The sequence below is a fragment of the Haemaphysalis longicornis genome, unplaced genomic scaffold, assembly GCF_048455015.1.
Source record: "Haemaphysalis longicornis isolate Haplotype H1 unplaced genomic scaffold, Haemaphysalis longicornis Haplotype H1 scaffold_7, whole genome shotgun sequence".
Lineage (NCBI taxonomy): Eukaryota > Metazoa > Arthropoda > Arachnida > Ixodida > Ixodidae > Haemaphysalis > Haemaphysalis longicornis.
In genome coordinates this window covers 192,196,525-192,340,703 of record NW_027526422.1, presented here as the reverse complement: position 1 = coordinate 192,340,703, position 144,179 = coordinate 192,196,525, and the positions used below count along the sequence as shown (strand labels likewise).

The window sequence follows — 144,179 nt, the reverse complement described above, 5'->3', positions numbered from 1 at the left end:
ATTTTTTCGAACGATATGTTGAGGTAAAATGCTCACAAAACAATTAAAAACAAATCTATTGGGCGCTTTTTTGAGGCCTCGAAAGGTTTCGACGGAATTTGTTCAACCGCTGCAGTCCTATCTCGCGGGCTACACGCCCGCCACATACCTGGCAACGGTCACCTTCGTTAAGATTGAAATGGGAAAGGCTTTCTTTGTTTCTGCGGAAACCAAGAACCTCGCTTCAGAAACAAAGAACCTCGGTTTGTACAAATGCCTGGAGCATTATAAGGAGCCCCACGTCGTCCTAATTATAGCTCCTGACTACAGCGTGACAGAATGCTGGCATGCCATGCTGCCTCGGTGTATAGACCCCAAATGGGAAGTTGTGATAGAGAAAACACGCTTTTTGCTAATCTTCGATAGAGTGATTGGGCTCTCAGTCGCAAAAAACTTGACCACGCGTGTTAGATAGTTATCCCTGTAAAGGAAAACAGTGATATAAAATTATCGAAGCCATAGCTCATAAAGTAGATTTTGATAATTCGAAATTGCCGAAAAGCAAGTTCTGCCATAGTTTCGTGTATGACTCTACCCCGGAAGATAATCGTGCTTCCTTTACTAGCCTGGGAACATTAACTAAACAAGAAAAACGGGGTCAAGGGTGAGAATGCCGTATACCTCGTGAATCCTAACTAATGGGATGATTAGAAAAACCAATATTCGTAAGTTCAGTAATCACATTATTAAGGCCAGAGAAACCGAAATTACCCGTGTTTTATTAAGACAGATTTTTTATCCTGGCCGTAGGCTCGGGTAGGAAATTGCGTAAAGACACCTTAAAATACTGACGTAAGTTCCATGGTTATTATAACCCCAACCGCACTGGAATACCTGCTTCAGATACCTACCCGATTACTGGACCATGCTCCGCTGGACGTTGAAAGACGCCGTATGCGGAAATGTTCTGACCGAGCGGGTGCGGGAATGCGTGGGCTTATATAGGACGCTGAATTGCGCAGGAAGCGATCGCTGAAACACAACGGAGGCCACATAGTCTCCGATGCATGGCGTGACCAAAAGAAGAGGTAGGGTCTGTTCTTTGCTAACGAAAGTTATAAGCATGCAACGAAGTAAGCAGAAACCCCATCGCTTTCTCGAGAAGTAAGTGGAACTGCAAAATGGGTCTATAATATATTTAAGAGTGCTCGTCTGATTTTCGACGGTTGTCAGCGTGTTTTTAGTCACCGCACCCCGCACTTACATCCAATCACCTATTGAAAGCGAAGTGCTTTCGGAAAAAAAATTAAATCCGCTCCACTACCTGAAGAAAAACACGCGTTGTGAAGCGGAAGGTTTCGTAGTGGGACTGATCGTTCCCCGTCGAAAAACTAATGCACTTCCCCATAAACCGGTCTGTAGAACGAAAAGCCCTGATAAGATCTCTGCAAACACGGCGCGTGCGTGAAACCATGCATTCATTGGGTGAAAACTCTTACCTGAAAATCGGTAAAAAAGAAGGGTTCTAGAGAAGACAATACACGCGTCGAGCGTGGCGGGGGGAGTACAATAGTGTACCTGTATCTCAAGCCACGTTTCGGTATGCATTTAAATTTTTCCTAGATGCGTTCAATTAGTGCGCGAAAATTCGTCGAATAGTTGTTCTTCGTTCACGGATTGATTGATTGTAGGGTTCAACGCGCCGACGCAACGGAGGCGATGAGGCGCGCCGTAGTGGATGGCTTCGGATTAATTTTCATCACCTGGCGATCTGTAAGGTGCGCCGAAATCTTGTGCACACGGGTGTTTTTGCTTTTTTTGCCTCCATCAGGAAAGCGGACACCGTAGCCCGGATTCCAACCCGGCTCCTCGTGCTCAGCAGTACAACGCCTTAGCCACTGAGCCACCACGGCGGGTGGTTCTTCGTTCGCGATTTGGGTCTTCGAGCGTTTTACGATCGATTGGACGGACTTTTTTGGATTGGACGAGGCATTTGTGCTTCCCTGAACTTTCCTTGGTAAGCGACGGTAATGTTTTGCTGCAATTTGCGATTCCACATATTTCCTAGACAATTGCCGGGGTAAAACTTGGAAGAACCCAAATATTAATGTAGTGGAAAAAAAGTAAGACCCTCCGTTTCCTTCCCGCGTCTTAGGCATCTTATATTCTGTTTAGCACACCAACCTGAACCGCTCGACTACGGAGGATAGCAGATAGGACGCATCGGGCAGTCAGACGCCCACGTTTAAATCTCCCGCCAGCGCGACAATCCTGTTTTCGTTGTTGCTGTTGTTAATTGACTCAAAGGAAATGTGAAGGGGGGATGTACCGAGCCACAACGTAAATTTGCATGTTGAATGAAACCAGCGAAGACCGACTCGCCCAACTTGCAACAATTCTGCAATACATTTGCATACAATGCATTGTGGTGGAGTATAAGGTAGGAAGGAGAGAATAGATGAGGCAGAAAACGCGTAGGAGCGCCGTAGAGGGAGCGATCACTTCCAGGTTAAGAGTAAAGCTCACACGGCGATGCACGTCTCTCCCCCCTACCCCGTGGAGGCATAAATGGGAACCGGTGATATGCGCGGCTTACATTGAAACGCACGGTCACAATTTCGGTCCGGAATCTCGTCAAGCTGGAACGGGAAAACCCCCGCCAAAACTACGTAGAAGGAGCCGTTCAAGAAGAAAACACGAGATACTATCTCTTGGGGTACTTATTCTAATAATATGTGTACATATCAGCCTACATACTGGTAACATCGACGTACAAATTTTTTCTAGAAACGACCGACGGACAGCTTATTTTTAAAAAAAAAGTGTTGAAGGGCTCATAATAAACTTAGAACATTCAGTTCGTTGTTTGTCTAACTTTTTTTAAACAAATGTACAAAATAGTGACTGATTATCGGTCATTTAGAAAGCAATGGGGGAAAATCAAAATGATAAACGATTTTACAGAAAGATTGTTATCAGCTGGATTTTTCCCTGTTGGGAACGACCGTAATAAAAGGCACCCTTTGGAAGAAAACGGCAGGTTTCGATGCAAGGAAAATGCAGCACAGCGCAAACTTTTTCAGGGACGCATTTTCACAACACCGATATAACACAATATTCTAATGTCATCTTTAGGGAGAGACGAACGGCAATTATTCTAAAGCACCTAAAGCATCAAATTTCGCTGTCGCTGGTGTCAACCCGTGGTAGCTTGTGAAATTTGGGTCACTATTCTTGACACTGCACGCATTCCCCAACTTCTCATGCTGCTGGTGGTGGTTTATGCTAAATCGTTTTGCGGAACTCCGCTAAAGAAAAATCTCATGTACACAAATTTATGGAGTGAACGAATTACTGCCAGAGCAGAATTACTGTTCTAAATGACGCTTAAACTCGCCTGTTAGTGATCTAAGTTGTGCTTAGGCGTACGTTTGATATTGCAGTGAGCTATATCGCCACAGAATGGGGAAAACTCGCAAAGTTGTTTCCACTACAAAGGAGTAATTTGGTCATCATTAGGGAAACGGGAAAATTAGATGGCCAGCAATTTCTCGCCGGTTTCCAAACTCCCAGCGAAACTAGGCGTGATTGGATTCGAGAAAGGTATGTCATTTGGGCAAGGGCCACATTTATTTTATATTAATCTCACTGTCTCTTCTAATGTGGTTTTTTTATTTGCTCTGTTTTATCTCTGTTGGTCACCTGTTTCAGGGAACGATCGCGATCGTCCTGCCACCGTCGCAATAATGACCGCACAGGTGGCGGCCCCGCAGACGCAGGTAGTAGTTGCACCACTCTCCGCCACGTAATCACTCCCCGTGGGGCGGACCACTGGATTCACCGGCGCATACTTTACTGCCCCCGTAAATGCGCGCGCAGGTGCGCACCCAACTGGCGCATCCCACCCTATCACAAAAACGTTTTTGCACCATCTGCAACGCCGCGTTGCTACGGCTGCGAACACGAGAGCCCCCAGTGTGTATTGAGCGAACGCTCTCTAAGGCACTTTTATCACTCCCGGCATCCGCTTGCAATGATAGTGAAATGCGATAGGCGACAACATTTGGCGCACCACTTGCCGAAAGGAATCGCCAATTAGTGGGCCAGGCGCATATGTGTTGAAACGGACAGGTCATATGCTCGGGTCTCAAAGTGTGACAATTCCAAGTATAGCCAAATATTTTCGTAGTGCGTGTTACGTTTAATTTTGTTATATGGCATCTCCTTATAAGGCAAATGTGTGACACACGCGGCATTACACACGGCCTGTGCGTAGACAGGGCCACGAAGACAAAGTACAACTTTGTTCTAAATGAAAGAACTAACCTTTGATAGGCTAGTTCTTATACTCGGGAGAACTCAGGTTTACTCCAGCCCCGAAAGGTGTATTGTAACAAAAAAAGCGGAAAATATATTTATAAAATGGCCTAGTTTGCACAAGTCTGGCAAGTGTGCGGAAACAGCAAATAGGGGGGTCGATCTAGCTTCTCCATACACTGAGAGCGGATCTCAGGAGAGGGGAAGCAGGAACAGCAAGACTGTGCAGTTTCCTCGTACCTCGAGCGGACACCCAAGACTGTGACCCTTGGTAGTAACAGCAGCCAAGACGTCGCCGCCGCTGGTCGAGTCAAGTCCGCATACGTCACCTCCCTCTGACTCAAGTAGGGCTTCCCAATATCAGCGACTCCGCCCCGTAATTGTCAAGCTCAAGAGACCAAAAACGTCACGTGAGCAACAAAACTGACTCCGGCTCTACGGGGGCGAGCCCTGCAGCGATCAGCACGCCACGGGTCCGCTGCGCAGGATACGGCGAGAACGTGCCCTTAGGTTGTCCAACGCAAACAGAAAACCGGCACTTGAAAAGGAAGAAACGCGTCCCTTGAAAAAAATCAAGCCTGTATCTCTCGCGTTCTGAAACCGGCGTCTGTCCGATTGAGTTATCATTGTATTCTGGGCGCAAAGCAGTATTTCGTTTGGGTTATTTGTAGCGTTGAATCAGGACTTGTCCGCGGTTTCTAGCGCGTGCTAACGCCGTCCACATCTGGAGAGGTGTGAAAGCTGACGGTCAAAACGACCCGGAACTGCCACTCATAGAGAACTTTCAGAGACAAGCTCGGAAATCTATGTGAGGTGCAAGAGCAGTGCCTCGGGTGAAGGAAGACCCGCCGCGAGCTCTGCTGTTTCTCCAGGCGTGCACCTTTAGCGCAAGCTGCACCAATTTTTTTTATTTCTAACATCGAGCGTTCCGCATATATACCCTAAATTGGCGATCAGACTTTTGTCTTCGCGTTGTCGAAACGGCGTTAGCATAGGGTTAATTTTAAATCTCCCACCTCTTACCATGCGCAGAAAATATTTCCGCTTATCTTTCTTCCACAAATTATATCACAGTGATTCGCCGTTCCGCCGTGCGTTCATTCACCCTGCTTTGTACATTTCCGCACGCGTTGACCATGATCATAAAATAGAACCTATATTTTCTCGCACAAAAAAACACCAATACTCACCCCTTGTATTATCGATAACCGAGTGGAATGCTCTGCCTGCCAGCATTGTAACGCACGCACAGCAATCATCTTTCCAGTCTGCATTATTTACGTTTCTTGAATGTGATCCACAATCTTAGCCATTGCCACTTTTTTGCTGCTGTATAACGTTGTCGTGCAGCTTTTTCAATGTGCTCGCCGTAAAAACGTTGCTGTGTTCTTTTTTTGCGTATTTTGGTTGACCGAATGTGTATCCTGCGCATGTTTTCTTGTATTCTTCTTTTCTTGCTAAAAATTACTGTTGTCACTGATTACTGTATAAACCCCCTTATGTAATGCCCTAGAGGCCCTTAAGGTATATAAATAAATAAATAAATAAATAAATAAATAAATAAATAAATAAATAAATAAATAAATAAATAAATAAATAAATAAATAAATAGGGTACTTTTTCCCCCATCGAATCTCTGAGCACTTCCGCATGCTCCCTTCCAACGCCACAACCTGTTAAGCGCCAAGGTATTGGTCAGTTACCGCGGTGCTGCCTAGCTGCTGCACTCTAGTACTCAAGGGACTGTTCAGAAGGGTCTTCAAGCGTTATTCACCAGGGGCCGCCATTTCCCAGGCTCTTCCTCACATTTTAGAGGCACTGACAGCGCTTTCGAGCCCTCGCGGGTCAACTTGACTGCTGGGTTACGTAACGTTTTTGCATTTAGAGAAGCAGCTCAAGCACACCTTATTAGACCTACGTTTTAATAAAAAAAACCGACAAGCGTTTGTCAGGCAACTGGAGTGAAAGCGGCTACTATTTTGACTTGCTATAATATTATCCTTCGAGAATTTCACTGACGCGCTTTAAACTAAACGTTTTTTTTTAGCAGCATGCCTAGCGATTTGTTTTCAGCTGCTATATGCTAAGGGGCTAAATTTTACAGTTCCTTAAACATTTATATATGTCAAATAGCACGTTTTGTCGGTGTTTTTTACGTCTCACCTAATCTAAAGATCTTGGTGTTGGAACAGCTCTTCAAAGTAATTGTGGTACATTATGAAAAATGACTCCGTGTTGATGACAGAGAAGCATCATTTTTAGCGATGGGGAATACAATGCTTCCTAACATATTTTGCTAGCTGATAGCCTCCTTACCTTGGGACTATACTTTTAAACACTATAAATATACGTTGAAAGAACGCTTTAAAAGTTCTCGCGAATTAGGCTACACTAGAGTAAATCAGAAAAATGTCGACAAGAGAACATCACATTTGATATACAAGAATGTTTATACAGAATGATATGCAGCCTGCACTGTGAAAAAAAAAGGTTCTGCATTTCCTAACAAAACACTAACCAGTTACTTATCCCAGCATCCACTAGGTACCTAGAGCTTTCACTAACTGGCTATGCATAACCTAGTAAAAAGCTACACGTGACGATGTGAATCGGTTGAGAGCGCAGCACGGTATAGACACGTTCAACACACATATCACACTCAGGCAACAAATAAATTGAGCACAAAAAACCAACGGGATGCACAGGGAGAGCGAGTATAACTCAGTTACTTTAGAAATACATCTGTTCTTCTTGCTTTTACGCCCAGCAGCGGGGAGTCCTCTGATAGAGTCGGTGGTCTCGCCGCGCAAATGGAATATTTTATCAAAACTTTTAGCGTTATGCCTTTTCATATGAGCACATACAAATCATCACGTGGATTTGCACAAACTCCTTAACCATTAGGTGGAGTGTGAACATTGCTGTAGTTACAATGTCAAATAACTAATATAATTTTGGTACCGCGAATGAATGAGCTTATCAAACAAACAGCAGTTACTAAGTGCACGCTCCAGACTAGTAACGATAGCATTTAGGATACATACTTAGGGCAAGACCTACGTACCGTTCTGCGGGCCAGTAAAGTTCGTCAAAAGGTAGTAAGCACAACCAGTTAAAACCTTTTTAATGGCATTCATGTTAACGGTGTGAAAATAAATGCAGTGGTCGGACCCAAGACAAACAGCAATTCGAATCAAATGAACTAAAGTTTATTTGACATCAAACATGGTAGGTGGTAAGATGGCAGTAAAAGAGCTTTTCGCAGGGAGCTTCACCAGCCCGCAGCACCTGATTATTTTGTTCAGCGTAGCAGCATAGTTAAGAACACATATCAAAGTTTGCCATCTTGTAATCGCTATACGCGTCAAATGTGTTATGCAGAGCCTCAGCTTAAAATCAGCGGTCGTTATAAAAGAATCTTTAGAAGCTCCGAACTTAGGTCTTAAAAGTAATGAAAAATGTCGCGAAACAAAAGAACCGACACCTATGCAGTTCCAGTACGAGGAAATTGACTTCTGCAAGAATTTTCAATTAATTGTAGGGGCACTGAATAGACTACGAGATTATCTTCCGAATAAAATTAAACGTCGGATTTTTTATGCACTTGTTCATTCTCGAATAAGTTACCGTAGCCTTGTGTGGCCCACTACAACACAGACAAACTTAAACTACCTTTTTTCGTTACAAAAACGGGCGGTGTGGGCTACAGATAACATATTGCCCCCGGAGAGTTGTATGCCCTACTTTGAGGTAAATGGGATACTAAATATCAGGAAACTATATAGGTATCGGCTTGCCTTAAAAATATTACGTAAGCACCGATGTGACAAACATAAATTTAACGCTGAGTTTCATAAAACGCAAAGCCCGTATGAATTAAGTACAAACTTATTTGCGAAACCTTATTCAAGGACAGGTTATGGGGAGCAGTGATTGGTTTCTCCAATACCCGGGTTACTGAATCAGTACCGTGTGATCTTAGGTGTCTTAGATAGCTATGTTTCCAAACATAGTTTTAAAGAAACTATAAAATCTCTCTTCCTTGTGGAAAAGTGATTTAGTACCGCACAGTTTTGTCTGGTTTATATCGAATGAAAACCTCTTGTGTGGTCACCTTATGGTCTTTTGTGATTTGTGTACTATTTGTGTATTTATTTTTTGATTTGTTGGCGTATACTACATTGCTTTTGCGCTTAAAAAATCACTATTATGTTATATTATCTCCATTGTCCGAAAAATGAACTCTTTATTGCATGTATGTATTCAAAAGGGATTTCTCGGTGTGTTACTGTTGTAGTGCATCGGCATGTTTTGTGCGTAGTTGAGCGATTTGCTTTCGTTCGTCAACAGTTTTTATGCTCACATTGTTCAGTGCATAATGGGCTGTCTCCATTTGTTGAATGGGTGTCGTGGCCCCGTCAGGCGTTGATTCTGCCTATAGCCCCGGTACCCAAGAAAAACTTGTAATGAGGATTGTCTTGCATAAATTGAAATTGAATTGAAATTGAAAAATAAAAAATAAATAAATGCGGACTCTACAAGAAGTATGAAACCCTATTTTGCTCAAAATGGGTAAAATCAAATATGTGCGGACATCCGGGAGTTTAGAATATCGAAGCGAATAACACGATATTAGATCCGACTTCGAACTGAACAGCAGAATGTGGAAGGTAGTCATATTTTATCCAAGTGCATTGAAATTGGAGGACCGAAACAGACAGTTGTTCCAACGAACTCCAGAGAAAAATGATGCGTTGCACAGAGCAAGAAATGCACGCTAACAACACACCCAACACTTACCGACTAAGATTGAGCAGAGGAAGTGTCGCACTTAGCGCGCTTGCGACGGATAGCCGCAACCATGCGCCTCCTTCCTGTGCTAGCGGCAACCACAACCGGATTCACCAGGCGCGACGGGATACGTGACGAGCGCAATGCACCGGCGAGGTGCGGCTCTATTGGGCAGGAGGAAAACACCTGCTTGAGGCGCTCCTGTCATTTCCTGGGAACTAGGCCAAGTCCACAGCCGTCCTTCTGCTTCTTGCTTTCTGATAACGCGGGCAATCCGGCCGGGCCAAAACACCCTCTACGTATGAAAGCCCAACTGCGGAGTGACGCAGGCGCCGGTTTTCCGGTATGTTTTTAGAGCCTGCCTTATTTTTTTATATTTGAGTGTAAGGTGTAAGTAAAAACATGTCTTATCCCATTACTTCTAGGCACTGGATCGAAGCCTTTTTGACAAGAGAAGGGTTTCACCCACTGAACTGGGGAAGATACATTTTGCCACCCCTGCGCTTTTACAGCGACGAGCTCAGGCCAGTTTTGGATGGGTCTCCCTTTTTATATACTGTTCAGTTCTGCGGTTACGTTTTCGTAATACACCATTAGGTAAACGAACATTTTGGACCCTTCTGAGTGGGGTAATGTTCGCTGTGCAAGCATTAGTTAAAATATGAAATGCATGCCTCTTTATTCTAGGGAAAGGAAACCACAAGCAGAGAACTGCGAAACGCCAATAATATCACCCGGCGTTGACGGCTTGCTTGCGAGGGTCGATAAATAAGGCGAGCCTTTCATGCCTTGCGTTGCTCAACACACTGATTTGCCTTCGTAGAACTGACATTAACGTGGAAAATTGGCCGCGTATATGCTAACTTGGCTGCAAATATCGAATGACGACAGTTGACAGCGGCCCCTGCCACGTGAATGCCTCCCTTTTCTTTCACTTCCATCTCTCACACACTTTCTCTCCCTTTCTCTCCTCCAAGAATAAACTCGGAGGGAGTGTGCTGAAGAAATGCAGTCTACACGCGTTCCACTGCTTCTGCAATCTTCTGGAACTTTTGTTTCTGGTGAGCTTCTTTGGATATCGCCACAAGGGATAGTGTCTCACGCGAGCGCTTTTGGTATTTTTTGGGTCGGAACATCAATTTCAAACTGCAGTTTTTATTTGCTTTGACCAAGCGCAAAAATCCATGCATTTCGATTTCAAAGAACACTGCGGATATCACCTATAATTGACGTTTTACGCAAATATGATTATGTATTTTTACCTAACTATCTTGACAAGAACACATGAGAATTGCCTCCAGTTTTTGTTGTTTGTAAATGTTTTGCCTTTAACTTTGTTTACCGTTAACTTTGTTTACCGTTTAACTTTGTTGACACATGAGAATTGCCTCCAGTTTTTTTTTGTTTGTAAATGTTTTGCCTTTAACTTTGTTTAACTTTGTTTACCGTTTGGCCTGGCGACTGAATCGAAAGACAGAGAGAAAGAATTAAAGTCCAAAATTTTGGCGTTCAAGTAGCCGAAGAAAGAGAATCGCATTTAAGAGAATTGTATATATTGCAGCTTGTAGGAATACATATTCCCTCATTACTCAAATACAGTGAAAGATCAGTAATTCGAAATTCAATACTTCGAATTTAGAGAAACCTCGAACTGTACGACTTAGCCAAGTCGGGATCCAACAAAAGTGATGTAAAGCCCGTTAATTCGAAGACGACTAGTGTCTACTATGGATAATTTAAACTACGGGCCACCACAAACGTAGCTTGGGGCCGGGGCCACGGATATCGAAATTCACCCGGTGCCAACACACTATGCTGTTTCTCCTCCGGAAAAGAGACAACATTGAAGAGAAGTTACATCAGGTAAAAGAGATTTCAAGCACCAATGGCGGCACTTTTGGGAATAGGGTTTTTTATGGACTACGTCGATGTGGACAAGAGTTCAGGGAGTGAGGCACGTTGACATGCGGCATCATTTCGGAGGTTAGGCACGCAAAAGCTGTTCCTGTCAGTGACGATGAAGAAGTGGCCGACGAAGAACCGGTGCGGTCATGGCTCGCAAGTAATGACCGTATGAAAAGCCACGTGCCTGTCTCTTCTTCAGTTTTGGAGTATACGTGTAAGCGAGGCTTTCCGCTACATTCGCATTTAGAGAAAAAAGTTCGGCTTCGAATTCCAGGATAAAAGGCAATCTGCACTGGCGGACTTTCTCAAGCAATTAATTGCTGAAATGCACTAATGCTGCCCAGTCGCACCGTATGGCTTTAGTTTTTCACTTTCGTTAGATGGAACTTTCAATATTTCGAACTGAGGTGGCGTCCTTTTGAAGTTGAAACGAACGAGCTTTTAAAGTACGAAACAATATCTGTTTGAAGTCACCACAAAAGATGAAAGTGTACTTCGTATAAAGTACATGATGGTCAAAAGAGTAAATGTAGCATGGTAGCTTCTGTATTATAAAACGTTTCGACACTGAAAAGGATTTTTAAGCACTAATATATAGCATTTACTCATATAGAGGGAGGTTTCCCACGCATGCATAAAAAAAAGACCCACGAAAAGGCAAACATTGAGAAAACTGATTTTTTAGTGCCGAACCGCCCACATAAAGAGGTTCAAGCGCGTAAACCATGAGGACACCAAGATAGGATGCCAAAAAAAGATAAGCGCTTGGTTGATTGGCAGGGTTGTGTAATGTGCAAAATGTTTCCGCCACGTGTCCCCGCGTAAATCAGAAAAAAAATAGCAAACGATAAAAGAAAAAAAAATTACGCCCATCTTCCCGCGAGGGAACCCTGATGTGATGGGATGCATCGGGTGGGTTCTATTGGTGTTTCCATTGGGTTGACTCTCTAAATCGCGTGAAACGTGTTGTGAACGCGTATGATGCATTTCCATCACATGCAAGTCAAGCACGGAGGTATCGTCAAGCAAAGTCAAGTCAAGGGCGAGAGCGAGCGATTGACTGATCCGGCGCCGTGCGCTCTCCCGCTTATAATCCCGATTTTGAAAGGAGAGGAGCCGGGGGGAGAGTCGCGCGCACGTGCAAGCTTGCACGCCGGAGCAGACGCGAACGTAGGCGAAGCGCGCGCACACCAGCTGTTCTTATGATAATGAGACGGGGCGAGAGCGCTGCGCACAGCTGTCAGAGAGAAGAACGGAGGAGAGTTGCACATGTGCAGTGAGCACGCAGACAACGCCGTGACAACGATGCTGGGGGGACATACCCGCGAGCAAGAGATGCGTCGCATCTAAAAACAGTGCGAGAAACATGAACGCAGCAGACAGACGACGACAAGTGATGGCGCAGCTAATGATTGACAGACCGCTCCAGTAGGCGTGTACCGTCAACAAATGCACTTCCATTGCACTTGCGCTGGTACCAACTCGGCCAGCCAGTGAAAAACTTGCCAATATATATCACACTTTGAGGCCAGCACCATTATAACACTTTACAAGAACGCAGCGAAATTTCATTGACGAGAAATTTTTGAATCATACGTGATCCCAGAGAAAGGCGATGCGTGCGTCAGCTCTACCTCTGTTCCCGCAGAGTGCCGAAATCACATTTCGTGTCGACAATCTTCGATGTGATTTTAAGGTTCTGTTACTGCGGTTGGTTTTGTTTTCTCGTTAAGATTGCACATGCTTAGTATTGAAATGCCTTGTTTACAGTACCGCCTTCCGTGTAGTCTTCCTTTCTGTCCCTCGGCCGTATGATGTGATATGCAACTTTTCACTTCATACGCGGATTTGGACATTCATTAAATGACAATAAAACGCATTTATTAGCCTATACAATATCTTTGTGACTTCTTCTGGCGTCCAAGTTTATCTCTCCGTTTTGATCATTGTAACATAGCTATAGTCTGTTCTTCTCAACTTCTATAAAATGACAACCACAAAGATGCGGCAATGCATTTCTCTTATGTGAAGATTGCACTGTCACAAAATGAAACTCGGAGGGTAGAATGTACAGTACATGTTATAAGAAACAACGCCACATATAGTGAACTCCTGAAATGGCTTGCCATAGTGGGCTGTTCATCATTTCATAGTTTTTCAGCAGCGTTGTGTTACATTAGACAAAATTAGAATACTGGGGCGTCCTGGGTAAATAGTTCCTTAGGGTTACAAAGCAATAGGTTCCCGAGAAAACTGAAAAAAAAGCGATGTCGGAGCGTAGGGTACATAGAAGCTGAAGTCTGCGTCCACGCGAACCGCTTAATATATAGCGTGAACTGTCCGGTAATTTAACGGAGTCACAAAAGGCATAGAATTCTCCTCCTAAAACTATATTAAGAAAACGACGTGAGCGGTAGAAGGAGTGAACTTTTTTGGACCCGACAATACTGGCATATTTTCTTGTTCCATTGCCCAGGACTGTGGGAGGGCTCTTTGGTTTACAGTTCCTGGGCTGTAGCGGCTAGGCGGGCGTGATTGACCAGGTGAAGCTGGTTATTAGGGGCCGATCTGGCCAACATGCCTATCTCCTCCTCGAAGGCATGGGAAGGATAGTAAAAAGATAGCAAAATTTGGGTGCATTCCGAGACCACGGGTGAAGGTGCATTTGAATGGCCTCTATTTGCATCACACAAAAACAGCGCTCAAGACGGGACAGAGGTCAGCAGACTCACTCATGAGTCCACTCACTCGGACTCACTTGGACTCAAACTCACGCGTGAGTTTGAGTTTGAGTGAGCGCGAGGCTAGTGTGGCACGGTGAGTTTGAGCTTGAGTGAGTTTGAGCCCGACTGACCTTGAGTACGCCTGAGACAGAATGAGTTCTGAGTACATTTTGAGTTTGAGTACATTTTGAGTTCTGTGTACATTTTGAGTTTTCAGTGAATTTTGAGTTCTGAGTGCTTTTTGAGTTCTGAGTACGTTTTGAGTTTGAGTAAATTTTGAGTTTGAGTACATTTGGAGTTCTGTGTAAATTTTGAGTTCTGATTGCATTTTGAGTTCTTAGTGCATTTTTAGTTCTGCGTACATTTTGAGCTTTAGTGCATTTTGAGTTTTGAGTCCGAGTGATTTTTGAGTTTTGCCCTCACTGTGAGTTTGAGTTTGAGTGCTGATGTGCTGCACAGCAATGAGTCTGAGTTTGAGTCAGTGGTGATTCGAAAATAAATTTGTGAGTGAGTTTGAGTGAGCTGCGCTAACCGAGGTATGAGACGGGACACAAAAAAAAGAGGCTACACATGCTCAGGGCTGTGTGTGTGTTGCCTCTTTCTTTGTGTCTCGTCTTGAGCGCTGTTCTTGTATCAAGTATTAACCAACGAGCCGAAACACTTCCCCAATGCCTCAATATTTGCAGGTGAAGAAGCACCAAGAAGTCAAGATAGCGTGGATGAGATATGCACTGGGGAAAGTATTACTTTGAAGGCGTTTACAACCCATAGTCTTGTTTTGAAAGTCGGTGCTTAGGTGGTGGGAGTCCACGGCAAGATAGGCGACCGAGGGCGAGCATGGCACGGCAGGTGCGTGGAACAGCGCAGTTGTCTTCTTCAGGCGCCGGTGCGGTGCGGGGGGGAGGGGAGAATGGGGTGGAACATTTCGGTAGATATGCGCGGGCTGCGGCATATGCCCCCTCATTCCGCTCAAGGGACGAACGTCACGGGATCCAGATGAGGTAAAATTCGGGAGAAGCGGGAGCAGTCACGCGAATGCGAAGGCCAGGTTGAGCGAAAGGGTCAGCACAGAAATCACGACACGCCTAGTGAGAGTTGGTCGCAATGGTAAAGGGTCAGTTGTAGTGGTTGCGGTGAAGGCGATAATGGTTTCTTTTGCGATTGCGAGCCTTGTTGTGGCAATGTTGGCGGATGTGATCTCGTTTATGCGATTGGCGGTCATCGGGACGGCGCTGGCTGGATTGTTAACATGGCGAGCCATATCCACATAACGGACGTTTTCTTTGTTTATGATTGAGCCCTTACAATCAGCACGAACGCGAGCCTGTCAATGACCTGGGTGTAGGTGGGGTGCATGGTCTTGGGAAGAAGGACAATAGAAGGACCTGTGCTGAGGGGAATAGAAATGTGTCTTTGAGAGTTTCAGGCGTCTGTGAATTCATAACCGAAGCTTTTTAAAAGGTTGCAGCTGGTGCTGTGAGTTTGTCTTTCAATTTGGTTTATAAGTTCGTACCATGTGTGGTGTATCCTTATCTGCAGGAATTTGGTGATGTAAATTGTTGGGGGAGCCCTGACGCAGTGTTTTGCCGACGCGAAAGCAATTCTTGTTTGCTGTCCACTCAAGTGCACCGACACAAACCAGCCTTCGTCTGCAGAGTGAAACTTTCAACGACACTTTTCCAAATCAGCCTTGTCCGTTTAATTGTACTTTTGCTGAGGTTCTGTTTTAAAAACGTTTTTTGCAGCTATACGTTAAGGCGGGTTCACAGTTTTTCTCGCCGAATAAGTGACTTCTGCTGCCGTATACGTTGCCGAGTTGTGGATACGATGCTCCTCAAAGGCGCCAAATTACGTAGTAGGTAGTAAATCCAGCATTACCACCGGTACCACAAAAGGTTTTGCAGGTTTAGTGAGTAAAACGTACAAACTGGCTAATGAAGGCCCTGCTGTAAATAGGTGCACAAAGAGTTATGTATCAGCGGGTACTCAAAGGTTGGCCTTTCTTCAAATTTTCTATTACTACCATCACCGCTGCAACGATACGATTATCATCATCGGTGGCCATCATCACATCAGCAGCTCTGGCTCCAGCTGCTTCATCCTTTTCGCATTGCCGCATGTAAATAGAACAACTTCTGAATCTCCAGTAAGCGTATTTCCAAACGCTTCGTTTTACAGCGCACCCCGTGACCTGTGCCTTTGCGCGATGCCGAACCTTAATTAAACGTAGTCATAGGTTCTATTCATAAAAAACATGATAAAAAGGAATAGATTTCCACCACAATAAAAACAAAAATGGAGGTAAAAATTATTTTTGCATAAAAATACAGTATTCCGTTGAAGCTTGAACCATGCAAGTACCCAGAACTCTACCTCGAGGCCGAAGAGTCCGAACGGGGGGATCATTTCAGCAGCAGCTGAACAGACTTCATGCGCAGTGACATCACTCATGTGACGTGGGGCGCTGTACAGCGAAACGTTTTTAAACACGCCACAGGGACTTCCAGGACCTTGGTATCTCGTCTAATTTTATTTTGCACCCTCTTCCGCACACATTGGTATAGGTGTATTTATTCACACACCTTCCCATTTATCGAGAAGTATGCGTACTTGTATTTTGTGGAGTTTTGAGCAGAGATCATGCGCAGAAAATTAGTTGTAGAATAATTGAGGTAAGGAACACTTTCTCCCTTTACATGCACCTCGTAACGAGAGGAGTAGCTCAAAAAGCGAGGTTATAGTGTCACTTCTCGTAAAAGAAAGTGATATCTTATGTGCCTCGGGAATGTGCTCAAAAGCCGAATGTTGATAAGGATTACCAGCTCGTCATGCCTGGTCAAAGATGCATTGATTTCCGGAGGAAGTCAGGCATATTCGCGAGTAAAAGTATCTAAGCAACTTTTCTGTTGGATGGAAGCATTATATTCAGGGACGCTAGTGTATTGTAACGCAGCATATTCGTATCACCCTTAAGCAACTAACGAATCTTTCTTCGTGTTAACAGGTCGTGATTTAGAATGGGGATGCAGTTACTCAGCGTAGCGACCGGCCGTTATTGTACAGCCACATCCATCGATCCATCGAGAAAACATTTGGCTGGCACATAGAGCGCATTGTTGACTGCACGTCTGACATTATTCAAATCATATACTTTGATGGGAATTTTTCGTATCCGTGTAGTTTTAGGTTACGGCGTTGTCTTGGTGCCATGACCCGCAGGTAATACCCCCCGCATGTTACCTCAACCGCTTTTGTCCATGCACCTGCGGGAGCTGACAACTGAGTCGAAGTGCCAGTTCGGGTATGCCAGTTTGCGTTTCTTTAAAGGGACACTGAAGTGAATTTTTCAAGCTCCAGGTTTTGCTTGCACTGCGTAGACTGGCTTAAATTACCACACATTTCATCGTTTATCCAGTTGATCAGTCGGTGAATATTTTATAAAGCGGAAAAGAAGAAAAACTACCATGCGCGGTCTGTGGCGGCCGCACAAACTAAAGGCTGTGACGACAGGAGGAGATGCACCTTGATTGGACGATGTCCAAGGTTAGCATTCAAACAAGTTTTGGTTTCGGGTCTGTAAAACAACATGCTTCGCATCCGACGGCATCGTTGGATGTCCATTCTCGATACCTCAGTAATCGTGGTACCGCGCTTCTGCCATGTTGTCGGCTGTAAAATGCCTAAGCCTCCCAGGACGGCTTGGAACCGCAGCAATCACTAGCCGAGGCCTACGCAGTGAATGAACGCCCTCCGCGTCATCGCAGACGCTCAAATGCCATGCGCTTTTCCGGCATATTCGAAGCTTGCCTTACTCATGCCTGTATCCTAAAAAGCGTGTTCGCACCAGGCCAAGGGTCTGCTGATTCTGGCCTGTACCCCCTGCCCGCAAGTATTCGGTGCTTGTTGCAACAGCACGCCAACTAGAACACGCTAGCGCGTCAGTGTCAGTCTGCGCGCGTGCTGCGAACTCGTTGGTGGAGAAGTGAACGTTACCGCTAAAAACGGTGAACTCAGTATAACGTCAGCCGAACACGAAAAAGTCAACTTGCAAAAAAAAAGAATGTACCCTCAGAAATTCGAACTCGTGACTTGCAAAACAGTAATCCTAGCGCGTCAGATCACTCGGCCACGAGACAGCTTTTTTTTTTCTTTATTGCATGGGAAACTAGCCCGAATAGCTTAAAGTCCCACCCTAACTATAATGGTACATTCATTAATACATTTTAAAACTCAGGCAGGCACACGCACGCTTCAAGAAGATGCAACCAGTCCGGCGGCTGCGATTACGCCGCATTGACACTGTACACAAGCGCACATTGTTCGCGAAAAATTGACTTATTTCCACGAGGTTCCTCGTCATGGCGGTCAATCGTGCGACACTTCCATAGGCGAAACAATCCTATCAGCACGAAATGGTCATATGGCACGGAACAGTTCTTCCTCATTGGCAGGAATCGTATACTGCAAGGGCTGATGTCTATGTCCTTTTTAAGAGCCCGCTGCAGAACATCCCAAAAAAACACAGCATCCGAGCAAGAGCGCAGGTGCCCGCGACCTCGCCCGAACGATCAACAGCTACAACGGGGACGGTGACAAGCTTGTCCGACAACTCACGCAGAAGTACCTCAAAACGGAAAAGAGCGGCAAACCGTCCCTCGAGTACGACGGGCCGAGCAACGAAGACATGGACGCGGCCTTCACCGAACTGGAGTTGATCGCGGCCATAGACGAGAGCAACCAAGCCAGTGCACCGGGCATCGTCGCCATTACCTACAAGGTTCTAAAGAACATGACCGACAAGAGTCGGACGGAGCTCGTGGACCTCGCAAACGCTGTGTGGGAGGAGGGCTCGTTACCGAAAGAATGGAAGGAAGCGGAGGTGCGCTTCATTCCCAAGCCGGGGAAGCCACCTCACGTCGACAACCTGCGACCCATCTCTCTCACATCGTGCGTGGGGAAGGTGGTCGAACGCATGGTATTTAAGAGACTGCAGAAGCACCTAGACACCACTCACCAGATGCCACCAACCATGTACGGTTTCCGACGGCACCTTAGCACGCAAGACGTCCTCGTGCAGCTACACGAACTGGTGATCAAAAAAGCCAAGAACCACACCCCGAGTGTGATCCTGGCGCTCGACCTCAAGGGAGCTTTTGACCACGTAACCCACGACAGCATACTCCGTAACCTGCTAGACACAGGGTGCGGAGAGCGAACGTTCAAGTACGTCCGGGACTTTCTCAGTAATAGAACGGCCAAGATTAAGATTGGGGACGAGACGTCGGGCCCGATAGCGCTGGAAGACAGGAGCACCCCGCAAGGGTCGGTCCTATTGCCCCTGCTCTTGAACCTGGCGCTACTCCCGCTCCCAGCCCTGCTCCAAGACATAGAGGGCATTGACCACGCTCTCTACGCGGACGACATCACCGTGTGGACGTCTAGAGCGGGGTCGGAGAGTTGGGTGGAAGAGGCCCTTCAAAGAGCGGCCGACACCGTACACGACTATGCAAAGACATGCGGCCTCGACTGCTCGGCACAAATATCAGAGTTCCGAATCATAAAGCCCCGAAGAAAGAAACAAGAACAAGAAAAGGTGCGTATTACCATAGACGGGACGAACATAACGCCGACCACGCAAGCCCGAATCTTGGGAGTGATCTTCCAGAACAACCGCAAGGCGGCAGCGGCGCTAAGCAAGGTAAAGACCACCATGGAACAGGTCACGAACATGATACGAAGGGTCACAAACAGGCGAAGAGGACTGAAGGAAGACGACGCGCTCACGCTGGTCCAGGCCTTTGTGACGTAGCGCATCGTACACGTGGTGCCGTACCTACAGCTGCTCAAGAAAGACAAAGATCAACTGAACGCGATCCTCCGCAAAGCAACAAAGGTGGCGCTAGGTATCCCGCGCCACTCGTCCACCGAGAAGGTGTTAGGCATGGCCAAACAACACGGTGGAAGAGTTGGTAGAAGCTCATCTGTCTACCCAGAGAGTGCGGCTCAGCCAAACCTCGGCGGGCCGAATGGTACTGGCCAAGCTGGGATGACAAGAGGCCGACCACAAGAAAATGGGACCTTTACCCAAACTTTGGTCTCAGGAAATCGAGAGCAAACCCCTGCCCAAAAACACGAGACCGGGTCGCAACGACGGGCGCAGAAAGGCCAGGGTCAAGGCCCTCGTCGAAAAGCTGAGACAAGCAGAATAACAAGAAGGTGGAACAGGGATCACCCTCTACACGGACGCCTCTCTACCCAAGTTTTCGACACGAGCCGTGATATCGGTCACGACGAAAGACGCGCTGGTGACGTGGCCATCTGTCAAAACGGCGTTCCCGGAAGAAGCGGACGAGGCGGCAATAGCCTTGGCGCTCACGTTGCCTAACGCGAGCAAAATAATCACGGACTCGCAAAAAGCGTATGCCAGCTATAAAAAAGGGCAGGTGTCTCTGACGGCACTCAGAATACTAGAGGGAGGAATATGCCGCATACCCGAGCAGAAAGTCGAACTTATATGGACACCGGCTCACTCAGGGCTGGAGGGCAACGAACTCGCCCACCAGCTTGCCCGAGCACTTGAACACCGGACAGTCGAGCACGAGCCGCAGCCCATAACGAGTTACAAGGACATCACCAGCCACTACAAGGAAGGCAGACGGCGGTACCCTGACCCGCACAAGTCGCTCAGCAGAGCACAGCAAACGATCTATCGCCAAATAAAAGCAGGATCCTTACCGCACCCCTATCTCCAAAGCAGAATGTACCCCGAGATATACGAGAAAGAGTAGATTCTGCGGGCAATTGGGCACGCTCCGGCACGTCATCGGAGAGTGCGATTTCACCGAGGCAATCCCCCCACCCCTTACCCAACCCTCCATCACCCTTCTCACACCCCTTAACGAGCGATGGAAGACCTTGCTAACCAGCACCGCTTTGGAAGACCAGCTCGTCCTGATCTCCAGGGGCCAGGCAGCCGCGGAAGCATATGGGTCCCGTGAAGAGGGAACCACTCTATCCGGCACGTAGTCGCGGCAATTTTGTGTGGCTAAATAAAGTTGTTCTCTCTCTCTCTCCGACATAAAACAAAGCAGTGATCAATTGCCTCCTGCTGGTTACACAAGCGACAGTTAAGAGGCCAAGGCACATATACACCTTTAATATTGAGCCATGTTTTAACAGGCAACGTTGATGTGTGCAACTTAAAAAGGACAGTTTTTGCAGCGGCTTGGATTCACATTTTCTTGACGCGCTTCAACACACTGTCATCTAGAAACATCAGATAAGGTTGACGGTAAATGGGCGCTGGAAAAAAACTTTCAATTAAAAAGCCCGTCAATTCTTTCCTGGGGAGACCGTACAAATACTCAATAGAAAAACGCACAATAAGAAACTTGAAAGTGTCAGCAACCTCTTTCAGAAAGCCCCAAAGCGGCCTAGGATTCGCGGGGTGAGTTGGAGAAAATAAGAAAGGCAAATGAGCACTCAATTTATGCTGAATAAAAAACTTTAAAAACGGATGATCAGCTGTTTTGATAAAAAAATTCCCTGCATTTCCCCGAGGGGAAGAATGTGAAAGTGCGAATGCACGAGTTGAATTTGCGTGGTTCGGTAATGTTCGCGAAAGAGAGATCACACACACACACACACACAACTACAAAGAAAGAAAGATGCATTTATTCACAGACACCTATTTGTGTTGTCGTTGTACTTGATTGCTAGAGCGGATCTCAGCTTTGAAATTTCGTGTCAGTACTCCTTTAAGCAGGTGCATTAGCCCTTCTCACGCCCGATTCTTGGCCAATCCCCCATGTGGGTATGTGCCGTGTCAGCGGCCAGGCAGCGCGCGCCCATCTCCCCCCGTTGCCAAGGAAGACGAGGAGATTCCTGGCCAATCCCCCACGGGGGTATGTGCTATGTCAGCGGCCAGGCTGCGCGCGCCCATCTCCACGTGCGCGGACATCGCCGGTGGACGCAGGTTCAGGGTCGCTTAAGAAGTGCATTGCACTTAAAAAGAACCGCGAAACGAGCTGGTGTACAAACAAATGCACCAATCCAACACCACCCGACTTTAACGGGAGGACGAGGTTATCGCGGCGCATGGGCTCCCACTTTAATCGCGATACGAAGGTAGCCACCACTCTGTGAAATGCTTGAACGTTTTTTCGTGCGCAACTAAGGACCTGCAGAACATAAACAAGTTTGGAACCAAGAAATACATTACACAGTTCTTCACGCGCAAATATATACAGCTCCCGCCCCATCCATGCCTGCGTTTTACGCTTCCCTACAGTAAGTGCAGAAGACCAATGAGGTCCACTGTTCCGAATCTGATGTAGAGGAACCCCAAGGTACTGTATTGTTTCACAGTCCCGTTTTATGCCTCCATATTGACGTGGCTGCGTACCCCACCAGCCCTTCCAAAAACCTCTTGATTTTTCAAGGTTCACCTTAGCACCACTTACATCGGAAAACCGCTGTGTCAGCATCATTACCTCCAATACACTTTTCTTGCCCGTGCAAAAAAAGGCTAGGTCATCTGCATAGGCTAAAACTTTGACTTCATAGTTTTCCTGTGAGAAACCATGAATGACACTGCTTTGGAGAATACTAATGCACAGGGGCTCAAGGTACAAACCGAGTAAAAGGGGTGACATTGGGCAACCTTGCCGTACGGAAGATCTAATGGGAATAGGTCTAGAGAGTTCGCGATTTATAATCAACCAGGTCATACAGCTTTTATAACAGAGAGATATGCCTTTATACAATGCTTGCCCAAGCCCAGCTGACTCCAGAACAGCAAAAAGGAAAGGATGGCGAACCCTGTCAAATGCTTTGCCAAAATCAATTTGAAGGAGCGAAACCTGCTCCAGCACCATCGGATACGCACTCCAGTACTGAACGAGCAATATGGATGTTGATGTGAATGCTCCACCCCTGAAAACCTTACGTCGGGTGCGAACCTATCAGACTTGTGATTACAATCTGTAACCTGCGTGCCAGCACCTTCGCGAATATCTTGTAATCCACGTTACACAGAGATATCGGCCTGTAGCCATCCACGCTTTTCAACTTTTCTGCGTTGTCACTTTTAGGGGTTAGTACAGTATAACCTTGGTAAAATGTAGGAGGCAGGACATCGAGTTCATAGGCCTTTGTAAATACCTCAGGTAAGGCAGGTGCCAGAATACTCGAGAATTTTTGGTAAAACTCCGAAGTGAGGCCATCAGGTCCAGGTGACTTATAGGTTTGCAGGTTTGAAATGGAAATTTCCACTTCTGAAGCGTAATTGGTCCTTCTACAAGAGCCCGCTCATTGTCACATAGCTTGGGAAAAGGCTGGAGGAATGCATTACAATCAGGCGTACAGGTACCCGTGTTGCCATTAAACAGTGTTTCATAAGGAGCACAAAATGCTCCAAGTATACTGCGGCTATCAGAGTAGCTTTGGCCCTCATACTCAATTTCGACTATAACTTTTTCTAGTGCTGTCTGCTTTTCATCTCCAAATGCGCGTCGTGTTGGCGGCTCCTGCAAAAACCTACGCGTTCTCGATCAAACAAGGGCTCCCCGATATTTTTCAGTCATATGCTGCTGCATTTGAGCTTTAACATTGCATATTTATTCAAAAAATGTCCCGGCCTCAGCTCTTTCAGCCTCATTTAATTGCATCAATGAACTGCGGAGTTCACGCATGTGAAGTCGCTTCAAAAGGGATGACCGAGCCGACGCCTCCATAGCTACGTTTTTGATTTCTTGTTTAAAAAGGAACCATTTTTGGAAAATACCAAGGCCAGAAAGTTCGAATGTATCGTTCAAGCAAGCTGCTACTGTGTGTTGAAAAAGTCCGTCCAGAGTACACTATTGTTGAGTTTCCGCAGTTCCCAAGGGATGGCAGGAGCGCGCCAGCCCTGTGGACCGATCCGTGCAGAGACCATGCAATGATCAGTAAAAAATATTGGCCTAACAACATAATCACGCACAATGAAGCACTTTCCCGAAACATAAATTCGGTCCAGACGGGCACTAGAAAGACCATGAAAATGCGTACAGTGACAGTGCTCCCTATAACGCTTGCTATGTCAACTAGGCCGTATTCAGTAATCAGGTCACTGAGAACCGCGGCACTGGAATCATAGCGCCAGTTACCTGCCAAACAATCCTCCTGAGTACACACACAATTAAAATCCCCTAGCAGTAGCACACTTCTCTGGGTGCAAAAAATTGAGCCAAGGATAGGAAGAAACTCCTCCTCTCAGTCAATTTGTTGGGGGCATACAAACAAATAATGCGACATTCAGTTCCCGATATGTCAACATCGCAGCAGACAAACCGCCCCACATCATCCACTTTGCCAGCAAGGACAGTCGCATCAAGGTTTTTACTAACCAATGGCATACACCCCCCTGATAGTCCAACCAAGTGGCTAACGCAAACACTGTATTCAGATAAAAAGGGCTGGAGAGCTGCCTGCGCGTCCTCATCTGTACTTAGCTTGGTCTCCTGAATGGCCGCAATAGTAATAGAATTTCTCTGAAAAGCTGCAGAAACTGATACTGTCTGCGTCTCTGTCTTAATCCCCTTACATTAAGTGAAGAGACGTGTACTGCTGCTAAGTTGGCCATAGGAATCAGCTATTCGCTCCCCTCACCGAAAGAAGTAGTCACCCTAGTTTTTGACGACCGCTGAGACTGCCTCTGTGGGGTGGGCCGTACATTTGACCTGCTAGCTCCCGGATGTCCCCCTGCAACTGCTGCAATGTCAGGCGCCTGCCTCTTCTCTGCACCAGAACCGGTTTCCTCTGAATAAAAAGAGGCCAGCCGCTTTAAGGGCCCTGAAGCAGCGTCCATCATCTCTTCAGAAAAAGGGGATGCATCAGCCCACGATGCCGATGGGGAACCATTACGCTCTGAAGAACCATCCTCAGCCTTGGTGAAGCTTTCGGAAGTAGCGCTGTCTTCCCTAGCCACTCCGCTGCAGGGAAGCGATACGCTGTCACAGGAGCTCTCAAGCAGTTCGGCCTTTTTTGACGGGCCCACATCATCAAAGTCTCTGGAATCTTCAGCTCAAGGCAAGACAGGCTCCACTGGCCCGCACTTCCTGGAATCTTCTCAAAACCCACCATCGGGTGGTTTTGGTTTCCGGAGTGCAGGGTCATGCTGTGGGGTCTCCAAATTGGCAGATGGATACTGCTGGGAAACGGTGGCCAGGCCTGGGGCGACGCTGACTTCTCCTGAAGCATCCGTCACTTCAGATGCATCCATAAGTTGTTCGGAAGTTTCATCCTCTGTAGTCTTCGCCTGGCCCTGACGCAGTTTGTCAGCATACGTCATTACACAGTTTTCCACCGCATGTCCATAGCGCCGGCATTGGTAGCACCGGGGTGTACGGCACTGCAGTCGCACGTGCCCAGTCCTGCTACAACGAAGGCATAGCGGTGGTCTTCCCGGAATGAGTACCAAGCTCTGGATCCCATAGACATCTAGCATGTGCGGGATACTGCTCACAGAGACACCTTCTTTCAACTCTAGGCAGACATCCCGGTTAGAAGTTTCCATGTGTTCCATTCCAGGGCAACGCCAAATCTCTCGGTTTACAGATTGGACAGCGCCGTACGGTTCCAGCGCTTCCACGATTCGTCGGCTCTCCATGTGGCGGGGTAACCAAACTAGCTTTACTTTTACCTCCCGCGAATCCGGGTCAAACACCATACACTTTAAGGACTTCACAGGGAAACTTCCCAGGTCTACAAACTTCTGCGTCGCAAGAGCACTGACGCATGTTACCATCCATACGTGACTCATCTGGTATTGACCAATGCTAATAACGTCTTTGAGATTCATTACTCGAACAAGAGCATCCCTGAAGTCAGGAGCGCGGTGCGGGCGGCCTTTGAGATCAGCATGCAGAAAAACGGTGTTCAGGCCAACGGTACCAGTCGGTAGACGGGGAAGGACGATCTTGTAAGTATTTTCTTTGTGTCCAGACGATGAAGTACCTCGGCGAAAGGCCGATGTGCAGTTTCCAGCTTGCATCATTGGAAAAACACAGCCGCTCCGAACGGCTTCGCTGCTGAGGTTGTAGATATATGTGGTATACAATGTATAACCAGTTTACAATTTTATTTATTTTTATCATTTCAAGTACCTTAGGTGACTATTTGTTGTATAGCGCCCGTGCAGTACGGGTCTCCCAAACGTCCACAATATCTCACGTCTAGCAATCGCATTTCTTAGACGGAAGAGCGTTCGCAGATGTGTGGTCGTGCTGCTGGCAGCTGTGCTTGTTAACCCACCGCGAAAAGGTGCTTTGTAAAGTGATTTGTAAACCGCAATGTTTACAAATCACTTCAATGTTCTTTTAAGCCCCCATTTGATGGATGGTGGAAGATGATTATTATTAGGTTTAACGCGCCGACGCAACGCAGGTGATGACGTGTAGCATACTGCAGGGCTCCAGAATAATTTTGACCACCTCGGGAGCTTTAAGGTGTGAAGAAATTTCTTACACACGGTGGTTCGTGCTTTACGCATCCATTAGAAAAGCGGCCGCAGCGGCCGCTGTGGCCGAGAATCGAACGCGTGTCCTTGAGCATATGGAGGAAGTACCAAGCGGGGCTTGAGCTACGGTATTGGCACACCGTCGCAATGTGTGTGTACTACCATTATGGGGGCAATTTTGTTTCAGTTGTGGCAAGCAGGACTAGGTTTAAATCGCCAGCCTCACCTGGAGCTCTTTCTTGGTGTCACCCTCCTGTGTGACGACATGAACCGAAAAAAAAAACTGGAAAAATAATGCATACATGAAAGAGTAGGATCATTGTTGCACATTTTAAAATGCTAACACAAACAGCGAAAAAAAACACCGCGCGCTTAATCTCTACAATTTATATTTGATCACCAGCCCGTTCTTCACCTGATTCTGCAACATCAATGCCTAATCTTTGAGCATGAAGCGAGGTTACTAATCCTAAACGGATTGCATTGAAAGTTACGGAGATACCAGAAAGGAAGAAGTATTTATGAGCTGTATCCCGAAGGTGACAGAACCAAGAGGCACACGGGCTCTGAGATTCCAACTAGGAACGACTGAAAACAATTACTTCCGACACTTCGTGCCAGGTGACGCCACTATCACGTTTCATACGACAGTAGAACGTTCCATACGACAGTATAATGGAAATCACTGCTAGGAGGTTTTATCGAGACTGCACCAATTAAACCTAATGTTGATGCATAGCGGGTGTCATCATCAATGTAAAATGCTATGACCGGACTGAACACATGCACACGGCTGCTACAGGGCCTTTACAGCACCATTGCGGAAACCAATAATGCCACTCGATCGGCATAAAAACCATGTTTGGGAAAAACAATAACAGGTAGGGCCATACTATGGGCAGTACGCAAAAAATATGCACCCCATGGTACAGAGCGGACGAGGGAAAGGAAGGGTCACTTTTTTATGGCTAACTTTTGAGAACCATTAAAACACAGTGCACTTCGGTAGTCAGCCGAAACGCACAAAGCCGCCTTCGTAGTAACAGGCAAGGAAGGCAGATTATGCAATGCATCAGGCAGGGAAAATACCATGATAAAGCACAATAAGATCGAATCTGTACCACCCTCCATCCGGATCAGAGAGGAACAACACAAAAACTCGAGCATTATAACTGGCTCACTCAAGGAAGTACAACTCATCACAGTCGTGCAAATTCCAGAAACATTTCGATCAATACTTCTCGGAAAACATAGAAGACCAGCAGCACCACTTGAACCCCGTGTCATGAAGGTCCACAAGGGAACAAAACAGTGAATTGGACATTGAATTGGACCAGAAAACCGACGAAGGTCCGCTGAGCTCTTTCACATCAACGTGTACAGAAGCACTACTCGTATACCGACAGTCAAGCGCTTTCCACCCATTTTCACGCAAAAAAACTCACGACAACGAAGACAAAACTCCTGCAAATGTGCTCACGATTCATCATCAACATCATCAGCATATCTACGCCCACTGCAGGGCAAAGGCCTGTCCCATTATACTCCAATTACCTCGGTCCTGTGCCAACTGTGACCAAGTTATCCCCGCAAACTTCTTGATCTCATCTGCCCATCTAACTTTCTGCCGCACCCTGCAACGCTTGCCTTCTCTAGGGATCTACTCTGTTACTCTTAATGGCCAGCGGTTATCTTGCCTTCCCATTACATGCCCTGCGCACGTCCATTTCTTTTTCTTAATCTCTACTAATATGTCCTTAACACATAGTTGTTTCCTGACCCACTTGCTCTCTTCTTGTCCCTTAATGTTACACTTATCAGTTTCCGCTCCCTTGCATGCTGAGTCGTTCTCATTTTAAGTTGAACCCTCTTAGTGAGCCTCCAGGTTTCTGCCCCGTAGGTGAGTACCGGTAAGATGCAGCTGTCATACACTTTCTTCTTCAGCGACAATGGTAGGCTGCTATTCATTATCTGAGAATGTCTGCCATATGCACCCCACCCCATTCTTATCCTTCTAATTATCTCTGCCTCATGATTGGGATCTGGGGTCACAACTTGGCCTAAGTAGATCTATTCGCTTACCACTTCCACTGCCTCGCCACCTATCTCGAACCGCTGTGCTGTGCCGAGGCTATTGATCACTACTTTAGTTTTCTGCATAATAATTTTCAGGCCCATGGTTCTAGTCTGTTCGTCCAGTGCAGAAAGAATGCTTTGCAATTCATCCCCCGAGTTACTTAGCAAGGCAACGTCATCAGCAAATCTGAGGTTACTGAGGTATTCTCCATTATTCCTTACTCCCACCTGTTCCCAATCCAACGTTCTGAATACTTCAAGTAAAAATGCTGTGAATAACATTGGAGAGGTTGCGTCTCCTTGTCTGACACCCTTCCTTATAGGTATTTTACTGCTCTCCTTATGGAGGATGATGGTAGCTGTGGACCCATTGTAGATATCCTCTAGTATTCTTACATAATGCTCATCTGCTCCCTGGTTTCGTAATGCCTGAATCACTGCAAGGGTTTCGACCGAGTCAAATGCTTTCTCATAATCTATGAAGGCTATATGTAGGGGTTCAGTATATTCAGCGCACTTCTCTATCACCTGATTGATCGTGTGAATATGGTCCATTGTTGAATAACCTTTACGGAACCCTGCTTGTTCTTTAGGTTTACTAAAAGTTAATGTTGCAGAAATTCTGTTAGCGATTACCTTGGTAAGTACCTTGTAGACGACTGACAGTAAGTTGATCGGCCTGTAATTTTTCAAGTGCTTCATGTCGCCTTTCTTATGGATTAGGATGATGTTCGCGTTCTTCCAAGATTCCGGTACACTTGCGGTCATTAGGCATTGCGTATACGGGTTTGCCAGTTTTTCATGTACGATTTCTCCGCCATCTTTCAAGAGGTCTGCTGTTATCTGATCCTCACCAGGTGCTTTGCCCCCTTTCATTTCTTTCAAAGCCTTCCTTACATCTTCGGTGGTTACTGGTGGGATGTCCATCTCCTCTGAACTACTGTCCTGTTCGGCCTTATCCTGGATGTCCCGGCTACTGTACAGGTCTCTTTAGAACTCCTCGGCCACTGTGACTATTTTATCCCTATTTGTGGTGACATTTCCTTGCTTATCTTTAAGTGCATACATTTGAGTTTTCCCCGCGCCAAGACGCCTCTTCACTGCTTTCAGGCTACCTTCATTCTTTACAGCTTATTCGATCATCTCCATATTATACTTCCGCATGTCAGCTGTCTTACGCTTATTGATTAACTTCGAAAGCTCCGCTGGTTCTTTTCTGTCAGCTTGGGTAGAGATTGTCATGGTTTGCCGTTTCCTAATAAGATCTTTCGTCTCCTGTGAAAGTTTACCAGTATCCTGTCTAGCCATAGTGCCCCCGACTTCTACTGCACACTTCGTGATAATGAGTGTAAGGTTGTCGCTGGCTTCCTGTGTCGTAAGCTCGGCTTCATCGTTAAGAGCTGAATATCGGTTCTGCAGCACGATCCTGAGATCTTCTGCTTTACGTCTTACTGTTAGCTCATTTATCGGCTTCTTTCGTACTAGCTTGTTGCGGTTCCTTCTCAAATCTAGCCTAATTCGAGATCTTACCATAGGGTGGTCACTACACTTTACCCTTCCGAGCACTTCCACATCCAGCACGACGCCAGGCCAGGGTTATCGCATATTATGAGGTCTATTTCATTTTTATGCTCCCCATTCGGGCTCCTCCAGGTCCACTTCCGACTCTCTCGTTTAGAGAAGAAAGTATTCATTATGCGTAGGTTATTCCGTTCTGCAAACTCAACTAGTAGGTCCTCCCTGCTGTTTCTACAGCCCAGACCATAGTTCCCAACTGCCTTTTCTCCAGCCTGATTCTTGCATACTTTAGCATTGAATTCCCCCATAACTACGGTGTACTGTGTTTTTACTTTAGCCATTGCCGATTCCACATCTTCATAGAATCGTTCCACTACTTGCTCGTCGTGGCTCGATGTGGGCGCGTAGCCCTGCACCTCCTTGAGCTTGTACCTCTTATTGTGCCTAATTACAAGACTTGCTGCCCTTTCGTTAATGCTATAGTGTTCTTCTATGTTGCCAGCTATGCTTTTATTGACTAGAAATCCCACTCCCAGTTCTCTTCTGTCCTCTAGACCCCGGTAACATAGGACGTGTCCATTTTTCAGCACCGTAAATGCTTCGCCTGCCCTCCTAGCCTCGCTAAGCCCTATTACATCCCATTTAATGCCCTCTAATTCCTCGAACAACAGCTCTAGACTCGTTTCGATAGATAAGGTTCGCTCGTTAAACGTTGCCAGGTTCAGATTCCATTGGCGGCCTGTACGGCCCCAGCACCCTCTGCTGCGTCACAGGTCTGACCGCCGCCGTGGTCAATTGCTTCACAGCCGCTGGGGGCTGAGGGCCGAGGGTTAATTGGCGTATTCAAAGGAGGTTGTGGCCGTTACTATACCAGGGTGGCCAATCCTGCTCTGGTGAGGGACTGCATTACCGGCAATGGTCGCCGGGGTCAGGCCGCACCCCAAGCCCCTTTGTGCAAATCCATCAATACGCGGATTTTTCTTTAAATCAGGTGGGAATTGTCCGGCACCGGGATTCGAACCACGGTCCTTCTACACGCGAGGCGAATGCTCTACCTCCACGCCATCGGTGCATCCTCTAGGCCATCGTCTACGCCATCCTCTACGCCATTGTCAGCTGCATCCTCTGGATGCAGCTGATGATTACATTCTTGCAAAATCATCGAAATTTGTCTGCCTCAACCCCCATTCGAGTTAAGTTTTTTTAATAATGTTTGATTCCTGCATTCATTTTGAGGATCGTTTTATTCGCAGAAATCTGGCTATATACGAAGGAAATCGCACACTGAGTACACAATGACACGTTTTATATGAAGCTTATTTGCGTACCGTTTACCTTTTATATACGAGAAGAAGGAAATCTTGGGGCTCAAGGGGATTGCTGAATGTACGTCTCAGTAGCAAGAATGTTCATGCAATTTTGGCAGCACACGCTTAGCATTGTGCGGAGAGGGCGGTAGTGAGAATTGCTCCCATATTTCAACGGGTACATTTCGTTTCGTTTATCCGACTGCACTCTAATCGTCCTTTTATTGATCTGAAAAGAGTCAAAGCTGCTCATTTGAATTTTGGAGCGGCGAAATAGTCCTAATGTTTTCTTGTTAGCGGACAATAAATGATGATGAACGCTACAGTATGTATTCACCCTTCGTCACGAGAGCTGCTTCTATGTGCCACCGGTTTAATAAGCGAACGCGCTGGTTTTGATAGCTGTCTTTCCTGTGCGCACTCTCCGCACCATCACCAGCACGAACAGTGCTCACGAACCGCAGTTCGTGTATCATGTTGCTGATGTGTCAACAGCAGTTCATTTGTCAGCAGCTGTGGGTGCCTTTGTCATCTGTAATAGGGTTGCCATTTTTCCACATACTATGTAAAATAATGAGCAAAGATGCTGTGTTTGCTTCAAAAGATGTACATTGATGACCGTGTTCTCTGCCTGTGCAGTGCGGAATAGTACGTTCCAGTATAATCCACACCCAGGCTTCAGTACGTGTGAATGTGTTGGCCAAAACTCCACAATGGACCCCGCCTTCACCTAAACGGATTATTCATTTTAGTTTGATTTATTTAGACAAACGTACAGCGACTTAGACGCATACACAATTTCAGCATTCTCTGCTGCTTCTTTTTGTTCGAAATTCGTAAAGTTGCTGGAGATAAAACTTTTGAAAAGCTTCAGATATGTTTCGACAAGAAAAAAATACGTGGAAGGTTACTTGTTCAAGCGCTACGCGTAGGAAAAGGAAGCTCTCGGTAAGTGCCTTAGCACATGATTACCGTTCACACCAAGTGGTTAAACACGCGATTTGGACCTGAAGCGCAAACGTCCCATCAATTGAAATACCTTGAAAACTAAGCCTGCGTCAACTGTGTTCAAAATAAAAAGGATTAATATTTTACACCTTAAATGGGGCTTACCCTCGCCGCTACAGATGTGTAAACTGATTTCGCTTCATCCTTGTAGCCGTTGTGTGGAGGACTACGGCTGATGATAGAACTGCTATCTTGAAAACAGGGAACACGCACTTGAACATGAGGTCGCATTTACCGGCCGAAACATTGTAACACCGTCGTCGGAACAGCAGACATACACGCTACCACCAACTACGAAAATACGAAACTCCATGCACAAATAAAATGCAGCCGCTGCAGGCTTCTCCCTAATATAAATTTAGTAGCTATGACATTCTGTCCCCACCATTTACCCTTCGGACATGAAGACGTCAAGATAAACGAACAGCAGGGCACGAGAGGAAAAACAACGTTGTTTGTTACACGCCACAGAGGGTGCCGCTGGTTCCAACCGCTTTTGAGCGGCGGACGACAGTGGGTTAATTTATATTTGAAAGTTGAACAGCGCATTCCCATCCTGGATCATAGGGCCAGATCCAGGATGGGAATGGCTCTCAATGTATACTTACACAGTCATGCAGTCGGTTCATTCCAAAGGACTGACAATGAGACAAACTTCGTAAATTGCAAATTCATGTTCTGCAAATTTTAGTTTCAGCAGAAGGTACTGCTTACACGAGCATTTTACTGGTTGAAAAATTGAGAACCCCATTGATTGCTCAGGAATCATCAAGGTTCACTGACACTTAATTCGCAGTCATCCCGGTCATCACGCCTTAATTTCACGATTTACGTAAATTGATTAATTCAAATATTCTATAAACTTGTTTACTAATTACAATTGACTGGTGTGCGCCGACTGCTCTGGCTTTATTAAAATATGGTTGTGCTGCTAGGGATCGGCACACCAAAGTGCTCATAAGCAATATCTATTCAATCTAAATCTGCGCTGCGCAATTTGTCCCTGATGGGTTTGGCAACAATACTAGTATTACAAAGGCACAGCAATTGGATTGTCTTCATACCCGACGCACAGTATTCTGCATTATATTGTTTATATTGTTAAAACAAATTACTATAAAACACTGGTATTAACGACGCCTTTATCAGAACCACCTGTCTGTCGATCAAAAAGATCGGACAATAGCAAAAAGATATGATAAATTTATAGCCGCACCTCCCTCTTCACATCGCCGTTTTTACCAGGACCAATTGGGGATTGAAACGGGCTGCCAGACGACGCACCTGATGCAGCTGCTTTCCAATTTGACAACCCTTTAAAGCGTAATCTGCTTGGTCACTCTGGGGACACTGAACGCTGTGTTAGTTGAGTTGTCATGAACTTGTTCCTGTTTTAGTTCACATCTTCCAGTTATGCTGCTCGCAGCTGCTCCGTGCGATATTTCGGACTCCTGTCGCTTACTTGATAGGATGATCCCTTTTTTGTCCTTTTTTATTATTTTCTTCTCTCAAGTTTTTGCTGTTTTCTGCCCGTTTTGATACAATGCTCCTGGTGGCAGTTTTTTATGATTTCAGAGTTTTTTATATACGACATAGGCGATTGTTTACCTGATACAGAAGGTTGGCGTTGTTTTGGTCGTTTTACTTTATGGGTTTTTTTATCGTCATTTCGAGATTGAGGCTTGTGTTTTTAGTTGAATACAATACTCGATGTAACTTGTACAACAATGCCCTCTGTGGCAATGAGCAACCTGAACACATAGGTATTAAATGCGGCGTCAGATCTTTTTGCCCAAAGCTGTTAGCATGCAGAACCAAAAGACGCAAAGAGTAGTAGAGAGTTCTGCTTGAACAAGCGTTTGCCACAGGCGTAGACTTCACTGCACTAGCTTACGGCGGCGTTTTATCCGTATGTTTCTCCGCGTCGGACCGGACGCTCTTGCCGATGCAGTTCCTTCGACGCTGATTCTCTGACGCAGATACTGGCATCATCAGTAGACAGTTTTTGACGAAGATCTTGTGACTCGAGCCCTTCTCGCCTACATCAGTGTACGCCTTTCTTGCCGAAAGCAAAACATTCCGCAGAAATGCAAAATCTGCCACTGCGGATTTTTGGCCCATCTCGCACCCACACACACAGGTGCACACTGAATCGTTATGATTAAACACTTTCCTGAAGCGGAAACACGCGGCACCTCGCTTATAGCATATTGTCATTAAACTCCAGCCAGTGAGTCGAAGCAACATATAGATTGCGGTTGACCCTTTCCACAAGGATGGATATATTCCTCAACTTCTTTCTATGGGGCTCTGAGTTCTTGTACTTTATCTGCAATTACAGTACCTTCGTAGAACGCAAAGTTACGTCCTCTGTCTGCACGGGGATAGTGCTGTAGTCGCTCATTGTGCCAATTCCGTGGTGATATCTGTCAGTTTTCACTCGGCTTACATATTTGCAGTTGCAACTACAGCAATTCTAATTGACATTAGCCGTCGTACATGAAGATTTATATTTTGTTTATTTCTACGTGTGTTGCACTTTTAACTCTTTTCTTGTAGCTGTGTCGCACAGTTCGGTACGCCTGCCCCCTTAAACTGTGCCGGGGCCCATTTAAGCAGAAAATAAACGAAATAAAACTGTCGCCTTTAAAGTACTCCAGAAGCCATTTATGTTCTTGTTGCTAGGCAATGTTGCGATTGGAGGAAGTTTTTGTGTAGCCTTCATTGTCTCATAAGCATCGAGTGTGTGTCTCTTTTCAAGCACGTGACCACATTTCCTAGCATGTACAACACATTCCCCCTATAGTTACACAAAAAACAAAAACAAACGCTTCGTGATAGCTCAGACAACAAGAATAAAAACTACTACACAGCAGAGGCGGAAGTGGAAACCTGCCAAACGACATCGGCGCAAATAGGGTATGTCATCCTATTGCATAGAATGATATAGCTGTACCAGCCATGCGAATCTGGAACGCGACGGTCGCTAACATAAGAGGCACTGGGCCCACTCACATTTCTTTATTTTCTTTGCACTAGAAAAACATCGCTGCAACAGAGTGCCACCCTTGTGTAGCAGTTACTGCTAGGCTTTTGTTTAACAGAATTACTGAAAACAATAACCGCAAGTAAACATATACTTATCACATATTGACCTCTTCGCCATTCTTAACAATTAAACAACTGTACGCACGAAGAACAAACTCAGAGAAAGAAATTCACCATAGTAAGCAGGATGTCGTGCTTGTTGAATATTGGTCCTTCCGCGTGAAATTAACGGCAGTTCCGCACAAGAACTACTTTCATACATGGCTATTGTGCGTTTGCAACAGACGGGCATTCTATCTTTCAGCGCACACAGCGGCTGAGGGTAGGGAGGGAGCACAAAAATGAATGAGCCTTTCCGCAATGTGTTCTTTATTCATTTCCTTCATTGAAATATCTCACTTCCTAGAGCCTCTCATTCGCAGTTCTGATTTTCTGATTGCATACGAAGACCTCGGCTGCGACAGTCTTCGCAATAGCAATATAAGCAACTAGATAGTTGCTTAGATGTGCGCCCGCTAGTTGAGTACTCCCAAAATGTCGTAGATGGTCCAGGTTCGGAAGACACAAAGTGTGCAGATATCTGTACAAAAATTGTCTACTAAGCCATCGTTATTAAACTGCTGCAAATATTACGGTAACAAGGGCCAGACTTTGCTAAGAGCACCGAGATGCGTTGTTTGTTTTTGTTCCTATAAAGGTTTTCTTGATGTTAGCAAATTGCCTTTATTCACTTTATGATAGCGAATAACTGCCTTAATTTTCAATTATGTATTTTCCTGCAGTCTCAAGGCATAGGCGCGGTAAATGTGCTTTCATAAGTTTTATTCGGGTTTGGCGGTAAGTTCTTCGAGTCTCTTTTATTTTTTCTTCCCTTTTCAGGGGCACCGTATTAGAAGAATATGTCGAAATGTGTAGGTAAATATTGTACGTTTTTCATTGTTATTTTTATTCCTTCGTTTTTAAAAATTTCCTCGAGACAGAATATTTCCTTTTACGCTACTTTAACGAATAAATGTGTTAAATCCACCAATTATGCCATTTTGGCAAATGTATGTCATGCGGTTGGTGCCGTTTGGCCATTTGTTATCCATGTTTCTGTCCCGCCCTTTCTCGGGCTTTTTATTAGTGCCTTCATTTTTAGGGGGCTGCTGATAAGATGGACAGTTTTAATTACGTTATTTCATCAGTGTAATGTAAATTTTGATCATCTCTTATTTGTTTAGTGTGTCATCATTGCGATTTTAATGGCCCTATTTCGCTAAGAGTAGCCAGATAGATAAGGTGTTTATTGTTTTATATCCTGCCTTTGTTTGTGTTTACAAACGGTCTACAGTTGCTCTATTATACAGAATAATTGCCTTAACCTTTTCATTTATGTATTTTTGTACCTGATGAGGGAGTGCTGCTTGTGTCCCAAAGGATCTGGCCACCCTGGTGTAGTAGATGGCCGCCACCTCCCATGACAGACCAACCCAACTCTCTGCCCCCAGTCTCCAGCAGCTGTAGAGCACAAGGCTTGTTGCTTTCCATTCCTTTTACATGCCTCAATACACTTCTGTCCACGGCGGCGGTCAGAACGGCGATACAGCAAAGTATGCTAAGAGTCTCTAAGTCCGGGCAGGCCGCCATTTCAATTTGACCCAGGCAGCGTTCGAAGCACGCATTCTCTCTAGCGAAGGAAGCTTAGCTGTATTAATGGGAGGGCTCCCGGACATTAAGTGAGATATTATAGGGTTAAGCGAATTTAGGACAGGAGAATTCTTCATGGAGCTCAATAGCGGGCATATTCTGTGCTACAGTAAGCCCCAAGAGACGAAAGAACAAGGAGTCTGATTTTTAATCCATAGAGAACTAGCAGGGAACACGGAGGAGTTTTTCAGCATTAACGAAAAAGTCGCAGCTGTTGTGATTATCCAAACAAGCGACGCAGGTTAAAAAATTACTACAGGCCTATGCGCTAATGATCATCTATAATGATGAAGCAACCGCCAGCTTTCACAAAAATGTCAATCAGGAATGAAGAAGGCAACTACACAGTTCACGATTTTGATAGGAGAATTTAACGCAAAGATCTATCGGTAAGAATCAAGTGGGAAGAAGGTCAGGGGGAAACCTTGGAACAGACAATCGCAACAGTCGAGGAGATACACTGGGGGGATTCGCAGAGAGAAATACCCTAGCGTGAATTAACACACTCTTTTGCAAACGAATACATAGGAATTGGACATTGAAAAGTCCGGATGGTGCAACAAAAAAACAAAAACGACATCATTTTAAGTGACAACAATGGTATTGTGCAAGACTTAGAGGTGCTAACTAACATTCGGAGCAGTGATCATAGGATGGTTAGATGCAAATTAAGTCTGAATCTCAAAAAAGAAAGGTGGAATCTCGCGAAAACTAGAAAGCCACGTATGGAATCCGTCACAGCCAGATAGCAGCAGTTTGAAATAACTCTGTAAAATATATTCGCGCTTCTGTACGAGCATAACGAGGTCAGTGCAGATAGGCTAAAGGGCAACCTAACATCGGCAATCGGTGAATCAGCAGCAGCTGTGGGAGAAGCAACGTGTAGGGAACGAACCGAAAAACTAAGAACGAATGAACTAATTGTGAAACGTGAGAGCATGATAGTTTCAAGTACGGAGGATCAAATTAAACTAGGCGAGCCTTCCAAACTGATTAGCAGAAGTAAAACTAACCATATTATTTCATTTAAAATGGCAGTGATCGAGGAAACGCTGGAAATAAGGGCAAGCTTGAAAGTAACTAAAAGAAAGCTAGCAATCGGCAAAAACAGGATGTACGCACTCAGAGGCGAGCAGGGTAACAGCGCACAACTTGGGCGCGATAATGAAGGTGCCAGAACGATTCCACAGCATGGTGTATGCGAGCGACGTTAGAACAGGGGAAACTAATGATACTACGAGATCAACTTTCGATGTCCTACTAGCAACCAAAGAGGAGGTAGGCATTAGAAAGAGGAAAAGCTTCAGGTGACGACGGCATAACCGCGCATCTTTTGTAGGAGGATGTAAATATTGTTCTGGAAGAGCTTGCTGTACTATTTTTGAAGTGCTTGAAGACTCAAAACGTGCCAATATACTGAGAAAACGCCAAAATTATTCTGATTCATACGAAGGGATAACTCAAGGACCTCAAGAATTACAGACCCATCGGCCTACTCTCGGCTGTTTAAAAGCTTTTTACCAAAGTTGTAGTTAGCCACACAGGCTAGCCGCATAGTTATCTGCATAGTTAACCGCCTAGATTTCCAACAGCTCCAACAGGAGGATCAGTTTTGCGAAGGGTTCACATCCATGTTGTCAATTAGGTGATAGCGAAATCCGCAGAATAGACTAAACCCCTTTACATGACATTTAGAGACTATGAGAACGCCTTTGATTTCGTATTCATCGTAGCCGTGCTAGAAGGTCTAAAAGACCAGGGAATAGAGGGGACCTACATAAGACATCAAGAAGCCATATATATAGGATGCACGGAGAGGATGACCCTCCACCAGCAAACCGATAAACTCTCGATCCGAAAGGGAGTAAGGCAGGGAGATACCATCTTGCCAAAGCTATTCAAAGCATGTCTTGAAGGGTGTTTAGAAATATTCACTGGGAAAACAGGATTGAGTATTAACGGAGAATACTTGAGTCAGTGGAGGTTTGCGGACGGCATAGTATGAGTATGCCAGAGTGAGACTGCAGAACACATGAAAACGATGTTTGACGAACAACATTCGTAAAGCACGGGCATGTGGCTAAAAATAAATACGACTAAAACTAAAGTGATAAAGAATATTCACGAGAGAAACGTCCTCCTCAGCTTAGGATCGAAGCGATAGAAGAAATAAAAGAATACAACTACTTCGGACAGATGGGTAATGCTGACCCCTACCATGAAAGAGAAATACGGCGCAGAATAGGTATGGCTTAAAGAGCACTCGCCAACCACTCTCAAAAAATAAAAAAAGTAAGCCACCTCTGTCACTCGAAAGAAAACTCTGCAACCAGTACATACTGTCGATTATAACTTATGGGTCTGAATCTTGGCGCCTTGCTCAACAACTAGCAGGCAAACTGACGTTGGCTCAACAGGGCATGGAACGAATAATGTTAGGAGTAACACTCAGGGGCCGGAAACGAGCTACAGGGATCAGATAACAAACTAGAGTAGAAGATATAGTTCAAATGAAGAAAGCAATCTGGACTTGGGCTGGCCATGGAGTTAGATGAACCGACAACCGGCGGACAATTGCGATAGCAGAGTGGATACCAAGAGATGGGCCTGGAAGAATGGGATGGCCGTTCCTCCGACGGAGGGATGAAATAAAATCTGAGGGTAAATTGGACTCGATCAGCGCAGTATAGGAGCGGTTGGATGTCAGACTGCTTCGTCCTCCAGTGAACCTGAGTAGGCCGATGATGATGATGATGATAGTTTTTGTGCAGTCGCACGGCATAGCACGTGGGTAGTCTGTTCCACAATAGTTTATCCTTATTTATGGAAGTTTTTTACAGGCAACTAAAGCCTCATTCCGTTTTTACGGAGGGGGCGTGTTGCGTGAATGTCTATTCTGGTACAGTATGTTTGTGTTTTTAACGTTTTCCGTTAAGTATTTCTTGGTTTTTGCATTGTGCTGTGGCGATTGTCTCCATTTTCGGAACAATAAAGATTGGCTGTGTCAGCTCCATTAGTTATGCATTTTTGCACAAATGAGGGTTCAGTGGTGTTGGTCTGTTTCGCAATTTTGCAAGCTTGTTTTTGTCGTTGTTTTTCAGGCCGCTTTATTTTTGTCTTTGTGTTCGGGCGCTGCGTACAAGATGCCTATTTGTGATTTTGTTATTTCACCTTTATATATATATTTCTGTGCATAATTTTGGCTTGTAAAAATTCCGTTTTACCAATTGTCTTCGTTATTCCAAATATGTTCTTTTGTGTAGATGCAGAAAAATAACAGTTGGTCCATTTTGACGAGCTCTTTATTAGGGCCTCTGCCGTGCTTTTCGAGCCGTTTTTAGATGCGACGCATCTCTTGTTCTGAGGCATGTCCCTCCCGCGTCGTCGTCGCGCCGTCCGTCCGCATCCCTCTTCCGTTCTTCTCTCCCACAGCTGTGTGCAACACTCTCACTCCGGCTCATTAGCATACCACAGCTGGCGCGCTTGTTTGGGTGCGCTTCGCTGCGTAACGCTGCATTAACAACTGCTCCGGTGTGCGCAAGTGCGCGCATGCGCGACTCTCCTTTATTGTCTCGTCTCCTTCAAGCGCTGTGAATATAAAGCGGGTATCGCGCTGCGGCGGTTCAGTCAAGCGCTCGCTCTCGCACTTGACATGACCTTGCTTGACTACTTCGTGCTTGACTTGATTCTTCTGATGAAGACGTGATGGAAGCGGCGGTCCCTTCAGTGAGTTGTGTGACACAGCAATTACGCCCATCGTCCCGCGTATAGGAACACCCGCATGTGATGGAAATACATCATACGTGTTCACAACACGTTTCACGCGATTTAGAGAATCAACCCAACGGAAACACCAATTTAACCCCCCGATGCGTCGCATCACACCGGGGTTCCCTCGCGGGAAGATGGGCGTAATTTTACTCTTGAGTTGATGTTTTGGAGACGGGTTTTGAGATGCACATTCTTTTCGTTCAATTGCTTTCGGCTAAATGGAAATTTTCGTGCAAGTGCCAAGCATTATACAGTAAGTACGTTTCCGCGATATTTTTTACTGTTTCAGCCGTCGTAGTCCGCCTTTCTTATTGTTACCCTTGTTGCTTGGGTGGGTTGAATATTTTGGGTTCTGGTGAGGTAAAAAAATGTAAATATTTACTATTTACATTTGTTTTTTTTTGTATTCCTGGTATTTGTTAATTCCCCAAAGTTGCGCTCCCGCCTACGGTTTCCAATCTAGGTATCTCGTCGTGTTTTCCTACACTGATGTCCGACAGATTACGTTGTACTTGCAGGAGTAAATGTTGAAACATTGAACCTTTGTACCATGACTACTAATTGTCACCATTTGCGTGATTAGAAGTATAAATGTGTTACTTCCGTCAATTATGCATTTTTGTAAGTGTTAATGGCTTACATGTTGGAGTGTTTTCGCAATTTTATACGTGTGTCGGTCGTTCTTTTTTGTCCTTCTCTCTTTCGGGTGTTGCATAGGCGACAAATGTTTTATTTCGTTAGTTCAATTTTGCCCTTTTTATTGCTTTAAATTTGGTATATTCTTATTTAAAAGAATTGTTTGAGCCATTATTTTCTTAACGCATTTACAACCACTAAATGGTGTTACTTCCTTGTGAAACCACCGTATATTGTCAGGGCTAATTATTGTTATTATTTATTATACCTTAAAGTACCCTCCCTATTCAGGGGTTTTACATTAGGGGTACTCGTAAAATTATCGCATTAGTGCGCGCGAGGCGCGGGCGCGTTGTTGTCGAGGGAGTTGCTCTCGCTGTGAGGTCATTCGAAGGGTCAACAGGGTGGCAGGGTCACCAGGTCACCGGGAATTGTTCGGGATTGTAGGTTTGGAACCCTCAAAGAAAAGCGCAAGGTTGTTGTCGCCAGCGGTTAATCCCATAATACCAAGGTGTAAGCTATCATGGATCCCAGGCAATTCTATGCGATACAATGCGACCAACGACATAAAGACAGAGCTGGCTGCGGTAACCGAGCCATCCTGCGCAGATTTCGCCACCTCGTCCGCGCCCGAGGATTTCTTTTTCTTCGGGCAGCAAACCCTTCCACCCGAAGCACAGGATGATCTGTCGCGGTACCTGCTGGTACCCGCTGTCACAGATAAAGAACTTCGAGGGACTGAACCAACTTTTCTTCAAGTAGAACACGTCAGTGCTCCCAAGCGCTTCCGTGAAACGGCTCTTGAACAATGCCAACGAAGTGTTGACGAAAACGCGGGTTCGTCTGTGTGACTCCAACATCGAGATGCAACTCTTGCCGAGTTCAAACAAGGGTTCTACTTAGTTGCGACAATGCATTCAGGCATTCTCCCCCACTAATTGGTTTTACAATGTTTCATTCATTCTACATTTTTTCTCTTCTACCACATCCTATAACTTTGTTATGTACTTAACGTTTTCTGCTTGAACCGCCAAAGAACCTGTCGTTTCTGTGCCGCGGTACGCGTTTTTTTTCCTCAATACTCTTTATTTATTTATTAATTCTTTTCCTTTATAGTGTCGCGCTTTGTGTCCGACCATATTTTTATAGTGCGAATGTTTTTTTTTACGTAGGTGATTAGGCTTCGCGTTATTTCCTGCGCTTTTCCCTTATGCGTCTTTCTAACCACCGCAACTGATTTGTGCGTCGCGGCCACGCACTTGGCTATCTTTGGTTGTTTCCTTTATCTATTACCCTAATTGTGTTCGGTATTATTTGTAATGCTTGTTCCTAGATTTCGTGTGTGACTACGCTGTTGGCTTTTATTTTTTTCTTGTTATCATTTTCCGACCTAAACTTGGATTTCGAACCTCGTAGTCATTAATTGTTCTGCTTTGTTTTGTTACTCGCCAATTTGTGCTGTATGCTTCGCAAAGCTTCACTTTTGTAACCCCCTTACTAAATTTTCTGCAAGGAGGCCTGTAGGCCTTTTAAATAAACTGTAATATTAAACCAGCATTCAATAAAGACATTTGTATTGTTCTTTTAAACGCGGTTTGTTATCCAAGACAGTTAATTACGTTCCTGCGTGTGAGTGACTTTTTATTTGCATATGTGAAGCGCAGTAGCGTTAGTGCGCGTTTGTAAGATTGAAGTGGGAAGTGTCACATGTGTTGCAACTGTAATAGACGAGCACCAAAATCGCAGTTAGACTTGCGGGAGTTTGTCCGGTGCTCTCTGAAAAAAATCGTCTAGTAGTGTTTCTACCGATTCTTTTTATCTCAAGATAAAGGGCTGCCCGTGGTGCTCATATTCCTATAATATACGTAGTTCCATGGGAGTTTTAAATTTCTCACTTAATTTTGCCTCAGCAATGCGACACGATATTTAAAATTAGAAAGGAAATGTAACGTTAATGTAACAGCTCGCTACAATGTTCGAAGTGTAATTGGAACGTGTTCCTTTCGCAATAAAAGAACTTGTAACGGGAACTCGTTTCCAAATTGGGAAGGAACGAGGAACGAGCTTTCGTTCCTGTTTTAGAGGAACGTGTAGAACACGGCTTCTACGTACTGTGAGATACGAGGAAAACAACATCGCAAATGTCCTTATACAGTTTTCTGCTTGTCACAGTGGACAGGCACCCGACAGAAAAACCTGCGAATAGAGCACGGGCCGTCGCAACTATTTCCTTCAAATACCTACACACGCCACCTGGCATGCACCATGTCGATACTACATATTCCGGCATAGCACGCGCCAGCCGTACTTGCATGAAACTCAGCAAGAACAGGTCGCGAACATCTAGCCAAAACAAAAACCGGTTTACCAGATGTCGCACATAAAGGTGTGCCAACCCCAAGCCACCATCTCGGACTCTCCAAAACAGGTTTGTTCTGCTGCACCTCTCCCATGTTGAGTCCCAAACGAACACCGCAAATACCCGGTGAACCCTTTGGACGTTGATTCGCGAACAATGCAGTACCTGCATGATATACCAAATATTTGTTACGAAGAATAAGTTGCATGCCGTGGCCCTTGCAAAAACTGACAACCTTGCCCATTTCCATTTCTCGGCCTTCTCCCTCAACGCCTGCGTCTGGCTACGCCAGTATGGTTCGTTATTCTTGTAATATTCCAGTTCAACGCCAAAGTACTTCACTGGGGTGGTGACCCAACTAACATTAGCGAAGGTTGGCGGTGTCGATGACCACTCCCCTTGCCAAAATCCTAGACACTTTGTCCAGTTCACAAAAGTACCCGTCGCCCTACCAAACATTTTGACCATGTCAAGTACCAACTGAACACTTTCTTCGTTCATACTAAAAACAGCCACGTCGTCTGCGTAAGCCAAAAGTTTGAATTGCGCTTCATGCAGTCGAAAAACTTCGATGGCACTATTTCTGATTATACTCATACACAGGGCTTCGATGTATATGCGAAACAATATGAGGGCTGAGGGGGCAGCCCTGGGGCACCGAATGATGGACTTCAATTGAGGCTCCCAACTTTTTGCCGGCCAAAATGAAACATTGTCTGGGCAATAGTCTTAAATACTCACAGCCGAAACTAAACGTCTAATTCCAGTGTTAATTTTCATACTTGTCAACGTTGTTGAACAAGAACAAGACATTACGAAAATATAAGGCAGAAAATCAATACATGACTGATATTCGCAGTGTTCCTTTATTAAAAAAATTACCGATGCTTGCTTTTTTATTAGCACATAAAATACTACATCAACTGCAGAAACGGCCGTCTGGTGTTGCCCACGCTACCTGGTGGAATCCTAAAAAATCAAATGGCAGCAGCAACGAAAGGTTCCACTAGATAGGTTCCGCGTTCCTCTTGGAACACTCGTGGAGTGGGGCACTACGGTTCTAAAAACACTGTAGTCCGGTGGCTCGATTCAGCGCATCTCCGCGGTACGGCAGCGCTGCCATCGAGGAACCCGACTGGGAGCAGTGGAACGCGGTAAATTTAAATTGACATAAGAAACCTCTAGCGTATAATCTTTGAGAGAACGAGACGGGAAAGGAACAGCATAAGTGGTGAGCGGGAAAGAGTAGAGATGCATTTACTTGCCAGGGGCGCCAGTCGACTGTCGTCTTGCGTCGACACCTGCATGGAAAGGAGCAGGTACGCGGCCAATTTTTTCTCTCTCTCCCGGTACTGATCGCCCTGTACTCGTACTTGAAGTGAATAGTGTCTCGTACCTACCACGAATGTATGCGTCTAATTTACTCGGAATCTTTCACGACTGTTCAGAAGAAAATCTTCGTAAGTATTTTAACTTTCAAAAATGTCTTCCCTGTAAAAGTGAATTTACAAGTCGTAACATAATTTACCCTGCAATTTATTCAACAACTAAGAAAACGCCCAGAGTCTGCCGGCCACGCAGAATAAGGAAATAAAGGTTTGTATAATAAATTCAGGCAAATGGAGAGGCGAGCTTCTTGGGGAACATTTATGAGTGACAATTAAGCGCAAACTGACATAGTGACTACAAAGGGAAACGAGACCAGCGCTTACTGTCAACTTAAAGTTTTATTCAAATCGAAACAACATATACACCCAGCTGAGACCAAACAATCACGGACGAGTGTCCGTCGCACAAGCGTGCGGCCGTACATGAGAACAAATCACCCCCCCCCCTTTTCCTTCCCCCTCTTTTTCTTTTTCTGTAACCCCTCTCCTTAGGAAGTGACACTTCTTTATCTAAAATGATCAGTGATGTGGGACCTATGCAATCCGAACCTTTAATCCGGATATAGAATGCATCGGCAAGCTCCCTAGTAGCACGGTCTCTGTGTTTAAAAAGCACGTGTGTGTCTTTGAATCACACACAAGTGCTTTTTAAACACAGACACAGATGTGGTTTACAGCCGCATTCTACACAGTGAAGAGCCATGTGCATGTATGTCATTCCTTTCAAGGAGGAATGATGCTGCCTTAAGCGTACATTAGAAAGGGGCCGGTCTGACCAACGTACATCCGCCCACAGGACATCGAAATGCAACACACAACGTTCGCCCTACACTGAAAAATCTGGAGTCTGTGTTTAATCAAACAAAGACGTAAAGAAACACTGTCTCTGCAATCAAGCCTGCTGCTCACCATAATACATATTCTAGCTAGCTTATTCGTGGTAGAGAAAAACACCTTAACCCCGAATCTATCAGCCCTTTTAGGCGATGCGACAGCGCATGAAGATACGGTATGACCTCCACTTTGTTAATCTGGTCGGCGTCTTGTATCCGATGAGTGAACCCTTTCAATTGTTTTACAAGACGCTGACAGATTGCCTGGAGCCCGGTGAGAGGAAAGCCAGCGTTCTTCGGCCGAAGTATTTGCGCATTAGAGCTTTGTTGTGCCAAATGATAAGAAGACTTGTTGACAGCAGATCTGAGGCACCTGTGCGCTATCCCATTCTAATCTAGCTTCGAATGAAAAGACGTCAAGTTTAAGAGTGGCTTTCTGGAACGAGGCGCGTACTTCCAGCATGCATGATGCTTCAAAAACCGGGGCTCAAGGTCAAGAAATTCGAAAGTACCGTCAACGGGAATCTCGCCAGTGAACTTCAAACCTTTGCTTTTAACCTTAAAGGCATCAAGAACAGCAAATTTGAAGGACTGAATTTTTACGCTGCACCCCATGGTCAAAAAAGTGTCGACACAATGAAAAATATATGTGGCAATGCCCCGTAAACCGACCTTCAATTTACACTCAACCTCGTCCAGAAAAATATTGCTCAGCACTGGGGCAACCTTCGATCCAACGCACACTCCCGGTTTCTGTACGTAGACCTATCTTGAAATGCCACAACAGTATTCTGAAAGTAGAAGCTTCGGAGCTCCACAAATGCAGCCACGGTGTTTACACAACAATTTACAAAGGCCAAAACATCATTGTCGTTTATAATGGAATGTCTAGTACGGCGCACCAGCACATCATGATGAAGGATGTAAAAAAAATTTCGCCCACCTCTCCGCGAGGGAAACCCTGTGTAGATGCGACGCATCGTGGGGTCCACTTGGTGTTTCCGTTGGATTGATTCTGAAATCGTGTGAAACATGTCGGGAACGCGTAGGGTTTTTATGTTTTATTATTATTGTGTTTTATGGGCCAATCTTGGTCAATCTCTTCAAGTGGTATGCTCGGGGGTTCGCTGTCGCAACGACCTTTACTCCATCATTGTTGCCCTAAGTGGGAGCTTCTTTTCTTTTATTGCAAGTGTTAATCATTGCCCCATCATGCGTTGTATCAGTAGCATCTTGACGTAGTTTGAATGAGTCAAGGATATCAGGCGCGTTCGTAGCATTTGATTCTGTCCCGGTTTTGTGGCGCAGTGGGAAGAGCACCATGTACCTTGCGCTCCGCCCACAGGGTCGTGGGATCGAAACCGGGCGCCGCTAACTATTATTTTTTTTATAGTGTAGGGGGAGGGGTGTGGACGGACAACGCCGTGTGGAGGGACAACGCGAGTGAATGAGATGCAGTCGCATCTAATAAGCCGTCAACGTTCAGGGTTATTCCCGAGACGTCCAAGCAATCAGTTGAGGACAGACACCCTACCACCACCTCAGGATTCGCCCAGAAAACAGATCAATGATGGCGAAAAATTGCAAATGCTTTTGTACAAAACCAACAACAGTCACCTGCCACGACCCTCGCTCTGAAACGATAGAACGAAAGAAAGGGTACCCCTGGCTTATGGGTTTTTGCTGAAAAAAGCAGCTTCGACATGTGTTGGCTCTGCTTCTTATTAGCCATGGCTAGGCTACCCAGATTTGACAATTTGCACATGTCCAGGGCACGCTCCTTGGTCGTTATCACACTGGCACGTACCACTTTGAAAGTCTTATGTACTTCTGCCAGCGCCCTTTCCGCGAACACAGACTGTTCGAGGACAACAAAATCGCCTTCCTTATCGAACTCGAGTAGACGGGCTCCTTTAGCCAGCCAACGACTACTCATTTGGTCCCTAAAGGCACCCGTCTTTAGCTAATAGGCAGAATCGTAGATTAATATAGCAATCTGCTTCAAACGGAACTACCGCAAAGCCAATTGGTCAATGGCGCATGCATTTGTGGAGGTTTTTTTAGGCAGCCATAGAGAGAGAGAAAGAAAAAGCAACGGAAAGGCAGGAATGTTAACCAGGCTACGGCCTAGTATGCTATCCTGCACGGGGGAAAGGGGAACAATGAGGAAAAAGAGGAAAAAAGAAAAAGAAGGGGAAAGGTATGGACAGAGCGTGGAGTGGTGTGCCCAGTGGTAGGACACTATAGACAAAAAAGGTCAGACAGTTCGTAGAGAATAGTCGTGCGCTACAGTCTTTTGTGCAATTCAGTCGTTTTGAGGAAACAAAGGAGCGCTTTTGTCGCCTTGTCCGCAGACGACGAAGAAGGCCAGTGGCCCAGGACTGTCTCCTCAGAGAACGGACGCGGGTAGTCTAACTTTCGTAGAGTCGCAGAGAGCTGGCTGCGTTCAGATAAAAACCGTGGACAATCGCAGAGGACATGTCGTATGGTCTCTGGTGTTTCACAGACTTCGCACGCCTCACTGGCTGCCATTCAAATCAAATAGGAGTGGAATGGCGGCCAGTGAGGCGTCTATGGTGGGAAAGTCTGGCCGCGGAGGGCTTGGACAGGCGTGGATTGACCAAAATTTCCGGTCAGAGCTATTTCAAAGAGGCATCCATTTCTTTCATATCGACGTCTACTCATTGTGATGAGAGTGAAAGCCAGGAAACAGCCACTAAAAAGATGGTGACAAGAAAGTAAAACTTTAGGTACGGCCCTGGAGTGCTATGGGCACTTTGTGAGCCACTCATTGACCCTTCAAAAAATTGAAAGCAAAGCGAGAGACCACTAACAGGTATAGATTATTAATTAACTCCTCCGCGAACAAACCCTTTTCCACTTTCAGAGTAAGTCTGAGAAGTGAACGGTTAGGTTATCCTCTTGCTTTGCTTTTTCGCCTTACTGGTGAGTAGCAGTTGGCTCCTGCCAATGCGTCGCTCCTTCTTCTCTCATGACATTTCTTCTCATTTCTTCTCTCATGACGTCGCTCCTGCGACGTCATGAGAGAAGAAATGTGTGGTCTCCTCTCCGATATACAGCCTATTTACACGAGGTCCTATAACACATTATACACCTGTTTAACACAAAAACACTATTTGCATTCGTACCAGGAAACCGCAATTTCCAGTTGAATGTCCGATCGCTTGTAGATTAAAATTTCTCCCCCGGTCCATTTTAGCCAATCGCCCGCTTCACAACCGCCTCTCTCACGTCGATCATTCGTCGCCTGCACTCCATGCCCCGCTACTCAAGGACCTAAGCTCGCAAGTTGACGTTCGGACTAGTCATTGGAATGCGGGCAGGAGTCCGTGACTAAAGCACTCAACCAAGAAGTCATCAATGACAATGTCCTGTCAATCATCGCCGTCGCTATCATTAGTTTCAATAATCCGAAGCATTAACGCAGGTGTTTATTATTCCTGTGCCACATTTACGCATCGCTAGGCTCCTACAAAGTGCAGTCTTTGGCATTTGTCCACCCGTTTATGTGCGTCTTGTTTACGCAACGTGAGGTTCCTCAACGCAGGTGCAGCACCTTAATGGGTTTTTTGTACATCGGTGGAATATTTCCAAAGCCGCCGTACATGGTTGTTCACGCTACCGGCCGATAAGTCAAGCTTTCCGGCACCTTGTCGCCCCTCAAAAGTCTGTCTCTAGGCCGTGTACATGGACTCGACGGAGGCGGGTTGAGCTGGGAGACGCGTTCACTTTACTTCCACCCGTCCGTGTTTATATAAACTACTACAGACGAGTTGAGGTAAGCAGTGATCGGAGCCCCGCTTTGTGTCAAGGCATGTCGCGAGTGCGTTTTGCGGTACCTGTTTTCGCGCATACAGGCTTGTGCATCTACGACGCCGCCCCTGCAGCTGTTTAGGCGGTTGTCGCTGGAATCTCATTTTTTCCACTTGCTGGACCGGGGAACGCCAGAAAAAGCGGTCCTCTCGTATATGTTCTTTAACCTCACCCTTACCCCAGTTGCGAGTACTCTCCTCACAATCCCCAGACTACACAGCATACTGTACGCAGACGACAAAGCCCGCTGGGTCCACTCTGGCTCCGACCAACACACTGAAACAACACTCGAACACGGCCTCAACTAAGTCCTACATCACATCGAACCTTTGGGGCTCCAGTGCTCTCCCCAAAAGTCCGCTCTCCTCACCTTTACGCTCCCTCGTAAACATCATCATCATCAACACCATACCACCATCATCATCATCATCATCAGCCCATCTACGCCCACTGCAGAGCAAGGCCTCTCCCATTAATCTCCAATTACCCCGGTCCTGTGCTAACAGCGACCACTTTATCCCCGCAAACTTCTTGATGTCATCTGCCCATCTAACTTTCTGCCGCCCCCTGCCACGCTTGCCTTCTCTAGGGATCCACTCTGTTCCCCTGAATGATCAACGGTTATCTTGCCTTCGCCTTACATGCCCTGCCCACGTCCATTTCTTCCTAGTTTCTACTACTATGTCCTCAACGCGCGTTTGTTCCCTGACCCACTCCGCTCTCTTCTTTTCCCTTAATGTTATATCTATCATTTGTTCGTCCATGGCGTGGTGAGTCATCCTAAATTTAAGTTGAACCCTCTTAGTTAGCCTCCAAGTTTCTGCCCCGTGGGTGAGTACCGGTAAGATGCAGCTGTCATACACTTTCTTCTTCAGGGATAATGGTAGGCTGCCATTCATTATATGAGAATGCCTGCCGAGTGCACTCCACCCATTCTTATCCTTCGAATTATCTCTGCTTCGTGGTTGGGATCGGGGGTCACAAATTGGCCTAAGTAGATATATTCGCTTACCACTTCCACGGCCTCGCCACCTATCTCAAGTTTTCTGCATATTAATTTTCAGGCTCACGGTTCTACCCTGTTTGTCCAGTGTGGTAAGCATGCTTTGCAATTCCTCCCAGGAGTTACTTAACAAGGCAACCTCATCAGCCAATCTGAAGTTACATGAGCCCTTACTCCCACCAGTTCCCGATCCAATGTTCCCAACCAAACCCTCGCAACCAACCCTATCCAAACACTCCCCTCCCCCCATCCAGCTTTTATACACTCTAACCGAATACCCCACCACACCTCAACTTACACTCTTGGGCCTCACCCTCACGCTATAGAAATCACCCGCACCCTCCCTCCTGCACGTAAGGAAATGCGGCACCCAAACCACGTACGTCGGACAAATCGCCACCAAACAACACGGCATGACGGAACAGGTCCCCTCCATCTGGTACACATCGCTCTACTAAACCGTATCTTGTACCACCTACTCTACCTTAACCTTACATCCACAGAATTCGACTCCTTTCATGCCCTCCTCCGGAAGACATAAAGGCATGCACTCCTGCGGCCACCATACGCCCCAAAGCACCGCTTACTCTGCCTCGGCATACGTAACACCATACGCGAACGCCTTGACACCCACCACATCTCCGAACTCAAGCGCCTCGGGTACTCCCCTACACGGCACCATATTCTTAACTCTATAAAAATATTACCACCCACCATTCCAAACCCCCTTCCATATTCAATTTCACATCCCTAACATATGCTCAAGACGAGACTCCCCTAGCAAACCCATTTTTGACGTTCTTCAAGTTTTGAGATTTGATCAGTTACGTCTGAAAAATACAGCTGAATTGGTACACACTATATTAAATTATAGTCATCCTTTAAACAGCTCGATATTTTAGTCTTCATTGCGCCAAACAAGAAGTTCGGCTGTAGGCAACCTTAACCTGGCACCTGTTAGTAATGTGTACGGGCAGCGACTGCTACAATTCATTGAGGCCAAAATATAGAACGATATACCCCAAGAAATAAAAGAATAAAAAAGGTTTAGTTACAGCATGAAAATAAACTTGCATAAAGAAACCTAGCAAAAATGAGTTATAACACGAGTGTGGAGCCTTTGCTACTCAACTGCCCATTCCGTCTTATTCCCACACACTATGTATTAAATACAAGCCTCCTTAACCCACATTCATTTTATTTTGAAGCCCGTGCGAGGTTTCAGTTGGCTGTAAATATAGTGCGACTGTAATTTGTATTTGTAATAACATCTTTTGTTTTCTATATGTACAATATATATTCTTTAATAGCTCATGTTCTTCTTGTATAGTCGGTGTATAAGCCTTCCTCGCCTATATATATATGTGTGCGTTATTATTTATGTTTGCGTATACGTATGTATCTATATGTATATATATGCACATATTTATATATACTTGATGTTTGTTGAACACTTTAATTAGGAAGCTACGATTTGATGCGACCGAAGTGCCATTGTATTTTGTTTGTGGACCTAAAACTAGCCTCTGGCTATTGGGTCCAACACTGTTCTTGCGTATGTTGTTCTGTAAAAAAAATAAAGCTTCAATCAATCAATCAATCAATCCGCCCCCTTCATCGCCACATGCACCCAACTTTCCATGCAGCCTGGCGAAAAGCACCAGCCAACACCTACGCCAAACTATGCCCACCATCACCATGCACACCATACACTATACACTGATACTATCCACTGATGCCACCTCCTACGCTCACAAGCCTGCAAACTGTGTGGCTGTTGTTGGCCAACACACACCACCAAATGTCACGGCGGCTACTACCCTTACAACCAACACAACCACGGTGGGCGAGGCAGCAGTTGCCTTCGCGCTCACCCAACGCCCTACCCCCAATTCGTCCTATCTGAATCTCCAAAGGCCATCCGCCATTTTTTCACAGTAACATCTCTCACATGGCCTTGCGAAATCTCTCCAAAAATCCTCCATCCAACATCGCACCCTGTTGTGGAGACCAGTCCACACAAGAGTAGGCGCTAATGAAGTGGTGTAGTTGCGTGCTCGTGAAAGTTTTCACCGAGGCGCCATTTTCCACACCCGTACACGCGGTGCCCTGGCAGGTAAGCCAGCCTCCCTCTTGCAATACACAGATATCGCCTTGGACAGCCGTCTCCTCCGCCGCGGAAACACATCTGCACACAAACACTTCTCCCCGTACGCAGGCCACATGCTCTACATTTTACGCACTTTTCCACACAGAACACGTTAATACACACTCATCCACACCTCTTCACTGCCCCAACCCATGCAGCCTACGTGGCACTCGACTATCACTACCACTCGCGCTGCAGATGCCCCGCGGACCCATTCCCCCTCCTTCCTTCCCCTCGCCTCTGGGAGCAGAGGTTGAGTGACCCGGGGGAGTCACAACAACTCCTGACCACCTCCTTGGCACTGGCAGTCGCGGCGTTCCACTGGGCCCCCTCCACCCCCAGTACCTGATCGCGAAGGACAAAATGACGCCTGCCTTTCTTCTTCCTTCGGCCACCTGGACGGCTAGCTGCCCCCTTGATATTTTAAAGCGAAGCTTCAGAGTTCGAACTGATGGCGTCGGCAACGGGAAAACGCCCTGCAGGAAAGCCAGCTTTCTCTCGAAATGATGAATGATTGTGGGTGAATTTTATTGATTGATTGTAGTATTTAACGCGCCGAGGCAACGCAGGCGATGAGGCGCGCCGTAGTGGAGGTCTCCGGATTAATTTTGACCACCTGGGATATTTAACGTGCGCCAAAATCTTGTACACACGGGCGTTTTCGCTTTTCGCCTCCATCAGAAAAGCGGCCGCCACGGCCGGGAATCGAACCCGCGACCTCGTCCTCAGCAGCGCAACGCCTTAGCCACTGAGCCACCGCGGCGGGTGATTGTGGGTGAAGTGAAGTGAAAGAAATACACGCTTCCCGCGACCCGAACTCAGCCTGGGCCCGTTTGCCCGTACGCACAAGTTCTCGATTAAGTTCCCGCTTACGAATAAGACACCAACAAGTTGAAGTCGGCCACGGCAAATAAGCCGGTTGCCAAAAAACCCGACCGAAACGCTACCTTTACCGAACATTTGTATTAGTTTCGGGCGAACGACTTATTATCTAGACATCGTTCAAGTCGTAGTTGAGAACTTATTCCCGGACTTATCGCGTTCGGGCAAACGGGCCTGGTTTCCTCGCGTTTTAAAGTTGGCGTCTACCCGATTGCTCCATTTAAACATGGACGAGGCGGTTTGGAAAACTCACCCGACAACCAGAGAATCCGTCACAAGAAAGCTTCCTGTTCACATACCGTCTCTCGTTAGCGGGAGGTGTCAATGGTTTTTTCTTCAGTTCGTTCTATATTTTCCCCCCACCTACCACCAACAATCCAAACTATTCAGCCGCATTGTAAGCGAAAAAGTTGTAACAGCTGCAAAAATGGGTAAATATGGCATCAGCATGCCTCATTGCTTCCCCTAAACCATATCTTGAGACACATTTGCGGCTCTGAATGCGTTTTGGCAAGACAACGCTGTTCTTCGCTTACTAACTGGATTTTTACCCCCCTCCCTATAGATGTATTAGCCCTTATTGGCCCCAAATAAGTAAGGGAGCTGGAGGATGATCTGCGTACGCCTTCAAGTGATCATTCTGTGTAGAAATAGTGTAGTGAAGCGATCACCCCTCATTTTTTACAGTGATTTGGAGATGGTCGAGCGCAATATCTAGAATGTTTGGGCGTGAACGACCCACATCTTCCCTAAAACCGGAACACTGAACAAAAAAAGGACCGTAAAAGAAAGTTCAAAATACCTATGAAAGGTAGCGAAACTAACCCTAGACTAGGCCTTTCATCTTCACAAATTACATAATTGGTCCAAGTAAAGCCACCCAATTGCTATAATGGTTTAGATTTACACCATTGGCGGAAAGAACCAGAAGAAAACTTCAAAACAAAAAATAAACCAACGTTCACTACTCATACTAAAATCGGTCTCTAAGGACCTCACAATGTACCAATACAAGCGGCGTTAGAATGCTACGTATTAGTAGACATGTAATTTTCTGAAGTTCTGCAGGCTTCTTAAAACGGCGAGGTGACCAGAATGTCTTTGGCAGCGTTTGTGTACAATGTTTGCAATTTCTGGCGGGCAAGCATGATTTCTGCTCTGCGCCGAGCAAACCATAGCCGGCCATGAAACCCATCAAATTTAAGTATGGCACCCGTCAAGATCTCTCACGACGTGCAAAGCAACAATTCCAACACCTTCTGATTTGCAGCCCTGTCCACTTCAGACCTAGTTTTTCCACGGATAACCTGGACCCACGAATGAATTTTTATTTTTCTGCTGTCAAGCAAATTGCCCGTTTTTTGGTTGATTAAAGCTAGCAATCTAAGGGTTTTTTCATCTGTCCACAGTGTACGTGAAGCGCCCGTCAATGTGATCTTTACTAGCGCGAGTACCCTCCGGCACAGAGACGTCGGCGAGATGAGGACAGCGACAGGCGGGAGTGGTCACATGCCAGAATGCCCGTCAACTCGGCCCGACAGCTTAAATATGCCGTTCCTGAGCTGGGCGAGGTGAGTCAACCTACCCCCTGCATCCGGGTCGACTGGACTCGCCATGGGGGCTCTCCGACGCAGGTCGCCCTCATATAGATGGGGTGGGGTGGTTAAGTCGAAAAACCTGTTCACTTCGACTCAACTCACCCTCGTTGGGTCTGTACTTCTGTAATGAGTAACATCGACATTCGCCGATGTCTCCGTTCTAATTGCAGTGGGAGCCGATAAATCGTGGTTCACATACTTCTCTTAAAAACGTTGTGTGCGAGAGTTCACAGATTTTGCTACCGTGTCTTGGTAGTTATATTTCTACCCATGTTGGCTATCAGCTTGCGATTTTCGTCAGCATAAACTCTGAGAATTTTTCATCGTTTTCTGTTGTGACATACAGCCGGTTTTATGGACACAAGTGCATGATCCTCGGAATATGAGGAAGATCATAATTGGGAAGAATTTCAACATGGCACTCTTGGTTTGTTTTCCTCATATGGCTTCAACGGATTAGCCGGTTAAACAAGTAATCGCGACTAAAGAATAAGTCGATTGATGGGGGGTTAATCAATCAGTCGCCCACCCCTAGTTTTTAAGTTTTGATTATTTTCGCCAATTGTGTAAATCTATACCACTATATCAATAAATGCCATTCGTTTGGCCAATTATATAATTTTGCAAGAGGCAAAGCGTAGTCTAGGGTTGGCCTCGCTATCTGGTATAGGTATTTCGAACGTTTTGTTGCGGGTATTTTTTGTTCAGTGCTCGGGTTTTGAAGGAGATGCGCGTCATTCCACGCCAAACATCCTAGACAGTGTACGCAATCACCTCCGATTACCTTACAAAGTTATGGGCGATCACTTCACTACACTATTCCTGCAGAGGATGATCACTTCCAGAGCAATGCAAATCACCCCCCCTCGCTTGCCCATTTGCGGCCAGTAAACCTTTCTGCTACTATACGGGGAGCGGTAACAAAGTCCAGTTGGTGCGAAAAGAACCACCTTTCCTTACGAAAACGCATTCAGAGCTGCTAGTGTGTCTCAAGATATGCTTTAGAGAAAAGCAATGTGGCACTGTCGGGCCATATTAAGACGCCTCATACAGCTCTTACAACTGTTTCATAGGCAATGCAGCTGCGTGGTCTGTTTATGTTGTTGACGGTACGTGCGGGAAATAAATATATGGAAAAAATGGCTGCGGCTTAGCTCAGATTACCTTGGATACGCAAAGCAAAAGCTTGGCTTAGTCTGGTTATTTCTTGGTTTCGCTATCTAACCTTTGATTTACCTGTATTGCCGACCATGTGCCAAAGCAGTTCCGGTCCGTGCAACGCTCACAGAAGGAGGCCGGGCGAACGGGGGAACACGGCCTTCATTCACAGCAAACGCACCGTTCCTCTTCGCCGGGCGCGAGACGCGTCACGTTGCAGAAGACAACACACCGCAGCATGCACTGGAGGCTGCGGGTTTGGTCGGCCGTGGCTCTGCTGAATGCCCGCTCCCGTCGCGGCCGCCGCAGAACGACTTAAAACGGAGAATTCTGCGCAGCGCCGGTAGCGGGCTTGGCGAATCACGTGATGCGCTTCGAGGGGTGTGTCGCCGGTGTTGTGCCTCCGGTCAAAACGTCACCTTAAGCATCCGCCGCGAAATTGCTTTACGAAAGTGGTAAAGCTTGGCTTTAAAACTTGGAAAAAATTCAGGACGGGAGCTGACATAGCCACCACGGTGGCCGAGGGACAACGGCGTAAACAACCGCTGCCGCCATGGGGCAGGCTCGGAGGCTAGGAAGCAGTTACCGTAAGACGCGCTAGCTACTCGCCTAGGCACAAAGCGGCGCTGCGATCACCGTTCACCTCAACTCGCCCCTAGGACTTCATATTGCCGCGAACCATACATTGGGTTTGTTTATTTGTGTTTTGCTTTTACCGCCCGGCTGCGCCGGTCTGTGTTATCTCTGCGCCAAGGGAAGCGCGTGTTCCATTCTTTCTTTCTGTGCCGCATGTGTTATCTGTTGTGATAGGGAGAGCATTCCGATCTAACGTGAACAGCCCAGAATAATCTTCTTGGATCTATTATGTTCTCGATGCGAATCGACGTTTCGAGAACCACGCGCGCCAGAAGATAAAAAGCCTGCAGTGCGGACGCCGGGGCATTCGATTCGACGACACTCGCCTGTGCAAGTCACTTTGTTGACCGCTGCTTCGCCGCCTCTGTATTCTTTTGAGTTGTTAGGGGAGCACAAGTTCGCTCCAATAAACGTGTTTCTCATTCAACACAACTGCATCGTCCTTGTCTTCGTGACAATATAAACGCGGAAGGGTGTAGGCAAGCTAAATACTTCTCTCAACTCAACCCTCCCCCGTCGAGTCCATGTACGTGGGCTGTAGCTGGTAAAACTGTATTTTAACCTTCATAGTTCCTTTAGACGAGGTGTGAAAAGGAGCTTAGTAAAGAAGCTTGGCTTCACTGGATAACTGCGCGGCCTTAATGCAACACGGGTCATAAAATATACAACTTTTTATGGCTGGGGGTGTTTGTGCCGCCGTTATGGGCTGCACAAATGACACGAAAGTAAAAAGACATTGCTTAATTTTAATGGTGTTTTATTTTCAGTTAGCCAGTCACATTCGCTTTGCGGATGAGTGAGCACAACCTCAAACGACACTCAATTTGCTGTACGCACAAAAGCCGGCACAGCCGCTCATAAGCAATCTTGATTCCCTATTCTCCGCGTCAGCTGGCACTTCGAATTTTCATTTTTAATTTTATTTTTCGTGATTATCTAAGCATGTTACTAAATAAGTATACCCCTGCCTCATTCCTTTTCTGGAGACCTTTCACATACAGTTTGTTTGCAGTGCGCACGTTATTTTATCCTGTGTAAGTAATTCAGAATTAAGAGAAAAGATTCAGGCGCGGATTCACTGCCTCTACCAGCCTGTCAGGGTAGCTCTATCTCTGCACATTACGTGACATGAATCTTGCTGATGCTCTGACGAGGACTTTTTACAATAGCCCGCGTCATGTGGTGCTACGGCCCGCTTTTGTATCATTTGACTGTATGAATAGTATATCTCATTTGAAAATTAGTTTTGCAAGTTAATTACGTTTTATGTTGATTGGCTGGGAACAAGTGCAGCTTCATGAATTACAGCGCAACAGTTAGTGTCATGTCAAACCATTGGCAAATGCTTCGTTCGGCATTAACGATTTACAGTACTCGTAGAGAGTTAGAAAAAAAGCGTAAACAGTATTGCAGGCACAATTTAGGCATCAAACTATCGAAGTTCGTATGCATTTTCTTCGCTTCACCATTAGTGTCCCAAAGCTGCCGTTCCCTTTGGGAAGGTCGAAAGCAAGAGCGTAATTCTTCGACACTACATCGCTTCGCCACCAAAGTCCTACACTAGGATGACGGTAATAGTCTCCATGGTCTGCAGCCGAGGCTTATTGTACCGGCCAATGTCTTGGCATTATTAAGGGATGCACTGATCAAATATCGCATAACTTCGCGCTACTTAAGCCGGACTATTTGCGAACGCAGGAGTGGGGCTCACAGGACGTTGTTCTCATTTATGATGAATATTAGGGGAAGTGAAAAACCACAGCATGGGGCAATGCATGTGGGGCATTCATTTGGGACACAGCACATTCAACTCCTTTTGAGGCGGTGCGGTAATGTTGGGTTCGTCGTTGACAATACTGAAACAAGCGGAAATGTGCCAGCTCTTTTTTGAAACCCTGTGTGTTCATGACACAAACGTTTCCAGTGAGGCGATGCCTTCGTATTCACTAAGTCGACAGCTACAAACTCGCAAGGGCCATGCTCCGGAACATCATGTAGCAACGCCCATAGGAGTTTGATACGAGTGAACCTATGAGGAACCTGCAACGAGTATTTGAAGGCAAACGAGCAGGATGCATTGTTGAAGAGAACAAAATGATCCTTGCCTTTAACGCAGTGGATTAGAGGAGGAGCGCTCCTGGATAATGGACCTAACGCTGGGTGGGCTTACGGAGCGCGAGATCAAAAGCGGTCCGGCTGGCGCCACGGCATTCTGGGAACAAATTATCTGAACCAGCTGTTGCCCACAGCAGACGTGAATCTGTAGTGTGCTCTGCTGACACAACCTGCGCTCGTGTTTCTGCGTGTTGCACTCAGACGCAATTTGCAGCCTGGGGGTTGATCCGGGCGATCTTCTACAAGATCAGTCTGGTATCAACTGTGCTTAAATCGCGGCATAGAAGGCGCGACCACCACTGCCTATCTGCGCATCGAAACACGTTTTGTTTTCACATCCCTTTACAACGTACTACGACTCCGATGCCACATGAAGAATACTTGGGTTCGAACGTAATTACTAACTTTTACAACCAATGTGTTTAATTTTTATCTGCTTTGGTCGTAACACAGTCTTATGAATGCCAGCGTAAAAAAATGGATTTTATTTTGGTATAATTCTTTAGTTCAATGACATACCCCCCCCCTCGTACTGTTAACGGCCAACTGGCTTAACCCAGTCACCAGTGACAGCATAAAACGGACATGCATTGAAAATTTGGGCACCCCAAGCATAATAAGAACGCTTCTATATTGAAAGACAACAAAGGTGTTGCGGTTCCAAGATGACCGTAGATTAGTTTGGTGCTGGAGAGCGTCTGGGTTTACATATATGTACTCACAAGCGACGTTTGAGGGTTCTCCTCGAGATGGCAATCTGCTGATTACAAGCCTAGTCAAGCAGATCCAGAGACTACCCGAATGCGATTAGATGTACAGTATAGGAACGTGCAAATTGGGCTTAGGCTGGCAGAGGCAGGGGAACACCGAGACACTGGGATCGCTACTGGTGTCATGGGATGTGCTTAAGGCACCGTTATCTCTGTGGATCCCCATAACATCATCTGGACGTTTATCGAAGCACAAGAGTATTTCTTATTGTGGGGTGTAACGCGCCGAACCTTCACCAGATGATAAGGCATGCCGTAGTGGACGACTCCGGCATAACTTAAACAATTTGGGAATCTTTATGTGCGCGGAAACTTATACACACAGGCATTTCCGCTTTTCGCCTCAAGTATAAAAGCAGCCATCGTGGCCTAGGTCTTTGGGCTTAGGCAGCCCAACACCTTAGTCCCTGCATGAGCCACTGCTGTGGGTACAAGACGACTTTGATTCTCACTTGAAGTCTTCGGAACGAGCGGATATTATAAAGAGTTGGCACGTAGAAAAATAGGCCAGAACCCTTCAATTCTGACTTTCTAGACAAGCCATGAAGGTTTTCCAACAATTCCCTTCAGGTGGCTAAGTCGGCTACAGTAAGACACAACTTGCAATGCTCCAACGTTTTCGCTTCATATAAAATGGGTTCTGGCGAAAGGATAATAGGAATAAAGCAAGATGTCATTGAATGACACAGAAATTTGTTACAAGAGGGGAAAGTTTGATGGCTACAAAAAATGGGTGCAACAACTGAATAGTTCGAGGGACCTCTAGATTTCTTAGTCCCCGAACAACTTTTGACTTATCCCAAAGCCCGTAATAATCTTTCATTTTAAAAGAAAATGGGCGATACTTAAGTAACAGGTGCAGCATGTCACCTTGCTCAGATTCAGCGTTAACCCAATTTGGTGCTGTTCAAGTAAAAGTGGCGTGCTTCGTCGGCGAATGAAACATGACGGAATAGCCTAGACACCTGAGTACTTTGTCAACCGTGTGGTAATAAGGGAATAATTTCATTCGAGCCAAGCGCAATCGTTTGTCATTAAGGTGGCCACATTAAAAAGTTTTTTTGCAGGGATGGAACACCGATGGTACGACGCCTTGCTGCCTTTAATCCTCAGAATGCAAGTGCATGCTGTTAAAAATATGGTGGGCAGACTTTGTTACGATGGGCCGTCATTTGGAGGTGTGAGAAAACAAAACAAAACCGGTACGGTACAATACCATTCGCACACACCATATAGGCCCTGTTACTGGAAGGGTGACTATACAAATTGGTTCAGAGACATAGCACATGGGGAATATGGTTATGCAGGTGGTTCATCGTAAAATGTATTCTAAGGCCATGGCCTCTACAGTGAAAAACAGTTGTGGGTGTATTTTTACCATATTTACCAGGAATAGTGATCGCAGAACTTTTAAATGTTCCCCCATACTTCGGGTGCATGCGCCGCGTCATACCCCACTCAGTTATGTCCCGATGATGGTGACCGATTTGAGCAAGCAGAAAGAAGGCAAGATTTCGCTACTCGAGGAATTGTAGGATGCGCTGGGACATGTACCCTTGGACTTGAACGCATTAAAAAAATTTCACAGGAGCTTCGCACGCAGCAAGAAAAACCCAACTCCACGAAAATCTAGAAAGATGTAGGAGAAATCTCGGCCAGCGAAAAATGCGTACACGATAACGTGTTCCCAGATTGTAACCCATAAGATGTTTCACTAGCAATCACTGAGCTTGTCGCGCCAAGGTACGAATGCGGACATTTTGTGGACATAAAAAAGACCAGTTGTTAAGGGATAGCAGGATTTATTTGTCGGGAACCTAAAATTAGGGGCATAGCTCCGTGTTGCCATGAGACGTTTGCTTGAAAACATTTCCTAAGGCAACAAAATTCAAAAACTGCATAAACGAATGCCGTCGACTAATACACTGTTCCAGGGAGTAGCCGTTGACACAATTTTTAGTTGTCGCCAAAGTTGTCGAAGGCCACGAAAAATATTCCAGTGGAAGGTTCAGAGAATATAAATGCAGACAATATGTGGCGTTTCTCTTTTGCAACGGCCTTACTAATTTGAGTGCGTAGTAGCGTAACGCTGTTCACCTGTTCTGTCTTTGTCCATTTCTACTTAGTGTAACGTTTTAAACTGCACATGGTGTACTGCACTGTTTCCATCTCGTGTTTCTCACTACACCCATAAACGTTGAGTGCGGTTTGCGCAGGTGATTTTTGCGGTGCTTTAAAGCACGTGATGTTGTTTTCCACATCTGTTGGTGCTATCAATCATATCCACTACATAAGAGCAAAAGGACTGTGTGTGGGAAACACATCTGAAGCAATGTCTAGTTTTGAAGTCCTCTTCGACGATTATGAAGCCACCGGACATGCTCCACCTGATTTTACGAGACACCGGATACGCCAACGCGGCAATCAGCATATGTGAGACGAGAATTTGTTTCGGATTGTCGGAAATAGCAAAATGGCATTCGCACAGGCGAGGGCAATGGGAACATAGTAAGGTTAGGTGGAGTTTTGCAAGCTCCATTGTATCTGACTACTTGGCGAAGATTGGAAGGTTAAGAGCTAGAATGCATGCCTGAAGAGAGCGGATTTGTCGCAGCTGTGGCCAGAGTGGAATCGAGGAGCATCGCGTCCGCGTGACAGGCCTGAAGCTTATCAGGCTCTCGAGTCCCAAGATCTGGAGAGGTCTTACTGGCATCTTGTGGGCAAAATCTGTTCGAAGCAGCCTCAGCCATGGCAGTGTGAGTCTCCAAATTTCCCTCATCACGGACAATATGCCGCGCTCTGCCTGTCGCGGGCACACTGGTATCCAATCGTTACCAGGGATAAAAGTAAACCATCCTGTACTAGGGAGCGTGACCTCCGCTTTGCTGAGAACCGGGCATGGAGACACTTCGAGCAGTGCATCGGTTCCCCTTGCCCCACTTTTTCACGGGCTACTTCAACGGTGCATGGGGTGAACTTTCGTTGTAAAGTTTTCTTTGGAATTACGTTATTGTACTAGTATCTCATTTTATTGCACATGGTTACTAGCTTTCGGTTGTCAGGTGAATCTGTTAAAAATGTTCTGATAGTCCCTTTTCCTAGGGCTCTGCACATGCTAATATATGTCCGCCGGGTAAAATGCTGGCTCCAGGCCCCTTTCTAGTGTTGTAGTATACCCGAGTCGCGAACGCCCACTTGAAACAGATGTGGTTTGACGCAACAAAATCTCTTGTAAACCGTACTCTAAACAAACCCACTGGTAGAAAGCGTTATTGTTCCGTGAGTGAAAAATATGGTGACTGTGGCTTACTGACAGTACACGAAATCACTGATGGCTGAAGGCAAGAAAACCGGGGTAATTGGCTGAAGAAGAAAACGTATACTTGGGCGTGGTTGGTGTGCTATCCGGGGCATTCGAGATTCCAGACGAGCACGTTATCCTAACAACTCCACAGCTTTCTAACTTTCAGTTTAGGTCTGTTTTATTTTCGAAAAATCGCCTGGAAGGGAATATTTTATGAGGAGGGGTTCAAAGTCAATACGCATCAGATGGAGAATAAGATAGCAGTAAGAATGTAGTTGTTAGGTTGTTGCTAAATATTTTGCCCAAGCTACGTATATTGCATTTTGGCGGACGGCGAATCACCTTACGAGGTGGTTGAGAAAAAACGAAAAGGGAAAAGTAGTAATATAAACATAGGGGGAATGACCATTAAAAGTTATAGGTGATATATGTGCGTGCGGAAGTAATAGTGTCAGCGGTAGTCCGATGTAAACATGACAAAAGTTACGTAAGGGTCGGATACTAGCAATGGGGCGACGCAGAGGTACAGCAAGATATTTCGCGTCTAATAACAAGCTATAACGCGAGTACGAAGAACGAACGTAACTTGCTGCTCGACAACGAGCAGTCCCTAACCAGACGGTAAGATATAGCAGGTGTGGGTGGACATATGAGAGGCGTATTGTATTGTGAAATCACCAAGCGATTCATAGCCAATTAGCCCATTATGCTCGGCACCATTTCGAAGGCGACGTCTAGGAAACCCACAGCTATATTGGAACATGGTACGGTATTAGGGGTAAGAAGTTTTTAGAGTTTATTGCTTTACAATGTGACACGACCTTTTAGAACGTGTGCAAGTGCTCAACTGTGACGTTAAAAAGGCGTAGCAGAAACTACAAACAAGATGTCGGTTAAAAGGATGTAGTATTTGTATAGATTAGGGTAGATTGGGGTGAGGCATCGTTCGACAGAAATCTCAGCTTTCCTGCAACCAGAACAAGATATTTCTTAAAAGTCCTCTGGTTATGCTGGTTATTATCTGAACAGTACAAAACACAATCGGCAGGAAAAATGTGGCGATCTGCCCACATGGCGTATCCAGCCTTTACCTAGGGGTTAAGTTTAGTTGTAGGAAACACGAGTCATAATTGTTAAAGGGACACTGAAGTGATTTGTAAACATTGCGGGATTACTAGCGCAAATTGTAGTCCGGAGTCCATAGGCCATGTTTCCACCACTCTGAGCGCGTTTACGAGAATTTATTTACTAGAAAAATCAATTCGAAAATGCTGTCCTCCTCTCTGTACCCTCGCACATTTTCTGTGGTGTTTTCGTGTGGCGTCAGGAGGAGATGAGCTGGCAATTGGCTGCGCTACTGCACGGCTCGCCGTCCTTCCGACAGAGTCAGTCGGCCCAGCGTTTAGTCCGCCGGCCGCCGACGGGTCGTCGCAATTCGCTCGCTCAGGTAAAACTAAGCCACAGCACGTTGGTGAATGGAAGAATGTGCCTTTCTTTACTTTACTATATAGTTTGTACACTGTATCAAGCTCCGAGTCCGGGTCACTACACACAAGCGCTGCACAAGTGCACAAGTGACGCTTCGCTGACCTGTACGCTAGTAGGAAAATCTGAGGCCACTTGAAGGCGGCAGAAGAGTCAGCGAAGTCAATATAGGTACAAAAGAAATAAAATCAACTGCAACTTTTACTGTACAGCGCAAAACTAGGGAGCAGGAAGCACTTCTTTGCGCTGGTTGAACAAGCACAGCGGTCAGCAGCACGACCGCACATCTGCGAACGCTTTTCCGTCCAAGAAATACGATTGCTAGACCTGAGATATTGTGGAAGTTTGGGAGACGCTTACTGCACGGGCGCTATATGACAAATAGTCACCTAAAGTACTTCAAATGATAAAGCTAAATAAAAGTGTAAAGTGGTTGCACATTTTATACCCTATATATCCAACTGCGGCCACGCTGGCTCGTGGCGGAGTGGTCTGAAGCGCTAGGATTGTTTTGCAAGTCGCAAATTCGAATCCCCGAGGGTACATGCTTTTTTTTTGTAAGCTGATTTTTTTGTTTGCGGCCGATGTTTTCTAAACTGAGTTCACCATTTTTGTGCCGTAACGTTCACTACTCCACGAGCGATTACGCAGAACGCGCGCAGACCTACACCGACGCACTAGCAGTTCTTGTTGGCGTGCTGTTGCCAGAAGCACCGACTGCTTGCGGGTAGTGGGCACAGGCCAGAATCAGCAGACCCTTGGCCTGGTGCGAACGCGATTTTTACTATACAGGCATGAGTGAGGCAAGCTCCGAATATGCGGGAAAAGGGCATGGTATATGAGCGTCTGCGGTGACGCGGAGGGCGTTCGTCCACTTCGTAGGCCTAGGCAAGTGATTGCTACGATTCCAAGCGATCCTGGGAGGCTTATCTTAGGGATTTTAGAGCCGACAACATAGCAGAAGCGCGGTACGATTACTGATATATTGAGAATGCCCATCCAGCGATGCAGTCGGATGTCAAGAATGTTGTTTTACAGAACCGAAACCGAAACTTGTTTGAATGCTAACCTTGGATATCGACCAATCAAGGTGCATCTCCTCCTGTCGTCACAACCTTTAGTTGGTGTGGCGGCCAGAGACCGCGCATGGTAGTTTTTTTCCCCGCTTCATAACATAATTACCGACTTATCAACCGGATGAACGATGAAAAGTGTGGTAATTTGAGCCAGTCTACGCAGTGCAAGCAAAACCGGGAGCTTTGCAAATTCACTTCAGTGTCCCTTTATATTGACGTGATGTAAGCCGTTAATTTTGAACCCCTCGATCAACGTTAGTACTACTGCAAGAGGTTAAATTTGAAAGCCATATTAGTAGGTGAGTATCGGACGCTTTTCAGTAGCTTTTAAAAAGTTGAAAGATATAGCGTCGGTGCTAAGGTTTGTGTGAAGATTGGAGGGTAGTTCATAAAAAAAATGTAGGCACTTGTATGTTACAAGGAAGGCGTTTCGTGAAGCTGTGTTGTGACAGGTGAAAAAAAAGTTGTTGCAACATAGAAGATGCGTGATTAGGGCGTGCATGAGGTCGACCAGGAATGCAACTTGCTTAAGTTAGCGTAATCGGTCGGGAAATAAGGGGAATGTATGCTACATTTTTGGTTGACTGGAATGACTTTTGCAATTGCCTAATTCATAGGATGCGCGCCTATGGAGAGACACTGGGACTACAATAAACAAATAAAGAACGCACTCATATTTGCATTTCTTATACTTTGGGTTTCTTCCCATTGTATCTAGGGTGGACCTACCGCGTGCGCTCTGGTCTTCAACCTAAAATTACAGATGACGCTGAAATCTTTCTAAACGTGCCAACGCGAAAGACTGGTTGGACCTTCTGTTTAAACTCTAATGAACATTCTTTTTAACTTTGCGGGTGCCTGTCACCACTTATTAAGCAGCCCCTTCACAGCATCCTCCGAAGCTCGTTCCGCTTGCTTGTAGTTGCCAGTAGCCTCCTGTTGATCTGCTGTTGTATCTGCTGCTGAACTTTGCGGGAGCACCCGTCACAACATGATCAGGCCCTTTGCGAGCACCGGGGTAACGTCATTCCGCTGGCTCTCCATCTACAGTAGCCGGGCGATTTTTCGGACCTGGAGGGGAACGAAAAATAGTCAGAATAAAAAGGCAGTCCGGAATATCCGTGAGTCATTACTCCTACGGGACAACTCGCGGTTCCTCGGAGAAGTCAGAAGTATCCAGCAAGTCCGAATTTCCGGAGTCCGAAAAAACAATCGGCTACTGTATTCGTTTACCGGCACGCGCTGCGTATCCCTTTCTCTGGGCTCTCCTCCAGCCTTCTCCCTGCACTGCTGTTTTCCTTTCCTGGCACGCGAGCCGGTTTTTCACGCTCGTCGGCTCGAGCAACTTCAACTTTTTTGCACTAGAAGTTTTCGAACATAACCTAGGTGCGTAAACCGTAAAGATTAAGGCTTCGGGATGAAAAAAATGGTGGACGTTTGAACATTGCAAGAATGTAAAGGTGATATCCTTGTTGGAACTTCGGTTGATCCGGTATCGAACGTTCGGTTAAACTTTGCGGCTGCCACCCTCCTGACTTGGCACGCTTCCTCACAGCTCCTGAAGCTTGTTCCGCTCGCTTGCCATATACAGAAGCATCGTAAGCACGTTCTGCTCGCTAATGATCGCCCGAAGAATGCTGCCCGACCCAGTCGATACCTTCACGTCTGAAAGCTGCCCGTATTGGACGTGCGGCCGCGGCCTGCTTTCCCTTAAAGGGGCACTGACACAAAAATTTTGCATCTTGTTTTTTTTTTGTTGCGATAAGAAGCTAGTGACCTACTTATAACCTGTAGAAACCTCATTTGCTTCAGCGTGCGACGGTTGTTTATTTAGAGGTATTTTGAATGCGGGCAGTCGCAGTTTCGGTTTCAGCGAGTGCCGCGAAACGATGGATTTTGTGGATTTTGTGTGAACAAAGCTGACCACGTGACCGTCGGAGGGATATCACACAGTAGAGCCGCCGTAGCACTGTCGAATCCGCATCGACGGCAGTTTCTGCGAATGCCCCCACGTACTGATCTCGTGAGGCGCTTAATTAAAAAATTGGCCGCGTATCTGCTCCTTTCGTTGCAAATGTCTTTAAAAGACGATAGTCTTTATCGAATTTTGCCAAGTAAATGCCTCGCTTCGCTTTCCCGCTCACCTCTCATGTTGTTCCTGTTGCGTCGCGCTCTTTCCAAGGTAAAGACGCGAAAGGTTTGCTTCAATCATTTTAACTTTCCCGCGTTCCACTGCTACAAACCGGGCGTCTCGATGCCAACGCTGCCGTACGGCGAAGACGCGTGTGAATCGAGGCACCCTACTTCAACGTTTATAGAACCGCGTTTCCCTAGTCCACGTGCGTTCTAAGCAGACGTGGAACCTGTCTAGTGGAACGTTTCGTAACTCTTGCCACTTGATTTCTCCAAATGCCGCCGGAAGCTATATGGCGCGGGCGACAGCAGGCGACGGCGGAGTGATATTTTTTTCTTCAGTTGATGAAGTATTTAATCTCGCCAAAATCAAACATGTACGATTTTTATAAAGGAACGCTGCAAATATCACTTCTGTATTATTTTGTTGTCTTATATATGCGTAATATCTTGTTGTTCTTCAACAATATTGACAAGTATGAGCATTACACCAGACTTAGACGGGCACATTTAGCTGTGACTATACAAGACTATTGCGCAGTCATTGTTTTATGTTGGAAGGGTGGCTGAATCGAGTCACAGACGGACAGACGGACAGACATACTACAGACAGACCAAAATTTCTGGGTTTAAGTAGCCTAAGAAAGACTATCGTCTTTAAAAGCGACCATGGATGTGACGCAGGCGCTGCGAGTGCAAATGCTACCGCGGCTAAAGAACGGCGCGTGACGCTCGAGACGGTGGGTGGCAAGACGCGCGCTGGGAGCAGACGGCCGGTCCGCCTACAGATGTGCTCGGCTTAGCACAGCGGCGGATATTCGAGTGCCGCTCTCGTAAGCGGTGCAGATGACAATTTTTAATGCAACCCGCCATCGCATCATTAACTCCTTTCTCATGTAAGCCACCATGGTCGGGACTTGGGGACGATTTCGTGCAGCGGTAACAAGCTATCACTCGAGCTACCTGCGCCGGCCTGGGCCACTTCGCGGCCGTGGCCGCCGCCTGCACAGCGACCGTGCGGCTAGCTCAGGGGGCTTTTCGTGCCTCCGGCGCGTTTTCGCATCCAATGGTAATAAACAGTAATAGAAACAGAGTGTCTGGAATCGCTGTAGAACTTTGGTCGCGGCCAGCTGTCCGATGAGCTGACGAAATCACGGCGCCTCCGCCGCCAACGATCGGGTCGTTCGTTCTCGAGAGCAGAAGCTCCGCCCTCCGGCCCTCCGATTGGAGCGGCGAGCCGGGCGAGCCGGCGAAAAACGCCGGCAGGGCCGAATCGGCAAACACAAACTCGTGACGTGTTTGGATGTTGTTTATTTACACAATATCCTCGGGATGTCGATTGCGCGTGGCCTCTGCTGGCTGCTCGGTTGCGTTTCGCACACTTTAAAAGTGATTTTAAATATGCTCTAGGCTGTATTTGCCGCTGATATTTTGCAGATGATGTATATGTGTTCCCACCAATCTATCTCCGCAGTTATCTCGCCTTCAAAATTTTGTGTCAGTGCCCCTTTAACGCTTCCGTTTCCCTCTACCTTCACGTTCTGCGTCGCCCGTTCATCAGCTTTCCTACGACCCTGCTCCAGAACTGCCATAGAACTTCAGCCCACTAAGGGCTGGGCCTCGGAAAGTGGCGGGCATCATCGAAACCTCTAAGAATGCTCGCGATGGTTGTTCGTGAGGATTCCATTTATTGTGACTATCAAGAGAATATTTTTTATGCATATGGCTTTCTCTCCCGTAAAACCAGGCTAGCTGAGATGCGGTCTCTTTGGGGAATCTCTCCAGGGGCATTTTTGGCGCACGAGGAATTGCAGTAAGTGATCGTACGCGCCCTATGAGGTGTGTTCGTTAGCGTGGCTGAAGCTGACACAAAAAAGACGATGGTAATGAGGTTTCACATCGTCGGATTAGGTGTTGCTTCTTCTTTGGATGAACCGGAATTCTTCTATACTTGGGCGAAGATTTCACTATAGGTTTCGGCGTAATGGGTGCATGGTCTGAGACACAAAATCCAGACTTCGAATGGAAGGTATACCCTTTCAGCGAACGCTTGACCTCTTCATACAGCTCTGCACATTTGCGTATTTACGATGCTTTGCTGATGCAGATGCATACTTTACTCGTAAAAACAGCCACGGAATTCAACGAGTGGCAAGAAGATGGTTTCTATTAGTGCTGACAGTAAATTGTAAATCTCCCACTATTAGCCGTGTTAGTGTTCTAGATTAAAAAAGGCCAATCTATATTTATTGGGCATGTTTACACGAAACACAAATTACGCAACGATAAGAAATAGCTAGCACTAGAATTACGAGAAATGCGTGTGGAACATTATTACACGCTCGTATTTTTTTAAGTAATAGTTATGGTTTCGGAAAATAAGTGCACATTTCGTTACCAAACTAGATCATTGATTAGTATCTGATGGTTCCCAATGGATGATTTAGATTTAACAAAGCAGTTTTGAGGAAAAAGTATTAGGAGACAGAGTAGGTCAAAAATTCAGTGTACCAGAGAGATGGCATACAGCGCAAAGGGAATACAATTGAAGTAATTGAGTTGAAAACAAACTGAAATCCACTGGACCCTCGCAAAAGGCGGAAGGAAGGCGAGACGAGTAGGTACACCTACTGATACTTCCAGCCGACAAAGGTTTGACTTGCGGATTGCGGTACGGCTTTACACTTAGAAACTCTTTTTAGATACATACAAGAGCATTTTGAACATTGAAATTACGGGAGTAACAGTACGTCCGGTGGCAAAATACGTTTTTTTCCCCCGTCCTGTTTGCCTGACGCGGTGAGTGGGAATATACGCCACCCTATTGTTGGTGTCGCTGTCAAGGATATCGCGTTTTGAGAGAGGCACAAGACAAGCAGTGTCTGTGCGACGAAGAACGGCCATTATGCGAATTTATGGCTTTACGTTCTTCCATTATGGCTTTACGTTCTGGAAAAATATTTTCCCGAAGCCTGACGTGTATGTATTTTACAGTACCGCGTCTCATTTGGCTCCTCTTTTTTGGGCAAAATACTAAAAGGTATATTGACATGAAATGCGTCCGCTAATACCGGCCTGCGTAGAACTATTCCAACCATAGCTACAGGAGACAGTTTCAAGCAATGATTTTATGTTTTTTCCAAAAAACAGACATAGCACAACAGTAATAAATACCGTAAAGACAAGTTACATGAAGGTTTTAGTTAATGTGAATGGTAATAAAGTAAAAATTATTTAAACGGTTGCCATGAAAATGCTATTGTTTGTCTCATTGCATTGAGCTGCAAATAACAGCGCGGTGGGAACGCGTGATGCCGCAAAGATGCCAAGATAGAAAAAAGAATATCTATGGTTTATTAGACTTGTTATGACCCGACGGCTAAAGAAACAACAAAAAAAAGGATGTACAGGCGAATGGAGGTTGAATGTACTATTACGAGCAATATGAAAGGGAACACAGGAACGCGCCGAAAACACCCTCAGACCCAGCTGTAAGTGATACGCAGCGGCCGCCGTCGGAAACAAAGTGGTAAGGGGGATGCTGTTCTAACAACTGTTCCCATTCCCGCCGTTCGTCTTATCAGTTGTCTGACGATACCATATTATCGGCGAAATGACGTAAGCTGCTGCTTTGTTGAAATGCCAGCGTGGTGGGAGTGCCAACAGTTAGTGGAAGAGCGCCCTCCTTTCCCCCTTTGGTATTCACAGCGCCATCCTCGTATCGCTCCGAGTCTGCTTCGAGGCTGTTTGCCACGCGTTCCTGTGTTCCCTTTCATATTGCTCATAATAGTACATACTGTGATCGAATGTAATTACTTTTTTATGAAAAGTTAAAAGTAGTTTTCCATTTTCTAAGCAAATGTTCGTGCAAAGCTACGAAGAAACTGTTTTTTTTTGGTTACTTCAAAGCTGTCTTCTTTTGTATGTTTCCAATGCTTTGTATTATGTATTGTTAAAAAACTGAGAAAATACAGGGTTCAAAACCGTTGCGAACATTATTGGCATAGAAGCAGTGAAACATTTCCCGACACTTAGTGCCCCGTGCGTGTGGAAATGCGAAATCATGTTTTATTTCAACGTACGCAGTCTCCTATGTTCAACGGTAGGTCGGTCATAATTTTGTCATCTTCCGTAATGAGAACGTCATCCAAATGCCATTCGACGATGCCTTGACAATTCCAGATAGATATGACTGGCGGGTACCTAATCCAGTGTCGTAATGGTTGTGGTGGTGTCGGCAGACTGTGGTTTAACCCGCGGCGAGCAGTTGCCTTCCTGTTCGCTGTGCGGCATATTTGTGTTAGTTTGCATGTTATTCAGCGGAAATACTTCCGTGGGCAACCATGTCTCCAGCAGGCCTTATGTGGTACAGATGTGTCCCCACATTACTATCGTCATGGTGCTTTTAACGCAAAAGCTTTCTTAGTTGGACCTATGGCGTCCTGTCTAAAAACTAATGCGTTTCTCCATAAACAGGTTAGTCGACCGGGAAGCTCTTATACGATCTATGGAGGTAATATTGCATTGCAACCTCGAGTGTCTACAACTACACCTAAAAAGGGCGTTTGATTCCGCAGAGGGATGGGATTGGGACCTATATGCAGGCAACGATTTGTCTGCAATTTTTTATTGGGAGAGGGAAAAACCATTAGAGGCGATTTGGACGAGGTAATAAGTAGCGTGTTGTTAGCACACCAATTTTCAATGGAATATATATATAGGTCACTTTAAAAATCTTAAATTAATAGCACTGCCTAAAAAGATGGTGGTATTGTCGGTGTATAGATGGTATTCGCTGAAAAGTTTAGCGGTCAATTTCTTCGCTTGGCAACACTGGAAACGGCCACAGACATGGCCGATGCGCCACAGATATGGACAAGTACCGCCATCCCGCGGAGCCCAACGTAACGAGTGACGGCGCACTCACACGGTTGCATTGAGGAGAAGAGGGCTGCCTGATCTGGGGGCCGTGCGCACAACGTCGCCTAGCAACAGACGCTTGGCCACAGATATGGCAGCGCACTCGCATGGTTGCCTGCATGCATTCCACGCCATTGAATACCGGCCATAGAATTCGTTTCGAGAGCGTGAGGCACTGGGCTAAGTCATTTACGTGAGCTAGAAATAAGAGCGGACCTTAAACCGAGCCTTGGGGGAGACACCTTTGCCGGTATAAGCAGAGCGAAAAAATTCCACTTAAAGAATCAATTTGCTGACTATCACGCAAGTAGCTTTGCAACAGTAGAAGTGGTGGTCGAGTTGATCCGTACAACACAAGTTTGCTGAAAAGGATATTGTGATCAAGGCTATCGAATTCTTAAGATCGAATTCTTAACCGAATTCTTAACCTACCGAATTCTTAACCTACGCTATCGAATTCTTAACCTACGCGCTATGGCTGTAGGTTGTATTTATTGTTTCTTCCCTTCGTTGCGACTAATTACTGGTTATAATGCGTTTTGTATTTTTGTTAGTAATTTTTGTGTAATGCTGTCTTGCCCCCCTCCCCCCTATGTAATACCCTCGGGAGAGGGCCTTTAGGGGTACACTGAATGAATGAATGAATGAATGAATAAGTCAACGAAACCAAGAGAGCATAATTTACTTTGTCAATAAATTATTTAATGCTGTCGACCATACATGCCAAAGCCTCGCGTGTTAAATGGCCAGGTCGCAAGCCGAATTGACTGACTTTACCATATTATTTTTCATAGTACTTTAACAATCTTCTTTCGATGACCTTTCAAGCATTTTGTCCAGAAATGAAATGATAGAAATGGGTAGGCAATTTTCTATTTGCGTCAGGTCGCCTTTTTTGAAGGCCGAAGCAACTTTAGCCTGTTTAAAGATGCTTAGGAACACACCGATTTTGAAGACAAGATTGAAAACATGATCGCAAGAACGAATGGACAAATCAATTTCACATGTTTCCGAATAATTTTATCTAGGCCAGGAGCACTCGCTTTTGTACCTGAAATGACGCCATCCAATTAAGAAGGGTTGGTGGGAATAACAAAGAATGACTGCGGCTGGCGAGTAAATGTGGGCGTGTACACCAAAGAAGAAGGTTCAGGGCTCGGAACATTGCTGGCGCTAGGCGGGACAAGGACGAAGAAATTCGTGTTGTGTTTTTAAAAGAAGCTAAATTACGATGAAGTCATTGATCTTAGACATTGATAATAGACGCCACCCGGCTAGGGTCAAGGCATGAAAACGCGAAAAAGGGGTAACTAAGGCTCCAAACTGTATACTGTTTAAGACATACATAGCATTTACCAACCACGTCGCGTAGGGCCGCTACATAGCATTTACCAACAAGGTCGCATGGGCGAAGCGTCGCCAAAGTCACCGTTTGATGGATTTGAAGCTGACGCAGAATGGTGCAGTGAATTTTACGTCATTTATTATTTACAGTCAGAGTGGTTAAAAGGGCTGTTTGCCAGCGATTCATCGAATCGAGTTGTAGCGGCATCATCGCGATCGCAATCAGCGCCACTATCATCATCCACATCCTTTCACAACTATCATCATCAGTGGACTGGCACGTCAGCAGTGCCACGCGCCGCGAGAGGAGATCGAATTCGACCGAGCGCCTGGGCGGTCGCTTGCCATCTCCGCTCCCACTCCAGTTCCGGCCGGGCCTTGCGCACCCCAATAAAATGTAGGAGGGCCACATCGCCTCACCGAGTCCACGGCTCCGCTTCCTACAAGTGGTGACCCGGACGTGATCCCCGGCCAGCGGCACACCGACATGGTGACGTGGGGGAACCCACTGATACCAGTGTTCGAGCCACGGCACCTCAGAGGATGGTTCTTCAAGTTCGAGGCTACCCTCTTGCTCAACCACGTCACTGTACAGCCTCTGAAGAACTCCATCCTCTGGGAGACGCTTCCGTTAGAGCTCCGCTACGTCCTCGTCCTCCCACCGCCCAGCGCCACCCCCTACGATGACCTTCGCGCTGCCGTGCTCGCGCACTACGGCCTCACGGACGACCTGTTTCGGCCCGCACCAGAGGAGGTACACGCACGCTCTCCGCACACACCGCAGCCGCTCATTGTACCCTCTGCGCCATCGCCTTCGTCCGCGGCCACTAGTATCGGCCACCTAGACGCCACCTCCAGCGCGGCAGCCGCCCCTACACCGACGCCACCGACGACACTTGTAGCAGACGACGTCACCGAAACCCACCAGTCACAGCCCGCCTCGGCCCCTTCTACCGCCTCATGCGAGGGCTCTGGTGAGCTATTTTCCGGTGTTACCAGGAAATCCGTTCCAACCTCGTCACCCGCTACACCACCATCGCTCGTCATATGCCCCGCTAAGTTGACAGACTGCCCTGCTCCGCTGCAGTCACAGCATGGCTCACGTGAGACGTACGTCGTGGCATCCAAAGCCAACGCAAACGAACTGACGTCTCTCATAGTGACGCCTTAAACGCCTAAGCCGAAATCTAAAGGTAGTGAAGCCGCTAACCATGCCGACAACGTTCCGGCTTCCCAACCTTTAGAACACACCCAAATCCTTGTTGAAGAGACCGTTGACAAGGCATCTACGGCTACAGCGCAGCTGCATGCGTTGCAAGAGCTTCCTCGCGTCCACGACCAGCAAGCGCTCACAAAGCCCAACGCTCCGGCAGCACGCGCCCAAGTGCGTAACGGCTCGATGTCGCCACCAGTTCAGCGTGCTTCCGCCAAGCGGCACCGACATCGCCCTAAGCACCTGCCGCCAAAACAAGCTGCATCACGAGCACTCCTGAGGCACATTCCAACGAGCCATCAGCGCGGTCCTGCACAGCACCGTTCATACACGCACTGTCAACGGCGACTGCTGTTTTGGGCCCATCATCGCCATTCCGGGTCTTGGGCGCCTCGAACCCACGCCACGAGGCGGCACCCGAACCAGTACTTAAAACGTCGCCGTCAAGGCTATAAACTTGCTCGTACCAGCAGCCGAACGCAAGCGGACATTCGTCACAAAGGGCTGCGCGTAGAACGCCGATTCAGCAAACATCGCCTTGTCTACGCAGCGGCCGCGGTTGGCGTCACTCTTTCTTCGGGGCTGCTCCACCCTCCGCCAACCCGTCCCAACCCCCACTCCCAGCCTCGTCCACCAGAGGTTTCCCCACATCCCGGACGCTACCTCGCCGACAACCAGGACCGTGCCGTTAGTCAACCCCTGCCACTTGACCACTGCCTGCCCACGGACTCTTCCTGACAACGCACCAATTGGCATACCTGTACATCGTTTGTTTCCCGCCACATCTTTCATCTGTCTTTCAACCGCCACATCTTTCAACCGTTATACATCTGTCATCTTAACGCGCTACGCGCTAAGGGGGGAGCCCTGTAGCGGCATCATCGCGATCGCAATCAGCGCCACTATCATCATCCACATCCTTTCACCACTATCATCATCAGTGGACTGGCACGTCAGGAGTGCCACGCGCCGCGAGAGGAGATCGAATTCGACCGAGCGCCTGGGCGGTCGCTTGCCATCTCCGCTCCCACTCCAGTTCCGGCCGGGCCTTGCGCATCCCAATAAAATGTAGGAGGGCCACATCGCCTCACCGAGTCCACGGCTCCGCTTCCTACAGAGTGAACGAGGCATCCTGGGACAGATTTGCGCAAGCTTAGATGGAAAGGTTCCACATGGCGGCAGTGGTCCTGAATGCAGCATCTCTAACGTTGCCGTAAGTTTTCCGCGACCTAAATGCCAGAAATAGTATAAATTCCAGCATGCACTTCTCGAGATAGAAGCATGTCAAGGCTGCTGGAAACGTAAGTTTGCAAAGTTAGACTATTCTTGTCTAAAATAATACCAGTGCTCTGACGCTTACTAAAGCCGGACAGCAGACCTCTTGAAGGATGTTGGGAAAATTGTACTAGAAAAACTGTCAAACTTGTATGCCCAATGCCTAAATGACCGCGAGTGTACGGGAATCTCGAGAGAACGAAAACATCGTCCTAATCTATAAGAAAAAAGATATGAAGAAACTTAAAAATTACAGGCCGATGAGCTTACTGTCAGTCGTCTACAAAGTACTTACCAAGGTAACCACTAATAGAATTACTGGAATCTTATAATTCAGTCAACCTAATCAACACGCAGGGTTTCGTAAAGCCTATTCAACATTGCACCATATTCACACGAGCAATCAGGTGATAGAGAAATGCGCGGAATATACTCAACCTCCAGATATAGCTTTCATAGATTATGATAAGGCATTTGACTTGGTCGAAACCTCAGCAGTCATGTAGGCACTCTGTAATCAGTGTGTACACGAGCATTACGCGAGAAAAGTACAGGAAATCTACAATGGCTCCACAGGTACTATCGTTCTCCATAAGAAGAGCGGTGAAATACCGATAAGGAAGGGCGTCAGACAAGGAAACACAATCTTTCTAGTGTTAGTCACAACGTGTTTACAAGAGGTATTCACAACCTTGAATTGGGAACAGGTGGCCGTAAGCGTTAATGGAGCATATGTAAGTAACGTCAGATTTCCTTATGACGTTGCATTGCTAAGTAACATGAGGGACGAATTGCAAAGCATGCTTACCGCACTGAACAAGCCGAGTCACGATGGGCCTGAAATTAATAAGCGGCAAACTAAAGGCTCAGCAACCTTGGGGGACCAAAGTGTTATGAGATAGGTGGCGAGGTTGTGGAAGTTGTAAGCTAATTTATCTACCTAAGTAGATATATTCGCATTTACCCCGGATCCGAACCATGCGTCAGGGTTCGGTAGCCATTCTGTAGGCATTCCGAAACAATGAATGGCACTGCGCTGCGCTGGGTTGTGTGTTCTCTCTCTGTCCTCGTTCTTTTTGCGCTATGAATTCGTCAAGGCAGCCTACCATTGTCCTTAAAGAAGAAAATCTACTGAATAAATTTGAGGCGCTAAACAACGGGGACGAGAAGAAACAGGTAGACACAGACAAGTCGTCGTTGTTTAGCGCCTCAAATTTATTCAGTATGTTCAACCAACTAGCCCTGATTAAGCTTTTTGTTACTTAATATTTCTTCTACATTGGGCTCTTTCCTATCGTCTCAAGTGGCGCCTTGTCTGTGTCTACCTGTTTCTTCTGGTCCCCGTTGTTTAGCGCCTCAAATTTATTCAGTATGTTCAACCAACTAGCCCTGATTAAGCTTTTGTTACTTAAAAAAATCTAAGACGGCTGCGTATTACCGGCACTCCCCTACGGGGCAGAAGCTTGGAGGCTCACTAAAAGGGTTCAGCTTAAGTTGAGGACGACTCAGCGTGCAATGGAACGGAAGATTAGAGGCGTAACATTCGAAACGAGAATACATCGGAGTGGGTCAGGGAACAAACGCGTGTTAGGACATATTGGTATAAATTAAGAAGAAATGGGTGTAGGCAGGGCATGTAATGCGAAGGCAAGATAACCGTTCGTCATTAAGGGAAACAGAGTGGGTCCCTAGAGAAGGCACGGGGCACCACAAGGTCAAATAGGCAGATGAGATCACAAATTCTGCGGAAATAAATTTGTCGCAATTACAACAAGGCCCGGATAATTGAAGATCTGTGGGAGAGGCCTTTATGATGTTGTTGATGATGATAATAATGATAATGATTAAAGGAAGCCGGCCTGTCAACTATACCTTATTCATCCCAATCCTAAGTAGGATGAAAAAATATTTGCTGTTTTTCTTTGATGTGCATCTATCAAAGCCATGTCGTCATCCTTGTCATCCATGAGCATCCATCTTTGGTGAGCATGTTGAGCTGGTTTAATTTACAGCTATGGCGTAACCAGGCGCCTTCTTTTCTCACTAGTGTTAAATGGGGGAGTCATCCCAGGAATGACCTCGTCACCTTCGTCAAGTAGTCGTAGCATGGTTATTGAGCGGCGAGCAGGAAACGTGCCTCCATTACACATGACGAAAAGCCAATACATAACCTAACTTCTTTACGGCATGGCGAATAGAGAGCACCGGTGATACAGGAGAAGCCGCGTGGCGTACTTGAAACTTGAGTCAGGCGGAGTACGTCTCAATCGATGCCGACGACGTACTGACTTCCATCGCCGAAGGGCGACAATTTATAACGAAAAGTCCCATCGGGCGAAAATGTGTCCTGCGTACTGCTCATGGAAAGAACAGTACAAATACTCTAAACACATCTTCCCTAGATGCAGTGTTACAGTGTCCCTAAAATTAGCGGAGAGGTGTGCAGGATTCGATTCAGCGCATTCTTCGCCGGAGATTTGTTGTGGGGGCGATGAGTCATGCGCGCCACGGCCACAGCTGGCGAGGCGGTTTAGGTGGCACAGGCGACAGACCTCGAGGGCAGGCATCATTGATAAGTGCAGACCTGTTCGAGCAGGAGCTGGCTTCACCGCAACACAGGAAACTTTATTGCAGTGCACCAAACTTGTATCACGGGTGCACAGGGTACCGGCGAAGCATTTGCCACTGAATCGTAACACTAGCAGAACGGACGCTACGGGCAATTCACTGGCCTTGAGGGGGAACGATAACGGCTACGGCGGGGCGCCTTAAATACTTAGGCGCATTTACGACCACAACTGAAAAAATATTAGTCCCCGCACGCCTCATACACCATTCTGTCAACCAGAGCCACTTGAAGTGCTGAGTTGGCGGGGAATCGACTATGAGCCCATGGACGTTAGAAATGTACACCGTAGTGCGTTTGCACTCGTTCGCTCACGCAGCAGAAGACGCCATTGATTTCATTTTTTTTTTTGCTCAGCTTGCAGTGAGGAGCTGAGACGGCCAGAAATGCTGCGTATTTTTACGGGTTACCTTTTGTCGTGCCTGCCGTTCTGGACAGATAGTCACCCGCAAATGAGGAACATAAGGCGATGGTTTTTCTTTTTAATTGCGGGTATAAGTATGCTGTATGTTCTAAGTTTGAAGGCGTTATTTGTGTTTGCAAAATGTGACGCAGCTCTGATTCGCCAGAGCATATTTGTCGGCAAAATTATGTCGGTAGGCCAGGTGCAAGCTATAAAAAGAAAAACCAACTCAAATTTTGTGAACCAATGTATGGGCAAGAAAAAGATGGGAGAAAACAGAGTCTTGACATGAGGAAATAAATGTATTAACTTTGGTGAACTATATATAGGAGTCATTTTTTTTACCTTGCGTGCGTTCATTATGCGTGTTTTTGCCCTACTCAGTATCCCTTCATGTCTTTCAGCGAGCCGTGGAGACTTGAGAAATAAAACGCTCAGAGACAGCAGTTTTTATCCTAAAATTAGATTTTGCAGAACACGAATCAATAAATTTAGCACATAATTGCCCGCTGGGCATATTCAAGTGTCTCAAAATGTCATCCTGTGCAAACGTCAGGTTGTGGCGAGCTCATCTCTATTCTTGGTGTCCAAAGCTGTTGATGCGTGACTGCACCTGGTTAGGGAGAAATAAAATTCAAGAGTATTCACGTTACTGAGGCGATGAAATCCTACAATTTTTCAAGCTACGAAGGGCAACTTTGATGCGCTCGAGTCAATTCGCTGTTTCTAGGCAATCATTCACGTAGGTTCTGTGGCAAATACCGAAAATATGAGCGCGTGGTAAGAACATCTTTATTTCAGTCATTTTGCACTAAGCTGTAAATGCAAGCAACGGGATAATCTTACCTCATCAGCTGGCAACTATATAAAACTGGCTCGGCATCTCTATATGATACCACAATGCGTGTCTTAAATGTGTTTTGGTTTTTGTTGCTCTCATCCCGTATCAAAACTTAGTTTCTCACTCAACCGCTCTTTTGGTTTTCGGTTGACAGGAACAATGACATTACCCCGACTACAGCGTTTCCCAATGGCGAGGCTCGATCTACGACGTCATTACCGGCAGCTATTGCGAAGACTTTACCGAAGCCTGACAGATGCTGGGACAAAGCAGCGCTTGCCTGCGCGGCCACAATCTTGACGGCGGCCACCCACTCAAACTCCGGATTCTTCTTCGTGGCTTTCATGAGGTTGTTCGACGCCAACCGTGAAGCCGCAGCCTGGCCTACAAGCATCTTCCAAGCAGGTGACGAATCTTGTGGTGAGTTTTTTCTCTGAAAGCCACATTAGGCGGCGCCAGAATTGCCTAGAGGAAACGTTCCCATCATTCACAAATGGCACATGCAGTGTCCGGCAATCTTTCAAGGTGTCCCGAGAGGTGGTGTCTGCTATAGCTGGAAATCGTCTGCTCCCGCGCCGCCGTCTGCTCATAGGTTCGCTATTGCGGAGCGCTCATTCAGTGAGTGCACGGCCATAAATTGGCCGTGCACTAGGTGCTACAGCTATAAAGCTGAGGTTTTGTATAAAAGGCGGCAATAAAGGCGCAAGCGATAAAAAAAGAAATATAGCACGACGTCGAACAAACGTTTAGAACGGTGCAGCCTAATTGGTAATTATATACTGTTTTGGTGATTTTAGAAGCATTTTGTAGCGTATAGAGTACTTGTAGAAAAAGTAGAAAATGCGCACTGCATCAGTGTGTTGAAAAACATTTCTGGGCATGGAAGTACTTTTAAAGCGTGACACTCTCTGAAGCATTAGGTGCCTCGCTATCCGGGATTCCCGTAGCGCAGGAAAGCCCGCAAGATTTTATGAATTTTAAGTTGGCTGCAAACGCACGCTTGCACCAGACAAACATTCGCAATGACCACGCCACGTTACATGGGAGAATGGAAAGAGATAACTATGCACAGATCGAAATATAGCCAACGTATCGCGCAAAGCAGCGAAAAGGGGACAGGAGTATGCGACAGCTTGACATTAGAACTACCGGCACGCTTTGTGGTCCAACGTCAGAAGTCGAAACCGATACACGCAGATTGATTTAAAGTGATGTTTAGGTTGCGTAGTTCTTCTATGCTCCAACCCTCAGGTCGCCAGATGCGCGGCATAAACATAGGAATAACCATTGCGATTGCTCAATGCCTCCCGAAATTCTAACGGCGAAACGAAACAAATGCCTGAAACAAAACTGTGTGTCTCGTGAAATATACACTAAGAATTCATAAACTAAAAATCCCAAAAGTCAGGGAGATAACTCTGCAGTACAACTCAGAATTCGGCTGTTGTAGCACCATGAATGCAGCGTTTAAACCAATGGAGTAACTTTTTGCATTTTGAACTTTCAATACTTTTATGGCGCAAATAATTTTTGCTTGTTGGTTTGGTACGAGTCTTAGTCCTTTTGGATATACTCATGCATCGTAAGTTGCTGTTTATTCCTGTACTACAGCAGAGGTTAAAATCAGCCTGTGTACGTTTTGTATTTCGCAACTCACGATCCCGGCAGCGGAAATATTTTTACATCACGCCAACCCGCTGGGCTGCGCTTACCGTGCTAGGCTACAGGACTCTACTGAAATGCGAAATTAAGCAGCCTATCCCTCTAGCCATCCCGCAGTCTACCAGAGTCACACCCATTCCTAGAAATACTGACCCCATCTATAATAAGGCCCGCCGAGAAGCAGCCTGAATACGAGCCCGTAGAAAACGCTTCCGGAACTCCCCCTTTACTGGGTACACAGATGCCTCTTCGTACCCCCAACAGTCTGACAATGCCGCGATCGTCAGCGACGCCAACGGTGCAGAACTGACTGACACTACACGTTTCACGACATCTTTTGAAGTATCAGAAGACGGGGCTATCGCATTGGCCGCTACGACTGGGAATGGTTACCTTGCTGTAATAGCCGACTCCCAAGCCGCCCGCCGCAACTTACTGCTAGGTCGCATATCACCGGTGGCTCTCACAATTCTGAAAAGGTGCACCAGCGCATGGATAGCACATCATCTGGACCCCCGGGCACGAGCCCTTCGAGGGAAACGAGGCCGCACAGCCGCTCCCCGCCTTCATACTCACCAGCCCGTTACTAAAAAAGTGAAGACACTGAGCACTTTCGCTTCCTGAAGCCTATTCTTCTTTAAACGAGCACAGAAATCCTAGCACAGTGCCGTCACGAATGACGGCATTTCCCGCCACCTTATGTCCAAATGTCGACAGCCGATTATTCTTTTTTTACCCACGGCAGTCTCCTCTATTCCAGGTACCCTACCCTCTAATACGCTGCCTGTAATTTCCGTCCCCAACCTGGCTCCCTGCACCGCATAGTAGGGAATATCAGAAAACCCCCTTTAACCCCGAACGCTCACCCAACGTACGAGCAGTGGGCGGGGCGGCAGGCGAGCACAGACGTCTCAACCCAACGTAGCCTGGTGGAGAGGGCCACGGCATGCACCGTGGACCAAGGCTTCCCGGACCAGAGGAGCCCCCCCCCCCCCAACCGCCCCCCCCCCCCCCCCCCGGGCGAGCGCCCAATCATCAACCCTCGAAGCTCGTCTTAACAATGTCTTTCAGCAACTGACTCTATCCATTTGAACACAAAAGTATTTTATTCCTGGATACCCGAAGATTTCATTTACGTCACGGGAGTGACGCCAATACAACGAAGCAAGCTGCCTGTAAAGGGTGCACTCCTGCACACAGAGCCTTCTGGCGGGGACGCAACCTTTAGTACTCTAGAGTACGTTATACTTATGGTTGTTCGTTTTCGGATTTTATATTTTAAGACGAGAGTGTTTTATGCTGGGACACACCAAGATATTACAGACGTCATATCCGTCATGGAAATGACGCAACTACATCTTTGCGGAATCGACCCACCAGCAGGACGTCGCTCGCCAAGCACACCCACAAGTAACCCGCCAACCCGCAAATCATGCTCAGCAGCAGATTCCGGTGCACATTTCACTTTCGTGTCTACGAATTTCTATGACAGAGAAATTTACCACAATTTTTTTCCTAATTTGTTGCTCAACGAAAATTGATGACGCCAGTGAACTACCTTCTGATGCATGCAACAAAGACGCGGGCAGAAGAAAGATGTTGCACTGCCTCTGAGGGAAAAGAAAGGAGTCCCTGATCAACCCGTTCGTTTGGCCGTGGGTTTTATTGACGGTAGTTAACTAACCTTGATCTGCAGGGCGCCATATAGAATCGAGGATAACATACCATCACCTGGCCGCGCAGAAAATGTTCTGCCGAAATTTAGTGCGTTCAGACAAGACATTAAATTGGCAATGTTACTGAAATAATATTTTGTAAAGTCTTAATACACCATTTACGCTACTAGCACCACTAAGCTATCCTAGCTTATATGCGGGAACCGGTTACCAGTAAAAATACAAGGCGCCAGAACGTAATACTAACGGCCAGCGACGATAACTATGAATTTGTTCAGCAGCTTTATAGTGTGGAAATCCCTCTCGCACGATTCCTTGCAAAAAATTACGCCCATTCCACGAATGTGCCTTGGGTTCATAGCAAGCGTGTTTTCTTATTTGCTATGCTGCAAAACGCAGTCCATTCATTGCATGTTTAAAGGGAAGCGAATGATTATAAGAAAAGTGAGATGTCGCCGTGATCGACAATACTGGATCAGGGGCTCAATTCCCTAAAGGTACGTCCTCACTTGCGGCGCAGCGCGTGCGCAGGGCCGCGTGCGCAAGAACGCCGCCGCTTTTTGGAGGCCAGACTACTGGGAGCGCGCGCGCTCAAAGGCGGCGGCGGCGGTGGCTCAAACCGGTCCTCGCCCTCTCCGACGGTGTAGCAGGGAAAAACGTTTCTGCGCGCTCGCCGGCTGTCCGCGCCGGCCCAGCTCCCCGAGGAGAGCACTGACCTCGCTCACGTGACCTCGCTCACGGGACTCGGGTGCTGATTGGCTCGTTGAGTTTGGCGCAAAGCGCCCTGCCGCGAGAATTGGCGGTGAGATGTTTGAGTGGCGCCCCCTGGCTCTGACGTCGGCTTAGGGATTCGCGCCGCTGTCGTCTGCTACACTCCGCTTGTGAGAGCAGCAGTGTCTGTGCCAGAAATCGCCCGCTTTGTTGCTGTAGTGCGTTAAAAAGCGTATTTCTAGTGATTCAGTTATTTTGCCAGCTTCTGACGCATCTGAATAATTTGAAGCTGTATCTTCCACAAGTTTGCAACACACGAGGAGATGGAGAACAACTTTCTTCAGGGCATCGGTCAGAAGATCATGTGTAACTCGTCTTTTCTAGCTTATTCGCGAGGATCAGCGATCAGAGCTTCTCGATAAGTATTCAAAATGCGTAGGCTTCCCTGCAGTATTTTTGAGATGCTCTTATGAAGACTCAACAGTCTAATGCTACGTACCAAGCACACGCGCATCGCACACGCGCATCGCACAGCAGGAAGTAAAACGGCTGTCTTCTATTTATTTCGTTGTTTTATTCCGTCTTGCATCAGATGAATGTTTCTTGCTTTTTTTTCTGCCCGACACATTAATTTTTCTTCACCGTCACAAACGTCTTATTAGGAGGTTTGGAGATGTTTGGGAGGCTCACAAAGATCGTGTGAATATTTCCTTCATGTTGTATGGCATACATTCCCTTCTTCACAAATTGGCTTTCATTACGGCTGCGTGCAAGAAGGTGCATATCCGCGGCATGCTTTGTTTATTCACATGCAAATACAATGAGAAGGTTTGTGCTACGACACCGCGATCGCGCCCTAAACAACGTTGTCCACAGTACTCGAAGGCGGCTTTTGTGCTCCGAATTTCTATTGTAACCATCGTTATCATAACGAACTGACTCTCAACCAGAACAATGATGACATGATTACGGTGTTGAAGGCAAGATATACTCGCTAACTAACGCAATCAATAGTATACCTGCATATATTACAAGAATCGAAACCGATGAATATATCCAAGCCGCTCTTTATTGCTTTCCAACCCTTCCAGGCATAAAGAACAAATTCTATTCTACTCGGGATGGCGTTCTGTGAATTGAAGAAAATTACTTTTACTCTCTTGTCCTGGACTGAGGACCCGGTTCACTAACCAGCTCGATTTAATTTTAAATAAAGTTTTCTCCTCCTCCTCCTACTCCTTCTCCTCATCTAGAGTGCAGTTTTCCAATAACGCATATCCGAATATCGGGAAGATATGGCTGTGGAAAACGTACCGAAATATCCCTCCAGGTCTGAACAAACAGTGTTACTGTACGAGACTCGTTTTGCTCAATAAACTTCCATACTGGCTAGATGCGCCTGGTATAAAATCAGCACGCGCCTATATACTCAGTGGGTTATTTGGAACTCAACCTACAGTTCTTGCGGCCCATAGTGCATGTCGGCAAACCTTCATGCCTTGACACCGTAAAGTGGTGTGGCATAATACGTTCGAGCGTTCGGCAAGGTTGCAAAAACTGTTTTACCTCACATATGATTACCGGGAATCGTAATGCCTTCTGCCAAAGCCAACAGCCCTGAAGGCCTATAATTTGTTTTGGTCTTCCATTTTCGCTGTTGTCGGTAATTAGCAGCGGACTGTTCCATTTGTTCGAAAGATTGCTTAATAGAGAAGCTGACCCCTAGCTCCGACTCTTCGCGCTCCGCACAGGACCGGCTTCGCAAGGAATGGGGCGACGCCGACAATGTTTCTTCCATAGCGGTATCCAAAACTATACTTTAACTGACACCATGAGCTAGTGTATGCGATTTTAAGCCTATTATTGTGATAAAAAGTTACCCACACGCCAATTCTGGTGCAGACAAGCATCAGATGTTGACCGAGCGCGAAGAAACAGCAGGGAGAGCGAGCCTGGGTGAAGCAGACGACAAATGCGATAATCCCTAAGCTGACGTCACGGAGGCACGCTTCGCAGCGCCGCCCGTGTTCGCGCTCACCGCCAATAGGTCCGCAGACCATTCGTGCGCGGCAGAGGAATCTTGCCGCGAAAGGGCGTTTTGCGGCGCCGCAAGTGAGGACGTACCTTGAAGCGGTGGGCGTTGTTTTCAAGCGACACAGTGTTGTTATGCATAGGCATTTATTCTTGTGTTCAGGCGTCACTTGGAGGGCGCTGTTTTGAGAGAACTGAGCCACTTGGGGTGTGTGCGGCCATTTCTGGCGATGTTATAGATCATCGGAACGACGTTTGATATAGCATACCGCCGATATATTGCCAGGAACGTGCTACGTATGGCCGCAGTTATCCATGCCGGTAGCGCCATGACACATGCAACCACTTTGTGTCGTAATATCTAGGGACCCTTTCTTTTTCTTTTCTTACTCGCAGGTTTCATAGGAATGGGGCTCCAGAAATGGTTTGCTCTTTCAACAATAGCCCTCATCGGTAGTGTCCTATTCTGGGCAGGGATACTGCTTTCAGTATTCGCTCCGAATTTGACGTGGATGACTGTGACGTTCGGTGCCATGCAAGGTAAGCCGGCTTTTTTATTTCCACCATACTTATGTAGCATAGTGTTTTGAAGCAACGTTTTTTGGCAACAATGAGAATGGCTACAAAGTGGATTTCCACAAAAATCACTGCATTCGAATGCTTGCTTGTTAGTCTGGAATTAAGTGCTGGGGTCTCACTGGTGGCAATTTTCAGTGGAGGGATGCGGCATATGGGCTACGACTAAACACGGGGTTGTGGGGGAAGGTTTGTGCTGCTAGTGTTTTGTACCGTGCTGCTCACACAATCGTCCGCAATAATATCGCTTGCACATTGCGTCTCCCTCACTATGTAAAGCTGAAATACGTAGACGCAGAATAAACTATGTAACAAAGTCGCGAAAATGTGCGAAAGAAACCAAGACCTTTTGGGGGAAAGAATGGGCGATACAAGCTCGACTAGAAACTCCTGTTGCGATGGTGTCGTTCATTTATTCTCCCGAAAGTTGTTTTTTGCGCGTTTTTTTACGATAAACGCATAGGAACTCACTCAGTGTGCTTTTCTTCAAAGATATAATATCAGCCATAAAGACCTAGATCTGCTTTTACTGCATCGATGTCATTACATTGAAAAAGCCAAGAAAACCAAACAGATATTTGGTTCATTCAAAAGATCGCACCTTTCAAATTGCAATTGTACCACGTAATTGCGCCAACTTACAAAAAGCCATAAAGAAAAAAAGTATGTCTCGTTCGTTCAAAAGATCCCAGCATTCAAAGAGCAGTTGTAGCGTACCTATGCAAACAGCACTCATGCGACGCGAAGAGGAAAACATGGAAATCACCCCTGGGGCGCTCTCGGGCATGTGCCTTCAAGTATTTGACGATACCGTCATCTGTGAATGTGGCAGGAAACATTCGGACAACCACTGCATATATTGCACCCCCCTCGCCACAGGGTGCATTGCATCGACCCACATAACGACGGGGCATTTTTTTTTCAATCGTGAAGGAGGGCCATCAGGCCGCCCAGCAAACCGCCGACCCCGAGGTACGCGTCATAATTGACTACCTCGCCGTGGCAAAGGCCTTTAAGGAAACCTTGCCGGCATTTAGCGTGGAAAACCCCATCCTCGTAAAGGAAAAAAACTGGCGCAGCTCTCTCGCACTAGTTTTGTAAGGCTGGAGAAACCGTAGAGCCTGCGGCACCTCGCCATACGTCGGAGACCCGGCTGTTGTACCCCACATGGACTTCTGGACTTGCCGCTGAAAGTTCTCAATGACTGGCAGGCTCGGATCATTTTGTCCGCAACCCTTCACATCTCTCCCAAAGTGAACCGCGTTAGCGCGCGCTAGAAGTCATGGCAACCGGCTTCGCGAACTCGGTGTCTGTTCTCCCCACTTAAGACCCAAACGCACGTGAACTGGCGAGTAGTACATCACGTGAGAGAATACGCCACAAACGCTGGGCATAGTGTCCTCGAAAGTCGAGCAGGCCGAAGCAGCGTGCTCATCCCGTGGCGCACGCTCACGTGCTTTCCGTACATTTTCTTGGTATTTCTTGGGCAAGACCACGTGCTAGCCTGTCCTACGCGGGCACTCCTCACGAGGCGCACGCTCACATGTTTTCGGTCTTTCTTCTTGGTACTTTTTTCGTCGTAAAGCCATACAACGAACTAAAAGCGTAAACAGCTCTGCTGTTAAAACTTCGAGCCTGGAAGAAAAACAAGTTACCTTCTGTCGTCGCCGCAGACCTTTATGACGAAAGATTGGAAGCGTGCCACAACGACCTGTCTTCTGGACATATTTGTGCAGCTTGTATAGTAGGAAAAACCGAAGCAACATACTGCTGTCCACGCTTCCCACCCGATGTCTCCCACTACGTCCGCCCCTTCCGTGACTGCTAGAAGCCAAAAGCGCCGCCGACTACACTCGCCAAGCTTCTGCAGCCAATCGCAGTACCTTGGAGGCCTTTCTAAGAGATCAAAATGAACCTTCGGGGCACTTTTCTTACGTCACAAGTCGAGAGCAACTGGATTGTTGCAGCAACCTATTACATGACGTGCTACGTAGAGAGCGTCGCACTTCCAAGGGAGTCAGACCAAAAAGTCGCGAAATAGGAGCCCTTATAGTCCTAATCCCGGTCCGGGGAACGACATTTACTACGGAGATCATGCGAGGCGTCCTACGCTACAGCAACACGAATCACCGAAGAACGCTAGTCTATGACCCCTCAAACGAACAGTCTAACCGAATTCCCGATCAATACGATCACGGATATGCTGTATATGTGCGTCAAAGTGTAACATAAGACGTGGGACAAAGTTATCCTTTAAGTCACGCCTCCATAAAAGAAAGGTATCAGGAAAACAACGCAGATGGCACCATTCGAGCTCGTGTACAGACAACAGTGACTACTGTGCTCGACACCATGTGGCCAGACGTGGTAAATGACGACTTTAACTCCGACGCCCAAACGTACCTGCAGCGTGCGGAGGAGGTCCGCCAGCTTGCTCGAGTTCCTACAACGGACCAGCAACTCGTGGGTGCCAGGACGCTCTTCACATCTCTCCCAAAGTGAACCGCGTTAGCGCGCGCTAGACACCGGGACGCCGAGTATCGTCAAGGTAATATTGTATGGGTTTGGACACAATTCCACGATGCGGCCTGAGCGAGATGCTCCTGCGATGGTATTTCGGACCATACGAAATTCAGCGACGTGTTGGCCCCGAGTTTGTCAACGAAATTTACCGCACGGAGACTGCGGCACGTGACGACGACGCCAACGGACCCAATTCGCCCATATGGTTCGCCTCAAGATTTACTTCGCCAGATTGCGGGCTTCCTATTGTATGGATAATTACCAGCCGCGGGGCTCAACGCCTAAGGCGCTGTGCTACTGAGCACGAGCACGCGGGTTCGATTTCTGCCCGGGGCGGCCGCCTTTCTGGTTTGTATTTTGAGCACAGCGTCGCTGCACTCTTTCAGCTTTTAATTTGCGTACTTTTGTTTCGTTACAGCCACTAGATGCGCCCGGGTATCAGGTTTTTTAGCGAACCGCGCGCTCCCTTTTTTTGTATAACGCAAAGGTAATCTTGTTAAGACTGCGGAAGAGTGCTACTCTGCGGCCACGGTCGTAGGGTGTTTTTGGTGATTGAGAAATGTTGTCAGAATTATTGGAAGTTACTACGAGAGGGCTCAACAAATAAATATAAGGAATGCAAAGGCGTCAACATTGGATTCGATGACGTTTGGCTTTGCACATCCCTCGTTGACCCATTTCCGGCGTTGGTGTTTTTTTTCGAGTTATTTGGAGGGAGCATGTTCGCTCTACTGCAACAGGATTACTTCAGTTAAACCGTTCTTTCACATGTGACAATATGTGAGAACCCCTTGCGCGCTTGCGCAAAAAGGTACGACATAACAATTATTTAGTATTTTGCGAGTTTGGTGGCCGATGCGTGTGCACGTGTGCCGAACTCAATGAATCTAGAGAGAATTCACAGTTACTGACAGTTCGCAACGCACAAAGCGTTTAATGTCAAAAGGGGGAATACATGAACAAGGCAAACAACACTTGCGGAAAGCTTTAGATTTAAAATCTGCTGAAATTCTGAAAACATTCTACAATACTCGGGGACAACCTAAACAAACCCTTCAACACTCTTTTGTACTTTTTTGAAATCCTAAATGCTTGCAGAACGCAGCCACCCAACACAACCTGTACTTAGATTTGTGTGTCGCAAAATACCTCAGCCAAAACGTACTGCTCTATGCCCTTCAGATAACTTGGAAACTCACTCAAAATGTTTTTTCCTATTTTCCAGTCTTGATGTTCTTCAACCGCTCGAATTGCGTGATTAAGACCATGTAGCGAGTGTTGGCCGGTTTTCCTTCAGTTGCCGCAACGAATGCTTGCTGAGAGCAACTTTCAAAATTAAAACAGAAAAACAAAGCAGTAACGAAAGGGATATCTCATGCGACGAGCAAATCACGCAGTGCCGCTCCGTGCCGGCGACAACTATAGCTTTCGCAGTGCTTCCAGAAGCGAAGAAAATAGTGAAAGGGTTTATCGGAACAGTTGCAGGGTCCCTTTAAGAACGCAACGGAAGTTTCCCCTGCGCCTCATCACAGCAAACGGCTGTTACACCGCGCGGCGCAGGAAAGTGCCTTACTGCGAGCATTTTGTACTTCACATGAGACAATTTCGCTATTTTTCGCACTTAATCTTCTTTTATTAAATACCTGAAGCGACAGAAAAAAGATTATCTGTGGAAAAGAAGACGATGTTATGCGTAAGCGCAATAACGTTTCAATACCTGCGTGCGCGTTGACATCCGGGTACGTCGCTTCGGCGGAGTGACACAGTACAATTAGCTATTGCCCTTCTCAATTTGCACCGGGTATAATGGGTAGCATGCTTATGCCTCTCGTCTATAGTGTGAGTTCTTTACGACCAAATGTTTTGTTTGTTTAAACTCTGACCGACAGTTTATCTACATCTACGCTATTATAACGATAACAGGTGTTACTTCGACGCTTACTGTTCGATGCACATTACGACAATTATTGGCACCGCAACTATGCAAATAAACAATGTTACTGAATCTTAGCTACGCCCGGATATGCTCACATACAGCAGCTTCGCTATGCAAGTCTTCCCCGTGAGTGCAAACTTCCGCGAGTGTTTTTACAATCCGGTTTTTTGATTTGCCTTCTCATTCAAAGTGCAATAAAAAGTTGGTAACAACACCCTAAAGGCGCTGTGTTTTGTACCGCGGATTTTTTTAGGTTTTTTATGGTAAATAGAGAACGGAGAAATTTTGTTTTTGTGCACCAATATTGCTACGTAACACCTGGAACATTTCACATAGCATTGGACTGGACCACCAGGTGGTCAATCCATCGTAAACTTCACCTATGGGTATGTGCCTCATCAGTGGGCGCGTACAGCAAGCCGAGAGACGAAGAAGAGATCGCGCAGAAACGGACTCGCACGAGCTGCATTGAATTCCTTGGCTTTGGTCTCTTCGCCTTTAGCTGTAATTATCTGTAAATAAACAGCTTATTCGCATCTGCCTCGTAACATCTTTTAGGGGCGAAGCTCATTAGGGCGTGGGTCTGTCCATCCTCGACGTATGTATGTAGCCACCTCTAGTTTAGTTCTTGGATTGTTTACTAGATGGCGTGGCTACCTCTAGTTTAGTTCTTGGATTGTTTACTAGATGGCGGTACTTGTATATGATGAAAAGATGCGCTTGGATTGTTTACTAGATGGCGTGGCTACCTCTAGTTTAGTTCTTGGATTGTTTACTAGATGGCGGGGAGCGTTGTAATAAAATCCGTTCGCTGTTGGCGCGCGCTCGGAGTCGCCCGATCGATAAGGCTGCAGATGTGCGAGCCCGCGAGGCAGAAGCGCACCGTGAAGCTGCGCGACGCCGCCGCCAAGATCCTGCCGTACGAGAGCGGGAGGCCGAAGCGTGTCGTCTGGCTGCGCGACGACGCCGCCAAGATCCCAGCGTTCGAGAACGAGAGGCCCAAGCGTCACGGTAACGGCGCGAGGACCCTGCCGTACGTGAAGCGGCACGGCTGCGGCGTGAAGAGGACCTCCAAAACGTCAGAGAACGGGAAGCGGCGAGAAAGCGCGCGTATCGGCAGGCAGACCCCGATGCAGTGAGAGCTCGTGAGGCGTCTGCAAAACGCATCAGGCGAGCTCAGCCCCAAGGTGCCGACGCGCGGTTTAAGCGAGACTTTCTAGACGTTCCGTTCGGACACAGATGTAGTGGGCGAACTTTCACTGAAGAGTCACGGTTTTACCGATGATTTCCCCTCAGGAGCTTCGCCCACTCATCATCATTCACCCCGTGGATATGCTGTGAATTTTTTTTTAGTGGAGGTTGCGAACTTCCCTCATGTGCTTGTCACCAGCGCAGCTACACCCTTCCACGGAGCTTTGGGGTGGGCGACACATTCGTCGACGAACGATGCCTCCTCCCCCCGAGACCTCAGCCACCGCGCCACTCGTCATCGTTTCCCAGCCCCGTGACCCAGGCTTTTTCACCGGTGATGATGGTGCCGACGTGGAAGAATGGATCCGCTTGTTTGAACGTGCCAGCGCCCATAACCGGTGGGATGACGCATTCATGCTGGCTAATCTGCCTTATCTTCTGAAAAAACGGCCGACACCTGGTTTGAGACAAATGAGCACACATTGTCCAGCTGGGACGCGTGCAAAGAGAAGTTGCGCGAAGTATTCGGCCGACCCGTCGAACTCCAGCTCGCCGCAAAGCAACAGCTCGCATCCCGTGGCCAGTCGACAACCGAATCCTACATCACGTACATACAAGCTGTTTTGGGCCTCTGTTAAAAGGTAGATTCGCAAATGTCCGAAGCCGATAAGGTGGGCCACGTACTCAAAGGCATTGCAGATGACGCCTTCCACGTGCTGATTTGTAAGGATTGCACTACCGTTGATGCCATCCTTAAGGAATGCCGACGGTTTGCGGAGGCAGAATGTCGTCGCATTGCCTACCAGTTTGCTCGACTGCCTCACACGGCGGCAACCTCGTCTTGTCGAGATGTGACGCTGCCACCGCGCACACCGCTGACGCCAAGCACGGCGGCTCAGACTGAGAGCCTGACCAAAATAGTGCGCCGGGAGATCGAGGCTATGACCCCAATCACTGCTTCTCCTTACACGCATGACCGGACCGCCCCCACAATTTCCCTCATTCAAGCGGTCGTTAGAGACGAGATCGCTGCCCTGAGACTTCAATCGGTTTGTGCCTTGGGACGCTGCGATCCCTGCGACGGGGTCCGCGCAACCTCTACTCGTAGTGATGTCCCGCCGCGCTACAATGTTCCACCACGGTTCCGACGGCGCAGCTCTGGCGAATGGAGAACAGCCGATGACCGTCCCATCTGTTTCAACTGCCATCGCGTTGGCCATGTCTCCCGTTACTGCCGTAGCAGCTGGTCGTCATCTCCACGTCCACGGTTCTTCGGCAACAGATACTCCGACTACCACCCTCGAAGATTTCCTCCCGGTACTCAGCAGCCCTTCGCAGCCGACAACACAAGACGCAACCGCACTAGGCGCTCGCCATCACCTCATCGTCGCCAGTCGCGTTTGCCGCAGCCCCGCCGCCAAACCCCGCCGCCTACTTTCTCAACCTCTATCTCAGAAAACTAGCCAGTGCAGGTCCAGGAGGTGATGCTGCATTAACTGCCCGGCCTGAAAATCCTCTGTTGACTATGATTACGAAACCCAATTTGATAGACGTTCACATTGACGGTGTTCGTGTTAGCGCGCTAGTCGACACAGGCACCAATATTTCGGTAATGAGTTCGAACCTTCGCCGCACTCTCCGCAAAGTTATAACGCCTGCTGTATGCCCCACCGTACGAGTCGCCGACGGAGGAACGACCACCGTAGCCGGAATGTGCACCGCCCGCGTCGTAATTGCCGGAAAAGACATCCCTGTCTTGTTCACCGTCTTTGACACATGCAGAGGTCGGCGAACTCACTCATGAGTCCACTCATTCCGACTCATTTGGACTCAAACTCACGCGTGAGTTTGAGTTTGAGTGAGCACGAGGCTAGTGTGGCATGGTGAGTTTTAGCTTGAGTGAGTTTGAGCCGAGTGATCCCGACTGAGTTTGAGTCCGATTGAGTTTGAGTACACCTGAGACGTAGTTAATTCTGAGTCCATTTTGAGTTCTCAGTACATTTTGAGTTTGAGTCCATTTTGAGTTCTGAGTACATTTTGAGTTTGAGTCCATTTTGTGTTCTGAGTACATTTTGAGTTCTGAGTACATTTTGAGTTTGAGTCCATTTTGAGTTCTGACTACACTTTGAGTTTGAGTCCATTTTGAGTTTGAGTCCATTTTGAGTTTGAGTTCAGTTTGAGTTCTGAGTACAATTTGAGTTTGAGTCCATTTTGAGTTCTGAGTACATTCTGAGTTTGAGCCCATTTTGAGTTCTGAGTACATTTTGAGTTTGAGTACATATTGAGATTTGAGTACATTTTGAGTTCTGAGTACATATGAGTTTTGAGTTTATTTTGAGTTTGAGTACACATGAGTAGCCTAGCAGGCAGCTATGGTGGGCTGTTAAGTTTCATGCGTCACTGTGGGCTCGGAATTCAGGTAACCTGCGGGCACGGAGCAAGATAAACAGGAGCGCCGACTTCGCTCTCTCCGGCGGGCTCTTAATGTCCATAACTCGCGGAGCACAATGTAGATGGCGCAGCGAAAGGGACCTTAGCCGGCGGCGGCTAAGCGGCCGGCGTTCCCCGTGCGCCGGCGGGCGAGTTGGCGGAACGCATTCCGTCGGCTCTATCGTCTGCTACGGCGACGGTAGTTTTGGGCACGGACTGCTTTGGGCCTGCTTTGGCGCCGCTTCGCGTTCATTGCGCGCCTCCTTCGCACAGTTGATTAACTTGTTCGACAGCACCGTCCGGGTAACCCGGACCCGAAGGAATTGAGTGGCCGTACGGCAAAGATACGTTAAGGATTGGTTTCCATGGCGGGAAAACAAAATATAGAGACCACATACAAACATATGGCTGCTATACAAACACTACCTTTTGCGCGGTGCTTGCCGAAAATGTGGCTCCGTTTTGTAAATTTGGGAATACCAATTTGGCTCTGTTTTAACAGGTTTTACAAAAGGCGAAAGGAGTAACTGGTTCTGATCACTGGCGATTATAAAAGTTCCCTCAGCTTTCTCGCAGTTCTGCAACTTGCGTCCAAAACAGAGGCCGGCACTTACACGCTCATCAGAAAAGAACAGAAATGCGATAACATCACCCGCGACTGCCCGCGACGTAGCAATCTGCTCAAGATCAAGTCCCTGACAGTGCGGTCTTTTCACAAGCCTTCATTTCGCGATAACTCGCCGAAAGAAAAGGTTTAACGAGCCGGTTGTTTTGCTGGTCAGTCGCTTAACGAAACAAAAAACGCCAGGAACCCTGGTGGGCCAAAAAATTGCAGCCATACAAATCGCAGCATTTTATTTGGAGACCGCGGTGTTATCGACGAGATAACACGACCGTAGAGCGACAGTGAACATCGGGTGGTAAGTTGCGGCATGAGTTAAAATGAAGCACGGCCGGACTGGAGCAGCGGCGAGCGCGCAAAACTGCGCGCCCGCCGCTCCTCCAGCCCGGCCGTGAACGAAGTATGCGTTTGATATTCTTGGGTTCCTTATCAAGCTGACAGTGTTTTTGTACAGTTGATACAACAGGGCAGCCGTCCAATTCAGTCATTGGCACAGAAATGTGCATCATTGCCGTTTGCCGATGGAGTCTCCGGGCGACCCTCGTAAGCGTTGTTCGTGCGCAGAAGCAGCATAAATAATTAAGCACGCGCCCGGAGAGCGGGATAACAACAGAGGGTAACTTTTGTGCTGCATCGGTTTGTCGTAAGCAGAATCACGCTAGAGTGTATGTTGTGGCGTTCCATATTACTCTTGCTCATTCTTTGGTGCTTCTAAAGTCGTCGTCGTTCAGTTGCGTCTTACATGCGCTGGGTTAGTACAATATTTTTAGTGGATATTCATAATGTCAGACTAAACGTTCCGGGAATAAGCGATCGCCATGTATGCGGCGGCGTGCGCTTATCTGCGCCGTCTATTGCGGCCGCGCACGGGTGTTTAAATTCCGCGCGTGCACGCATGCCTCCTGCATAGTAGGACAGGCATAAGACAGACGTCGCTGCGCAAGAAAAGATGCCTCTGGGGAGAGCGAAGAAGGGAAGAGCCGTGTACAGAGGCACAGCGACGAGAGGGCGAACGAAGGAGGAAGAGAGCAAAGGCAAAGCTGGGCGGCCGGCGGCGCGTGGACATTATCGGCCCGAGCAAAAGATTTTTTCTGGGCCACAGTCGGCGCTCCTCTTTATATCTTGCTCCGTGCCTGCGGGTACGGCACCAATCGCGATCTGCATGATCAGCTGGGAGGGAGGGGGTGCCTGATTTTTTTTAGTTTCTTGTGGAATTTTCATGGCCATAAGCACTTGCTGTAACCTAATTTTCGCGGCTGGGCGCGTGAGTGATAATTGACTGTTGAGGTCATAAAAAAGGGTTGTCTTAACTTTTGCTCCTGACGGATCCACTAAGAGCGTGGGAAAGGGTGGTGGGAAAGACACGGCGGTGCTAGCGTGCTGGTTGTTCGCCTGCTACTGTTAACGGCTTGATATACTAGTGGTCACAAAGGAAGAGGTGAGAGCCGGGGGGAAATGGGGGCGGGGGCTGTCCTTTCTGCTCTTTCAAATGAATTAGATGAATTGACTGGGCAGCGCCCCTTAAGACATAATGACCACATGAGATTGAGTGAAAAGTGAAACTGATGAGGCTAAGACGTGTAAGGTATCAAATGAAAGGTCCGGATTAACGGAATCACGCGGGGTAAATAAAAAAAATGCTTCCTGATTGTAGTCATCAGGCAGTCATAATAAGTCATAGATTGGATTAAAATTCAAAATGACGCTGCGAGGGCATGTGGGGAATCAAATTCAAGGTCTCGATGTGGGGAATCATTGGGGACGAAAATGCGTCATGGATATATCATGCAAGGACTTAGGCTTGGGCATGTTGGTTTATGACTTGAAGGAAGGGAACAGCGCAAATTTGACAGACACGAGAAAAAGGAGACGACACGCACAGCACTGTGCGTGTCGTCTCCTTCTCGTCTTTGTCAAATTTGCGCTGTTCCCCTCCTTCAAGGATATATCATGACGTAGTCATGGTACGTCATAGATTCGGTTTGAATTCAAGTTCATGACGCTAGGGCGTGTGGCGTATCAAATTAAAGGTCTCGATGAGGGTAATCACGTGCTTCCTGATTATTATCATGATATAGTCAAAATGGGTCATCAATTAGGTTAAGATTCACAATGATGCCACTGGGTGTCCGGGGCATCAAATTGAAGGTTCCGATAAGGGAAATCACGTGGGACAAAAATTTGGTAGGGCTATATCATGAGATAGTCATGGTTAGTCATTGATTGTTTTAACCTTCAAATTGATTCCGCTAGGATGTGATGGGTATCAAATTATTGGTCTTGATGAGCGGAATCACGTGGGAGAAATACAAAAATGCTTGCTGGTTATAACCATGAGATTGTCATGGCGAGTCTTATAGTGGGGTAAAATCTGAAGTGACCCCGCTAGGGCGTGTAGGGTATCAAATTTACGGTCTTGACGAGGGGAATCACGTGGTACAAATAAAAAAGGCTTCGTAGTTCGAATCATGAGATAGTCATTATGAGTCATTATTTGGGGTAAATTCAAGGTGAGGCCGCTGAAGCATGTGGAGCGTCAAATTAAAGGTTCCTGTTAGGGGAATCACGTCGGACACTTAAATAATGTGTCCTGGTTACAGTCATGAGAGTCATGGTTAGTTTGACTGGTATGAATCCCATATGACGCTGTTAGGTTGTGTGGGGTATAAAATTAGAGGTCTCGTCGAGGGGGATCACGTGGGACAAATATAAAAATGCTGTCTTGTTTTAATTATGAGGATATAGCAAAAGGTGTATAGCAAAACGGAACCATGGGGTACATCAGCATTATGTAAGAATACTAGAGGATATCTACAATGGGTCTACAGCTACCATCATCCTCCATAGGGAGAGCAGTAAAATACCTATAAGGAAGGATGTCAGACAAGGAGACACAATCTCTCCAATGTTATTCACAGCATGCTTACAAGAGGTATTCAGAACGTTGGATTGGGAAAAGGTGGGAGTAAGGGTTAATGGAGAATACCTCAGTAACCTCAGATTTGCTTATGACGTTACCTTGCTAAGTAAGTCGGGGGACGAATTGCAAAGCATGCTTTCCGCACTGGGCGCACAGAGTAGAAACGTGGGCCTGAAAATAAATATGCAGAAAACTAAAGTAATGATCAATAACCTCGGGACAGCACAGCAGTTTGAGATAGGTGGCGAGGCAGTGGAAGTGGTAAGCGAATATATCTACTTAGGCCAAGTTGTGACCCCAGATCCCAACCATGAGGCAGAGATAATAAGAAGGATCAGAATGGGGTGGGGTGCATATGGTAGACATTCTCAGATAATGAATAGCAGCCTACCATTGTCGCTGAAGAAGAAAGTGTATGACAGCTGCATCTTACCGGTACTCGCCTACGGGGCAGAAACTTGGAGGCTGACTAAGAGGGTTCAACTTAAATTGAGAACGACTCAGCGGGCAATGAAGCGGAAAATGATAGGTGTAACATTAGGGACAAGAAGAGGGCGGAGTGGGTCAGGGAGCAAACTGGTGTTAAATATAGATTAGTAGAAATTAAGAAGAAGAAATGGACGTGGGCAGGGCATGTAATGCGAAGGCAAGATAAGCGCTGGTCATTAAGGGTAACAGAGGGGATCCCTAGAGAAGGCAAGCGTTGCAGGTGGCGGCAGAAAGTTAGATGGGCAGATGAGATCAAGAAGTTTGCGGGGAAAAATTGGTCACAGTTGGCACAGGACCGAGGTAATTGGAGAATAATGGGAGAGGCCTTTGCCCTGCAGTGGGCCTAGATAGGCTGGTGATGATGATGATGATGATATAGCAAAAGGTACACACTCACACTCACTCACTCACACTCGCACTCACACTCACACTCACACTCTCACACTCACACTCACACTCACACTCACTCTCTCACACACTCTCACTCACACTCACACTTACACTCACACTCTCGCTCCCACTATCACTCACACTCATACTCACACTCTCACTCACACTCACACTCACACTCACACTTACACTTACACTGACACTTACACTTACACTCTCACTCTCACTCTCACTCACACTCACACTCACACTCTCACTCATACTCTCACACTCTCACTCACACTCACACTCACACTCTCACTCTCACTCACAGTCTCACCCACACTCGCACTCTCACTCGCACTCTCAATCTCACTCACACTCACTCTCACTCTCGCTCTCACACTCACTCTCGCTCTCGCACTCACACTCTCACTCACACTCACACTCCCACTCAATCTCAATCTCAATCTCACACTCACACTCACACTCTCACTCACACTCACACTCTCACTCACACTCACACTCGCACCCGCACTCACACTCACACTCTCACTCTCACTCACACTCTCACTCTAATGCACACTCTCACTCACACTCACACTCTCACTCTCACTCTCACTCACACTATCACTCTCACTCTCACTCACACTCACACTCACACTCACACTCACACTCACACTCTCACCCTAACTCTCACTCACACTCACTCTCACACTCTCACACTCTCACAGTCACACTCACTCTTACACACTATCACTCTCACTCTCACACTCTCACTCACAGTCACACTCACCTCTCGCTCTCACTCTCACTCTCACTCTGAAGCACACTCACACTCACACTCTCACTCTCACTCACACTCACACTCACACTCACTCTTACTCACACTCACACTCACTCTCACTCTCACTCTCACTCACACTCAGGCTCTCACTCTCACGCTCACTCTCACTCTCACACTCACTCTCACTCACACTCTCACTCACACTCTAACTCTCACACTCACACTCACTCTCACTCTCACTCTCACTCTCTCACTCTCACTCTCTAACTGTCTCAATCTCTCACTCTCACTCTCACTCTCTCACTGTCTCAATCTCTCACTCTCACTGTCACACTCTCACTCTCACACACTCTCGCACACTCTCTCTCTCTCTCATTTTCACTCTCACACACACTCTCGCACACTCTCTCTCTCTCTCTCTCATTTTCACTCTCACTCTCTCTCACTCTCACTCACACTGTAACTCTCACACTCACCCTCTCACACTCACACTCACTCTCACACTCTCACTCTCACTCTCTCACTGTCTCGATCTCTCACTCTCACTCTCTCACTGTCTCGATCTCTCACTCTCACTCTCTCAATCTCACACTCTCTGACTCTCTGACACTCTCACTCTCTCACACTCTCACTCTCACACTTTCACTCTTACTCTCACACACTCTCTCTCATTTTCACTCTCACTCTCTCACTCACTCTCAGTCTCTCACACACTCTCTCTCATCTCACTCTCTCTCACACACTCTCTCTCTATGTCACTCACACTTTCTCACTCTCACTCTCACTCTCACTCACTCTCTCTCTCACACACTCTCTCACTCTCTCACTCACACACTCTCTCAAACACACACATACACGCGTGCATGCTGGAAGTTAACAGCTGGGTACGGTGGCGGTCAATGGTTACGACAGCGTGGTGTTTTTCCGAGCTACGAGAGCTCATCCCATCTAGCAAATGCTAATAAAAACTAATACAAGCGCCTCAGCAAACAACGACGTACTTTTTTGTTTGTCCCACGTGATTTCCCTCCTCGAGACCCTCAATTTGATACCCCACATTCTTTAGCACCACACCTCTCTGCATTTTCACCCAATCTGAGACAATATATAACTCCCGCGTTACGCGGTTCGCCATTTTCGATATTTTTCATTTCTTTTTTAGATTTTTAACATTTAGTTTTATCAATTCTCCACATTTACGCTTTTATAATGATTACAGGTTAAACTTTTGTGATATCTGCATTTTTGTGTATATGCAGGGCGTTACAAGATCATGATGGGGATAGGGGGAGGGTTGTACTCGGCAAAGAATGCTACGCAATAAAACAGCAAAGGTATATCCATGAACGCCTCGCGGTTCAGAGATTCGCGGGAACAGTTCGCTTTGACAGAAGGCGTTTTTTAAGGATGCAGAGCAAGAATGCACGGAACCGTAACCCCAAACAGCTTCGACATAAATGAACGGAGCAGTGAGCGCACGTCCCCTCACCCGATTTTGCTTGTTTCGACCTGGGGACCCAGCACAACATCGAGCCTGGACCGCCTCTCTCATGAACACGAACACGGAGCCTACATCAAGAGTTTGGTATCCAATATATACGTACAATTGCTTCCAACCAGCGCTACTCTTCATGGGCAGCAGGTATAGCTGTATTAAATCTGCAACGAAAATTGTTTCCGACCTCACAGGAGCTACGGTGTCATGTCGTAGCGAATGCAAGAGTTTGAGCTCAGGAATTTGCACCCGTAATATTTCTACCACGCATAAATTTCAAAACACTGACTGCTAATGAAATCAAACTCCATCTGACCCCGAGTAAATTCCTAGCATGAGAAGTTGTGAGGCCATTTGAGTTCTGAATTCATTTTGAGTTCTCAGCCCATTTTGAGTTCTGAGTTCATTTTCAGTTTGAGTACATTTTGAGTTTTGAGTACATTTTGAGTTTGAGTACATTTTGAGTTTTGAGTACATTTTGAGTTTTGAGTTCTCTTTCAGTTTGAGTACATTTTGAGTTTTGAGTCCATTTTGAGTTGGAGTACATTTTGAGTTTTGAGTTCACTTTGAGTTTGAGTACATTTTGAGTTTTGAGTCCATTTTGAGTTTTAAGTCCATTTTGAGTTTGAGTACATTTTGAGGTTTGAGTCCATTTTGAGTTTGAGTACACTTTGAGTTTGAGTACATTTTGAGTCCTGAGTACATTTTTAGTTTTGCGTCCGAGTGAGTTCTGAGTTTTGCGCTCAATGTGAGTTTGAGTTTGAGTGAGCGCAGATGTGCTGCTCAGCACTCAGTCTGAGTTTGAGTGAGTGGTGATTCGAAAAAAAAATTGTGAGTGAGTTTGAGTGAGCCACGCCAACTTTGCCGAGGTATGGACACATGCCCTTACGACATTATAATCGGACTAGACTTTCTGACTGACCACGCCGCCCTCATTGATTGCGCCGCGGGGGTTTTACGACTTGAGCTGCCCATCATGCCCCTTGATGAGACCAAGCCTGTTTACCGGCTTTGCTGCACCGAGCATGCTCGATTAACACCGAAGACCATGACCTACGTACCTTTATCGTCGCGCCCGCCAGTCCCAGATGGTGAATACCTCGTCTCTCCCGTCACCGATGTACTCCTCGAACGTAACGTGACCCTTCCTTACACAGTTGTGACGGTCGAGACGAACGAAATAGGCCTTCCATTTTTGAACTTCGGTTTCTCCACCCAAGTTCTTCCCCGGGGAATGTTGCTGGCTACACTCATCCCCCTGGCCGAATGCGAGCTTTCCGCTGTGACCACTGACGCCTCAGAGGGTGAACGGGACGGCCAACAAGACATTTCACCGACTAGCAGTGATTTTATGAAGATGATAGCGTCGGTCCTATCGGGACATTGTCGACTTGCACAACCGTCCTTTGGGCCAGACGTCTGTGTGACACATCGCATTAACACTGGCGACGCGACCCCTATTCGCCGCCTTCCATATCGCGTGTCCCACGCCGAACGTACCGTCATTCAGCAGGAAGTAGAGACGATGTTGAAAAGAGATGTTATTGAGCCATCTTCGAGTCCGTGGGCGTCACCAGTCGTGTTGGTTAAAAAGAAAGACGGCTCATGGCGATTTTGCGTCGATTACAGACATTTGAACAAAGTAACCAAAAAGGACGTTTACCCACTTCCTCGCATTGATGACGCCCTCGATTGCCTGCATGGCGGGTCGTATTTCTCGTACATGAACCTTTGGTCCGGATACTGGCAGATCGCACTTGACGCCATGGACCGAGAAAAAACCGCTTTTGTGACACCAGACTGACTGTACCAACTTAAGGTCATGACGTTTGGTCTGTGCAATGCGCCAGCCACATTCGAAAGAATGATGGACTGGCTTCTTCATGGAAATAAATGAACGACATGCCTATGCTATCTGGACGACGTTATCGTCTTTTCTCCCACGTTTGAGACCCACCTACATCGCCTCTCTGACGTCCTGGCAGTTATTCGCAGAGCTGGACTTCAGCTCAATTCGTCAAAATGCCACATCGACTGCCGTCAAATCAAGATCCTGGGACACCTCGTCGACGCTACAGGAGTTCAACCTGATCCAGACAAAATCCGCGCAGTAAAAGAATTCCTTGTTCCGCGATCTGTGAAAGACGTTCTCAACTTTCTAGGGCTCTGCTCCTACTTTCGCCGCTTCGTCAAAAACTTCGCTGCAATTGCCAGGCAACTCACGGATTTGCTAAACCACGATACCCTGTTTTCTTGGGGCCCTGAGTAAGCTTCCGCTTTTTCAACCCTCGTGTAACGTCTCGCAAATCCACCTATTCTGGTGCACTTTGACGGATCCGCTCCGACCGAAGTCCACACAGACGCGAGTGGCTACGGCATCCGTGCCGTACTGGTTCAGAAGACGCTGGCCTTGAACGAGTTATAGCGTACGCCAGTCGCCTTTTGTCACTTTCCGAGCGAAACTATTCAATTACCGAACGGGAATGCCTGGCTCTTGTACGGGCCGTCAACAAATTTCGCCCATATTTATACGGACGTACTTTTTCCGCGGTCACTTACCAGCATGCGCTATGCTGGCTGGCTTCCTTAAAAGATCCTACAGGCCGTCTTGGTCGCTGGGCTTTACGCCTTCAGGAGTATGACTACTCCATGGCCTACAAGTCTGCAGGCTCGACAGCGACGCCTACTGCCTGTCACGTCAACCAGTCGACCAACCGGACACAGCTGACCACGACATCGATTCTTGCGTCCTTGTACTATCTGACTTTATCAACATCGCCGAATACCAGCGCCGCGACAAACCATTGTGGTCGATCATTGACCGTCTCACTAACATGCCATCAGACCCTTCATTAAACGCATTTTTGTTCCGTGACGGCGTACTGTTCCGCCGGAACTTTCGCACAGACGGCCATGCCGAGCTTCTAGTTGTTCCTGAGCACCTCCGGCCTGACATCCTTCACCAGCTGCACGACGAACCGACGGCTGGCCACCTTGGCATCGCTCAAACGTATGACCGTTTGCGTAAGCGCTTTAATTGGCCTGCACTCTACCGCTCAGTCCGCCGCTACGTCACGGCGTGTGACCTGTGCCAGCGCCGGAAACGCCCTTCCTTGTGCCCAGCCGGACCGCTCCAACCCATAGAGATTCCTTCCGAACCTTTTTTTCATGTGGGTTTGGACCTACTCGGTCCTTTTCCTCTGTCCCGTTCAGGAAATCACTGGATAGCGGTCGCGACCGATTATGCGACCCGCTACGCTATTACGCGTGCTCTTCCCACCAGTTGTGCCACAGACATTGCTAATTTCCTGCTTCACGACATTATCCTACACCACGGTTCTCCTCGTCGGCTCCTCACCGACCGTGGCCAGTACTTCCTGTCTCGGGTTGTTGTTGACGACCTCCTCCGCTCTTGTCGCACAAAGCACAAGCTAACCACCGCCTACCATCCTCAGACTAATGGATTGACTGAAAGATTGAACAAGACCATCACCGACATGCTCGCAATGTACGTCTCCGCGGATCATCTGGATTGGGACGTCACTTTGCCATATGTTACGTTCGCGTATAACTCATCCCGCCATGACACCATAGGCTATTCTCCATTCTTTCTTCTCTACGGCCGCGAACCCACTCTTCCATTGGATACCCTCCTTCCTGATGCGACACCTCTAGCTACAGAATATGCTCGTGATGCTGTCGCTCACGCTGATGTGGCCTGCCAGGTTGCCCGTGCCAAGCTCTCGGCTTCCCAGTCCGCTCAGAAGCACCGCTATGACCAGCAACATCGCACCGTACATTTTACGCCCGGCTCCTTGGTCCTGGTCATTACGCCATGCTGCCGAATTTTACTTCCCGAAAAACTGCTGCCTCGCTTCAAAGGCCCCTATCGCATTAAGCGCATGGTCACACCGGTAACCTACGAAATCGTTCCCGTTGCTTCGTCCTCACCGTCATTGGACCCTGCAGCTCAACTAGTCCACGTCGGCCGCCTCAAGCCCTATTTCTCAACGGCCCCACCTGCTCCCTGAGCCTAATTCCAAATGTGCACGGAGACGGTGCTTACCCCGCCGGAGGGGGGTCATGCTACGTAACACCCGGAACATTTCACATAGCATTGGACTGGACCACCAGGTGGTGAATCCAACGTACACTTCCCCTATCCATATGTGCCTCATCAGTGGGCACGTACCGCAAGCCGAGAGACGAAGAAGAGATCGCGCAGAAACGGACTGGCACGAGCTGCATTGGATTCCTTGGCTTTGGTCTCTCGGCCTTCAGCTGTAATTATCTGTAAATAGACAGCCTATTCGCATCTGCCTCGTAACAATATATTAGCGGTAGTCTGAGCTTTAGTTGTGTGACAACTTAGTTCATGGCTATTGCAGTTCGCTTTGACTCGTCTGCGGCTATTTGAACAAAACAAGTTGGTTTTAGTTGTAATAAATCTGCTTCTTCACATCTAATATGACTGCGAAACAAAGAGCACAGGCAAAATTTTCAGTTCATGGCCCCTTGTTCTTGTCTAATGAGTTGGATGGGCCACGATGACAACTTAAAACTTTACTGATTATTGAAACATTTACCTTTTGCTGCCGTTATGGTTTTTCTTTATTTTACAGAAAATGTTGTTAGCGGCCGTGCTTGATGTTTATGTAGATGGGGGAAATGCAATTTACCGATTTCCTTCAGTGCATTGTTGGTTTTAATTAAAAGAAAGTGTCGAAAATGGTACCCTTAAGAGTATAGGGCTCTTTCGAAATGCGTGATTTCCCCAGCATTTGCAAGCAAACGGCTCCATTTTACACGAAGACTATGAAAATGATAACGACGTTGCGGAAAAGTAAAGTAGAGGCCACAGGTTGTCATCTTACGTCTTGAGCTGCAGCTGCAGCTATTGAAATCACCGTATTAGAAGTCGACAGCGTCCCTTCAAGCTGATAACAAGTGTTACTGACGGGATAGAAGCCCTGCTTGGCCGGGTCTCTAGACTGAAATCCATAGAAGTAAAGTTATTCCTCTTTCTGAAAATTTTCTCCCATTTTGAGCGATGCCACATAGTTCTGGGTTTTCGGGCTGTGGTGCAGGTGCATGTTTTTATAAACATAGCACATTTTTAAGAAGTTGCACACACTAAACCCGCAGAATTAAAGTATGCGCATTAAGAGGAGAGTTCTTTACCACAAAGAAGCAATCACTGCGTTGAATTTCCATTACCATTTGTTCGAAGCTAGTGTCAAGCTTCTTAGTGCTGCATTCACAGGCTTCAGCAAATATAGGAGTTCCTCGAAATGACCTGAATGCCGGATGGACGCTCAAGCTATTCCATCCTTTATTGCACCCTTTTATTATTTATTGCCATTGACGTCGCTCTATTTATATGTTCTTGTGGCTGTTAATTTGTTTATTAGAGTACATTGATATCGATGCTTGGACCCTTACCTCATAGTTTATTTAAACATTTTATGTATACATTGTGTTGCCTCTATTGGCATGTATGGCATTGCTTACTTTAGTCCGGGCAACCAATATTTCCCACTTACATTCGCAGGTGCTGGATCCGGGATCGTGTGCTATACAAACACACTTCTCCTGATGATGTACTTCGACCGGTACCGTGCTATCGCCATAGGAATAAGATACGCTGGATACTCGTTGTCATCTCTGATCTTTCCACCGGTGCTGGCAAGCTTGGAGGACGTGTTCTCGTTTCATCAAGTCCTTTTACTCTTCGCAGGAGTCAGTCTTCATTTGACTCCACTCGTACTTGCGCTGAAGGAACCGCCATGGTTGACTGAGAGCACAGCAACAGAAAAACACGCAGCTGGGGGCCCTTCAACTCGCGGCTCAAACTGCTTTACAGCTGGGCAGCGTCATTGGACTGAAAAATCTTTTGACAACAAAAGCAAAGCGCTTGGCAGGGGTATGCAGGACATTGACGTTCATGTACACAATAACATAGAAATAAAAGACGACGGAAATTTTTATATTTCCACTAAAGAGGATGGCGTGAAAACTGGTGCAGCCTCCCCTGAAACAAAAAAGGGGGAAACAAAAATTGGACTCATTATCACTGCTCCTAAAGAATCCAGAATCGCGAATTTAGTGCCTGACAGCAGCCTAGAATCCAGAATAGAAGGCAAAGAACCCGAAAAAGAGCATGAGATGATAGTACAAAGAAAAAACGGAAGTAACGTGAGTGTTGGCGGCGCCGACGATTCAAAGATGCAGAAATGGTCACTGAGAGAAATGGAAACACCTGGGGGCACGTTGTACAGAAAGCCTTTACGCGAGCCTGCCGAAATACAATGCCACCGAAAAGAACGTATAGCTTCAAAGTCGATGGTTCCGGAACCTAATGACCACCGTCAAGATGTAGCGATTCGGTGCGATGGGGCAGCTAATACGGTATCGAATGTTCAGCTTGATAATACCGCTCAAAGGTATTCATGGCGGTCGCTTCTGCACAGCCCAGTATACTGGTTATTCGTTTTGGGCGGTGTCTTGGCGGACTACTCAGACAGCGCAATTCTGTCGACACTCGTCGACTCTGCTCTGGACCGTGGGGCCACTCGGTTGCAAGCGGACATGGCCATCGCTTGCTCAGCCCCTTCACAGCTCGTCGGCCGGACCATTCTGCCTTTGATTGCCGACCTGGGGTTCATTGACCGCACAACCATGACGTGCTTCTCCTACTTCCTGTTTGCGGCAAGCGTGGCTGCGCTGTCTGCGACTCGGAGCTTTTCCACCTACGTGGCGGCCGCCGCTTTTGTATCCATGTCTACGGGTTCGCTGATGACCATGACACACGTGGTCGCTGCAGACTACTTCGGCGTTGACGCCGTGCCTGCGACATGGGTGGCTTGTGGTTTCCTCATCACGCCACTCTTCTTCTGCAGTCCGTCAATCTTAGGTGAGATTTTATGTGCTGCTGACAACCATTACATCTTGTTGCACAAAGTACAGCCCCTCTATAACGGGAAGACGACACACCTTTAAATGTACTGCGCACTCAGCAGGATATAAATGATGCTTTCCCCTTTCTCATTTCCAATTAGCTGTGTTTTTATTTACGCAGACCAAATTTCCAAAGTTCACTTTCTGCAATATTACAGTGCGTGGTAAATGAACTTGTCGTGACTAGCTTTGGTACATTTTTCTGCCCTATTCGCGCAGTAAGTATCGCGCTCTGTTTACGTGCTCATCTTCAGTAATATTCCGTCGGGCCAGAGCGCCAACTGGACTTGGAAACGTTCCATAGTCAGCCGCTACAATTTGAATTATGGGTGCCAGAACCTTGCACAAATGAGCATTTTCAGAGATTTCTACTGTGAATAGGCCTAGCTTACGTGTTGTTTAAAGAATAGCCCATTATTTACTGAGTCCCTGAAGGTAGACCTATTAGATCTATATAAACGTAATAGAAGAAATATTTTACTTTAAATGACTCCGATAATATAAAATAACATTCTGAATGAGTTTATGTTTTCATAAGCTGTATTGTACAGCGTGCTGCACAATACACCCTCTATTACGGCCTCACCTGCGCCTTAGAACAAGGAACTTGGAAATAAGGGGCTTGCTTTTGTGTAAGAAAACATGAAAGAAGAACAAAAAGAAAATTATTGCTTTACTTATTCTATTCGGACATCACATTTTTATTTTGTGAAGTTGCGAGTTTATGTGGGCTGTCATCTATTTTCTCATAGAAAGCCAGAATAAAGCCAATGTTATTTGAATTGTACTACCGAAAGATATATTCTTGTAACAATGCTTTGATGCTTTACAAAGGCAGTATCCACTCAAAGGCCCCACTATAAGAGCTCAGGAGCAATGTAGCCACTTTAAGTGTCGTAGGTTCGGCGAAAAAGACTTCCACCTCGATAAAAATACCTTATAGACCCGCAAAAATGCGGGAAAGGCAAATCTTGGCGCTGGTTAAACATCAATCGTCCCAGCTGCTCTATAGATTCTGGGTGATTCCACTGGAGATCGGACGGGCGTGTGCGGTCGACATCTTTAATTTTGCCTAACACTTTACATATAGCTCCCTGTGCACAGGGACAAGCGCACGTGAAGTTATTTTGTGGAAAAAAATTTCCCTTTGTTATAAAAACTCCCAAATCCGGCTCGGGTCACTGGCGCGTCGAGCGGCTCGCTGAAAATTGGGATATTTTACCACTCTAAAACAAAAGCTACAGCAGCTATCGCCCTAGCTCTTTTTATGTAAAAAATTTGCATACTTAAAATTACTTAAACATATGCCTGTTTGGCTTGCATAGCGAATTCCTTTTAACAAAAATTCCCAAATTTGAAAAAAAATCTGTGAGAATTGACCAAATGTGGGCTTGGTTGCACCGAAACCGGACGGATGCTGATCAACTCCTTCTTCGTGATACAGATCGCGCTGTGGCGGAGCGGCTTCGTAGCAAGATGGGACGACTACGGAAGGCGACTGGCCCATGCTTCGCAGCCTGCAGCCAGCGTGGTGAACGGCTTTTCACGGCAGTTATCGCCGAATCCCTTCCACAGCGCGGCGAGCCGATACCAACGCGTCGACACCGTGACATCACCAGAACTACCTCGGCTGGACTATAAGTACCGCAGCCATCCGGACGCGCCTTTCAGTGGGCTTGGTTGCACCGAAACCGGACGGATGCTGATCAACTCTTTCTTCGTGATACAGATCACGCTGTCACGCTGTGGCGGAGCGGCTTCGTAGCAAGATGGGACGACTACGGAAGGCGACTGGCCCATGCTTCGCAGCCTGCAGCCAGCGTGGTCAACGGCTTTTCACGGCAGTTATCGCCGAATCCCTTCCACAGCGCGGCGAGCCGATACCAACGCGTCGACACCGTGACATCACCAGAACTACCTCGGCTGGACTATAAGTACCGCAGCCATCCGGACGCGCCTTTCAGTGGGCTTGGTTGCACCGAAACCGGACGGATGCTGATCAACTCCTTCTTCGTGATACAGATCGCGCTGTGGCGGAGCGGCTTCGTAGCAAGATGGGACGACTACGGAAGGCGACTGGCCCATGCTTCGCCGCCTGCAGCCAGCGTGGTCAACGGCTTTTCACGGCAGTTATCGCCGAATCCCTTCCACAGCGTGGCGAGCCGATACCAACGCGTCGACACCGTGACATCACCAGAATTACCTCGGCTCGACTATAAGTACCGCAGCCATCCGGACGCGCCTTTCAGTGGGTTTGGTTGCACCGAAACCGGACGGATGCTGATCAACTCTTTCTTCGTGATACAGGTTGGTGTAAAATACCAAACATATTCTATTCGAGACAATTCTGTTACGTTGACGGTGCTGCCAAGCCCACACTTTCTTGTTACCATGATATTTGATTGTATAAGTGTTATCAAATTATTGTTGCTAACGTCGGGTGATGTTGTACTGAACCCGGGGCCGTCCTCGGCCTCTGAGTCTGATTCTGAAGCAATGACTACGAAGCAAATGCTAGAAAAAATATTGAAGGAACAAACCAAGACAACCCAGACATTGAAGGAACTAAAAAAAAACTTAAAACATGTTGAAACAACTGTTGCTAACATCCAGGAAATAATTAACGTGATTGAGACTGATATGGGTCGTTTGACAAAGTGTGAAGAACAAATTGCGGAATTCGAAGAAACCTGTCAGTCAACTAGTAAGCAGGTTCAAGATATAGTGGCAAAAATAGACGACTTAGAGAACCGGAGCCGGAGGAATAATCTTGTCATTTACGGAGTTACTGAGGGTCCGAGGGAGGATACCCAGTCATTGGAACAAAAAGTGAAGAAAGACATTTTTAAGGACATCTTAGGTATCGATGTAGCCTCCATAGAACGAATTCATAGAGTTGGTTACCCTCAAAGCGAGCGTCAGCGACCAGTCGTTCTCAGGCTTTATAACTTCGCCGAAAAATACAAAATTATCTCCTGTTGCAATAACCTCAAAGGTTCCGACATAATCAATTTTTCAAAGCAAGTAATGGAAATACGCGCAAAACTTTGGAAATCTGCCGTGGGTGATAAAGTTAACGGAGCAAAGGTATCGCTTGTTTATCACAAAATAAAAATTGACGACAAACTATATGTTTCGGATGCTGAAAAGAACTGTCGAAATGAACAGGCCAAAATTCGCGCGAATTCACAGAAACGCCCAGGAACTCCTGAAGGCAAATGACAGGAAAACATAAAAACTCTCCGAATTATCAGCCTTAATGCTCGCAGCGTAGTAAATAAATTCGCACTGCTTGAAAGTATCAGCTTAACCCACCACCCCCACGTTATAATCATAACGGAGACTTGGTTGCACGCCGGTGTGCAGGACTCTGAAGTTGTTCCTTCGTCGTATAAGCTACTCCGCAATGATCGAGGCTCACGGGGTGGTGGGGTAGCTATTGCCATAAAAAACAACGTAAAATTTTCTCGCATGCCTGACATCATTAACCATGAAAGTGTGTGGTGCAAACTGGCATATTGTGACATAGCAATTACTTTAGGGGGCGTATACCGACCACCTAAATCTGGTCCAGAATATGTTGAAGTAATTCATGATTACTTAGGTCGACACACTAATTCTTGGTCAAAAATAATTATTACGGGAGATTTTATTCTACCAGGTATCAATTGGCTTAATCTGACGCACAATGGCAAGGAAACCTCAAGTGCGGATTCTTTACTGTTCACTGCCCTCAGTTTCTCATTAAACCAGCTTGTTACCGATAACACTAGATGTTCCTCTACTCTTCACCTTATGCTTGTTAGTAGTTCGTTAGAAGATTGTAGGACCACCGTAGAGACTGGTATTTCCGATCACATGATGATAAACCTAACCTGTCCATTTTCAACTTCGCGAAAAAGGATAAAGCCCAAAACCACCTTTTTTAAAGACTACACCCGTGCAAACGACGCGGCTATCATGAAATACTTAGAATCCTGTTTGCCCAATTCGCTGCTATTACTGATGTACGCACGATGTGGTCCCGCTTTAAGGCCATTGTCTCGTTTTGCGAAACACACTTTATACCAGTAAGAAAGCAACGTGTTAGCCGCGAATACCCTTGGGTGACAAGAGAAATAATTCACTTAAAAAGAAAGATAAAAAGGCGACGCAAGCATGGGGACACAAGCAAGCTTGAAATCCTTATCACTGAGATGCGAGATAAAGTGCCCGCCGCAAAGGAGCATTTCTTCACGAACACGCTTCCTTCGTTTATGCGCCATGAGCCGCATAAGTTTTGGCGTTACCTATCTGCTGAAAAGACCCCAGTCCCAGAAATAAAATCGCCTAACGAAACGGTGGTTGATCCTGTAACCGTAGCCGAAAAGTTTAATAGCTTTTTCCAGTCAGTATTTACCCGTTCTTGCTCACAAGTAGCCATAAAACCATATACTGTTAATAACCCTATGCCTGAAATAAATATCAGCGATGAAGGTGTCCTCAGCCTTTTACGCAAGCTCGACTTAAAAAAATCTCCTGGCCCTGATAGCATAACAAATAACTTCCTATTTAAATACGCTGAGTGGACTTCAAAATACCTGTACAATATTTACACAGCCTCCCTTAACACCGCCACAATTGCAGATGATTGGCGCTGTGCAAAAATAAAACCGATCCATTAGCCAGGCTCAAACCAAGATTTTAATAATTATAGGCCAATTTCATTGACAAGCACGTGCTGTAAAATGCTTGAACATGTTATCTTCAAAGCAATCATGATCCAGTTAGAATCTAGTTCTCTGCTTTACGAGCGTCAACATGGTTCAACGGTGACCCAACTTGCTGAATTTACTAACGATATTGCCGACACACTAAATGAAAGAGGAAAATTAGATGCAATCTTTTTAGATTTTTCTAAAGCATATGATGTCGTTCCTCATCAGGATCTTATAACAAAACTAAATGCAATAGGAGTAGAAACGAAAGTTGTCTCATGAATTTATGCTATTTTAAAAACCGAAAACAATATGTTGCTTTAAATGAACACAACTCGAAGACTCTGGATGTATTTTCTGGTGTGCCACAAGGCTCAGTTCTTGTCCCAATTTTATTTTTAATTTATATCAACGATATCCCATTCTCTGTTGACCCATCTATTACAACTAGACTGTTCGCAGATGACTGTGTGATGTATACAGCAGTTAACAACACAGAAGATCAGCTAGAACTTAACAAGTCGTTAACTTCTATCCAGGCGTGGTGCAAAGACTGGGGCTTGAAACTAAACAAAAACAAAACGTTCAGCATCAGTTTCACCAATAAGAAAGCTCCTTTAAATTTCCAGTATAAAATTCAGGATACTGAAGTGGTCAAGGTTGACCAGGTAAAGTATTTAGGTGTTACCTTTTCTAGTAATTTATCCTGGGAAAGCCATATTGACAACATATGTAGTAAAGCACTAGGTAAGCTGAACTTCTTAAGAAGGCGCCTATGCCGGGTACCCTTAAATGTTAAACTTAATGCCTATAAATCTCTGATGAAGCCAACTCTAGAGTACGCCGACATTATATGGAGCCCCCACCAAAAATATCTAGTATACAAACTTGAACGCGTGCAGAACTTGGCTTTGCGTTTGATCTTTTCCGACTACTCTCGCTTTACTAGCTTTTCCGATCTACGAAAACGGGCAGACCTTCGAACTCTCTCAGAGTTGCAAAATGATATCTAGATTAAAGTTCCTTTATCTTTTGTTCCACGATCATTATAAAATACCCCGAACTAATTACCTCCAAGCTCCCTTCAGGCATTCTTCGCGCACAAATCATGATAGGACTATCAGGCAACCTCATAGCAACATAAACACACATGAGTACTCGTTATTTCCATCAGCCATCGGACTGTGGAACAGATTACCCGCGGCCGCCGTCAACAGCACATCTGTAGAGTGTTTTCTAAGAGCCATAAATGATCTAGAATTTTAACGCTTGATAAAAAGAAAAATTGCATATTTAGTGTTTATATAACTTCCTTTGTGAACTAAACGTTTACACTGTAAAGCATGCTTCTGTCCATGTGTATTCTATATTGTTCGTGTTTCTTGCCTTTTGAATACCTATGTTATCCTTACGATAAAAACTTGAATTCATTGTAACCACTCCTGCATGGGCCCTGAAGGGCCTGCAGTATGTTGAAATAAATAAATAAATAAATGTGGGGTATTTTTTCCGGAATGTAAATAAGCTAGGTAACTGAAAATGTTTTATTCTTCTGCCCTTGTTCAGTCTAAGAGCCAATTTTAGCTTATGTGTTGAAGATGCTTCCATATGAAAAAGGTGTGTACGGCAGCATGCTATTACATTTTGGTATACGTTGAAAGGCAAATAAAAAAACGCCATCCTCGTTTTTTGTCAAACCTTCACAAATTAAAGCCAAGGTTATTCTCTGTCACCTACATCAACAACATGTCGCACTATTCTTTGCTTAGCACCTGCATGGCGCCAAATATGGTTTTTTTTAATGCCGAGCATTTCTTTAACTCACGATGTCACCCGGCATTGTCGGCGTTGGCGTGCTTCGGCGTCCGCAACAGCCGTTCCAGGTGCGCCCTCTCCCCCACTCCTCCTCGACCGCATCACGCTACCCTCCTCGCTCTGAACAATAGGTCCGCACCCCTCCCTCTACACTATATAAAGAAATAATACTTACCGGTGCCAGGTTTCGATCCCACGACCCTGCGGGCGGAAAGCAAGGTACATGGTGCTCTACCCACTGCGCCACAAAGCCGACACAGAATGGAAGGCCACGAATGTGCCTTATATCCTTGACTCATTCAAACTACGTCAAGAAGCTGCTGATACAACGCATTCACTACCACCAACTCCCCAAACACTAAACGTTAATGCAATACACCCACCCCGTATGCGACGAATTTACTCGAGTCCCCCTCGCGGGGAGATGGGCCCTTTTTGTCAGCAGTATTGCGGTTACATCCCCAAGACGTTTGTAAGAAACTTATGACAGTTTAGGGCGAGAAATGGCCGTCGCAAAGACAAACGTATTAAGTAAACATTGCGTTGTTGAAACTGAACGCGTATAATGTGCATTGGACCTTAATACCACGTTGAAGCTCCGGCTTCCGAGCCCATGTCTGTTCCCGTGTATAATTATCGACTGGTGCGGTATCAACCGCGCAACTGGAGACCTTTTAAGTCAAGATCTTTTAACGCTAGCCTTTTAAAGTTCTGTTGTTTAAATGATTGCCGTAATATTTTGGATGAAAAACTGCGCAGTCCTGGAGTGATGCAAAAATATCTGTCATGTATAATGACTGCAAATTATCCTTGTGTTCGAACTATTTGTGTTTCAGTTCTCTGATCTCTTACTCAGCCTGTCTTCAAACTTCTGAAATAGCAGCCATCTGCAATTGCCCGTTAACTAATAATTTAGGTACACATGAAGTGGTTCCCGGGGAGCTCTGTGGCACTGTGTGCTACTTTCGAGAAATTAGCCGCGATCAGGCTGTACGTCTTTACTGTCTTTCACTTGAGCATGAAGCTAAAAGGGCAGTGAGGGTGATCCAAGAGGTCAAACGCAGGCTAACGGCAACCAAAGCGTTTTAGATGCTTTTTAGAGGCCCAGCGTTTCGTCCGCCGGCCGCCGACGGGTCGTCGCAATTCGTTCGCTCGCTCAGTTGAAACAAACCCAGGACACGTTTGTGAATGGAAGAATGGGCCTTTCTTTGCTTGGTTAGTTTGTACACTGTATCTAGCTCCAAGTCAAGGTCGCCTCACACAAGCGCTGCACAAGCGCACATGCGACGCTTCGCTGACTGGTACGCCAGTAGGAAAATATAAGACCTCTTGAAGGCGGGAGAAGAGTCAGCGAAGTCAATATAGGTACTAAGGAAATAAAATCAACTGATATTTTTACCGTACAGCATAAAAAGAGGGTGCGGGAAGCACTTTCTTGCGCTGGGCGAACAAGCACAGCGGTCAGCAGCACGACTACGCATCTGCGAACGCTTTTCCGTCTACGAAATGCAATTGCTAGACGTGAGCTATTGTGGAAACTCGGGGGACGCTTACTGCACGAGCGCAATACAACAAATAGTCACCTAAACTGCTTGAAATGCCAAAACTAAATAAAAGAGTAAACTTGTACGATATATACCATATTTTACCAAGGTCGGCGTAGAGGCCGTTCACAAAGGAATGTCGATCCCTTGGTCAGACAATTGCCGCTTGTGCAACCAACCAGAAACTATTGACCACTGTTTTGTGCTTTGCCGTGACGCGGTGTTTTTCTGGGACGTTTTGCAACGGACACTAAAAAAGGACATTGACATCACCCCATACACCATTCGCTTCTTGGCATTTGAGGACGTTAATCGGGTGCCATATGATGTTTTTGTGCTCCTAGGTTTGTTTAGCTTGTGGAAGTGCCGCATCACTGATCGGCATGCTGAACCCCCTAGGCCGACCAAGGTCATTTTTCGGGAACAGGCGGCGTTGGTAAGGAGCGTTTATGTTGCGCAGAGTGATCCACCTGAGTGGCTGCATCTTTTCGATGCGTGCGTTTGCTTGCCTGAGTTTTGAATTGGCGCCGACCTTTGTTAGACTGACGTGCTTACCCTTTGCTGTCTGTTAGTGTTTATATTAAGTGTCAATTGTCTTGGCTGACTTCTCTCTGAAATTTCACGTAGGAAAGAAAAAAAAACCCCGTTCAGTGGCCTAGTTGTCTGGGACGCTGGGTATGGCGCCGCAAGTGTTTTGCAAGTCACGAGTTCGAGTCCCCGCGGGTACGTTGTTTTTTTTTTGTTTTTTTTTTCGTTTTCTGCCGATGTTTTCTACATTGAGCTCACCTTTTTTTGGGCCGCAACGTTCATCGCTCCACGAACTAGTTCACAGAACGCGCGCAGGCTGGCACTGGCGCGCTGGCGAGTTCTCGTTGGCGTGCTGTTGCCACTGGTTCACAGAACGCGCGCAGGCCGGCACTGGCGCGCTAGCGAGTTCTCGTTGGCGTGCTGTTGCCATAAGCACCGACTGCTTGCGGGCAGTGGGCACAGGCCAGAATGAACAGACCCTTGGCCTGGTGCGAACACGCTTTTTACGGTACAGGCATGAGTGAGGCAAGCTCCAAATATGGGGGAAAAGCGCATGACATTTGGGCGTCTGCGGGTACGCGGAGGGCGTCCATGCACTGCGTAGGCCTCGGCTAGTGAATGCTACGATTTCAAGCCGTCCTGGGAGGCTTATCTTTATGCATTCTTACAGCTGACAACATGATTACTGAGTTATTGAGAATGCCCATCCAACAACGCTACCGGTTGTGTTTTACAGAACCGAAACCGAAACCGAAACTTGTTTGGTTGCTCACCTTGGGCATCGTCCGATCACGGTGCCCGCTCCTCCCAACGTCACAGCTTTAGTTAGTGCGGCCGCCGCAAACCGCGCATGGTAGTTTTTCTTGTTTCGCGCTTTGTAAAATAATTACCCATTTGTCAACCGGATAAACGATGAAAAGTGTGCTAATTTGAGCCAGTCTACGCAGTGCAAGCAAAAACGGGAGCTTGACAAATTCACTTCAGTGTCCCTTTAAAGCCACACACTCCCTGACTTTATTACTGGCGAAAGCCGTTCGCTAGGCGCCAGAAGAAGCTAAGCAGCATGAACATTCCAGATGAACGTGCCGGGCAAACAATATGAGAAAAACATCAAATGCACATTGGAGATGCGCGTGTGCTTCGAATAACCCAGGTTTCTCGTAAATGAATTCGTGCCATACCGTGGCAGGTGGTATATCGCCCTCTAGAACAGTGCGTAGTGACGATTCTCCCAGATTATAAGGCTTAACGCACGTGGGTGTACTCTTGACTATTTTGCCGCCGGACACCGTTAAAAGGCGCTGACACGCCGATCGGTCGTCGGTCCGGTGATGTTGTTAAACATTTGGGAGGCTGTACAGGTTGAACGGTATTCAGTGTACAGATTTTCACGCTAGGGAAGTTCCTTATTGAGACAATTTTTTTCCTTATGCCTTCCTAAATAATCAGAACAAAGCAGGCGCTCCTCACTGCTCTTGAATAATTAGCCTCGTCTGGCTCGCGGGTGTGCGTGAATCACCGCAGGCGATAATCAGGCGGAAACTGTTGCTAGCTAGGGTGTTTATTCAAGCCGCCTGATTGTGTTATCGATCATGACGGCAAAACCCATGGTTATATGTTTTGTTTAATATTTTTAGTTTTGCTGAGAAGCATTAGATCATCTCCTTCTGAAACTAAGCAGGAAGTTCAGCCGCCTTCCTTCAATGCGTATTTATTCCAGCCGGAACGATAACCTCGAAGCTGCAAGTTAGACTAAGTTCAAGCGCAGCCATTGCGCTTCGGTCACTCCCGAAAGGTCCGGATATCATCTTACCAACTCTGTATATGCGAGTGGGCCTACACAGCGCGCACACAACAACATTGCGGAGCGCATAAAGAGGTGCATCCAGAAGAGCGAGTGCGCTAGCTTGAAGAATCCACTTGGGGTGCTTTTCTGCAATTTGTTAAAATTCTGGCCACTTTGCTCACGCCTAATTTCAGCTAAGCAAGCTCACCGCAATGTTTATTTAATGTTTTTCTCTTTGTAACATTAATGACTCGCCGTACACAGCGGTCAAAGCTTCTTACAAATCTCTTGGGTATGTCAAAGCACTACTGCTAACAAGGCCATATTTAGCGGCATGTAGCTGCGAACAACAAGAATAGAGAAACATGCTGTTGATGCAGGCGATAGAGAGATACCTGGGAGGCTATTTGTGAATGTTTCAAAAAAACGCAGATGGCCTTTTTATTGGCTTTCAAAACATACCAAGCTTTTTTATATGGAAGTGTCTTAAACACATACTTCACATTGGCTATTAGATTGAACGAGGACCGAAGAGTAAAACTTAAAAAGTTCAATTACGTAACTTGTTTGGATTTCGAGAAAAAACACAATCGGGCTGTTTTAATTTTTTTCCAACTTTGGAATTTTTTGAAAAGGAATTCACTCTGCAAGCAAAACACGAGTATGTCAAATCATTTGAGAATACTCACACTGTTTGCATATAAAAAGGTAGGGCGATAGCTGCAGAAGTGTTTATTTTAGAGCGGTAAAATTAACCATTTTTCAGCGAGGCACTCAATGCGCCATTGACACCAGCTGGATTTGGGGATGTTTATGAGAAACGCAATTTTTTTCCCACAACATAACATCACGTGTTTTCTCCTGTGCACAGGGAGCTCAATGTAAAATCTTCATCGAAATTGAAGATATCCAGCTTACACGCCTGTCCGATCTCTCGTGAAATCACCAGGTCTTGCTCTAGCTGCGAATATAAACGGTGGATCCGCAAAAGACCGTGCTTAGGACCTACGACAAAATTTGAGCGAAGAAAACTTACTGCACCACTTGGTTCCGACAGCCAACCCTCTAATGTTTTGTGGGCAACCAAAGTACGCCAGAGTATTTGGAGTCGCGATCAGCTCATGACTTTCCCGAAGCGGACATGCTTCTCCACGTTCGCACGTTATTGTAAATGTTCCGCACTCTTTTACGACTTACACGTTGGTCTTAGAATACGCTTGTCCGGGTAGCAGCTCATATTATAGATGCCCGCTTTTATAAAATAGATCCTCGTTGCTATTTCTTGTCTGCGTGTTCGGCTGTGTTGAGTTTACAATGTGAGCATCGCAGCCACGGTCCGACTCAAATTACATTACCTCGAATGTGGATGACCATGGAGTGCATGCGGCCGCGTGAAAAGGCAATGTAAATTATTAGTAGTGACAGCGTGAGAGCACAATTCCTTCCTATGCAATTGTTGGTACCCCTGCAATGCGCATTTTACACAACCACCTCATTCCCCTAGTTGCAAATAATCGGAAGCTCCACTGCGTGCAATGAAGAGTGAGACAATTGCCGCATTCTCGGTATCCTGGCTTTGTGCGCGCAATTGAAGGTTGCTACGCTTTCCTCCTCTTTTACTGGTTTGCTAATGAATGCGGTGATCTCAACACGTGTTCTACCTTCTTTTGAGTGAAACCATGACAGTAGCTACGGTGAACGTTTTTCTATATAAAGAAAATGCTCTCATTGCTTTCTTCGCAATCTTAGTGACGCTAGAGTTGTGCTAATAGAGAGAATTAGTTGGAAGGAATAAACAAAGGCCTTGTAAAACGGTGGCCCCATGGCTAAGGCTTTACTCCCCAGAAGAAAAGAACCCGGGATTTGTCCTGCTTCTGCAGCAAGTATTTATGGTGGTGAAATTAGAACACACCGGTTTTTCAAGATTTTGCGTAACGATGATGCTTCTTGAAGGTCAAAATTGACTTGTTTCTCTCGAGTGCGGAGGCCTTGCTACTTTAGGTGAAGTTTCAGCGCGTACCCCACCAAGTACAATTTGGTGATACATGAACAAATGACCGTTTTATTACGCATTCTTAACCCAGTTATCAAAAGCTATATTTTACATATTTTATTGCCGCGAAAAAAACCTGCTTTCATTGTTTGTCCCAGAAAGAACGTGGCAATTTCTACAGTTCCTGAAAATAAAACAGGTTGTCTATTTCTACTCGGGCGACTTTCACCCCATCCATTTTTTATAAGACGATATATCACGTCACGTTTTTTTTTCAGGGTTCTTCAGAGACAGGCTTGGCTGCTACGACCAGTTTTATTACTCCCTGGCCATTGTGCACACACTAGCCGGAATCTTGTTCGTTTTCTTGGTGTGCCATTTAAAAAGAGGAAGAAAAAGTTGGTGTGTTACGCAATAAAAACCTATGGCGAGTTTGGCTGAAGTTGTAGTCGCCTCAGATCAACAACAGCCAAACAGCAGCGAGGTATTCGTCCTTTTGTTACGTGCACGGTGTTACCTGGCTCTGACTCAGGGCATTCACCAAAGCGTGTCTGCCCAAGCATTGTCTGCGCTGATACAGTCCGGGAGAGGAAGCTCATGACACCCAGGTATGTCCTTGCGTTACTCTTCGAAGAGTTATCCAGGACTCAAAGCCTAGTACAAAAGCATGCCGAATTTTCTTTTCGCAATAAATTGGCAGGAAGTTGTGCGTTGCATACATTCTTAGGAAAACAATGTGAAGTTGAGCGTTCCACATCACAAAGCTAGAAATCAGGGCACCAAGCAAGCAAGAAAATAAGCCGGCATATTTAGAACGGTAAAGCTTCTTGTTACATTCGGGATCAGTGCGCAGAACGGGTGTGTGATATATATCCGAATTTGGCGTTGGCCTGTGTCGGTTTTCTTTCCGCTTCATCAAGAGAGGAAAGTCCTCCTCTCTGTAGTGTGCAGTGGTGTGCCGTGGATGGATACAATCAAGTCATCTAATACTCAGGGACACCAGCCAACACCTCATATGTGCGTAAAAGAGTTGGTGCCTTGCCAATTCCAGCCTGCCTCCCAGTTATTACACAATGCGTGAGCATGTTGATATGGGTCTTGGTCTGCTAGACATAGCAGAACGCAAGTTGAAGCCCCTTTGGGCTTGTTTCATGACAATTAAACAGCTCTAAATGATAGAGTGACACCCTACATATTTCAAACTGCCTGATAATGGTGTATTACCACTGGATAACGTCGAATGTTTCAGACGGCCACATTGTCTCTCTAAATAAGCGTAGTTGATGGTGCCGGTATTATACAAACTGTGCCCGTCTGTCAAGAGTTGGGCGAAAACTACGAATCCAATAAAACGTGTGGAATAAATAAGACCCCTGCGCAAAAAGTGCGAACATTTTCGTTTTTAAAATACCCTTAATTTGAAAGAACAGTACGATCCCAACGATACAGGTTAGCAACGCTGTTTCGATTGTCTGGCGACGTATATGTTCGCTTGAAACCAATATTTTTTGCTGTCTTATATGTTCCTGAAGAACCTAATGCTGCGATCTAAACGCCTCCTAAACGCCTCGCCTCCGAACGGCTCTCATCTTTCAGGCTCACATTTCATTAAATACTGGTAAAAACACGAAAAACTCCTTCTCGACCGGTGAAGAAAAACAATTGGAGCTTCCCTCTTTTCCGCTTCGGAGAGCTCACGTTCTGTCAATCAAGACAAATACGGACTAGAAAGAAAAAGGGTCATGTTCTTTTACTAAGGCAGGAAACCTTGCAACCTTTAAATTTGCGTAGTTTCATGACCTCTTGCCTGGAGATTGTCCATGACATTTGTGTTCATACAGAGATATTGCCTTATTTGGCATTTAGACAAAAACGTTCCAGGTAATATTGGGCGGAAGAACAGAATTCCTGACTACCAAAATGTCACCCATAACGACCTTCCGAGGATGCCACGATGAAGTGAAAGCTCCGAGCACCCTGCAAAGAACTCGCTACCTGCGGGATTGCCGTGCAAGACTGCTTTTTATTAATTGGTCATGATAAACGGGTATTTCAAGTATTCGCAATTAAAACCTAATACTTTTCCAGTTAAGCCTAAAGAAAATAGTATTTTAGAGCCCAACAACACCGCAGAACGTTTTTCTCTAAACGACGATAGACACCAAAAAAGTCGCTTGAGACTTAAAAATTGACCCTGTTATCAGAGGCAGGCTCCATTTCATTGGTGTAGAAACCCATCTGTCGAACAAAAAATAAATACCTGTTCGGTTACGCTTCGAGTTCAGGTAAGTTCATTTTGTTCCGGTTCAGTTCCGAATCGACACAACCATGTACCGAACCGGTTCGTGAACCGGTTCAGAGTGGTATTACCGAAGCACCAAAGAAAAATTGGCAGTGTAAAGTCACCATAAAACTCAAATACAATTTTTCCTCATTCAAAATACTTTTTTTTTGCGTGTCGCGATATCAAAGTTAATCCTAAATATTTAGGTCGGATACTAGAGAAAACGTACCATTAGCGTTTTTACCCATCCGTTAGGTCGTCTTAGTGACTACATAACGCCACCGCTAAGTTAGAAGACATGACTCTAAGATTCATGGGTGCTTCATGTTACGTTTTATTGTACCCCATACAAAAATACTTCTTTGCATTCTGTAGACGTTCTGTTGATATTCTACTAACTTTATTGCTATCCTAGATACTCTTACATCCTATTGACCGTTGTCTGTAAAAAGTCTAATTAATGTATGTTGACACTCATCTGTTGACTGTTGTATAGAGAAAGTCTACTTATTTATGTTGACATTTGTTTGTTGACAGCTGTATGAAGAAAGTCTGCCTAATTTATGTTGACATTTGTCTATTGACCACCTGCTGTAGGATGACCACTGAAAGTGTTTTGAGACGCTTGGTCGCAGGTTGAATTTAACCAAACATCTGATCCCTTCGCGCTGGTGTCCGATTTGAATTCATTAATATTGCTTTTTTCAAAATACCTGGACAGGTACACACTATTTGGGAACAAACTAGTAACTTGTTTTCAACCAAATTACGTTATTTTATTTGAATCAGGCTTTAAATACACGCACGCACGCACACACGCACACACGCACGCACGCGCACAAACACACACACACACACACACGCACACGCGCACGCGCCCGCGCACATGCACGTATCTTTCTCTCTCTCTGCATGTCTCGTCACACTTGTGCACTCGAGCCGCGGAGTTTCGCCCTGGGCACAACCAGTTCATCCCTCAGCTTCACGGGCTGCTCCTTCAAGACCCGCTCCCTTTCACTGTCCACGGTGATAAACATGGCTAGCCAGTGGTTCCGAATAAGCGCCAGCCAGCGGCATCAAACACTCGCAACCGCTCGTTACTGTGTTTTGATTTCCGCAAATTAAGTGCTGCATGGTTGAAAGAGAGAGAGAGAGAGAGAGAGAGAGAGAGAGAGAGAGAGAGAGAGAGAGAGAGAGAAACAACTTTCGCTGAGCATAATTCGTTGAAAGAAACGAATTATGTGCATAATATTTTACGACAGACTGTTGGACGCGTCTCTAACAACGGCGATAGTCTAAAATCGCGCGGTATGCTAACCTAATCCGCCGGCGCAGATGTTTTGGCCGCTCTTGCTTCCAAACAACCGCCACCGGCGCCCTTCCCTGTTTTCGTACCTTCAACGCATCAATCACCCGGGGCAGCCATAGCGCGGCGCGCGTGCCGGCGCTCGCGCTTTCATGTAACCCATTCCAGTTTACCATTTGGTTTGGTTACAACTTGCAACTACAAAGTAAAAACAACATATGTGCGATCATTAATGTCCCAGTGTTTCCCGGTATTATATTTTGGAAATATTATTGCGCAGGTTCGTAAACATGCAATGAGAGGCATGCCTAACCGCGGCATTGGCATCCCGCGGATGGCGGCTTTTATGACTGAAGTGCACTACCGGTGAATGTATCGTGAAGATGTCGCGTTCATTTGCGTTTCTGTTGTTTCCGCTGTAGTAAGTTTCTGAGGTGCGGTTTTGTTTGTTACATTGTTTGAAGTGGCGCGTGTGAATATGTGCCTCCGGAAACCTCAACATGTATCACCTCAAGAGCCCGATTACCTTAACGTGGTACTATGTTTCCTCTTTTTCATTTTTGCTGCCACTACGCGATCTTTTAGAGAATAATTATGACGACCTTCAATTAAGATCTGTTGAAATATTGACAAACGGTCTACGAATGGTCGGCTTTTCCCCCTGCATCACATTATGAATGTCGAAAACGCTTCGGTTAGCAACAGCGATTGAGTATAAAGTCTACACAAAACTTTTTGTAGAAAGTTTACAGAAATGTTTCAATAGAAACACGGTGGCCAATGGTTGACAAAAAATTGGTAGGCTGTTGCTACAAGGTCTACAGACAGTAAGTAGACAGTCTACTCAATGTTGGTAGCATTTGTCGACTTTTGTCAGCAAACATTGAATTCAATGTTGGTAACAATGTTTATGAGGGACCACTTGAATTCTAACAAGGAGCTAACACACTGCTGTCTTTTAATTATTTCCTTATTACGTCACTGGTGACGATGTGTAGCAGAGAATTTTAGATGTTTTTCTCTTTTTGGTGAAAACCTCCATGAGGGTACGAAGGAACCCCTAATAAAAATGGTTAATGCGATTGACTTTACTTGATTTATTGTGTTCATGGTAAGTTCCTATTGAATAGAAATTTTGTATTGAGTTCTCGTTGGAAATTGGTCGCTGTATTGCAATTGAAACCCCACGTCGAGTTTTATTTGAAAGTGTATTGACCATAGTCACACCCGCCGTGGTTGCTCAGTGGCTAAGGCGTTGCGCTGCTGAGCACAAGATCGCGGGTTCGATTCCCAGCCGCGGCGGCCGCTTTTCTGATGGAAGCGAAAAGCAAAAACGCCCGTGTGTACGAGATTTCGGCGCACATTAAAGATCCCCAGGTGGTCAAAATTAATCTGGAGCCCTCCACTACGGCGCGCCTCATCGCCTGCGTTGCGTCGGCGCGTTAAACCCTATAATCAATCAATCAATCAATTGACCAAAGTCAACATGTCTGTTGATTTCCAGTTTACTTTCTGTTGACTCTCAATACACTTTTCTTGTTGAGTTCCTGTTGAGAAAAATCACGTGAAATTATACCGAGAAATGTCTGTTGAGTTCCAGTCGAGTTTTCGTTTACTCTCTATTGATTCTCCCGTTGCGAACCTATTCAGAAATATCAAATCAAAACCTATTAAGGATATTCAACACAGCCTGTTTTGTTTCATTGAGTGTTTTATTAAGGTATTTCAAGAATCGTCTAGTAAAGATCTGTTGACTTTACTAAATAGTTATTATTGAGTGTTTGGATAACGCAAAAGTATTCCAAGGTTTGCATTGAGCAGGTGAAATGGTGAGAGGTATCTTATGGGAAGCCATGCTTTATTTCTCACGAAAGGATCCTTGATGGCTTCAGCCTCTCTAGGTCCACTTTGCTTCTTGACTGTGTAGCGTGCCAAATACAAGAAACAGACTTGTTTGTTTGCACCAGTACCGTACCAAATGAGGATTGCATTCCTTCTTCATGAAGCATGCTGGCCTTAGTATCTGGCTGTGTTAGAAGTAATATGGTTTGTACTTTTAGAAAAGCATGGCAAGGAGACCGCAGTTAAAGAGATGTATACGCGTTTCTCAGGTTTCAGTGTCTTAAGACATGCTAGCCAAATCAATTATATCTACAATGGTTTGTGACTAGAGTGGCTACACTGTTATGCGTTCCTCATTAAAGCGCCTGAAATCCAGAGGAAAGAATATGGTTGAAGGCAGGCAGAGAGCCGCAAATTCAGCCGCATGGGTTCGTTATGATGTCTTCCACACCTTTAAGATCCAAAAGAAATCTACATAGACTTATCAAGACTAGTTTAGCCACTACATGACAGGAGAAACGCCGAACCTGTCCAAAAGCATACCTGTGAACCTGTGGATTTTAAAACGCAGTGTATAGAGTGCCGTCCGACGGCCCTCTTGCTGATTGCTGCAGGCATGGTTAGAGTGCCGTCGGACAGCATTCGAATATTTAATACTGTAGGCTAGCACCGCCTAAAGCGTCTGTCGTTGTGGTGTAGAGGATCCGCCTCAGCTTCTTGATGCCAAGGTCGGTGGTTCGAGACAAGCTTTTGCCTCGGTTGTACTTTTTTATCTTTAACTTGAACTATAATTTTGTAGGTTAGGTTAGTTGTGGCTTTTTTAATTATTTGTTTGTGTCGTTAGGCCATGCTATGTAATGTGTACGCTACGTTATCTAAAGCGACGTAGTGACAGACGCGGCAATTTTTTTACAAAACGCCGGCGGACTACGATATAGTGGAGTGCTTATAATACCGTCGGACGTCACTCTAGACATGGCCTAAAAAATGCCTCCAGTCCTTAATTTGTGGCTCGATGGAAAAACCACGGTTTTTTGACGGCTTCCTGCAGGTGAATGGGGCGACTAAAGATAGACAGAGCTGGCAATGCTCCGACATTTAGTTTCATGGAAAAGTTATTCTGGGAAAGGTTCTGACAGATCAAAGCATAGAACATTGAATGACACAACAGTATGTTTCAAGATTGGAACGCTTGATCGTTAGGTGAAGATAATGGCTACTGATAAACGTTCTGAAATAGCTATGGATTTCCCCGACACAGAACTTTGTTATTACTGCCATAGCACGTTAACAATGCTTCATTCGGAAAGAGAGTGCGTGATACCTAAATAACCGACGCAGCATGTCACCTTGCTCAGATACAGCGTCAAACCAGCGTTGTATTGAACAGAGAAAATGGTATGCTGTTTTGTTGAAAGAAAAAAAACATCAGGAATAGGCTAGACACCTCAGTGCATTGTAGCACGTATCGGTAACAAGCGGCTGATGTCTATTCTATGAAAACGCAACCTTTTGTTCAGGTTGCAAACATTTGCTTGAAAAGAGGCAACCCTAAAACACGAAGTCTTGCTGCATTCTGAGCCACAGGAAACAAGTGCGTGCTTTCAAAGGGCGGCGGCGACGAACATTTATTAATTGGCCGTCCGTTAGACCGGGCCAGGGACCAAACAGTTACCGGAAGGGCATAATGCAAGACTTGCACACCACCACGACTTTGTTGCTAGAACGGTAATTGTATAAAAGTAGGGTCTGTGTTCAGATGCATAGGACATGGGGTAATACTCCTGTGCAGGTGGTCGAACGTTACATTGTATTCAAAGGCCATGACATCGAATTCTAAGAGTCTCAAAAGCATTTTGGGAAGTATTTTTACGCTATTTACTCTATGCTATGCTATGCTATGCTATTTCCTCTTTGCTATTTACTCTATGCTATGCTATTATGCTATTTTATGCTATTTACTTTATGCTATTTATGCTATTTACCGCAGGGCGCCTAAATTATCTTCTCCATCACGTTATATTCAGCTATATTCTGGCAGCATGCACCTGGTTTAGCCAAAATCCGTTGTGTCATGATGAGGGTGACCGATTTCATCTGTAAGAAATAACGGACTATTTCACTACCGTATACACTCGAAGTAGTGATGAAGACGGGGTGATTTGTGGCGGGCGGGGGGCTGTACCCTTCGACTTGAACGGCATTAAAGACATTTTGCAGCAGCTTCGCACACAGCGGGAAAATGGCCCAATTCCACGAAAATCTGGAGCGGTAGGAAAAACCGCGACCAGCAACAAAAGGAGCACAAGAGAACGTGTTCCCAGATTGTAGCTTATGAGGTCTTTCTCTAGCATGTACTGAGCCTGGCGCGCCAACACGTCATTGCAGCGCAGGCTTCAACATCCAAGGCTGAAGATTGGGCTAAACCCAAGGATCGCTAGTGTAGTGGTTGAGGGGCCCACGCCGAAATGAACATATGTCACATGCTCGGGTCTCAAACTGTGACGTTTCCACGCATTGCCAAATATTCGTGCATATTACTTTTATTTTGTTATCCGGCATATCCTTATAAGGCAAAGGAGTCACACGTGCGGCATTACACAAAGTCTGCGCGTATAGAAAGGTCCATGAAGACAAAATGCCACTTTGTTTTAATTTAGAGAACTAGCGTTTGATAGGCTAGTTCTTCCACTCGGGATAACTCAGGTTTACTTCAGCCCCGGAAGGCGTATTGTAACAAATAAACGCAAAATATTTTTATGAAATAACCTAGCTTGCACTAGTCGGGCAAGTGTAGGGATCGAAACAGCAGAGCGGGGGGTCGCTCTAGCTTCTCCATACACTGAGAGCGGATCTCAAGAGAGGGGGAGCAGAAACAGCAAGCCGATGCACGTTCCTCGTACCGCGAGCGGACACCCAAGACTGTCACCCTTGGTAGTAACAGCAGCCAACACGTCGGGGCCGCCGATCGAGCCATCCCGCGTACGTCACCCCCCTCCGACTCACGTAGGGCTTCCCCGTCTCAGCGACTCCGCCCCGGAATTTTCAAGCTCAAGAGACCGAAAACGTCACGTGAGCAGCGAAACGGCCTCCGGCTCTACGGGGGCGAGCCCTGTAGCGACAGGGTGCGCCACGGGTCCGCCGTGCCGACGACGGCGACGATGACGAGGCGGAAGCTACTCACGCTGCGCAAACCAACGCGCAAGCCAGGATGACGGCGGCTGCTCCCCACGAGGGGCAGGTTTAGTGTGCTCGGTAATTTTTCGCTAAAGCCACTGCTCGAAGGACGTGGCGCGCGGCTCGCGTAGGGGGAGCTTTGTTTCGCGGTATATTTTTTATACAGACACAGGGCAAGCTTAAACATTTCTGCAGTTAAAACGGCCAAGTTTCCCACTAGAGCGACGTAATACGGGCAAATGTGACGTCTACCGGGCCGGCAGTAAAATATTTTCATCAGTGTGTAAACTGCGCGTTAGAAATCAAGAGATGCCATCAAACAGAACTAGAATGCGATAAGAATATCCTAGCCCGGTCTCTTGGTGCTGGCTTAGGTCGGCAGCCGCAAATTACACAAACAAGATTCTGTGACGTCATAGAAAAATTGCGGGGAAGTGCCTAGGGTGTCGTTAATGTTAAATGTTTTGTTTAAGTTCTCCAGTATTCATTTCAAGATTTGAGAACAATTCGCACTGTTGTTATCTGGACAAAACAGGAATTTTAGTAGACCTACTTTTTGTCTCCATGACCTCTTTAAAGCTACCAGTCCCGATATATATATTATATATATATATATATATATATATATATATATATATATATATATATATATATATATATATATATATATATATCCGTGTGTCGAACCGAAAAAAAATATGTGTTCGGTTACTTTTCGGGTTAACGCAATTTTATTTTGTTCCGGTTCAGTACCGGTTCGACTAATTCGATCCGCGACCCGGTTCACGAAGCGGTGTGGGGTGTTGAGCCGGTTCTCGAACCGGTTCAGAACAGAATTATTAGCAATGGTGCAAAAAATCAGTTTTGTATACTTTATATTCATCATAAAACTTAAGTATTTTTTCTTAACTCGAACTAGTGGTTTTTTTAACGAGCTGCAATACTACTGTCACATTTGAAAATCTAGACCACGTGAACCAGAAATTGTATCAGCCATTTTTCCCCACCCCTACTGTCGTCCTAGAGATTACACAAAGCCACCGCCAAGAGACATGAGTGTGTTAGGTATTGGTGCATTTGCCTCGTTTTATTCTACTACTTGGATGGTAATAATTATTTAAGACATTGCCCCCTTTGCTTGAATTACTTCCTTGTTAAGTCACTGCTGATGCTGGGTGGCAAAAAATTTGAAAGTTTTTTGAAACGACAACGAAATTTGAAACAAGTAAGCAAAGGCAGATCTTTCAAATAAGGCAAGTTAGGGCTTCGTTTTCATGGTCCATTTAGAATCTTAGGTCAAGAATGTAAAAAGACGCGGCGGAAAAATATAACCGACCACGGGCTGCGGCCTCTTCGTTATCGTGCTTACTGCGACAATCAAGGGCGAATGCTGCATGCATCCCCATAGCAAAACAATCAACAAAGAAAGCTTCCACGTAAAGCGCGGGAACACACGCCCGCGCACACAACATGGCGTTTTATTTACCTGTGAAGAGCAGCTTTACCTGTACAATAGGCTACCTAACACGCTAGTGGAACTCAGCGAAACCAAACGTACAGTGCCCAACGCTGGGCACACCTGTCAATTCGAAAGAACACAATCTCTAGAATTTTGAATTTGGAATAGACACGTATCTTCGCTTACCTTACCCGCTGCGGTGGCTCAGTGGCTAAGACGTCGTGCTGAAAAGCCCAAAAACGCGGCTTCGATTCCTGGCCGCGGAGGCCACTTTTCCGATGGAGGCGAAACGCGAAAACGGGCATGTATTCGAGATTTCTGCGCACGCCAAAGATTCACAGGTGGTCGAAATTCAATCGGAGACCTCCACTGTGGCGCGCCTCATTACCTGTGTAGCGTCGGCACGTTAAACCTCATAATCTCTCAATCTTCTCTTATCCCCGTGTAGTACGTTTAAAAATCTCATTTCTCGGGCCCCTTCGCCCTATTTCCCCCTCTTCCTCGTTTCGTGAGGTTCGCCTCGCTTGTATAAAGCCGATGTCTCGAACCAATAACAAACATATGTGCGTCCCTTTCTTCCTGCGTCACGTTTGTGGCGCTGTTTTAATTCTTGTGATTATGCATGTACCTAAAGGCCGAAATTTCAACACTCTTTAGCTGCTGCAAATAGGCATAGGCAAATGTAGGGCTTGAACCTTGACTGGTACACAGTGCAACAATCTCGTGGACTGACTGCACTTGCACCGTCCAAATGAGGGAGATAGAGAGAGCGACAAACGTTTTATTGAGCCTTTGAAGGCCCCTTGTGAGGCGTGGTGACGGGCGCACCAGCGAGCGCGGGAAGGGCGAATTCGGTACTTCAAACATCGTGCAGGCTGCCAAGAGTTTGACATTTCTTCTTCCCAGCCTTGCACCCTGCTTGCTGGACCATCAGCAACACACCATTGCAATTAGGGGCCCTAATTGCAATACTGGTGTGCAGTCGTTTCACCCTGTTGTGGCTATGGCGTTGTGCTGCTAAGCTGAAGGACGCGGGTTCGATTTCCAGCTGCGCCGGCCACTTTTCTGATGGTGGCGAAAAGCGAAAACGCCCATGTGTTCGAGAATTTGGCGCGCGCTAATGATCCCCAGGTGGTCAAAATTAATCCTGAGCACTCCACTGCGGTGCCCCTCATCGCCTGCGTTGCGTCGGTGCATTAACAAACTTCACAATCAATAAAATAATCAAATTGTCACCATTTGTGACCCTGATGACCGCGTTCGGAGCATTGTGATTCATTGAAAGGGCAAAAGTGAGCGAGGGGTTGGGAAGTTGATTCCGCGTGAAAGAAAGAAGCTCGTAATGACACTTACCACCAGTTATCAATAACGGGATGGTCGAACCGTTTTTCGAGAACCGGAAACCGTTATTTGTTTTTTCGGTTCAGTTCCGGTTCGGATTCAGCCGGCTCGAAAAATAATGGCTCGGGATCCGGTTCAGTTCCTGCAAAAAAAAACTTCGGTTCCGGTTTGCGGTTCGGTTCGGTTGCGGTTCGACACCCTGATACGTATATATATAGTATGGCTTTCGTACGCATCATGACAGGGAAGTCCGCGAATCCTTCCTAATATTTAAATTCGATACAATAGCACGTGGTTTAAATGAAAGCACAGGAAATCTTGCTTGCATCAGTGACCGTGTTCAATTTTGCTATCGATTTCTCCCTCTCAGTAATTTTTCGTGAGCATGTGTGCTTGACATTGCTGATTTCCAATACTGCCAGTGGCGGACCTATTATTATGTTTTATTCATCAAAAAAATGCCGCATGTAGCCTCGGTATATTCCATTTGAATTGTTCATTTTTCCATCCCCTCACGTGGCCTAGCAACGACCACCTTTATATGCTGTGTGACTACAGCCGCTGCTGTTATTTTGACGAAGGCCGAACATTCGGCCGAAACGTTAATCTTTTCATTTTTCGACGTGTGTCGTTCTTTTTTTGCTCAGATATAGGCATGTACATATATATATATATATGTATATATATATATATATATATATATATATATATCAGGGTGTCGAACCGAAAAAAATACCGGTTCGGTTACGGTTCGGGTTCGGGTGAAATAATTTCGTTCCGGTTCAGTTCCGGTTCGACAAAATCACGTACCGAACCGGTTCGCGAACCGGTTCGGGAGCTTGAACCGGTTCGCGAACCGGTTCGATGAGTTGAATTATCCCTGAAATTAGAAAAAAAACATTTACTAGTTTAAAACGACCGTCAAATCAAAACAGAAACTAACATTCAAAATGCTGCTGCTCCCCAAGGGCAGTGGCGCAATTGCAAAGGAAACTTTACACAATTAGGAGATATTAGAAAACACATGAAGTGGCGACGATTTACCAGCTTCTTTATCGCTCAGACTTTATGTTGTCCTACAAAATATTCATAAAGTCAACGCCAAGAGATATGATGGTGGGATATATTTTCTATCCTTTCCTTTTTTGTTGAAATCGCAATTGTCGCTATGCAATCGCCCATCACGCTAACCTTGAAGCCTTAAATTTAGTCCTGCGTACTGGCGTGTTCAAATACCAGCGCCTAATACCAATGGCGCACATTTTTTTATATTTGTAACAAAACAGAAAAATCCTACAACAGGCACATAAATACTACCAATGAATTAGAATATTTGGTCACCCTGAATAATTTGTTAGCTGTCACCTTATCCAATGTGTTAGCTACGCTTTTGTTAAAAGTAAGCTTTAGTTAACGCTCAGTCACTGCATTATTGCTCTGACCACTGCAATTCCTTTTGCGATACCGAAAGTGTGCATTACAATCAGTATGTCATCGTACCGCCTGAACCCCTACCATCGTTCCGTGTGCTACATTGCGGAATTTTATAACAGATAATGCGGTTACAAAATGAAAGGGAAATTTGACACGTGGAGCATGAGATGGGACTTTTTGGGTAGACGCTCTTTAATTCGTCCACAGCAGTACTCCCCTCCGGAACGAGTAGCAGTAGAAGCAATGTAGCGAGTTGGGCAAACGACTTAGCAAACGGCTTAGCCACTGAGCAGCTCCTGCGGTCACACTTGTCAAGTATTAATAATTTGCAGGTGTCGGACCTTTTAAACAAATTATGAAACGCAAAAAGTTTGCACTCATCGGGTGTGAGCTTTCGCTGTTGCGCAGTGGAGCACTCCTGCAGCCTGATTGCTCCAATGAAGTCGCAGCTAGGGAAGGGCAAAGTCGTTTTATATCCCCTGCAAGCTGCCGAGAATGACATTTCGTTTGGTCAGCTTGCACTACGCTCGCGCCTCCAGCAGCAACAGACCAATGCTACATTGGTGCTCATTCATTTCCCCTGTTGTTACATAGAGCGTGATAGTGTTCAATTGTCTGGAGGGGAAAGTGCGCGAGCAAGTACGAAGTTGATGGTACGTGAAAGAAAAAAAGGCCTGAATTGCATTGACTGTGCAATGTCAACAACAGAGTGTCGAACAGTTTCGGCATGAACCGGTAACCGTTATTTCTTTTTCCGGTTCAGTTCCGGTTCGGGTTCAGCGTGCTCAAAAAATAACGGTTCGGGTTCGGGTTCAGTTCCGGAAAAAATACCGGTTCGGTTCCGGTTCGACACCCTGATATATATATATATATATATATATATATATATATATATATATATATATATCAAGGTTGCAGTCGTCATTGCCAGTGCTATTCGGCTTTTTTTTTTTTTTTCGAAATATATAATAGGGCCGAATGACGTGTGCTTGTCACGTTTCTTTGATTCATTGATAAATAAGCGAAAATATAAGTCGAGAAAAAATCCGCCGTTTTCCGGGAGCGGGACTCGAACCCACATCTCCGCATAACCGGTGCGGTGCGTTAACCAATTACGCTATCCCCACAGCGGCTTCTCTCTCGACTTTAAAGCGGGGGTTTATATTTACAAGAGCTCGACTTATATTTTCGCTTATTTATCAATGAATCAAAGAAACGTGACAAGCACACGTCATTCGGCCCTATTATATATTTCGAAAAAAAAAAAAAAAAAAAAAAAAGCCGAATAGCACTGGCAATGACGACTGCAACCTTGATATATATATATATATATATATATATATATATATATATATATATATATATATATATATATATATAGTGAAAGAAGTCGACTGACACGTTTCCCGTTTTTGTTGCCAACAGTTTCGGAGTTAGAAACTCCTTCTTCAGGGCTGAAGAAGGAGTTTCTAACTCCGAAACTGTTGGCAACAAAAACGGGACACGTGTCAGTCGACTTCTTTCACTATTTTTATACTGGCCCATCGAACCTCATGATCTCTATATATATATATATATATTATAAGTAAAGAGTCGGATACACAGCAAGAACAATAACAAAAAGAACGTTTACGTACGTAGCGGCAACGGGACTTGCCTTCAGAGTACAATTTTCTTATTTTGCTGTCCCCTGTCAACAGTACTCTGATGAGGGCAAGTCCCGTTGCCGCTACGTAAGCAAACGTTCTTTGTTATTGTTCTTGCTGTGTATCCGACACTTTACTTTTACTATTTCTGCGCGCTTTGTGAGTATTATCTTTCTCTCTCTATATATATATATTTTTATATATATATATATATATATACACATCTATATATATATATATATAGGTAAGGTAAAAGATAAGACCAAAACTTTGCGGTTAACTTGTTTATTATAAATTAGTCCGAGAGTTTCGGAAGTGGAACTTCCTTCCTCAGGGACAATACCACAAAGAACACAGAGCCATATGCACACTGCATGCAAGGGAGTCTCTCTTCCTCTCCCTCATCAAGGCGGGGAATACGCCAGAGAACGTAAAAAATCTGGTAACAACACGGCACTTGCTGAGTGGGAGAAGATTAAAAAAAAAGAGGAGGAAAGTTGTGGTTTCAGTGAGAAAACGGCACGGGTGGGGGAAGGGAGCGGGACCAAATTTTTCTATCGGCCCGCTGCGGCTGGGATGAAAGAGAACTGACAAACAAAATACAGACAACGCATGACCACAGATGGGAAAAGCCGGGCGGTGGTGTAGTAACTAAGGACGCGGTCGTGGCCCGGCATTTGATTCGTGGGCTGACCCAGAACCGACCGTTAAACGCAGAGGCATTGCTGTTACCAAGAAACCCGTGATAAGTCTACTTTGTTTGCCCTTTGAAGGGTTGCGACATGGCGACAGAGAAAGGCACCAGCGGCAGCCAGTGGCGAGCCGCACAGCGGTCGGACCGCGCGGAAGACAGGGATCAAGATACACAGGGGCGCGGCGAGCTCGGAGAAGACTATGACTGCTCCGTCCGACCTTGGCCGCAGTGTAGAGTAATGTAAAGGCACACATACGACGCGACAAGCTTGACGTTCAATGGAGGGCCGACACAGAAAATCACTGAATTACGCCACCGCTATGTCTTAACAGAACACGACAATTTCAAGGTACGGCCAGACTGGCACTGCCGTTCAACGTCACCTCCCTCTCTCTTCTTACTCTTCTTAGTTGTCCCACGTGGAGAGCATTTATCGCGCAGCACGTCCAGTGCGGGGCTTAGGCAGCTTTTTTAGGCTGCGCTCCCTCTCGGTATGCGCCCGTTGTCTGAGGTTATAGTGGGTGGTCCTGAAAAATTAAAAAAATAAAAAAAAACTTGTATGCTGGAGGAAAGGGGGTAGAACAATCTGCATCCACTTCCTGTTGTCAATGAAGGTCCGTGGTCCTCCGGAGGCACGACTTAATGCGAGCGCTCTCGTTGATACCATGAGTCAGCGTTTTGAACTTATAAATAAGATACGATTCCTTCTGTTCGCGCTCCCGTTTAGTGTGAAAACCGGTCTCTAGCAGAGTGACTTTAATTTGGTCGAATGAATGTCCTGGGAGGCTGACATGTCTTGAAATGGGCAAGTTCAGTTGTATTTTAGCGTGATAACGGTGGTTGTTAAAGCGTTTAGGGAAGGCGGTTTCTGTTTGACTGATGTACTGCATGCCACAGATGTCACAGTGAAGCATGTATAAGACATTTTGGCTCTCACAGTTTGGATGCGCATTTATTTTGAATACGTAATCTGAGGAGCTGGCTTTAGCAGTAGTGGTGGTTGTCATGCGTGAACAGACCTTACAACGTGTTTTCCTGCATGGCTGGCCTCCCCGTTAAGTAACCTCAATGGTAGTCGTCTTGGCTCTGACTAACATATCTTTCAGGTTTTTTCCGCGGCGATAAACAACTCGGGGGGGCTTTTGGAAAATTGAAGATGGCCGGCTACTTTGTTGCAGTATATTAAAATGTCTCCAAAGAATGTTAAGTTTAGGAAACGCAGATGAGTGGGTGAGGACAAGATTTGTCTGGCTTCCTTCATTCCTAGGATTTCCTCCATGTAGAATTTCCTCATGATTTAGGTTACGAGCTCTGTTGATGGAGTCATCGACCACTGCTGCTGGGTACTTTTTACGAATGGGGGCATTTTTTAGTTGTTGGGAATTGTGGTTAAAGTCGGCGTTGTCAGAGAAAATTCTGCGGTATTTGTGGGCCTGGGAATAGGGAATGCGCATCTTGCAATGCCGTGTATGGTGACTTTGAAAGTGGAGATACTGATGGTGATTGCTGAGTTTTCTATATAGGGCTGTGATCGTGGTCGTGCCCTCTATCTGAATGGTGCCGTCGAGAAAGTCTACCGATGTCCTTGAGATATTATGCGTAAAAGATATAGAAGGGTGGACAGCGTTGAAATCCGAAATGAACTTAGGCAAGCTTGCCTCGTCATGCGGCCAGACAAAAAAGATGTCACCCAGGAATCGCTTGTATATGAGCGGGCGAAAGGGTTGAGCTTCCAAGAAGGGTCCCTCGAGTGCCGCCATGAACAAGTTCGCGTAATTTGGTGCCATTTTTGTGCCCATCGCTCTGCCGCTAATTTGAAAGTAATGTTTGTTTTCGAATTGGAAATAATTGTAACGAAGAACCAGGTCAAGTACGGTAGTAAGGGCGTGCTCATTAATCTCTAGTGCCATATCAGCGTTTGGACATGCCACCACGGTATACCTAATGCCGTCTGAATGGGGGATATTGGTGTACAGCGATGAGACATCCATTGTAGCCCGGAGGCTGCCAGGGGGGATTACCAGTCCAGACATCTCTCTCAAAAAATGGTTTGTGTCCTTGATATAGGCCGGAATTGTGGGAACTGCGTTTTTCACAATAAAATCAAGAAAGCTGGAAATTGATTCTGTTGGAGTACCATTGCAAGAGACAATAGGGCGGCCTGGATTGCCAGTCTTGTGAATTTTGGGGAGTAGGTAAAAGCGTCCCGGTGCTGATTGGGTGGGCGTCATTGCTTTAAACATGTCCCTAGTTATATCGCCAATTTCAAGAAGCCTTGTGAGTCCAAGGGTGATTTTCGATACGAACTGTTGTGTTGGGTACGCAGTAAGTTCTTCATAAAAATTCTCATCACTCAGTTGTTGGAGTCCTTCTCTAATGTAGTCGGTTTTGTTAATTACGACTATTGCTCCGCCCTTGTCAGCCGGCGGTATAACAATGTCATCGCGATGGCGGAGAGAGAAAAGGGCCTTCCGCTAATCAGTTGATTGGTTTTTGCGGCCAGGGTTTGTTTTCTTTATGCATTCAACACGTCTTTTTGAACGGCCGAAATGTACATATCGAGATGTTTGTCCCGACCATCGCTCGGTGTCCAACATTTGTCTGATGCTCCCGGAACGTTTTTGTCTGGGTTCGTTTCCCGGTCGTTGAAGTATTCACGAAGGCGCAAGTTCCTCGCAAAAGTGTATAAGTCCTGGTACAGCTGAAATTCATTAAATTTACCCGTAGAGGGACAGAATATGAGTCCTTTTGATAGCAGTTTAAGTTCCGATTCTGGAGCGGTACGTCCGATAGGTTGACGACGTTGGATTCTGCATGCGCCGAAATTTCAGATGGGTTTTGACTCACAGGAGATCCGCTTTCCTCCTCACCCAAGGGTACAGCAGTTGCATTATCCGGAATGGAAGAATTCTCAGTGCTGGTTTGCCTTCCTGAGCATCCAACTCCCTGCTCCCTAAATGAGTGATCTGGAATAAGGATATTGTCTCTCCGCATCTTTTTAAATTTTTTGTTCATTACACCTCGTTCTTTTGGGAATTCGTGTCTCTTGAGTTGCATTCTTTCCGTTTCCGATATCTCCGGGCTGCTCCGAAGGGAAGTTTCCAATTCCTCTAATTCTAATGTCTTTCTTTCTCCGTGTACTATTATTACCTGCATTAGCTGCAAGGATGCGTCCTCGAGAATATTGTTCCACCGCGCCATTTCATCTGCATTAAGATCGGTCATTGCCGGTGTCAACCTTAGCCGCAGTCCTTTAGGAATTTTTCGTGCTGTTGCATATGATTTTAAAGTAGCACTGTGCAAGTTGTAGCGCACGCGCTTCTCTATGCTTTTGCGAAGAGAGAGGAAGGCGCGCGACCAGGGTCATGTCGTTCGGGCCGTACCTTTACTTTGGCGGAGTCAGTCGTTGCGAACACCCGCGTCAGTCGTCTCAGGGGGGGTCTGGCGTGTCCCGTTGGGCCACCATGGCGCAGTCTCGGGGTCACAGCTGTGGTGGGAGAGACCTCCGGAGAAGTGGGAGCCCGCTGACATTCCCGCTTTGCCGGCGTTGCACCTGGTGTTGGACTGTTCGCTGCCCTCGTTTTGGAGGGTCTCTGCTGCCAGCCGAGCACCCTGAACGAGATAGCGTTGCGGAAGTGCTCCGCCAGCAGCGCAACGCCCTCGAATCTCCCTTGGAGCACGTCAGCAGCAAAGACCCTCCGTGCCGGTAGTTCGTGGAAGGCGTGATCGATGTAGCGCACGTCTGCCCCCAACTCGTTCCGCTGGCACCGGCGTCGGACCTCGCGCACAAAATGGGAGGCCTCGCAGTTGAAGAATCTGACAAACCGCCTGTCTACCCCTCGTCGGCGTCGGATCAGGATGCGGGGAAGAGGCAGGCTCAAGCATATTCTTCTCAATTTCAGTTGTAGCAGGACTTATACAATTTTGCGAGGAACGTGCGCCTTCGTGAATACTTCTACGACCGGGAAACGAACCCAGAAAAAAATGTTCCAGGAGCATCAGACAAATGTTGGACACCGAGTGATGGTCGGGACAAACATCTCGATATGTACATTTCGTTCGTTCAAGAAAAAGTGTTGAATGAAATAAAGAAAACAAACCCTGTCCGCAACAACCTATCAACTGATGAGCGCAAGGCCCATTTCTCCCTCCGCCATCGAGATGACATTGTTATAAAGCCCGCGGACAAGGGCGGAGCAATACTCGTAATTAACAAAACCGACTACATTAAAGAAGGACTCCTACAACTGAGGGATGAGAATTTTTAGTAGGAACTTCCTGCGCACCCAAGACAACAGTTCGTATCGAAAATCACCCGTGAACTCCCAAGGCTTCTTGAAAATGGCGATATAACTAAGGACATGTTTAAAGCAATGACGCCCACCCAATCAGCACCTGGACACTTTTACCTACTCCCCAAAATTCACAAAACTGGCAGTCCAGGCCGCCCGATTGTCTCTTGCAATGGTAATCCAACAGAATCAATTTCAAGATTTCTTGATTTTATTTTGAAAAACGCAGTTCCCATATTTCCGGCCTATATCAAGGACACAAACCATTTTTTTTGAGGGAGACGTGTGGACTGGTAATCCCCCCTGGCAGCCTCCGGGCTACAATGGATGTCTCATCGCTGTACACCAATATCCCCCATTCACACGGCGTCAGGTATGCCGTGGAGGCTTGTCGAAACGCTGATATGGCACTAGAGATTAATCAGCACTCCCTGACTACCCTACTCGACCTGGTGCTTCGTTACAATTATTTCCAATTCGAAAACAAACATTACCTTCAAATTAGCGGCACAGCTATGGGCACAAAAATGGCACCAAATTACGCGAACTTGTTTATGGCGGCACTCGAGGGACCCTTCTTGGAAGCTCAACCCTTTCGCCCGCTCATATACAAGCGATTCCTGGGTGACATCTTTTTTGTCTGGCCGCATGACGAGGCAAGCTTGCCTAAGTTCATTTCGGATTTCAACGCGGTCCACCCTTCTATATCTTTTACGCATAATATATCAAGGACATCGGTAGACTTTCTCGACGGCACCATTCAGGTAGAGGGCACGACCACGATCACAGCCCTATATAGAAAACTCAGAGATCACCATCAGTATCTCCACTTTCAAAGTGACCATACACGGCATTGCAAGATGCGCATTCCCTATTCCCAGGCCCACAGATACCGCAGAATTTGCTCTGACAACGCCGACTTTAACCACAATTCCCAACAACTAAAAAATGCCCTCATTCGTCAAAAGTACCCAGCAGCAGTGGTCGATGACTCCATCAACAGAGCTCGTAACCTAAATCGCGAGGAAATTCTACATGGAGGGAATCCGAGGAATGAAGGAAACCAGACAAATCTTGTCCTCACCCACTGATCTCCACCAGAGTTGCTGGATGGCGCTTCGAGCTCTCCGGCGCACGGCCGCCGGAAGTTCGAGCGCTCGTCCCGGAAGTCGGGCCGTTCCAGCATAGCGCATGCTACGCATGGGCTGGTTTCGCACGCATTCCGCCAAAAATACCTGCTTGTTGCGCCGTAAACTGCACAAGCAGACCAGAGAAGTCGTCTGGGAAGACGTTCTACTTGGAAGTATTACAATATTCTGAACGACGTACGTGATACGCAGCGAAACGCAAATGTCATATCAGTGTCGTTTGTAAGCTGGAGCTCTTGTTACGGAGATTCCGTCGCTCTAAGCCGGATTTATACCGGCGTTGGGTGGCAAACTTATACCCTAGTTACACGGCGAAAGTAACCGCAGTTAAGTTTAACCGTGGTTACTAAACTTTAACCGCGGTTATCGCCAACTGCGGTTTTGGATGTTGCACGCGAAATTGCAAGTTTGGTAACCGCAGTCACTTGATTATGAGCGCAACAAAAATAAATTACCACACTTTTAACTTCACGATAAAAAAAGAGAAGCAGTGTAGACAGAAAGAAATATCGTTAAAGCATTCGCTTCTGACACAAACGCAACGCACTCGTGCGCGGCGAGAAGAGGGGCTTCCCCAACAGCTCGCAACCGGCTTGGTTTGCTTAGGTCTGTTCGGTGTTGGGAACTTTCATCTTAGCATCGCGGTAGATATTTGACCACCGCTATCTCTACAACTGCGAATTACAATCCATAGCACAATTTTTCACCGCACTAACATCTATTTTCTCGAATGCGGAAGTTCTTTTCCGCGATCAGATTGATTTCGAAGAGCGGCGATGCGATAAGCTGTTGCTGCCGTGGTCTGGGATGGTTCGGGCCGCAAGCAGTGCCGTGCGTGCAGGCGCACCGGCGTGTTTACAGGCACGGCCGACGCGCGCGCCGATCGTTTCCGTGTGCTGAAAACGCTTCAAGATTGCCTGCCATATCCATTTCTGGCGGACGACGCGCGGAATTTACAAATTTAGCACGGCGTTTGTCGTAGTTGATCGGGCGGAACGGGAAACGAGCCGCTGCTGACGGGCAGTCGCGCTGATTGCGAGAGCGATGCAAAGAACGTAAGCCCGTCTTGGGGACAGCTTTTGGGCGCCCGCTATTCGAGAACCTTTGTCTCTTCCGAACGCCAGGGGATTTTTTTTTTTTCGACTTCGCTGATGCGCCGCCACTTGCGTCCGAACTGAATTGTGCGATTTTGAGCACTGCGGCTGCAGAAAGTGCGGTTAGCGTGACCGAACTGAGGTGCCAAGCTCAGTTTGCGCTAACCATGGTTAGCGACGTAACCGCAGTTTCGTCTGTCGTGTAACGCAGCAAACTGCGGTTTTGTCTAACCGCGGTTTGCTTAACCGTGGTTAACTGTGCCCGTCCCAGGAGAAAATGTAGCTGGTCCCAGCTGGTTTGTGGTTAAATTCCCAGCTGGGACCAGCTAAGACCAGCTGGCCCCAGTTGGGAATTCAACCATAAACCAGCTGGGACCAGCTACCATTTTTACTTGGGGTGTAACTAGCTCTCCATCCCCAGGCAGCAGGCTCTGCAGTGACCACTTTACTGACAACTGTTTTGACAGAACGGGCGCACGAACTCGGCTACAGCCTGTCGCCGTGCTCACGTTGTTTTCTTTCTAGCATAAATCCCTAGCATAAATTTCTAGCATAAATCTCGTTACAGCTGCGTCGTCTCTCAAACCAAGACCCAAGTGACATTTTCGTTCTCCTTTGCAATTAAATTCTGCTTCATATTAACGTCGCATATTTCGGTATAGCATATGTTGCGATCTGAACGCGATATGTATAGCCAAAATGCAATAAAGTGAGAACAAAATGCCAAAATCCGCCAATCGGGACGCTTATCAGCGGTTGAAAAGCATAGCAGACGCCCCACTTCCGGGACGAGCCGTTGAACTTCCGGTGGCCGTGCGCGCGCCCGGCCGCGACAGCGGCGAAGCGCCATCCAGCAACTAAGTGGAGATCAGTGTCCTCACCCACTCATCTGCGTTTCCTAAAGTTAATAACATTCTTTCGAGACATTTTAATATACTGCAACAAAGTAGCCGGCTATCTTCAATTTACCAAAAGCCCCCCCGAGTTGTTTATCGCCGCGGAAAAAAACCTGAAAGATACGTTAGTCAGAGCCAAGACGACTACCATTGAGGTCACTCTACGGGGACGCCAGCCATGCAGGAAAACACGTTGTAAGGTCTGGTCACACATAACCA

The 144,179-nt window shown here is 46.4% G+C and overlaps 2 protein-coding genes and 1 pseudogene across 2 annotated transcripts; 1 reads left to right on the top strand and 2 right to left on the bottom strand.

The window, feature by feature from the left end:
* Positions 1-17,998: 17,998 nt before the first annotated feature.
* On the bottom strand, positions 17,999-24,564 carry LOC144146727 (uncharacterized; annotated as a pseudogene).
* A 258-nt stretch (positions 24,565-24,822) lies between these two features.
* On the bottom strand, positions 24,823-25,746 carry LOC144146726 (uncharacterized). The gene has a single exon (XM_077678654.1). The coding sequence runs from the start codon at positions 25,744-25,746 to the stop codon at positions 24,823-24,825; it is 924 nt and encodes a 307-aa protein (XP_077534780.1).
* Positions 25,747-62,483: 36,737 nt separating this feature from the next.
* On the top strand, positions 62,484-121,770 carry LOC144145660 (uncharacterized). Its single transcript, XM_077677329.1, has 5 exons — positions 62,484-62,745; positions 80,764-81,029; positions 87,086-87,229; positions 107,579-108,940; positions 121,626-121,770. Exons 1-5 carry the CDS (start codon positions 62,738-62,740, stop codon positions 121,763-121,765), a joined length of 1,920 nt encoding a protein of 639 aa, XP_077533455.1. The 5' UTR covers positions 62,484-62,737; the 3' UTR covers positions 121,766-121,770.
* Positions 121,771-144,179: the final 22,409 nt, after the last annotated feature.

What these genes read in the sequence shown, in the direction of transcription:
- LOC144145660 (XM_077677329.1), top strand. An exon ending in GACGTTCGGTGCCATGCAAG is followed by an intron (nt 87,230 to 107,578) that starts GTAAGCCGGCTT and finishes TTACATTCGCAG; the next exon opens with GTGCTGGATCCGGGATCGTG. An exon ending in CTGCAGTCCGTCAATCTTAG is followed by an intron (nt 108,941 to 121,625) that starts GTGAGATTTTAT and finishes TTTTTTTTTCAG; the next exon opens with GGTTCTTCAGAGACAGGCTT.
- LOC144146726 (XM_077678654.1), bottom strand. Translation starts at nt 25,746, where the DNA reads ATGCAAGCTGGAAACTGCACATCGGCCTTTCGCCGAGGTACTTCATCG.